Raw genomic sequence first — 125,845 nt, forward strand, 5'->3', positions numbered from 1 at the left:
AGGGCACCGGCCCACCGGGTCGGCCCTAATGCGCCTAATAATTTATCGGGTGGGACCGGTGGGCCAATAAGCTCGGGAGGGCTCAATAAATTTTTTAATATTTATTTTATTAATATATATATATAATTATAATATTTTATTACAATCAATTTTATATATATATATATATATATATATATATATATATATATATATATATATATATATATATATATATATATATATATTAATTTAATCAGGTCGAGCTCGAGCAGAGCTCGAGCTCGGGTTGTAATTCTCAAGCTGAGCCTAGGTTTTGGGTGTCGGGCCGGCCCGATGCCCAAACGTAATGTGAATGCGTTGTGGATTAAAATCATGCTAAAATTTTGACTTATTCTTGTTTATCAAGAAGTCATGGTTGCACCTTGTTGGTGAAAATACAAGCACTGCACCAATTTGGCACACACATCAAATTGCTTTGTGCTTTTTTATATGTGAAAAGTTTTTTTATTGCCAAAAGATAGATTTGAAAGTAATGTGCTTTTCAGGTGCCTTTACTACGCATAACTAAACCAATAATTGAGCAGATGTCTATTTATTGTTAAATATTTGAATATAAACCTAAGAATACCAATATAAATGCATGATTTATTTTTAAAATAAGTTATCTTTGTTAAACAATGGAGAGTCTAAGATTTGAAAAATATGGAATTTCAAAAACCTTAATTGGACCCCAGAGTTTAAGAAATACGTAGAGCATTCTTGGAATACCCTTTCATCATTGGGTCCATGCATGCATACAACTTAGCTTTGTATGATGCTTGACTTAGAAAAGTGAAGGCATGACGATTAGGTTTGAAATACAATCTAACCAGGTCTTGACCTAAGTTTTGGAATGAACTGAAATCGTGTTTTGAAATCATGATTTAATCAATTGGGCATTGAGCCTGATCTCGATGGCAGGCTTAATCTTCTGATTTAGATACAAGGGAAAATATTGAGAAATTCTGTTTTGAAACCGTGTTTGAGATTTTGAAATTTGTTTGGAATGGAAATGACATAGACCAAGAAAAACAAGGGATGGGTTCTTTTGAGTTGGATCAAAGAAGAGGGAGGTTGGAACAAGATAACTTAAACTTGGAGGTGTTTGATGGTTTGCAATTTTGATTCAAGAATGAAAAATTCTAGAACCATAATTCCTCCTAAGACTGGAACGGAATCAAAATTTCAGGTTTTAGTTTCCTAATTCTGGAAACAAATACCATTTGTTTAATAGTTCCAATTTCTTAAAAATTAGCATTTTGATTCTAAATTTCTATGGTTCTTGTTTTATCAAACGCTCCTTAATGAAGTGAAGAACTCAAAAAAAGAAAAGTGGCCAAAATCTGGAGTTTTGTAGATTGGTTTTGTGATAATGGAAGCACAGTAACATGGAGAGGTACTTGGTAACTTACACCTTGATAATGGCCGCTTTTGTGATTCAGTTTCTTTGTTTATTTCTTGAGCCTGAGTTTCTACAACACCATAAAGTAATGCCCATTTAAACTTCTTTCACCATCCTTTTTTCACAATCCCTAATTAACCATGCATCTTCCCCTAATTAATCCATAATTGAATGGAGTACATGCGGTTCCTTTTCCACCATTATGGTAATGGATCAATATGCAGTTATGTCATATCAAGTATTTATAAATGGAGAGAGAGAGAGAGAGAGGGGAGAGAGGGAGAGATAACTAATGAGAGTATCCTAAGAGGCGGGAAGATAATCGAAAGAGGCCGAACGTCCTCCCACTTTCCTCTATTCCTAAAGTTCGGGGCTGCTTTGAGAGTTGGGTGTTCATCAACTCTAAATGGAGAGAGAGAGAGAGAGAGAGCCGATCAAATGAGAATTCATGCCAAAATTTGGGGACAAGAAGTCCCTTAAGTACAAGAACAAACCGCAAAAACAGAAATAAAAAATGAATATACAAGATAACCACACAGTAAAATGAAAATAAGAAGAGGTGGAAAAAGAATGGATAGATGGCACAGCACAGTCACCCAGCTGCAGACAGAAGACGGTATCATAACCAAAAAGCAAAATGGACATCCCCCTGCACCAGACAAGCCACAAGATCCGGCGATGAGAAGGTGTCCTTGAAGACCATATTGTTGCGCTCCTCTCAAATGCACCACCAAGAGTAAATGGAGAGAGAGAGAGAGAGCTAACGACAATATCACAAGATTTTTTTCTTTTTTGGAAGGATCAGATAATTCGAAGAGGAAGAAGCTACTCTTCTTTTCATCATGCACTTAGGTTTAGGACTGCTTTGAGACATGAGTGTCTAGCGCTAATCCTAAGCAAAGCTGGGGAAGGAGAAAAAAAGAAATAGGAGGGAGAAAAAAAGAAAAGGAGACTAAGAGAATGGGCAAATCTCAGCATAAGTGGCCTCACTTTCCACTAAATTAGTACCATCTCACTCTTCATAACTAAAATACCTTTAGTTCACACTAAAAAAAAAAACCTTTTTGTAAAGACAAAATTAAAAATAAAAAAAACAAAATTACGAAAGACATTTTTTTAATAAATTATCAAAATATCATTCCTTCCTTTAGGCTGTAGGCACACACGATCCCCAGGCATACTTAACTTTCTCTCCGGTTGCACTGGTAGGCACAAAAAGGGGAACACACATGAACAAGAGTGTGAGCTTTCACTACCAAAGTGGCCACACCCTTGGCTGCCATTCTTGACTCACAAAGAGAGAAAGATCAAAGAAGGACAGGTGAAAAAAAGTCTAAGGGGGGACGGTCGCCGCATGGGCTCTGGCCCCACAAAAAAAATAATAATAAAATTTACATATAAATTTTAGAAAATTTTACTTGTCTTATATAAAAATTAAAAAAAAATGATATTTCGGCCCGTGTCAAAATTTAGAAACTTTAATTCGACCCCCCTCATAAAAAATTTCAAGCTCCGCCCTGACAGCGACCACCGTGAATTAAATCAAGAAAAGCAGCAATCGCAGCTGGGTAGAAGGCGGATTCAACCTCCCTCCTCTCGTGAAAAATTTCTAGCTCTACCCTTGACAGCAACCACCATGAATGAATTAAATCAAGAGAAGCAGCAATCGCAGCTGGATAGAAGGCGGATTCAGCCTTTCACTTTTGTGCCTCCTAATTTAACTGCGTGGTCTTTTCGACCGTATCAACATGTCTTAGCTACCAAGCTGGGTTCGAGCACATCTCTGTTTAGTTTATGCTCTTGATCTTGTTTAGCTTAAAAGGACACAAGTGATCAAGTGTTTGGGGTGTGAAGCCTGAACTATGCTGTACAAGCTTCCCTAATTTTTCAAGGGAATTTATGTTATCTGACATTTTTTTTGGGGGTTTTGCCTTACTTCATAAGAGAGGCAGCAATTTTTTCTTAGATTCTTGATCTTTCTAAGATAATGAAAGAAACCCTTTGCAGCCATGGACTTAAAAGAACATTGTTTTGGAACCAAGTAAAAAAACTTTCTGTCCCCTTTTTATTTCTTTCCTTTGTTTCTTCTCATAGTCCCTTCCTACCTGAACCTAGTTATATGCGCCACGCTAGTGTACTAATTTTTGTGGCGCTAGTATGGTTAGTGACTAAAATACCTTTAGTTCATATTGATTTTTTTTTCTAAAAGCAACAATCAAAATTAAAAAAAGTAAGAGAGAGACTTTTTTTAATCAAATTAGCAAAATGTCCTTCTCTCCTTTGCTGCACATGGCGCACGCAACTTTCTCTCTCCCTCCTACCACCAGTAAAGCACAGTCATGGCATAGAGAAGATAATTAACTAGAAAAGACCACACATTCTTAAAGACTGAATTAGTAGACGAAGAAAAAGAAGATTTTAGTGATAAAAAATCTAGTACTATCAATTCCCTATCCCATTCAAAATATTTGCAAACATCCGATCCCTTTCATGTTCCCCCAAGATCTGTCTTCCCCTATTACTATTGTCAAGCAATTTTGGTACCATAACAGCATTCGACTCGGTTCTTGTGGTAAGAAATGTGCGTACAATCCACTGTCAATTTTTCAGTTAAAGTTCAAAGCCACGATATTAAACATGCTCGTGTTTGAATGTTTTAGTTTAGCTACGTGCGTGTAAGAAAGTGAGGGTATGTATATATGTGTCTCTATGTAAACATAAAAATACATGTATAGAGATATTGAATTCAGCCAGCTGCTTAATATTGCCGGATAATAAAATCTTTTAAAACCGCCAAAAAAGCACCTACTATAACAATGATTTATGATACTTTTACAGTTTATGGTATTTTTAGCAACAGTTTTTAAATGTTTAACCATTTGAATATATATATGTGTCTTTGTCTGCAGCATACATCCCGATGGATGTATCAGGCCATTCTGACGCTGTTGCACTGCACAAGCTTACGAACACAGTAAAAGAAAGGGGATGCTTTTTGTAATTTAGAAAAACATGTCTTTTGTAGTTATTTCACTTTTTTATTTTCATTTCTATCTTACCAGAAACTTGTCTTTTTTAGGTGAACTAGAGGTACTTTTATCAACAACCATACTAACTCGTGCATCAGTGGGACATATAACCAGCTTTGCATTGTGAGAGGCTGAATGGACAGATGGCTAGATGGTAGATAGGTATGCGGGTATCAGGTTTGTTTTTTGGTGCATGCGGATGACGTCTTTACTACGTTTCAATTTGTATGTTGGTACCCTCCTTTTTCCCCTTTTGCTCATCACCCTCAAAATTCACAGAACTTGCGTCAGAACCCATTACGATACAAAGGACGAACATTGAGTCATGACACCAACCACAAGATTTGAACCTCCAACCCCTTTAAAGTGGACCATTTTTCCACCCAATGCACTAACCCCTCAAGGTTCATTTTTTTCTTGTTTAATACTAGGTCTAGGCATCGGGCCGGGCCGCCGGTTTGGATTCATCGTTAAAAAAACGGGCCGGATCTGACCGGCCCGTTTATTAACGGGCCGGGCCGGGTACCGGGCCTCGCCTTCCCAGCCCGAGGCCCGGCCTGACCCATCTGCAATCAAACTAAAACTCCCGAAAGTAGCAAGCGGTGAAGCCGACGAGAAAATCCGGCTAGGCTTCCTGGTGGCCGGAAAAGACTGCTGCTGCTGCTATTTTCAGGCGACGAAAAGCTGGAGCCCTTCGAGGAGAGATGCTGGAAGCATCCGTTCTAGACGTTGATGGGCGTCTGCCCCTTTTGCCTGAGCCACCGCCTCAGGCTACTCTGCCCCGAATGCGCCGCCGTCCGCCCTTGCAAATGCTCCTCCTCCTCCGCCACTTCGTCCGAGATTCCCTCCACCTCCTCCTCCTCCTCCTCTTTCTCTTCATCCCTGGACCTGCTGAAGCATCAGGCCGCCGGTGGTGGCATCGGATCCGTCGCGCAGGCGTTGGTCGCTCTGGTCGTTCCTGGTTCCGGAGAAACAAAAGAAGCAGACCAACCCCTTGTCGGAGAAGAAACTGGGTGGCGGACCGAAGGTCGATGGTGGCTGTGGTGGACCAGCGGCGGTGCAGCGACGGTGGCTTGACTCTCTCTCTTTCCAACCAAACGAAACCCTAACAAATGTGTGATGCGTTGAATGTTTTTAGTTTGAAAATTTTTTATGGATACTTCATAACGGGCCGAACGGGTCCCAACGGGCTGAACTAATAACCCGGACCCAGGCCCGGACTGGGCTGGGTACCGGGTACCCGGTGGCGGCCCGGCCCGGTGCCCAGGTCTATTTAATACAAATTGCCCAACTAAGGATTGAAAACATGCCCGGGACTTGATGACTTAATCCAAAACCTTCTCAAATTATGAACCTAGAAGTTCATGGATCAAGGCCTTTTCCTTAACAATGGCATGGCACGGGAAGCAAGGGAGTGTTTGATACGCCGGAAATCTCCTATAGCAGAGGAGAAAAATTTCAAATATTTGAAAATTTTCTGATTTCATCAAACGGGGAGATATTTTTTTTTACCGTTGGAGGTGGAAACCAAAAAAAATTTCCAGAAATTTTTTTCCAGCCAGAGGGGTGAAAAAATTTTTCTGGAAACTTTTTTTTTACCGTTGGAGGAAGGAAGGAAGGGAAGGAAGAAGAAGGGAAGGAGAAGAAGGGAGGAGGAAGGGAAGGGAAGGAAGAAGAAGGGAGGAAGAAGAAGGGAAGAAGGGAAGGAGAAGAAGGGAGGAGGAAGGAAGGAGGAAGGAAGGAGGAAGGAGGAACAAGGGAAGGAGGGAAGGAGAAGAGGGCACGGCTAGGAGGGAAGGAGAAGAGGGGAAGAGGGCACGGCGAGGAGGGAAGGAGAAGAGGGGAAGAAGGGGAGGAGGGCACGGCGAGGAGGGAAGGAGAAGAGGGGAAGAAGGGGAGGAGGGCACGGCGAGGAGGGAAGGAGAAGAGGGGAAGAGGGGAAGAAGGGGAGGAGGGCACGGCGAAGAGGGAAGGAGAAGAGGGGAAGAAGGGGAGGAGGGCACGGCGAGGAGGGAAGGAGAAGAGGGGAAGAGGACAAAAGGAAAGGAAAGAGGAAAGAGCGATAGAGTAAAAACTCACCCGTGGATGACCAAAGCTTCCCGGCGGATAACCAGAGCCCACCGCCGAACGTCTGGGCCCCGTTTGCAGCACACACAGGGCAGCGACAGAGAAAGAAAGAGGGGCGAGGGCTGCCGGATGGGTAGAGAGAAGAGCCGGCGGCGCTCAATCTTGAGAAAGAGGGAGAGAGCTCTCACTTATGACGGCGGCAAATTGAGAGAGGCAGCAACCCCTTCACATCTTAGCCGGTGAGGGGAGAGAGAAAGTTTTGCGACAATTCACCGATCACCCTTCTTCCGTCCTTCTTCATCTTAACCAGAAACATGATTGTTTACATGTTTACATGAGTTAAAACGAGTTACATGGTTAATGCATACACAAGTTAATGCTTACATGAGTTAACGACAAACGAATTTACGCGTAAACGAGTTAAATGGGTTAAACAAGTCGAGTTCGAGTTTGTTTCTTTCAGCCGAGTCAAGCTCGAGCTCGACTCGACTGGTGTGCAACCTAGCCTATTTGGCAGCAAAGACACTTCGTGACTGTCCCATGAATTTGCCCAAAAACTTGGAGTAGGTTCATTGGACACTAAAACTATTGTTCCATGAACTTGCTTCATATTTAGGGTAGATTTATGTAACAGTTATAAGGTGTTTTTGCTGTCAAACTACCTCTAAAGGGTGCTTGTTTATATTGAAGTTCCAAGGTGATTTGAGATTCCTGAAGATCTAAGACATGAGGAATGAGGTAGCAGACCTCAAAGTGAGGTTTTGGCCGCATAGAGAATCGGAAATCCTCATTTTCATATATCCGATGTACATCGTAAGTATGAGAGTTTCCTGACGGCCTTTCTACACCGTGGGTAAAATCTTTTTTTCAGACAGCTCTTGGACTTCATCAATGAAATTGCTTTTTACTGATGGTTTTATATCTTACCGTCAGTAAAGTTCTGTCTTTTTGTAGTGTATAGATATGAAATATAGTGTCTCTTTATTCTATGGGACCAACATAAAAAGGGACTTCAGGTTAGTCATCAAACACACATCCAAATGGGAAGTAGAAACTTTTTTCCAATTCCTTTTTTCTAGGAAACTTATTTCCAGCAAAATGTCTCCAATTCTTGATTTCCATTGCATCAAACGCCCCCGGAATGCCTTCGACCATATGAACTTTGTACAATCTCCAAATTTATGCAATTTGTAATAAAATAGTTAAGCGAATCAAGCCCACATATCAGAGTCACAGTTTCAAATCACAGACAGTAAGGAGACATATCCACTGTTAGTCGACCATATATAATTTACGAGTAGTGTAGATAAAATCCAAAATCATGGTCCCATAAATGGTGAGCGAACTAGGACATCAGTATATCCTATATATTATTCGGATTGGATATCCGATTGAATTGCTTCAAAAACATCAGATATTGAAAAAAACAATGAACTTCTGACTGAGAAATTGGATCAGATTTGAATTTAAGAAAGTTTGGATTTGTATTCAAATTTAAATGAGAGTGTGTTTGCTAGCCTTGGATCTCAAATCTTAGGCTGACCTGAAGTCCCTTTTTATGTTGGTCCCATAGAATAAAGAGACACTATATTTCATATCTATACACTACAAAAAGACAGAACTTTACCGACGGTAAGATATAAAACCATCAGTAAAAAGCAGTTTCATTGATGAAATCTAAGAGCTGTCTGAAAAAAAGATTTTACCCATGGTGTAGAAAGGCTGTTAGGAAACTCTCATATTTACGATGTACATCAGATATATGAAAATGAGGATTTCCGATTCTCTATGCGGCCAAAACCTCACTTTGAGGTCTGCTACCTCATTCCTCATGTCTTAGATCTTCAGGAATCTCAAATCACCTTGGAACTTCAATATAAACAAGCACCCTTTAGAGGTAGTTTGACAGCAAAAACACCTTATAACTGTTACATAAATCTACCCTAAATATGAAGCAAGTTCATGGAACAATAGTTTTAGTGTCCAATGAACCTACTCCAAGTTTTTGGGCAAATTCATGGGACAGTCACGAAGTGTCTTTGCTGCCAAATAGGCTAGGTTGCACACCAGCCGAGTTGAGCTCGAGCTTGACTCGGCTGAAAGAAACAAACTCGAACTCGACTCGTTTAACCCATTTAACTCGTTTACACGTTAACTCGTTTGTCGTTAACTCATGTAAGCATTAACTCGTGTATGCATTAACCATGTAACTCGCTTTAACTCATGTAAACATTTAATTCGTGCAACTTGTGAAAATTTTTTTTACCCTAAAAGTTAAACCGGTGAATCGGTTTTGGCAGTATTATATAGAATACTAGTTTGCAAGTCAGAGTCGAGTATAAACGAGTCGAGTTCCTGAAACTTGAACTTGACTCGTTTATCATTTCGAGTATCTTTATAAGCTCAAACTCGACTCGTTTATATATGAGTCGAGCATGAATCGAGTTTTTTTAAGCAAGTTCGAGTCGAGCCCGTGTCGGATCGGCTCGTTGTGCAGCCCTACAAATAGCCTCATAAATATCCGATCAGGTTTTAACTTGAATTCTGATCTAGATTTAGTTTTAAACAAATATCATGTATCTAACATCCATCCACTACTGCTCTTCAGATACTATTTAAAAGTCAGATTCATCAGATTCAAATGTAAATTTAAAAATCAGATTTGGATTGTGAATTCGAATTCAGATATCGTATAGGTTTTTCTTTATTCGCATTTGAATCCAAATATGTGAATATTTGATAAAGTCAATATGGTAAAAAGTACATCCGCTTGGGACTCAACCCGTGGATGTTCCTATGTAAAAATAACTGTTTTGCCCTCTCTCAGCTGTATTTTTACTCATGAAAATTCGTTAGATATGAAAAGCCAAGCATGCTTCTTAGAGATGAACACTGTTTTAGATTTCAAAGTACTTGGGACTAATTTCTTGTGGAGTTAAGTGGGGAAGATGCCCTTGGATTAGAATGGAGGAGAGGAACCCATGTCATAATCCAAACTGTCCTCAAATTATTAAAATATCTTTTTTACAATCTAAGATATGAGCTTAAGAGTGATTTGATGAGAAGTATATACTAAGCTAGTCGTTTTCTTACTTAAAAAGAAATATTTTTTTTATTAGTAAAAAATTGGATGGCTCATATGACATCAAAATTTTGATAGTATAAACATCAAATATTTTTACAAAAATGAATGGAACTAAAGTATGAGTTATATTAAATCAGTATTTATAAACACATTAGGAGGTTCACATTTCGTTTAAAACATTTTTAACATGAGTTTAAGATGCCAGGTTTTTATCCATTATCCAAATGGTCTGCTATCTACCAACTTATTGATACAGTCCCAAGATATTTTCTAATGCGGATTTGGTGAAAGCGACCTGGGCAAGTGCAAACACGATTGATAAGGAACTCTGTGCCGTTCATCCTCTTTAATATGAACTCTCTAGATGGGAAAGGAAGAAGATATGATAAAATATGGGGAAGGGGACAATTTTCTATACTGATGTAAAGAGTTTATGAATGAGATATTGTTAGGTACATATTCAAAGAAAATAATTTTTTAGATAAATAATTTCGGACTAACTCAAAGGACCTAGACTTAGTGAAGAGCGCTTTTAACTGTTGGGTATTGCATATCCCAGGGAGGAGGAACCCGTGCGTTAGGGCCTGTTTGGATGGAGGGAAAAGAAAAGAAAAGGAAGAAAATATAGTCCATCTTGTGTTTGGTTGGTTATAAAAAAAAAAGAATGAAATAAAAATAAGAAAACATGTTTGATTGCAAAAGAAAGGAAAGAAGAGTAGAGAAAATAAAAAGATAACTCAATGTAAATTGAATCTCTCCAAAACTAGAGGAATAAATAAGGATGAAAAGGAAAAGAGTTCTTATTTCTTTTCTATACAAACAAACCTTATAATTATCTTTTTCATTCCCTTTCTTTTACTCTCGTTTCCCTCCTCATTTCCTTTGGGTTTGGGTTTCCTTTGCTTCCTGTATTTGTAAATTAAACTTTGTAAAAATACTTTATGGCTTGAAATTGATTGAAGAAAGGATTCATTCATGGCTATGGCTTTTGCATGAGTAATCTATTTTTACCTACCACACCAATTGGGCTTTACATGAGACTGACACATATGTGCTTGGCTCAAACTTGCTCGGCTCGAGTTCGAGTCGAGTTGTACAAGATCAGCTATGTGTCAGGGCTCGAACTCGACTCGTTTAAGCAAGTTTACCAACTCTCTGCTTGACATGATCCCTTTCCTCATTTTAAGTTTGTTAATTACCAAAAAAAAAAAAGACAACTTAGATTAAACAAACTTACTTGAGTTTGATTAAGTTGCATTTATGTAACTCGAACTTGGCTCATTTAGAAGCTTGAGTTTTCAATTAAGCGCGAGCTTTAACTGAGTGAGCTCGAGTTGGGTCGACTCATGGTATAGACATACATACAAAAAAATCAACTTGTTAACTACTTATTATATATGCATATATGTCGAGAATATTATCCTCACTGGTACGATCTTCTTCATGAAAAATTTATTAATCGCATGGCTTTATTAATTTTTAGGAATTAAAGTCCAATTCTGTTCTTTTAGCAATTCTTTTGCTCGATAAAATATGACAAGGACATTGTCGAAAGCGGCCGCATGATTAACTGTAAGCCTTCCATCGTTCCCATGAAATTAAAAAATATTGCCAGCAGAAGAAAAGAAAGACATTTCAAGAACTTACTTTTAATATTCGGCTTCTTGAAGCATCTAACACTTACCATTGATAGAAATTTCATTTCTCATCAATTATGTTAGTTAATTTATTCATACGTTCTTAGGAAAAGACATTTTATGTGATAAAAACTTAATTTGATACTTTCTTTAAATGTTTATTTACGAGCTACCACTTTTGATAGAACTATACTTGATTTAACAAGTGATGAATTTCACATAGTAATACCAAAGAACATATTTTTTAGATACCGTTTTAAACTGGATTGAGCATTTGCATGGTCAACTAAATAAACTCATAAGATCTGTCTGCTGTTTGAAACATTATTATTTTTACGCTTTCAAATAGACATGAGAAGGATATTTATTCTTTGAATATACTTAGAGCTATTTATCGAGGCTTATTTTTGAATTCGTACTTTATATTTATAGTCATTCACAAAGTTTTAGTATTTTTCAAAAAATTAATAAAAATGCAAAAATAAAATTGGATCGGGTCGGATCAAGTAGGACCGGTCCTTTGCTCATCCTTCCCCAAGCTTCTTCTTCTCTCTCCCTCCCACTTTCTCCCTCAAAACTATCCCCTTCTCTTCCCTCCTCCACCCTTCCTTCCTCTACCCAATCTTCTTTCCACTCCGCCACCGACCACCACCTCGCCGCCATGTCGGCCACTTCCGTCTTCCAGTCTCTCTCCGTCGTCGACGCCTCCCTTACATCTCTCCCTACCATCTTTACTGCCAAGAAACTCGGCCACCCACTTCGCCCTTTGGCCTCCTCCCTCCGCTTCACCTCCCTCAATCTCCACATCCCTTCCCTCTGCCTCAAGAGGAAGAATTATGGAGTCGGGTTTGTCGCTAGGATCTCCGACTGGGCTCAGGAGCAGGAGGCAGCCCAGGGTGAGGAGGGAGAGTTCCAGTGGGGAGAGGGAGGAATGGAGACACAGGCGAGGGTGTCGGATTGGGAGGGCGAGAGCGGAGAAGAGGGCGGAGATTTCGAAGGAGAGGAGGCTGGTGAATCGGGTGAGGAGGGTGGGTACGACGAGGAGCAGTACCAGGAGCCTCCAGAAGAGGCGAAACTCTTCGTAGGGAACCTGCCTTATGATGTAGACAGCGAGAGGCTAGCTCAGGTGTTCGAGAAGGCTGGGATTGTGGAAGTTGCAGAAGTGAGTGGTGAATGCTTGACTTCCTTTGTATATTATGGCGTACTTTGTGGTTACTGTTGTCTTGTGCTAAATATGGGAACAGAGATATGGAAAAAATGTTCTGTTGGTTTTTTCCTTTTAAAGATTTTTTGGCTCTTACGTACCGAAATGTTGCGCTTATTGTCATCTTTTGCTGCATTCTGTAGGTAATTTACAACAGACAGACAGATCAGAGTCGCGGTTTTGGGTTCGTTACGATGAGTACTGTTGAAGAAGCCGAGAAAGCGGTGGAAATGTTTCACCGTTATGTAAGTCTACTGCTCGTTCCCACTTGTAACTACAGTTATATGATTTTTAGTTTGTCGCTAAAAGCTTGTTTCCTATGGTTTTTGAGGTAATGTCATGCATAATTGAATGCCTTTCATGGAGCGGAAATTCTACTGCGTGTTCTGTTCTACACTTCTACTATACCTATTTTACTCGTATGCAAGTTTAGTCGAGATTTATGCATGTTTTTCTGTAATATTCAAGTTCGCAGTTAGATGTTTTTGGTTCAATAGCTTAAGAAACGTAATATTCTACCCTCGCAGTTAGGTTTTTTGGTTCAATACAATAAGACATGCTTTATAGTAGTTATCTTTTTACTTTTCCTGGTTTTCTGAATGAACATGCAGGCACTTATTGGTTTTCTGACATCCTGGGAGTTTAAAGTGCTGCACTATAAGTTTATGATATCCGATATTCTGATGTTCTTTCTCCTGTAGATTTTTCTGATTGGAAGTGGGTGCTTTTTATAAGTTTTAGAACATCTCAAAGAAGTAATATTATTAGCAATAGCATACGCTCAAGAGGAAAAAGAAAAAAACATCGATGGAAGGAACGGTACATGATGCATCCAGTTTTGCCGTTTCCCAGTTGTGAGAAAGAATATGTTTTTTATGTGCAAAACTCCATATTTGTGCAGTATAGAGCATTGTGCTAGTACGAATGTACAATTACAAGCATTATTGTGACAATAATTCACAGGCTTTCATCTTTCTCCATCTTCAAATGTATACCGATTTTTTTATTTGCCCAAGTGTCGACTTAGTAAACTTAGCATGCGTTGTGGAAATTTGGTCTCTTCCAATTCTTGTACTGGTACCAAAATGTTAAGTTGATCCATGTTGTCATTTGGCATAGTTCTTTTAAAGTGCTACGTTATTGCTATTTCAAACTTCATGTGAAGATCGGTTTTGAATCTTTGATACTTAGTTTGTGGCCTATGAAACTTTGTTGGTCCTTGGTTCGTAATCTGTTGGTTTTGGATTCATCCCTTCTTTAGTGAGGAAAAATTAAAAGACTGGATCCTAGCTCCCTTGTGACTCTTCAAAAATTTTCACAACGTTAATGAAATGCTCTATTGCTGTTTGAAAGCCACCATCGGCATTTCAATCTACAATTCCTTTAGTCAAGTATATTAAGGCAATGCCCTTTTCCTTTTCTTTTTGTGTCCTTGAAAGTGCATATGGACCAAATAGGTATTTTTCTTCTTTTTTACTTGTATTCTGCATTTCCTTCATTTCTTGAGCTAGTAAAATGCCCTTCCCCCTCTTAGTTTATTGGTCAGGAAGTGAATGCTTTCATTTTGATATGGTTTATTATAATTTTCATCATGTATTACTTTTAGTAATCCATGGGTAAAAATTTTATTGTGAAAATTATCATGACATCTTTTAAAATATCATGATATTTTAAAAAATTATCACTATGTGTATCAAAAATCAGAAAAAATAAAATCACATTTTTCTAAAAAAGTGAAAAGTAAATTTATTGCATTTTTTCATGTCTTTTTGTTGTATGTTTTTCTTATGTTAATATCATGGTCATCCAAATTAAAACTTAAACTAAATGATGTACAATCACTTTTTTTTGTAATTTAAAAAGAATTTTTATCTTTTTATCTATTTTAGTCTCCTTATTAGTTTCTCATTTATTTTATTTTCACATAAAATTTTGCCGAGTGAGACTGCTAAAAGCTTGAGATTCTGACTTGGACCCATGGTGCTTCTTGGTTAATATTTATGGCATATATGCACTATTAATAGGTTTACTGTTGATAAAATAGCTGTATTCGGTGGTTGAAGATATGCACGTGTCCTCATATTGCTGCTGTTTTGTTGCAAGATATCTTATGCTATTCATGACGTTTTTCTTTTTTATTTTTGAATGCAAGTTGTCTCTATTCTTCCTTGCATTTGTATAACATGGATGGATGTGTAGCACTTTTGGTTGATTCCGTGACCCTCTAGAAATTATTGTGCATCCTCTCTCTCTCTCTCTCTCTCTGAAATTGCTGTGCGCCCCCTCCACACTTGCGTGACATGATTGGCCTAACCTTCCGATGGTCTGGCACATTGTGCTCCATGTCTTGAACTGATGCTTAGATCAGTATAGGTAACATATGAATAACACCAACTTCCAAGGTGAGTGGAGAAAGAACAAATTTACTTCCGAAAAACCTTTGGTACTTTGGTAGGTGAAATGGAAACCAGAAAAAATAAAAATGTCAATGTTCAGCATCTTTGTTTTCAAAATGTCATGAGAATCTATAAAATTTTTACGAATATCTGAAATTACAAGAGATTACAAAGAAAGTCTCAAATTTCTAAGCATTTTAATGCTACAGAGATTCTTTAATAAGCGATGATATTGTTTTCTTATGGCAATAAAAAATAAAGGGTCAGACATAATTTTTTGTAGTTGCTTGTTAAGTGTCTCAGATACCATCTTAAGGAAAACACGTGACAGGACTATAGAATTTGGAACTGGATTTTTATGTACTTGATTTATCCATCAAGTTGCCATACTGACAGGACACGTCTGCCAGTCAATATAGCTCACTCTGATGATGTTTCTAGCATTTTCACTCATAGGTCCGTACATGTTAACTTCTACTTGCCTGTTCAGATATATCTTCGAACTTGTTAAGTTTCATGAGCAACATAGCATATCGGTTTCTGCTTTCAAGATTATGAAATTTTAGTCCATGTTTTTCCTAGGTGTCATATTATAGCTTCCTGTTAGTCTTCTAGGGGATTCCACTCGCTTGTCCTCCATCCTAATTGATTAAGCATATGGTGTCCCAATGCTGAAGACCCTAATCCTCTTCACTGTACTTGATTCTTAAAGCTGTTTTATCTGCTTAAGGAGAAAAAAGTTGGTGGTCATGCTTTTGGGTCATTTTCCCTTAGCACCAAGAACACATTTTCTTTACAAAACTGAAGGCATTTAAGACAGTTCAATTTTACATTCATTTATGTTTTAATTGCTGACTGAGACTTAATCCTGCATTGGAACAGGACCTGAATGGGAGGTTCTTGACAGTTAACAAGGCATCACTCAAAGGATCCAAGGTTGAGCGTGCTCCTCGTCAGTTTGAACCTTCGTCTAGGATCTATGTTGGAAACCTGCCATGGCAAGTCGACGATGCACGACTAGAACAAGTCTTCAGTGAACATGGGAAGGTTGTGGATGCCAGGGTCATTTGTGACAGGGAAAGTGGACGGTCACGTGGATTTGGATTTGTGACAATGTCATCAAAGAGTGAACTTGATGATGCAGTTGCAGCTCTAGATGGACAAGTAAGTATATGGGTTGCGTGTATGAAGATTAGCAAATATACCTGTGCTGCTGTGCATCTCCATCTGTTTCCTGACTTCCTTTTTATTGAATGCAGATTGTGGATGGCAGGGCCCTTAGAGTGAATGTGGCTGAAGAAAGGCCAAGACGGAGCTCCTTCTGATTACCAAGAGCTCAGTTCTTATTTCGGAAGTTGTTGTAACCTTCATCCACGGAATAGGTGTTCATTATTATAGTGGTTTCTCTTGTTTTTGTCTTGGCCATCTTTCGATTCAGTTTTTGTTCTTTGTTCTCGATATGATTGAGTTGGTCCAGGGATGTACAACTTAAAGAGGGAAGTCCTTTTTTTTCTTCACCTAGATTTGATGTCAACTTTGCAGTTGTATTTCTCTAAGTAGATATGGAGTGACATTTTTTTTTCATAAGATGCATCAGTGAGAAGAAACAGAGTTGGTAACAAAACATTCAACTATGACAGGCGATTACTCCGAATGTGTATTTTTAATAGTTTGTTTGTCTGCTCTTCCTGTGGCCCCAATGATTCATAAACTTCGTAGTTGCGCTGCTAAGAATTCAATTGTAAGGACAACTTAAGTATCGCTGGGATCATCTATTATAAGGGTTCAGACTTGATCATTCTTGTCCACTTCCCTGTCTTCCACTGTCTTCCACTCATGAAACAAAGCAAATGGTACAAGATCCAGTCGCAGTGTCAAAAATTTCTTGTTAAGGAGCACTAAAATCTTAAATTTTAAACTGTAAGTGCTACTTGTTTATAAATAATGAAAAATTATAGAGGTGTCCATATATAAATACGACAATCTGTGTCGGCGGATGCTGCCCCCTCCCCTCCTGATTTTGAGAAAAAAATGAAACTACCTTATAATTTTACCCAAAAAAATTGCTTAGGCCCCTTCAAAGATTTTAGAAAATATATTTCAGCCTCCAGTAAAATAATTTGAAAAAATAATTTAGTCTCCAATAGAAAATTCTTAGCCACTGATGGCAACCTTGCACCAAAGTTTGATCACACCCTCATATTGAGTCTCTCTTGATCAAAATCTGTCTGAAAGAAGATTGGCATTGGCTGCAGAACGTGTTTCTCTACCTGACGTTGGCTGAATTACCGCCTTGCACAGATTCACAGCTACCAACGTCTTCTGTTTGTGTTTCCTGTCTATTGATGCCTTTCAAGTCGTCTGAAGCAAAACTCAGCTGCAAAAGCTCGGGTTGTGGATGTCCGCAAGGGCTCTGGCTGTAGATCTTTGCAAGGGCCCTGGCTTCAGCCTCTTTTCCCCATTAAATGTGTGTTATAATTTCGATATCCATCTGTCATGGATCGATGATTTTCTCAGTGAGTAGAAGTATTTCATCCTACCATTCATCTAAGAGTTGAAACTCTAGCTTTTGGTACCATATATGACTGAGAGCCGATCTTACCCTTCAGAATATTAAACCTACTGTTGATTTCCATCTATTTCAGGCCATTATCATCTGGTTTCCTTCTACGTTTGCTTTGGAAGGGACTTGGTGATAGATGTTTTTTTTTTTCTAAGTTTGAAAGAAATAATAAAATCAGGAGTGACGCATATGATAAAATTTTAGCATCAACAAAGCATTCCTAATTTTTGATATTATTAAAGAACACAATTAAAATTTTTGGATAGTCAATTATGAAGGTTCGTGGATCTAATTCTGCCACTTTTAAAAGAATTATTATTTTCCCTGTCATGTAGAATGAAACATGCACTTAATTAAATATACGCAAATTTCTAATTGATTTTGATATACCCAAAAAACTTGTTATACTTAACGAATGTAATTAAATGGATCAACATCCACTAACTAACATGCGATCAGTTCCTTGGGCATTTTCACATCATTAACTAAATTTAGTGATAGCCTAAGGTCTAAATGATTGAAAGTATATATTACTGATTCATCAAGCTAATCAAACCTCAGAGAAGGACAGTCTTCAACTACGAACATATATTAACATTATGAGAAAGATATTGGTAACTTTTCATTGTAAAAATATGCTGCATTTTTTCAGAACATTGAAAAATAATTGCATTTTCGCTCTTTTTTTTTTTTAAATAAATTTCTCAGCAAAGAAACCACGCACAAACTTTTAGAGGCCATGGCCATCCCACGAGGGGGGACTGAAGGGATGTGGACCGGGTCGGATCAAGTCGGACCATTCTCCCAGGCGTCCTTTGTCTCATTACGACCCTTATCCTCTTCGTTGCCTCTCCTCTTCCCCTGCTCCAAAACCTCTCTGTGTCTCTTCCTCTCTAGTCTCTTCCCTCCTCCATCCTCCCTTCTTCCACCCAATCTTCTTTCTCCCCCCCCTCGACCACCATGTCCGCAACTTCAGTCTTCCAGTCCCTCTCCGTCGCCGATGCCTCCCTTACATCTCTCCCCACCATCGTCACTACCAAGAAACTCAGCCACCGACTTCGCCCTTTGGCCTCCTCCCTCCGCTTCACCTCCCTCAACCTCCACACACCTTCCCTTTCTCTCAAGAGGAATCACTATGGGGTCGGGTTCGTAGCTAGTGCCTCCGACTGGGCTCAGCAGCAGGAGGTTGTGGCCGCGGAGGAGGAGGAGGCTGCCCCGGGTGAGGAGGGAGAGTTCCAGTGGGGAGAGGAAGGAATGGAGACGGAGGCGACGGTGTCGGATTGGGAGGGCGAGAGCGGAGCAGAGGGTGGAGATTTCGAAGGAGAGGAGGTTGGTGAGTCGGGTGAGGAGGGTGGGTACTTGGAGGACCAGTACCAGGAGCCTCCAGAAGAGGCGAAACTCTTCGTTGGGAACCTGCCTTATGATATAGACAGCGAGAGGCTAGCGCAGGTGTTCGAGAAGGCTGGGATTGTGGAAGTTGCAGAGGTGAGTACTTAAGAATGTCTATGTTTTTTCATGGGTGCTTGATATCCTTGGTGAATTATGGCTTACTGTGTTGTTGCTGTTGTTATCTTGTGGTAAAGAAGAGCAGAGAACTAGAAAAAATGGTTGTGCTGGTTCTGTCTTTTTGAAAATTTGCGGTGTGTGCTTATTGTCGTCTTTTGCTGCATTTTGTAGGTAATTTACAATAGAGAGACTGATCAGAGTCGCGGTTTTGGGTTCGTTACGATGAGTACGGTTGAAGAAGCAGAGAAAGCGGTGGAAATGTTTCATCGTTATGTAAGTCTGTAGCTCGTTTTCACCTTTAAGTACGGCTATATGTTTTTAATTTGAGGTCCTTAGAAGTTTGCTTCCGATGGTTCTTGATGTAATGCCGTGAATAGCTGAATGTATTTCATGGGACGGAAATTCTACTACGTGTTCTGTTCTACTAGAGCTATTTTATTATTATGCAAGTTAAGTTGAGATTTGTGCAGGTTTTGTCTGCAAACTTCACTTTCACAGTTATATTTTTTCGGTTCAATAACATGAGAGACATGCTTTATATTAGTTATCTTTTTTCCTTCTCTTGGTTATTTAAATGAACGTGCCCAGGTATTGGTTTTTCACATCAAAAAGGTTTAAAGGTTTAAATTGGTGGACTATAAGTTTATTGAAGACGTTCTGATGTTCTTTGTGCTGTGGATTTTTCTGATTTGGGAGTTGGTGTTTCTTCAAAGTTTTAAAACATTATAAATAAATATTATTATTACTAATAATATACGGTTCAAGAAAGACATCATAGGAGAAAAGCAGTATACGAAGTATCCATGGTTTGCTGTTTCCTAGTTGTGGAAAAAATACGTTTTCTATTTGCAAACTCTCCATATTTCTGCAGTATGGAAGAAGCATTACACTAGCATGAGTGCGTAAGCGTAGTTGTAATGATTCCCAGGTTCTCATTGTTCCGCATACTTAAGTACACAAAGTCCAAATAGTGTTTTCTTCTTTTTACTTGTATTTCCACAGCTCTTCAACCCCCCACCTCCCCTTTTTTTTGTATGCTAGGAACTGGGACTTTTGCTATTGATTTGGCTTGTGATAATTTTCATTCTATATTATTGTTCATAATATATGGTAAATTGAGTTCATGGTGATTCTTGGTTAACATTTTATAGAATATATGCACCATAAACTGATTAACTGTTGCCAAATATTAAGTTGTTGGAAAGATATCAGTGTCCTTTGTTCCTTCATCTTGTTCCTGCTTTTTGCTGCAAAATTTCTTGTGCTATCTGTAATGTATTTCTTTTTCCCGTCTGAATGGAAGTTGTGCACTATTGGTCTTTGCATTAACATAACATGGATTCTCTGACCCTCAGACGGTGAATGTGATCCTGGCATTTGTTTCTTCTGTGGAATTTGAAAATTAAATAGGCTTCTGTGGAATTTGAAAATTAAATAGGCTGAACGATGTTAGCTGGAACTTAAAATAAGCATTATATTTAGATGTGTTCTTGTTAGATTATTTGTGCTACTACATGATGGATGCAATTAGTTTTTGCCTTTTCTATCTCTCTATCTCGTTCTGCATGTGTGTATGGTCTGTGTAAAATTGCTGTCTGCATCATCTACACTTGCATTAGCATGATTGGCACATTTTCTTTGTCTAGCGCTGATGCTCTGTGTGTGCATGTCCACATCATTCACACTCATATTGGCATGACTTGCACATTGTATTCGATGTCTAGAGCTGATGCTTTCTGTCTTTCATAGAATAGCTATCTGCACTCCCACACACTTCACACTTGCATTGGCATGATTGGATAACCTTCTGATGCCTATCATGTACTTTTGTACATTGTATTCCACGCCTAAAACTAATCTTATACTGGTATAGGTGGCATAGAATAATACCAATGCCCACGGAGAGTGGAGAAAGAATATCCTATGGGAAAACCTTGGGTGCATTGAAAAGTGAAATTGAAGCAGAAGAAAAAATGTCATCAGTCAGCATCCTTTTTAAAGAAAATGCTATGGGTATTTACAAATTTCTGGAAAAGTTAGGATTTTAAGATGTTACATGGAAAGTCTGAGATTTCTAAGCATTTTGAGACTATATATATTCTCAATATTTCATGATATTAGATATGATTTTTTACTTTTTGCAATTCTGTGTTCATCGTCTTGAATGCCATCTTGTGGGAAAAGCATGCAACTGCACTTCAGTATGTTGAGTAGGACTATTGTATACTGATATTTGTCTATCAACCTGCCGGGGACATGTCTGTGTTGGTCAACATACTAGCTGTGATGATTTTAATAGTATTTTGACCCATGGTTCCATGACATGTTAACTTTGATTGCTGAGCCTCCATATTATATTCAGGTATGTCTTGAAAGCTGTTACCTCCCATGAAGAACATGGTTTATGGGGTTCTGCTTTTGAGATTATGAAATTTAGGTCCAGGTTTTTCTCTAGGTGTCATTTTATAGCTTTCTTTTAGCTTCAAAGGCAATTCTGCATCCATGTTCTTTTGTCCCAAGATCCTTGCATATCAAAGCATGTGGTGTCCTGATTCCCACTAACCCGATCCTTTTTCGTGCCACTTGATTCGTACAACCGTTTTAGGAGAAAAAGGATTCATGGTCATGCTTTGCACTCTTCATTGCTTTCCCTCATCACCAAGAACTAATTTGCTTTATGCAATAGTTTAAAGGGTGTAGTTTTAGGATTGTATTATGTTCTAATTGCTAACTGAGACTTAACGCTGCATTGCAACAGGAGCTCAGTGGGAGGTTCTTGACAGTTAACAAGGCATCTCCCAGAGGATCCAGGGCTGAGCGTCCTCCTCCTCGAGAATTTGAGCCCTCATTTAGAATATATGTTGGGAACCTGCCATGGCAAGTAGATGATGCACGACTGGAGCAGGTCTTTAGTGAACATGGGAAGGTTGTGAATGCCAGGGTTGTTTGTGACAGAGAAAGTGGACGGTCACGTGGATTTGGATTTGTTACAATGTCGTCAAAGAGCGAACTTGATGATGCCATTGCCGCTCTAGATGGACAAGTAAGTACACTTGTTGCATGTAAGAAAATTAGCAACTATAACTTTGAATCTCCATCTGTTTCCTGACTTCCTACTTACTGCATGCAGATTGTGGATGGGAGGGCCCTCAGAGTGAATGTGGCTGAAGATAGGTCAAGGAGAAGCTCCTTCTGATCACCTAGAACTTGGTTCTTTTTTTTTTTGGAAATTGATGTAGCCTTCATCCAGCAAATAGGTGTTCATTATTATTGCATGGTCTCTCTTTTTTCTCTTTCACGGTCTTTCGGTTGAGTTTTCACTACTTTAATTTAATATGGTTGAGTTCAGACCAGGGATGTACTACTTAAAGAGGAAGGTCCAGCTTTTATTTTTTTCACCTAGATTTGTTTTCTGCTTTACGATTATGTTGCTAGAAGTGAATGTCAGGTGATGAAGGGGTTCCTTTTCCATGACATGCATCTGTAAGCAAAAACAAAGTTGGTAGCAAAACATTCAACTACGGGAGAGCACTGTCACTTTTCTTCTATAGTTCGTTGTCTGCCCTTCCAGCAGGTGTTCTTATGAATCATAAACTTGGTAGTCGTGACCCTTAACAATTCAATTGTAATGGGAAATGTGAATTATATTTGGACTCGCGTGGGGATTAAGTATATGAAATTCCTCACACGGCAAATATTGTTTCCTAATGCCATGAACTGCGGAAGTGTTGGAACTTGACGGTTTCATCTTCTATATCGTTTCATTTTATTTGTTCTTTTGCGCTTATTATGTTTTGTGGTGGTTGTGAACTATTGAATCAGCTAGCATTAGTTTCTCTCAGTTGCCTTGGTCCTCAAACGGATGGAAGTTGCCGATTTATGTGCTTATTACAACTACTTTATTGTGGCCGCGTTCTGGATTCAGCAAATTACAGTTTTTCAGGCTTAGGTGGGAGTGATCGTTTCTGTCATGATCTTGATATTCTTCTTATTGGTTATGTTCGACATGTGAGTTCTTCCACAAGAAAATTGATGGTGTGACCTAAAGGCCTCATAGTTGTTTATCCTCCTCCTACCTTACGAGATTTCTTTTGCCCAGAGTTCTAAAATGTGCCTGACAAAAAACGACAAGCCCAGCCGTTAGCGAATGACCCAAGATCCATTTTTCTCACTAGGAAATCCGCTCAACTTTGGCCTTGTAAGGACATTGATGGAGATAAATGTGCACTTATAATTCATGGCGATCGTTTGTTACTTGTTAGCCTTTTTTCATGTTAACGCCATTGATGCCTAAGTCACGTGGATACTAGTATGGGGATACTTGTACAGAGCAGTTTTAAAATATTTGGACACGGGTAGACAACAAGGTAAGATACATATATGTTTATATGTGTGCAAAATTCTACAAAAAAAAAAAGCACAATTCTTCAAGAAATATGGAGAACACCACAAAAAATATGTAAAGTTAAAAAAAAAAAAAGTTCCATAAAACCCTGCAAAATTTCACAAAAAATAGACAAAAACCAAAACTGCATTTCCAAGTGTGCCGCCGTACGCATGTGGGGGTCTGGCAGCCTCCCGGCCGTGTCTATGTTACTTAGATTGGTGCTTCTATGATAATGAACAAAGGATGCACTTTTTGTCAACATTGCCATCATTTCTCAGGTTTGGCTTGATCATTTCTTCTTCGTTCATAAGAGGCACGCTTTTGTTTGCATAAATTCCATATAATTGTGAGCTTCTATTATTGTGAAAAGAATTTTAAAAGAATTGTGAAGAGAATTTTGAAAGGACTTTAAAAGGGAGGATTTAAGCAAGCGGTTTGAACCTTTCGAGCTTGAGCCTTGAGCATCTTGCACGCAACGAAGCACGATCGGCAGTCAGTTTTTATGTTCTGGCCATGGAGATCATGTCTATATGATATTTTTAAACAAAATCCTCACAGGCTGGATCTTGATATGAACCAAACTTTATGGATCGATAAAAGTAGAACATTAGCCTAAAAACACTGATAAAATCTTACTGGCACATAAGTAATATCAGATTTATATCGGGCCACAACGACAACCAATCCGGATCCGAATGATATGTTACTGCTGAGGAAATCCTAGTCATGAAGATAATAACATGTACCGTATATCAACGGCAACCACCCTGGTGATCATAGCAGAAGATATCAGCAAACGAATACCGAGAGAAGATCTAAAAACATTGGTAAAGCAAGAGAATACTTTTTGAATCTTAATGTGCTGGTAAGAAATAAGACTCTCTCTTATGGATGTATACATCCTTGCCTAGCTTTTTGTACATGCATGTTTTGTTATATGTTATCAGAACTGGTGCACTGTAGGATCACCGAGGTCTCGAAGCAGCCCTAGATCTTGGGGGTGCGGAGTGGCTTTGCCTCTAGCCGACCATTATATGGTATTAAAACTTCATACTGAAAACTTTAATTATTCTCTTCTATGACCATGGCCTCTCATTAAAGCTTAAGCATCGATCTCTAATTGAAATACCCATTTCCTGTAGCACTGGATCTGTGCAGAACTGGTGCCTGTAAAATTGAGTCATACCAGTTAGCTGTTGTAGAAAACTCAAACTCCTACGACTTATGAAAACCCAGGATTATCAAGGCCTTATCAACAATTTCAATTCCATCCCAATGGACCGTACACCACAAAGGATAATGGAACACAAACCATATGGAGTCCAAATTAGGGATGTTAATATTATATGATTTGGATCAGATATGCAACTGAACCGTTCCAAAAAGATCGGATGTGGAAAAAAAAATTAATATCTGATTAAGAAACCAGATCAGATTCGGATTCAGATCAGACTTATTTTTAAATAATTACCTTATATCCAATAATTTTACATTCAAAATTTGAATTCAGATTATGAAATCGGATTTTGGGTTGGGATTCAAATATGATTATTCTTTGTTTGTATTCGAATTCAAATATATGAATATAAAAAATAGCAGATATGGTTAAGGGTATATCCGATTCAAATTCGATCCATTGACATCCTTAGACTAAATTGCATTGCTTGGTACAATCCATTACCGTGAAGATGGATCATGGGCAAATTTTGTCCAATTTGGTGCTTGGATTTGTCATAGAGATCTCAGCCGGGGTATGGCAATTTCTAGATGAAGCAATATTTGCTCTACAATCACAAGAACGAGAATGGCATTTAATTTAAAAGTTGCAAATTTTCTTTTAAGGAGAGACCATTATATAATTTTCAAAATTGTACCCAGCACGACTATTTTTTTTGAAAAAAATGAAGAATAACATTTAATTTTTCAAGAACAGAGGGGAGGCCCTGGTGCCCTTTGCCTCCTCTGCAACAGGGTGCTTATATCTCTATTGTTTTCTTCGTCTTTTTGGGTACCTCAATTCGATTGTCAACCTCCAAGCTGCGCTATATTTAATTTGGGTCACATTTTAAGCATTGCATCACATATAGACCATAGAATTAGGTGCCCGATACATTTAGCGGGTATTGACTTATGGTGTTTCACATTACATTTCATTTGCATTAATAATGCATATAGCCTGGATTTAGGGATCGCATTTCATTCATTTAACATCATTTAGCATTTATTTCAGTTGCATTTAGGTGGACCTTATAGAGTTAATTATATCATTCTGTTTCTTTATCATAGTTCTTAGTACAGCATAAAATTATGTAGATGACATTATCCCAGGGAGTCAAACACTTGTTTAACTTTCACATGCAGCAAGTCAACTTTTAACTTCTAAATGCCTTAACATATGGAATGTCCCCATTCAATTCCACATTCTGTTGGCGAAGCACTTGCATGAGATCCGATGCTGATTTGAAAGCATCCCATTTATAAGGAGCCCATAAAGTAAAGGAATACTGAATTTCAGATCAATAAAAAAAAATGAGGATTGGAGAACCTGACTAAAACCTCAGATTTGATGTCTGATGGAAGGGTAGCCTGACTTTAAATCCTGGGATCAGAGATCCCCAATAATCTTCGATCTCTGAAGCTAACAAACACAACCTTTAAAACAAAATGCCATCAAGGGCACCATTAGGCTTTGCTTGATACCTAATAGTTCGTTTATACTCTATCAGATATTTCATAATTTGGGTACCAAACTTGACTTATGAATTTCTCCAAAAACGGGTTTGAAGGGATCAATAACGGACGTAAAGCATAACAATAGGCAATCAAGATTTGGAGGGGAGATACCTCGAACAGGTCAAAGCCCCTCCTCCTTCACCTTAGTGCCACAGTTTAGGGCTTCTTACCACTTGAGTGCGAACCAGGACACTGTTTCATTAACTGTCATGTGCAGGACAATAGCACCCACAGGAATCAAACTGACGTCTAAACCTTCGTATCTTCACGGGTCCATCTCACTAATTATGCTGCTCGGGGCAATCCAGATTCGGTAAGAAGGCAGTCATAATAGCATCTGCAGTGCCAGTGAAGACAACGCCAGTGATGAATTGGATAAGTTGATAACCAGACAAGAATCGGCAACCATATTGCTGATAGCAGATGAAGACATGCTGCATGTAAGTACTGCCGACAGTGGAGATCAATAAAATCCATCGATTATGCACCCAAACTAAAAAAGAGAAAAAAAACAATATTGTTGATGAACTAAAAAAAATACTATATTATGTATCGGACGTGCATTCTTGCCACAATCGTCTCTCTCTCTCTCTCTCTCTCTCTCTCTCTCTCTCTCTATATATATATATATATATATATATATATATATATATATATATATATCTTTTGGAACATCCAAAGTTTGGCATGTCGCGTGTATTCCCGACTCTTGAATTTATGACCAGAACCCGGCTGGAAAGTTGGCGGGTTGGCCAGATGGGCCCCATTCAATAAATAAGCGTGGATGGCATCATCAATGGGCTCCCTATATAAAAACAACATTACATTGGACATTATATCCATGGTATGAAAAGCACAAATAATATATATTCTTTCATCATAATTTAATTGATGGAGTAACAGCTTGGACAAAAAATATAATTTCAAGTATGAGAAAATTTCACACATTGCAAACCATTTCCTCCAAGACGTTAAGGTACTGTAAGGTTACATGATTCGGGTGAACAAGAGATCAATTCATTTGTGTATAAAGAAATAACCTTTTATTAGTGGAACTAGATGTTACTTCGGCGCCAGTAAAAGGGCCTACATCGGCTCTGCTGTAGTAAAGCTTGCTCGTGCGCTAGTATGCATTAAAGAAAGGGGATGTTTTTATAATTTAAAAAAAAGTGTGTCCGTTTTAGCCATTTTACTTTTTTTGATTTTCATTTTAATTCTACCAAAAACTTGTTTTTTTCTGTGTGAATGAGAGGAACTTTTGTCATTAACCATACTAACCCAAGAAATTTTGTACACAAATATGAAATATGACGCATATAAGCAGCTTTGCCAAAGCTGAGGTAATCTGGTGCCCTGCACAAAACAACACACCACATAATGAAATACTGTCATTGTGCAGCTACAATTCTGGCATTTGTGCAGCTACAATTCTTGCACGCCCTTAAGTCTTTCAGTGGCATGAGTACATACATAAAGGAAAATTGAAATCAGCCGGTTATGGATGGTATATATATATATATATATATATATCTCGTAAAAACCGTCACAAAATATTCATTTTATTCTTAAAAATCATGGCCAATCAACTGGCAATATTATTTTTGAACAGTTAGTGATACAAAATTAAAAAAATAATCATTCGATCATAAAGGTAGCTGACTTATATATATATATATATATATATATATATATATATATATATATATATATATATATATATATATATATATATATATATATATAAAGAGAGAGAGAGAGAGAGAAAGAGAGAGAGGGAGAGAAAATAAAATAAGCTATTGCTGGATGACTATTTTTTAATTTTTGTTCGTTAAACACAGTCACAAAAAGTGCATTTGCAATGACCAATTGTTTGACCATGGTTTTTAACAACGAAATGCATTTCTTAAGACATTTTTTAACAATACCAAATAGAAGAAATAACCATCATGCTACAAAAGTAGCTGGTTTGTTTCACTTTTTCCTATACATATAGACGAAAATTCAGTTGCATCAGATTTTCCTTCGTGTACTTGTCGGCTACAGCTCGATACAACAGTGGTATGCCGGCGTAATGTTCTAAAAGACTTGCTCCTAAGATTGCCACTTCTTGCAGGCGGGACTAGAACAGTATAAATTTCTGTTCATGGAAAATTCATATACCATATGTGCATAATGTATGTGATAATATAAGCACGGGCATATGACCAGACATAACAATAAGTAAATCAATCTACAGAAACAAAACCCAAACACGCAACTTCTGTAATGAATGCGAACTGCAAGATTGCAGATAATTGAAGCAACACCACCCATCACACTTTGCAAAATGCAATCGATCATGATGCCTGGAGCTGTGGCAACTCTAGCCTTGGTTTGAACCAGACTTTGAGTCCATGCTTCATGTAGAGGGTAGTAGTCAATTTGGGCTCCACAGGATGGTCCTTAACAACACAGACTGAGTATCTCATCAGAAGGGAAGCAGCCACCATCTTCATCTGGTGGTAGGCAAACTTCTTCCCTAAGCACAGCCTCGGCCCTGCATTGAATACAGCATATTTGAACTGGCTTTCACTCACGAACTTCCCTTCCTTGATCCACCTCCCCGGATTGAACTCCCTACAGTCCTTTCCCCATATCGATTCCATCCTGCCCATCGAGTATATGCAATAGAAAATCCTTGCACCTTTCTTTATTTTGTTCCCGTCCGGGAGAACATCATCGTTCAGTGCTTCCTTGAAGTCTATGGGAACCGAGGGGTACAGTCTCAGAGACTCTGACAATGCAGCCTGCAGGTATTCCATCTTCTTCAATTCATTTGTTGTGAAGACTACACTCTTGGCATCCACCAGACCAAGATTGACTCTCTGCTTTAGAATCGCCACTAGTTCATCAAGGATTTTGCTTTCTACATCTGGGTTTTTGTTAAGGAGCCAGAAGAACCATGCCAGTGCGACGGAGCTGGTGTCTCTGCCGGCAAGGATAAAGCTTATGCAGAAATCCCTTAAGAACTTGTCGGAATAGAGATGGGTATTGGCCTCCATGAGGTTTGATAAGAGTTCCGACCGATGGCTCAGCCCACCGAGCTTCTTCCGCTCCATCCGTCGACTCAATACCGTCTTCTCCGCAAATTCATGGACGACCTCGACTGCTGCCCTCAGCTGTCTCTCTGAGCCGACCTGTAAGTACCTCATTACCTTCCAGACGAAGGGTGGAACCGTGAACCTGAAACAACGCAAGTTGTCACGCTAAGTAGCAGCTTTATTGCACGAACCGAATGTTTACAGTAAACAATCATAATGTGAGTCGCGCGTTTAATGAAGCAAATAGCCAAAAAATTTCCTGCTCGAGTTCCCCTGATCATCACGGATGAGTGTTTTCAAGATCTGAAGCAAGCAGATCTGTCGGTCATGAAGTTACTCATTTCCCGTCACCAATCATCAGTATGATCGTGATCATGGTGAAGAAACGTAAGAAAAAACTCATAAAGGAACCATTGGCTCAGTAGTAATATATGACCTGAACAGAGAGTACTCTGTCGCTTGCTCGAACGCTCGCGCAAAGGGCACCTCAGGGAGCTCGATGTTGAGGCATTCCAGGTCGACACCTAACGCTGCCATGCATATATTATCGAACGTGAAGCGGAGGAACATGTCCTGCAGGTCGACGCTCCGGCCGTCCCTGCTGAGCTTCTCGGCGAGCTTGATGAGCTTGTTGTGCGTCAGTTCCTCGATGGTCTTGGCCGAGTACTCCACGAACCTCGCCGAATGCATCTCTCCGCTCGCCGCCCTCCTCTGCACCTTCCACATCTCGTCGTCGGCGTTGAAGATGCCGTCGCCGAGCAGCTCGGAGAACCTCTCTCTATAGTACTTCCCCTTGGGGTAGTTCTTGAAGTTGGTCTTCAGCATGTGCTCGACGTTGGCTGGGTCCATTGTGATGAACCCGAACGCACCGCTCTTCCATAGGCCCCTGTAGGGGAAGGTTCCACCTGCCTCCGAGAGGGTCTTGGTGATGTATTCGAAGATTTCATGCAAGTGAAGGGAGAGAGAAGGGAGGCAGCCCAGCAAAGGCCACTGCATGAAGCCTTTGGAGGACAGCCTGTTCATGACAGAGCTGAAGACGAAGAGTCCGGCGATGGAGATGGCAATATCTGACAGGGTGATGCTCTTGAGCAGGGTCTTCGTTAAGACCTTCTCCGTCCATGAGTCTGCTGCCATGGAGGTCGTAGAGAACTCCGTTTGACACAGTAGTGAATGGGTTTAGTTGTCTTAGTAGTACATGGGATGGGATAGGGAGGAGACCTTTCTCTACTCAAACACTTATATTGAAGCTCCCTACCACATGAATCCAGGATCTTCAATCGGTGGTAGACCCCATTACTCGTCGTCCTGCATGTAATGGGGGAAGCTTCGGGATTGAGCTTTACATCTACCCTTTGCTGTGTCAGAAACTTAAGTTGAGGGCAATAGCGGAGTTAGAAATTCTGGGTAGAATGGCAGTCATTCAAACAATTTTATATTTTTAGAGCATATATATATATTCGTACCAGAAACCGAATGACGCCGATGACTTAAATTTACAACATATGTATCTCCATTCCTGTAAAAAAAGGTTCACAGCATTGGTATTAGTGAGACAGTTTATGGTGTGGTATACCGGTGGTTTTTTATGACTTTGTGAACTATTTATGGTCATGTTGGCAATACATTTTAAAATTTTAACCATTTGGCATGTACCGGCATTTAGTTTTCCTATACATATGTTTTATAACGTTATATATATATATATATATATATGTATATATATATATATATATATATATGCATATATACATGTGAAAATCTTTTTTATTTTTAACCATACATCAACATTTGGTATCTGGCAGAACTCGTCACTCTCTTCCTCTCTCTCTCCCTCTCTCTCTCTCTCTCTATATATATATATATATATATATATATATATATATATATATATATATATATATATAACTTTACAAGCACGCTTAAGTGTTTTTTTTTTGGTTTAGCTGCTTAGATTACGCACGAAATTGGTATTTTATAAATGAATCCAAACTTAATTGTGCTTTTGTTATATCACCAAAATTTGAGAAGGTTAGTTCATAACCTTTTCAGTTTTTTATTTAACTTGCTCGTTGATTGATCTGTTACATTAAAAAACAAATTGAAATGAATGACCCAAGCTGATAGAGGCAGTGGAACCACTTGAACTGGCGTGCAGTTTTGGCAGGTTATAATGGCAAGTGACCACTTGGGTCAAGTGGTTCCGCTGCTAGCTAACCGGAGATTTGGTGGAAGTAATATATATATATATATATATATATATATATATATATATATATAGGTTTGATGGTCTTAGCATCACTCAAACCATATAAATGAGAAACATATTGATAGAGACAAAAGGGTCATCTGTTTCTTTGACCAGCTTTCATTAATGCATTAATGCCCCAAACATAATTATAAACTGAATATGGTCCCCAATATGTAGCTGCTCTACTTCCTGCTTGCGTTTGCCGTGATGCAAGAATGGAGAAGAGAAATTGATTTTTGATAGAACAATTGATTGTGATTTAATTTGGTCTGGTTGCATCCACCAGCGTGTTTCAATCCGATTCACCCGTGACGGTACTTCTGTTTTCCAAAAAGCCTTTTCCCCTTCAATTTTTGAAGTACTCACAAGAGAGCTCTCCCTTTCCATGCGAGGGCATTTTAGTCATTTAGGATCCAAACATGCATTAAGTTGCACAGCAGGTTGAGACAACTCGAGTAGAGCTCGAGTTCAAATATATGCTCTAAATGTTAAACAAATCTAGCTTGGGTGACAGACTTTATAGAAACAAGTTAAACTATAGAGTCGAGCTTGCATTCAACCAGGGGTGGAGGCAGAATTTTTTCAGGGGCGAACCAAACAAATCTACGGGAGGAGCGACGGGTAGGGTCAAAAGGAGCGATGAGTCGGACCAAACTAAAAAAATTTAACTTTTTCAATGTAAATTTTTTTTTTTCCTGCGCTCACCCGAGCCATGGCCCAGGTGGCCCCCCCTCCCACATTCAACACAAGTCAAGCTTGCACTCGACGCAAGTCAAGCTCGAGCCAATTCTATGGAACTCGACTTGAATTCGAGGCGACATTGAACTCAAGTTTTCTGAGTCGATCGAGTCCAGCTCGACTCATCTCATGTGCAGCCCTACATGCACTTCCACGTTAAACGTATATTTAAACTTTTATATCAAACTTGTATAAAAAAGTGGAAGAAAAGAAGTTGCAAAACCATCAATTTCACAAGATCGGACCACTTCAAGTGGTTCTCATATTTTCTAGTACATACTTTATGAACTATATCTATATACATTCATTGATAGATATTTTATGGTCTAATATTAGTTTATATTTTTTTCTCATTGTTTCTCTCTAACTTTCCATCACAATTGCCTTCATATCTCTGCATAATTAAAGAGACCCGAGGTGGGATGGTGGGGGGTGTTCAATTATGCCGAATTAGTAAAATTTTAAAAAATATTAGTAAAAAACAGTCACGAAATTGGCAATATTAGTCATAATTTATAGTGTAGTGATAGTTTGTGGTGGTTTTAACGATGATTGGTGATTATAAATTTTAAATTATTAGCCAACCACCAACTGTTTGCACACATCAATATGATTTTTTCATTATACATATATATATATATATATATATAAATATAAGTCCAACTAAGAATTTGCCAACAGGGCAAGCGTGTGCGTTGTGGGAGCCTTTGTTCTTATTTCTCAAGTTCATTAAGCTATTTAGCCTAACACTTCTCTCCAACATTAAGTAGGTCATCAGCCGTCCCATGCACAGGGGACACCTCTTTTCTCCATCAATTATGATGAAACAACTTGAGCCCGAAGATTAAAGTCTTGACTCTGCAATTTGAGCACTTGATATCTTGTGGCATTAATTTTAGATCAAACTCCTTTTCTTTGTGATCTTAGCCAGGTTTCTAGCTGTAGAGGATGAGTTAATATCTTCACATTACGAAATGTCCTTTACTAATTACAGTCGACGACTTGTTCGAACTTTCTTGTCCATCTTTTTTATAACAAAATTGACATAGATTGTCATTATTTGATAATGAGTTCTACCCAATTAGTCAATTTAATTCGATATATTAATTATACCATTTATCCGGCCCTACTTTATGTATCCTCCTCCTTTGTTCCTCCATTTAATATCAAACTTGTCTTTTTTTTGGGTTTATCTTGTGTTTAAACAGTGTTTTTTTTTTATCATAAATTCGTTTCTAGCGTTCTTTTCAATTGCCATATCTTTTCTTCAACTATGTTTCAATTTCTGTTTTTCATTTTTCTTAGTTTAATCATCCTACACAGTGTGTGGTCTATAGTCGCCAACCTGTTATCACAAGAAAAAAAAACACAAATCAGCATGCCCTTGCAGGAAGTGGTCGACAGAAGAAGGGCTCGGCAGAGCGAAGCTGGTTATTTGCACATGCCTGTGCATGTATAGGGGTGTGCAGTGCTAAAAATGTCTTTGTCAAAAGTAAAAAAAATTAAAAGACTAAAATTTACATATCTTTATAAGCAAAATCTAAAATACACCATCTCCTTTCTTCCTGTTTTGGGTGCATATTTGTTGCATACACAGGATTCAATTTGACTGTTGAGGCCATGGCTAAACTCCACATTAAAAAAAAAAACAACAGGAGCTTGATTCGACCCGATAGCTTTTAAATAATATTTAATAATAATAATAATATATATTTTATTATTTTATATTAAAAAATTATTTTATATTTTAAAAACTAATTTTTTGTTGTAACTGGGTGGAGCTGGGCCAGCCTCGGGTCCAGGTTTCGAGCATCAAGCCCAAGCCTAGCTCGAGTTTCGGACATGGGGCCTTGCCGGGTTGATGCTGTCGGCTGTGCACCTTCACCTCTTCACTCCACTTGTCTCTCCAAAAATGCAGTTTGCTACCATTCCCAATTTGCCACCAAACTAGGTTCTCGTTTTTCTGCTAGCTCCAACCTGATCTCCTCCATACAGCCAACCCTTTCCGAGGATTCTTGGTCATTCAAACGCTGCTCTTCAAACATGACATCTAGCGTGAAACCATTTCCAATGGTAAGGTTATCATTAATGAGCATAATGTGCCACCATACAACAATACCTCTACTTTTCAATTTCCATGCATCCAATACATTCGCATGGACGTTTTACATTCTTATCTCCAATCAGAGCCAATGTCTATGCGAGACTCAATTAAATTATGCATGTAGAGAAATAGATTTAAGTATGAATGAACATTTAGTTTATTTTATGAATACATGCATGCACTCACTTCATGAGTGCACCCACCCACCTTTGCCAAGATTTAAGTGAGTCAAGTGGAAGTCGCTACCGTGACCAAGTCAAATTGCGAGAAAGACTTGGGCACCTCATATATTTTGATGCGCAAAACAAAATTTTCAAAATGACTACACAACCAGATTTTTCGAAATTAATTTTGAAATCAATGATTGGCTTTTCCTGAAATCAATTTTCAGTCCAAAATCTACTCAAAATCAAGCGAATTTTCCATGATCCTTGCCAAGTCTCAAAGAATTTAGGATTTCAAATCAATTCTTCTTAAAAAATCCTAGAAGTTCAACTAATGTCTAAAATTCTTCAAATCAAAATTTCAATTTTCCAAAATCAACAAAATTCCCTAAACTCAGGACTATCCAAATCTTCCCATTCTCTTTTTCGGGATAAGAACTATGGTTTCGAAATCAAGTTTAGCCTCGACCAAAACCGATCCAAATCCAATCTCTAGATTTTGGCTTCAAAACCAAATTCCGGTCCCAAGGCTTCCACAAAATCTTCCAATCAAATTTCAAACCTTAAAATCCAAACTATCTTTGAAACCCCAAAGCCTAATAATTGAAGGTCCAATTCCAAAAATCTCTAGCTAAGCTTCAATTACAAATTCTATCTAATTGTCGATTATCAATCCAAAATTCCCGTTTTTAGATTAAATCAAAGTTCAATTACTAAAATCTGGGATTAATCCAATTGTTCCATTCCAAAAGCAGTTTCAAATCTTCAAAATTCCTGAAATACAAAAGCATTCCTAAACAAACCTGAGTCTTTGTTCCAAATGAACTTTAAAAGTTTAAAATTCAATCCCTGCACAAGCATGCACATAAGAAAAGTAATCTATTAAGCTTAAGAAAATCTAAACCTTACATCGATTTCTTCTGTTAATGATGTTAGGAACAGTCGATCCTCTTAACGATCAACGGGTTAAACACAACTTTCAATTTTCATGAACATGACGTTCATGGCAAGGAGATTGTAATGTTGTCGTGAACTTCAATTTTAGGTAATTTCTCAACCACCATCTTGTTTTCTCTTGGATACGATAAGAATCAAGATTGACTTGGGCTTTCTAAAATCTTGGGTGACCTGTTTATCCCTAAGGTAACCTGTATGAGATTCAGCTCCACTAATGTTACTGTGAATCTTCTCACTAGCACCATGCACCCTTCTTCCTAAACAAAATCATCCCTCAATGCCCTTTTCATCGCTCTAAGAGTGTACCCGTTCCAGATTTCAATCAGGAGGTTCGGAAACTTTAACCAGATTTCCACAGTTTCTCCAAGTTGATCGACGACTCCACTCCTGACTTTTAGTGCTGATGATCAGGGTTCCATTTCTAACCCTCCATGCCCTCTTCCTCAGCACCTCGCCAATTTCTTCCTCAGCACCTCTCCGATCACTGAAGATTGGAGATTTCTCACATACATTCACTGGTTCCATAGCGATGCAGAGATACAACTACAGTCTGCTCCTAGCCTGGCGCTGCCTCCATATAGATCAGCCACAGCTGCGATTTAGAAGTGTCCAGCCATTCTATCATACGCCTCCAGATGGATCGAGATCACTGGGCTGCCCTCTTCCTCAATGGAGACCACCGCCTCAAGCAAGTCCATCTACTATGGCACTGGCCAAGGAGTGCCATATTAAGTAGTTGTTTGTGGCATTTGGATGTGGAGAGTCACATTGAAGAATGTTTATGTTGTTTCCATATGGAGTGTCGATGAATTTTTAAATTGTTAGCATTTTATGAATGCCAGAGAAGAGGAGACCATATCGGGGCACCCGTAAAACGCCATTGAAAGGGGAAAAAACTTTGCCTCGCCTTTCCTCTAATCTTTGCTGGCATTTGAGTTTCATTATCCTTTTCTCAATCGAGCATTGGAGTTTCGTTTGACTTCGTGCTCTCCGTTTTCACTTTTGCCTCTTTGAACTTCGTAGACCTCAGCCATCTATTTCTCGAGCATTTGCAATCGATCGATCGATCATTGTCGTAGCCAGAGGAGTGTGGAAAAGAACATGTCACTGTAAGATCATTTGGTGGGCCGTCATATGTCTATGAGGAGTTTCAGACATTATGACTATCTTAAGGTAAATACCCGCTTAAGTGATTGCGTTTTGGGATATTACGTCATTTTAGATGGTATGAGATAATTTTGAAATGTATAGATACCTGTTTGTAATTACGGACTCTTTGTTGGGTTGAATATATAATTGTCCTTAATATAAAATGGTAGTGGTCATTGGAGTCGTGCGAATGGTTGCCTGAAACGTTGGTTTCTAGGGTTTCCTCTCCCCCATTTGACAGAGACCTCATGCGCGCCGCACGTACCCTGGAAGACCATGCTGTGATTTTCCCGAGCTCCAGTTCTTCAGATGGATTCAGGTACGCTTCCATTTCAGTTTAAGATTTTGTTTAATTCAATGATTTAACATGAACATGATCTTGTTTAGGGCATATCGTTTTCTGTATGCATGAGGGAGAAATCCCAACAACTGGTATCACAACCATAGTTCATTGTTAAATCGTTGATTTTTTTTGGATGGTTCTGTGCGTTCTTCTTGTTCGGATGTTCCCCTTTTGGTTCTTCGGCTGCGAGTTTTTTTGTTTAAAAAAAAAAAAATGGCCGAACAATGGAAGACGTCGGGCTTCCATTGCAGCCACCTAAGGAAAAGGGTAGGGGATGCAAGGATCGGTGGGCGTCGATTGCCGTTTGGCGATGGCGGACCTCCGGCCGTTGGGGCGCGTCCCTGCCGGCAGCCACCCACGCAGTTTGGGGGCCTGCGGTGCCCTCTACGCCTCTGTTGCAGCCGCAGAAAAAGGGAAAAGGCGCACAGGGAGAGACGACGGCAGGGAGGGGGAGGGCCGGTCGGTAAGCCGCCGAACGGGGCCGTGCGACCCTTTGGCGCCCACCCATGGTCTCTGGCAACCCACCGGTGGCTTTCCTGCTGCCGCCGCTGCCGTTTTCAACCATACCCAAATATGAAAAGGGGGCGGAAATCAGAAGGTGAAAACCGGCCGTAAACGGCCGGTTTTCGACGGGCGACTACCGGCCACTGCGGCGGGCGACGGCTGGCCATCCTGGCGGCACCCGCCGGCGGCCACCCACGAAGTTGGGTGGCCTGCCGGTGGAAGACCACCACCCGCCTGCCGTTCGGCAGGCGAGCGATGGAGACGACGCTTGCGACCACTCGCGCGGTCGAGCGAGCGGTCTGATTGGGTCGGGTCGGATCGGGTCGTGACAGACCCGATCCAGATCCATAAGGCTAAAAAAAAAATCATTTTTGCCGCCCCGCGCCCGCGTCTGCGTTTAATATTTTCGGACCGGGTCGGGTACAACCTGGTTTTAAAACAAAACCGGTTCATTCTGTTTTAGAATCGGTTCAGACCTTTTGGAATCGATTCGGACCCTTTTCGGACCGATTGAGGGCTTTTCAGACCGGTTCATTCAGTTTTAGAACCGATTTTAGCCATTTTTCAACCGGTTCAGTGAGTTTTGGAACCGATGCGGTCTATTTTTGACCGGTTCGTCCAATTTTTAGATCGGTTCAGCCCTATTTAGGGCAATGTAGGTGTTCTAGTTGTGGTTTAAGAACGATACGGGCCATTTTAAGGCCAATTCAGTAGTTCTTGACCCACTTAAGCACGATTATGGTACCAGTTTATAAAATTTTGACTCTTTTGGGCTCATATCATTGAATAATTTGGTCTTGGATTCAATGTAGGGATAATGTTGTATGCAGTTTTAATTTGTGTATCATGTTTTGCATGTTATTAAAATTGTGGATGTGCTTTAGATGAATGTTTGGACTATGAATTTGAATTTTGGCTATGTCTATTGTTCGAAATGAGTAGGTTTGTACTTTATGTCGCCAAAGTGACATCTGTTGTATGAATTTGCCTGTTTTGAATATTAGATGATAGTATACTTGATCCATGCGGGCAATGATCAACCTAAAGGAGGATTGTTGTTTAGTCAGGTTTAAGTATACAGGACAATGAATATGTGATAATTTTTAGGTTTCCATGTGAATAGCGAGTCAATCTAAAGATAGGCTCGTTGTTTGACAGAGTTAATTATCTATATTCATTGTTGACCAAGGATACCACTTGCAGTTAGTATTTCAATCTAAAAATTAGATATTAACGTTGCACCGGTACCTTGTGATGGGTTTTTTGGGCCATTGTGTTTAAATTCATTTATATTTGTTGTTTCATCTTTGTACATGTATTGATTGTGAGCATGCTTTGGTATTTTTGTTCTTTGTACAGTAAGTACTATTTCCATGATATCTGCAAATTTGATTAAAGTTGCAGTTGACCAATCATCCATTAACAAACAGAAGAAGCATAAGGAAGACCAATCAAACTGCTTCTTTTGTAATGGTGAAGGTCATATGAAGAAGAATTGTACTAAGTATCACGCATGGCGTGAAAGGAAGGGTATACTTCTCACTTTGGTTTGTTCTGAGGTCAATTTAACTTCAGTACACAAAAACACTTGGTGGGTAGATTCAGGTACTACTACTCACATAAGTGTCTCTATGCAAGACTGCCTAAATTGTCGAACGCCAAATGATGCTGAAAGATTCATCTATGTGGACGATAGCAAGAAGGTGAAGGTTGAAGCCGTAGCAGATTTTCAATTATTGTTAAAGACTGGTTGTTATTTGAATTTGATAGAAACTGATATAGTACTACCGTCTTTTAGACCGAATTTGATTTTTTTTATTTTTTTGCTGGACAAATTTGGTCATTATTGTTCATTTGGAGGAAATAAATTTAAGATTGCCGCTGGTTCTTTGTCTACTAGCAATAACATCTATTTGCTTGATACAATTGTTTCATATCATGAAACCTTGCATGTTACGTCTAGTGGTAGTAGAAGAAAATTAACCAATGAGAATTCTGCTATGTTATGGCATAGACGCTTAGGACATATCTCTGAAAGAGAAAGACTTATGTCGAATGAGATTCTTGAGTCTCTTGATTTTGCAGACTTAATGTTTGCATTGAAAGTATAAAGAGAAAGCGAACAAACATTAAGAGGTTATAAGTTTTATAATTAAATCTAGTAAGTCTTTTTTTGAAACAGGAAATGCCAATTTCTTTGAGGATATTGAGTTTGGGGGAGGTGATCAGGTTAGGAGCATTGCCTTTGAAGAGGGACATGAGTCCACTCATACGGATGTTGTAAGCAATAGTCAGGTATTCATTCATGCCATTATTCCATCAACATATTCAGAAGAAGACAATAATGTCGATCTCCCTATTGAAGAACAAACTCAACAACTATCTATGAGCTAAAGCATGTTTCCTGTCAGTGGTATTACAAATTTCATCAAGTTATAGTTTCATTTGGTTTCGAGACTAATATGGTTGATGAATGAGTATACCAAAACTTCAGTGGGACAAATTTATTTTTCTGGTTTTATATGTCGTTGATATATTACTGACAAGTAATGATGTTTGCATATTGCATGAAACTAAAAAATTTTGTCAACAAAGTTTGACATGAAGGATCTTGGTGATGCATCTCTTGTATTGGGGCGAATATTTCGAGATCGTTCTCGGGGTAATCTTGAATTATCACAAAAGGCCTACATTGATAAGGTGCTTCAGCAATATGACATGAAGGATTGTAAACCAGGAGATACTCCAGTTACTAAAGGAGACAAGTTTGGTCTCAAACAGTGCTTTAAAAGTGAAATCGAATCTAAGGAAATGAAAAAGATTCCCTATTCGTCTGTTGTGGGAAGCTTTATGTATGCCCAGGTTTGTACTCGTCCAGATATTGCATTTATCGTTGGAATGTTAGGCAAATACTTAGGTGATTCTGGTGTGGATCATTGGAAAGTAATCAAAAAGAGTTTTGAGGTACTTACAAAGAACATAAAATTTTATGCTCACATACAGGAAGTTAGACCAGTTGGAGATCATTGAGTATTCAAATTCTGACTTTACTGGGTGCCAAGACAGTAGCATAGCATGTTACGAGGCATCTAATTATGCTTTGTGTTTGCGAAATTTTGTCACGGGGCTACGCATTATGCATGGTGTAGAAAGACCAATAAGGTTATTGTGTGACAATAATTCAGCAGTCATGTACTCTTATAACAGTCATAGTTTGTTAAAGTCGAAGGACATCGACATAAAGTTTTTGGCTGTTAAAGAGAGGATATAGAATGGTCAGGTGTCTTTAGAGCATATTAGGACAAACTCTATGATTGCGGATTCGCTTACCAATGGTTTAACACATAAGGTCTTTCATGAACATGTTGTTTGTATGAGGGTGTTATCCTTGGATGATGTGCTGGTTTAGTGGGAGTTTGTATTTTATTTGCTATTATGTATAGACACATTCAGTTGTCTGCAGAATAAAATTTAAAGTTCTTTGGTTCCATTCTATGCTTGTGTTTTTGATCTCCATAAGGTTTTAAAGTTGGACCAGTTGAGAATAGACATGTTGTAATCACATTACATGTAATTCTCATGCTATACATCCATATCAAATCTATGTCATTGGTTGTGTTAATATTTGTGATCATTGAATGTTTCACTAATTTTGATATAGCGAAAGCTGCTTTGGTTCTGTGTTGATATGATCATGGACGAGATTGGTGAAAATGACGTTTAATAAGATAGCAGTTATGAGCCCCTAAGGTTTTATGTAATGTCTGAATGTATAAAAACATATTTGGCCCAAGTGGAAAATTGTAAGATCATTTGGTGGGCCGACATATGTCTATGAAGAATTTCAGACATTATGACCGTCTTAAGGTAAATATCCGCTTAAGTGCTTGCGTTTTAAGATATTACGTCATTTTAGATGGTACGGGGTAATTTTGAAATGTATAGATACCTGTTTGCAATTACGGACTCTTTGATGGGTTGAATCCGTAATTGCTCTTAATATAAAATGGTAGTAGTCCCTGGGGTCGTGCGAATTGTAGCCTGAAACGTTGGTTTCTAGGGTTTCCTCTCCCCCATCTGAGAGTGACCTCATGCGTGCCACATGTACCCTGGAAGACCCTGCTGTGATCTTCCCGTGCTCCAGTTCTTCAGATGGATTCAGGTACGCTTCCGCTTCAGTTTAAGATTTTGTTTAATTCAATGATTTAACATAAGCATGATCCAGTTTAAGGCATATCGTTTTGTGTATGCATGAGGGAGAAATCCCCACAGTCACTATTCGCATTTTTTTCCTTTTTTTTTCACCTTCTGTACACATTGGTTTGCCGTTGTTTTCAAAGGAGTATCAGGGAGGAGCATGTGAGTATTTGATTAGGGGTTTTCTGCACTATGCTATGAATTCACGTCTCTCTCTCTGTGTGTGTGTGTGTTTTGATTTTCTGTTTGGTTCTGTGGATCTAAAACAGCCATGAGAGTAGCGGGAGAATTGTTGATGTAGTAGTTCTTCATAGCCACCTCCATGACTTGTCTAACACCTTCGGCCTTTATATTCTGTTCAGTTGAAAATTAAGGAACTAAAAGCACAATTGAATATAATAGAGCTGTATCAGAATTGCAATAAATAGACACAACGCCACTCGTTTCTATGTGAACAGTGAAAGTGCGTTCTCTTTTTTAGAGATATTTTCAGGTGAATATGCATGCTTTGATGAGGGAAACTACACAGCTTTTTAAAAGTGTTAAAATCTATGGTCTAGAATGTGCATGTTCACTATATCTCATTTGGATGTGGATGTGGTCGAAATCTATGGTACAAACTTTTATACATGAGCATGGTAGTAAGACATATCACACTTTTGGTTTTGGGTTTATATATACATGATAACTCAGGAGAAAAGCAATATAATTTTTCTATTTCAACCATAAGTAGCTGTCTGTATCGGCAAATAATGATACATAGCCGTCAATGTGGGATAGACAATGAACTCCTTAAATGTTGCCATGGCACAACCCCATTGAGGTGGCTATTGTGGTATGGAAGCAAGGTGTCAGTTCGGCTGCAATTGTATGGTTTAATAGCGAGATTCAGGTAGAACGATGTTAATGTACATGGGCAGAGAGGATCGGTTGTCATGTAGTGATCATAGTTGCTGAATAATATCTTGTCAACCATTCCATTATCTGATCTGCCAGTTAGATCAAACAATAGGAAATGGAAAAACTGGTTGCTTCATTATATAGAGGGTCTGCAATTTTGCATGAGGAAATTTGTCCACGTATCTGATAATACCGGACGCTTGTTGATCTCCGGTGACAATATGTCTGACCGAAGATTATTTCTTTGTTGGTTTACTGGGTTTTGTCCTATGTAGTAGTAGTTGTTGGTATGTTTAGTTTGTAGCTTTTCTGATCTTCTCTTCGGTTTTTGTCTCTATTCTTTAATTCTTCTCATAAATATCAGGGCGATCCCCCAGCAAAAAAAAAAAAAAAAAAAACTTGTACTAGTGAGATTGAGTTGACGACACCATGATGATTATGTAATAATACATAATGTTTGATAAAAACGACGTTGCATTATTCGAACATATATTCTCCAAACACGTTCCAAAAAAGCAATAAAGAAGGCAGATCTTTGTTGTTCTTTACAAATTCAGGAGGTGTGATATCTTCACTAGTTTCCTTTTCTATGACGTAAATGCCGTTTTTACACAAGTATGGAGGCCACAGTAGCTTTTATTATCCAGCTAATTACTCATTCATTGTCTTGTGTCTTTTGTTTGTCTGTTCATGTTCTTTTCAGCTGATACATGTCATTCCAAGAGTAAAGCCAACTCAAGAAGAAGCAATTGGAATTGTCAATCCACAAGATGTAAAAATTGGTAGCAGGTAATATTACAGATTTGAAGGCTCTCTCACCACCCCTCCGTGCACCGAAGGTGTGATTTGGACTATAGTTAAAAAGCTGAATATTATTTGCTATAGCAGAAAGCACCCTTGGTATGGGCTATGCAGTACCTCCAGCTTCAAGATAGACATGGTAAGAGGAGGCAACTGTGTTAAGCATCATACACAATATAAGCATTATATGTATATATGTATATACAAATATATATATATATATATATATATATATATATATATATATATATATATATATATAACACATCACACAATTTTTAATCGTTTGTTTCATAATTTCTATGTATAATCTCATAGAACATAAATAAACTAACAAAAATATGATTAAAAAATAAGAACAAATGAAAAAAAAAGTATGGTTTGGATTAGTTCTGAACTGAAACTGATCCAAACATACCACCGCCATACCGCCGTACCAGCATTGGCATACCGCCATACTCGTACTGGTATGTGGGGACTTAGATTGCTACATATTTCCTCCTGCCGAGTTTTGCCCTGAAAGGAAACCATATGAATCAAGGAAACTTAGTCAGGAAGGGAAGCTCCCTACCGAAGGTGGTGTTAAGAAGAAAGAAATAGCATGACGTACTGCTCATGTTCATCTGGTAAAAAATGAAAGGCCAACATATTTGGCCACCCAAATGAAAGAGAGGAGCTACAGGAAACAGTTATAAGGTTCGGAGACACAACTCAGCACTGAGCATTGTACACGAGTGCTGGTTTAAGTTGAAAACGTACACCATGAAATTGCATAAAAGGGAGGAGAAATTCCTCGACAGCAAAAGCGAAAACTGAAACTCTAAATCAGCATCTTAGACTAACATCTATGCCTTTTATTTATGAAAAGCATGGAGTTTACGAACCTGCATATTTCCATATTAGTTCTGCACAATCAAGCACACTGCTTTGAATCGTACACGAAGTTCTTCTAGGTTCCATATCTTGAAGGAAGAGCTGAGCAGCCAATAGAGGCATGTTTACAGTAGCTAGTATGTTTTTGAACCGGAGTTTTACTTCTTGTCTTCGATGACAATGTTGTAAGCACCATATCAATCAACCGATCAACCATTTATTGTAAAGAATATTGGAAGCTCTACCTCCTCTTTCATTTAGAGGTGGACATGAAAAATGAGTAGTTGTAAATGTTATGATTTCATATTGTACAACAAACTTAGATGTTCCAAAATTTAATTCTAATGACAGGGATCTCTATGTTATAAAAAACATTGTCATTTTTCGTATTTTTGAGTTTCTATGGCAGAATAATTTCACTGCTGCTAAAGATATGTCATTAAAAATTTTAGCGGTATTCTCCATATGCCATTGAATTGTTTGACATGGCATGGAATGGATGCTGCTAAAAGGTCTTCAATGGCATTTAAAACTCACCATAGAACGACACCGCTAGCATACCTAGCATGTCACCGATAAATGCTACAGAAAATGCTTCTAATGGCATCTTTAGAGATCTAGAGCCATTAAAACATCTACAATGACAATCTTTGTGCGTCACTGAATAGCTTTTTAGTGACATGTATTCAACACCACAGCCCCATTAAAGGCATTTTGAAAAGTTTGCCATTGAACGTAATCAACGACTGGGTACTCTGGCATTTATTTAAAATGGCACTCTATTTTTCTAACTGAAAGCCTTTATTAACGTTTCTCAGATGCCACTAAACGTTATATATATCTTATAGCGAACCGGTTGCCGGGATCCATCATCCCTCTGCCATAATGATCTCAGAGAGAAAGGAGAGGAAGATGCACCCTCCAATCCCTCGCTCTCCATTTATTTTATCCCTTTTGCATTGTATTCAAGGTTCCCTTCTTTGATTAATTCCTTTCTTCTTCCTCATCCAATCAAATTGGTTGCGCAGTTTACAACCACCTAGTCTTGGTAACCAGTTCTTTTCTATAAGAAGATTGGTTTAATAAGAAAGCTTTGCCACACTTATTAGCCTTTTCCATATAGAATAATCCGTTCATAGTCCCAAGGGACATAGTATAGTTGATGGGGTTGGGGTATTGATACGTATTATCAGTTTCATTCCCGTGAACACTAAACATCGGTGCAGCCTATGACTCGAGGTAAAAAGATTTTTCTTGAGAGGGAGAGGAGGGCCGGAGGGGAAAGGCTTCGGTTCTTTAACGAGCTGTAGACCGTAATTCTCTTGCTCACCCAAATCTCTCATATTTATAAGGATAAATAACTTAGAACTTTACCTTTCCAACAAATCTATGTGCTATGCATTCCTAATCATTTTGTGATGGATGGTCGACCATCAGATCATATGATGTGCTTTATGCTCAGCTGTCTAAATTAATGGTTGTCTAAATTAATGGTTGGATGAGATCAGCAACTGATGGAACAGAGAACCACCCATGTGGCCACATTTGCTCTTACAAATTTCGACCACAAGTGTATATGAGGCAGGTCAACATAGTTTCTAAATCTCCATATGTTCATGGGAAAGGCTGCTAACTTCCAAGCTCTCCCTGCCCATTTAGATTCAAACTTCATTTGTCACCACCATCTCCAAGTCTCCATAACTGAACGAAAAAAGCAATATAGTTGTAAACCAAATTTATTGGCAATGAAGAGCCAAAACCTTCTTGACCATGCCGCACCTTAGAACTAAGTGAGTTTGGAGGATTCGTCATCACATTTACAAAGAATGCACATGTTGGCAAGGCTGATATTATAAGATTCAATCCTCTTATATTTGTTCATGCTAGCCAAAAGGAGACACCATTGGTACTCTTGTTGTTAGAACTTTCCGGCGATTGTTCACATAAGTATCATGGGTGAAGCCAGAAAATTTTTATGAGAGGCTGAATTAAAGTTTTTAAATTTTGACACGGGTTGAAATATCATTTTTCACAATTTTAATATAAAACAAATAATTTTTTTAATATTTAAATATAAATTTAAATTTAAAAAAATTAAGGTGGAGCCGAGACCCCCTTAGCTCCACCCGTAATAGAGACTATCAACTGTAGAGCAGGACATCACCCGATGCAAACTACTACTGATTACCAGAAGTGCATTATTAATGACCACAATAATTTTCTTACATCATCATGCTGGACAGCGGTGTCTACTCGACGTGATTTGACATGATCTAGGATCTCTCTCTCTCTCGCTATATATATATATATATATATATATATATATCCATTCAATAATGACTCCAATGCATCCAGCACACTACCCTGTAATGAGAGGCCAAAGGATTTTGTCATCCAAATCTAAACCGAGAAATCCACAATATGATGTCTGTCAGAGCACATTTTGTTCGACGACCCACCCATAATCTCAAATTTGACAATTATATAGTTACTACATGATATCCATAGAGATGATCAAATTTAAATTGGACATTACTCTTTACCTAATCCAATTTGTCATACTTTCACATACTCGGATTTGTATACGATAAGAAAAGTCTTATACCATATTTGAATCCAATTTTTAAGTTCACAATATGAAAGTGATTCGGATCTGACTTATACTTTCACAGATGAATTCAAATCTGACTTTTAATATACAACTGAATGCAAACAGTACTGTCATAATATGCTAAGAATCAATCAATTTTAAAAAAATATATGACATCAGATATAGAATATTTATCTAAACTGAATCCAAAACCCAATGAATGGATATTTACTTAAAATGTAATGGATATTTAATTCAACACCTAATCAGACTTCTTAATTGGATATTAATCTTTTTGTCAATATCTATCTTTTTTCGAAGTAGTCCTGTAGATTCGACCCATTGACATCGCTACCTCATTCTTTTATAGCAAACCTGAATCATATTTGGCATAGCAAGCTAAATTCTCACTAGAAAGAATTACGATGCAGAGGAGAAGATTAAAAAGTAAGCTACCATTTTTTAAATTATTAGATATGTCATGTCTTTGACGTCGTACTCACAGTTGAGACACTAAAATCTACTCAGTTCAAAGAATTTATATCTCTGTGTATTTAATGTACGTACATGAGAATGCCACCAACCCTAATTACTCAACCTATGTGGTTTATGTATATATAATCAATGTTTAAAAAGTGACAAGGAGTGAATTGTCATAATCAACTTATGACAGTGGCAATGGGTGACACTTTAATGAACAACTTGTAATGATTTAACCGTTATTTTTAAAATCTTAAGCATCTTTTTTGTAAAACACAACAAAATTTCAACGGCATTCAATAAATTTCTCAAAAACTTGAGAGACATTTAAGTCTACTCTCCAGCCGTTCCCTGCATCAAATAGGCACCAACATTGAATGAACTGCGATATGAATATGTACACTTGAACAGGACGGACAGTGATCCTTTGTACGAAAACCTTGTTTTTAAATATCACCGAATCCTAGGCAGAAACATGTCACATGCAGGTTTTCCTAACAATTTATTTTGGCGCACTATCTCACACCGCCGTATTGGGGTCGTCGTCAGGCAGAGTTCTGCTGCCTTTAATTGTCCTTAACCAAAGTTTCCCACCTCAAAGTTGAATAAAGGAGTGTTTGCCAGCGTACTGCCCATGAATAGTATTTTGAGCACTTTCATGATATATATATATATATATATATATATATCAAGAGAGAGAGAGAGAAAAAGACAGTCAATATTGTTCTTAAATGTCTATATTAGATGTTGATATAACTGCAGGTGAATACTAAAAGTATTTCATTTTACTACTGACTTGACAGTTCAAGTCACCACCATTCTTATATGAGTTCTTCTTTTGGTGGATCCCCATTATGTTTTAACTTACATCAATGTTTTACTATGAGAATTGAAATTAAGAGACCTAAAAATAGGGACTAGTTGCTTACCAATCCTGTCTCAACCATTGCACCAACTTACCAAACCTTTCAAAATTGTTAAATGGTTATAATACAAAAATTTGCCACCACTCAATCATTAATTATAGTCAATGCCAACTTTGTAAATAGTTATTGCGTTATAAAACATTGTTAATGCGGATGACATGATTGTTTCTGGACTGCATTCTACAGGCCCATGTAGTTCTCATCATCGTCCTTAGCCCCTTCACGAGGGTGATGGAAGTTCAACGAAATTCACCGGTGGTTCGCGAAGCATCTGGCTGACCGGTCATCTCGCGAAGCATCTGAATGACCGGTCATCTCCCATTCCCGTCATCGAGAGACTAACAGAACGAGAGACTAACAGAACTATAGCATGCCAGAAACTTTTGAATCAAGTTCAAGTCAAAGTTCTTTTTCCCCCTTTTTATGTTCTCTTGTATCGTCCTTGTTGTATCTCGACATTTAATTCTAGTTTGATTTCTCAACTTTTACTTGACACTATACGAAAGAAACATCAAACTCTCAAATCATGCAAGAAATACCAGCTACAAATATTTCATAGTGAGAAATTATATGTATATATAAACAAAACAGGGAATCAACAGCAAGAAATTAAGGCAATGCATGACCGCACAACTTAGACGATCACGCTTGGCGTGATGGAACTCAAATTTATGTCTATGGCGCTGCCAGGAGCTGGGCGAACGAGGACCTCGGCTTGAACCGGACTCGGAGTCCATTCTTCATGTAAAGGGTGGTAGTCAATTTGGGCATCACCGGATGGTCCCTATCGACGCAAACAGAGTACCTCAACAGAAGGGACGCAGTGACCATCTTCATCTGGTTGTACGCAAATTTCTTCCCCAAGCACAGCCTCGGCCCCGCGTTGAACACAGCGTACTTGAACTGGCTCTCACTCACGAACTTCCCTTCTTTCATCCACCTCTCCGGCTTGAACTCCCCACAGTCCTTTCCCCATATCGATTCCATCCTGCCCATCGAGTATATGGAATACATAATCCTCGCGCCTTTCTTTATTCTGTTCCCGTCCGGGAACACATCGTCCGCCAGTGCCTCCTTGAAGTCTAAGGGAACCGAGGGGTAGAGTCTGAGAGACTCCGAGAGTGCAGCCTGCAAGTACTCCATCTTCTTCAGTTCATTGGGTGTGAAGACTATGTTGTAATTGGTACCCATCTGGCCAAGATTGAGTGAATCTCTTTGCTTCAGAACACTGTGTATCTCATCAAGAATTCTGGTTTCTACGGTTGGGTTTTTGTCAAGGAGCCAAAAGAACCAGGCCAGTGCCACGGAGCTGGTGTCCCGGCCAGCGAGAATGAAGCTTATACAGAAATCTTTCAAGAATTTGTCTGAATAGAGAGGATTATGGGCCTCCATGAGAACTGATAGGAGGTCGGAGAGGTGGCTGAGGCCGTCGAGTTTCTTCGACTCCGTTCGTCGGGTCAACACCGTCTTCTCCGCGAATTCGTGGACTTCCTTAACTGTTTCCTTGAGCTGCTTCTCTGAGCCCACCTGAAAGTACCTCATTGCCTTCCAGACGAACGGCGGAACTGTGAACCTGAAATCGTGTTACCATTTAAGTGAAAAGAAGTTCAGTTTTATTCTTTTGTCATTTCTATGTCTTTTCTTCGTATATATATACCTGTTCTTTGTTACTTAACCTGTTATAATCCATACAGCAATAAAACCTTATAAAATGTTAATTATGCGTCTGATTTTCATAAATATATCGTCCGAATCCTATAGGTAAATTTGAAAATTTATCACAATCTGATTCACGAGAATGAAGATAAAACTTATCGAATGTTATATATACAAACCATCATTTATACGATGGTCGGACAAATTACTGCCAAATTGAAATAACAACGAGGAAAAAAATGACTTTCTAGACGTCTAAGAACTCCAAACACATACTACCCAAGCAGATGGTTGGGGCTCCAAATATACTCATCGAAAAGACAAAAAATACTTCTTTTGAACAATAAAAGACTGAGTTAACAAATTAAGAAAATTACAAAAATACAAAATAAAAATTCCTGCAAAAAAACTTATTATGTATTTGCTGATGCTTTCTAAATGGTAGAAAACGTGTAGGGTACGTTCTAGTTGGACGGGAAACAGTGTGTACATATATATATATATATATATATATATATTCCATATCCTTCTCCCTCTTTCTTTATAAAACCGCCCTTTTTTTCTGATCAAACATTTTATAGACATTATCCAGTGCATTATTGTTGATCGAGTAGCGTAAATAAAAAGAAAAATGTGGACTGTGGAGTTGGTGTAGTGTAAATTAATTAAGTATTTCATCGAGAAAAAATATTTTATATGTGACCTCTCTCAGTCCCAACTCTCCCCCACGGACGCGAGCGCGCACACACGCACACACTAGGACATGCACAAAGTGGTGGAAGTTAGGACCTGAACAAGGAGTGCTCGGTGGCATGCTCGAAGGCGCGGGCGAAGGGAACGTCCGGCAGGTCGACGGCGAGGCATCCGGGGTCGACGCCGAACGCCGCCATGCATATATTATCGAACGTGAAGCGGAGGAACACGTCCTGGAGGTCGACACTCCGGCCGTCCATGCTCAACTTCTCGGCGAGCTTGATGAGCTTGTTGTGCGTCAGTTCCTCGATGGTCTTGGCCGAGTACTCGACAAACCTCGCCGAATGCATCTCGGCGCTGGCCGCCCTCCTTTGATCCCTCCACACCTCGTCGTCAGCGTTGAAGATGCCGTCGCCAAGCAGCTCGGAGAACCTCTCCCTGTAGTACTTCCCCTTGGGGTAGTTCTTGAAGTTGGTCTTGAGCATGTATTCTATGTTCGCAGGGTCGACTGTGACGAGACCGAAGGCACCACCCATCCAGATGCCTCTGTAAGGGAAGGTTCCTCCTGCTTCAATGACGGCGCTGGTGACGTATTCATAGACTTCATGCATGTGACAAAGGACGGTGGGGAGGCAACCGAGCACCGGCCACATCATTATTCCTCTGGAGGTCATCTTGTTCTTGATAGAACTAAAAATGAAGAGGCCGAGCAGGGAGATGGCAATATCTGACAGGGTTATTCCCTTCAGTGCCTTCATTAACGCTTCCATCGATGCTGCTTCTCCCATGGCGAGATGCAGTACTCTGCGTGAGACAGTGGTAGATGGTTTTTCTTTCCGTTCTTGGAGGTTGCATTTGAAAACGCTGCACGCCTGCCGATAAATAGAGAGGGAGCTCAACTGTTTCTTTCACTAGATTTTATGTAATTAGCTGGAAAATAAGGGTTCATGGACCAAATTAAAGTTGATATGGGGCCCCTCTTTCTTTCTCTTTCTCTCGCTGGAATTGTGGTGGGTTAACAAAACTTTATAGCTTGTTCATCGGCACTATGTTTGTTACGAGTTAAAATAAAAGTGAAGTCTTACAGATTTTTTTGGCCTCCACTCTCTCTCTATCTCTTTTTCTCTCTAACTGATCAGGTTGGGTTCCTCATTTGACTCTTCATTTACACTATACAATCATGATAGTATTAAGAAAGTTAAATTGGAGGTCCAGGGTTACAAGTTTATTGTAGATTTGTTTTAGTTTTCCTTCGTTTTTTTTTGGCCTCCACTCTCTCTCTATCTCTTTTTCTCTCTAACTGATCAGGTTGGGTTCCTCATTTGACTCTTCATTTACACTATACAATCATGATAGTATTGAGAAAGTTAAATTGGAGGTCCAGGGTTACAAGTTTATTGTAGATTTGTTTTAGTTTTCCTTCGTTTTTTTTTGGCCTCCACTCTCTCTCTATCTCTTTTTCTCTCTAACTGATCAGGTTGGGTTCCTCATTTGACTCTTCATTTACACTATACAATCATGATAGTATTGAGAATGAGAAAGTTAAATTGGAGGTTCAGGGTTACTAGTTTAATGTAGATTTGTTTTAGTTTTCCTTCGTTTTTTATGGAGAGCAAGTTTTGTATGTTGTTTTGCGTATAAACTCTGCTATTAATATGTATATTTACTTTCATGCTCAAACAAATAAATAGATCTATACATTAGTTTTTTTGTTTCTATTCACTTTCAATATATATATATATATATATATATATATATATATATATATATATATATATATATATATATATATATATATATATATATTAAAGGAGTCCAATCAAAATTTGTTTTCAGCAGAAGAATTATTTTCTAAATTGATTTGTAAAGGCAGTCAAATCAAAATTTTCGTTTGGCAGAAGAATTATTTTCCGAATTGATTCGTCAAGACTGTTGGCTGATCAGGAATCGAAATAAAGACTCTCCAAAATGGCAAAAAGAGCTTGGCAGTATGCTCGCTTCCTATGGTCTCCTTTTGTTATCTTTAATATGACAGTGGGCAAGGTTTTTTTTATAGATGTTCGCCTTTGCTGGTGATGGAGTGATAATGCTTGTTTACTGTAATTGATTTGCTTGTCGAGCTGTGCGCAGAACCCTCGAGTACGAAATGTTGATTTTTCTTGTTCGCAAGAAATTGGTATTACAAATCTGCCGACAAAAATTTTGACGCTCTGATTTGTCTTTATATGGCTCTCCATTGTGGAGAACAATAGCCATTGGTTAGCTCTTTTAGGGGTGTGGTTGATAACCTCTGATTCAGATCCATGGCTGATTTGAAATCTCTTTTAGATGCGGCCACATGATAAACAAACATTGAATTATTGTTAGATCTGTACAAAATCGAGGATTTGAGATCTTCAGTATTTTACCAAAACTTCAGATTTGAGGTCGGATGGGAAGGGCTTTAACCTCTAATCTTCGAATATAAGATTCTTAGTGATCTCAAATCTAACTGGGGCTGAAGCCTGAGGCTATCAAACACACCTTAGATGTGTACATTGGTCGTCGCAATTCATTAGTGTGACCTCCCATTATGATCTGGTCTTCAGAAAAATATCACCACCAGGGTTTTGCCACCTTGGGCAGCTCAAGTACTGAACTTAATTCAACCCGTAATAAATAGAAAGAAAAATAACTTAGAATTGCACACTTTGAGTGTGGATCTCTTGATATTCTTTCCAGCTCACAAGCCTCAATGTTCTTGGTAAGGCATCCTGGAATTTCCATTAACCACTATGAAATGCTATCTATGTTTCGATTTTATTTGAATAACGATGAATCCTCTTAGAACTAGCAAGATCACTTAGGCTTGCTTCGAAATGTTTAAATTGCAATCGACCCTTTAATGGCACAAAATAACATTAGTAAAGAGAGCCAAAAAAATTAATAAGAAAGTTTCTTGGGTGGGCGGGGTTTGACCCACCACCCGAACAAGGCCGAAACCCCCACCCAACCCCTCATTCTGATCATGTGACTACTGGGACACCACAAAGCGTTAATGAGCATAATACCACTAAAAGATTACTGATGAAACATGCATGCATCAGTGAAAGGCACTGTTACTGTTATAAGTCTTCGACTTGCCAAATTAAGCTTGTAAGTTTTCATGCCAGCATTTGCAACTTATTTTCAAGAAAGTATTGCCCTTCTCTCTAGAACCCATCAACAATCGTAGTCTTCATGTTGTTGTTCTCTGAAATAACTTCGTAGTGTAAAAAATTAAATCAGCAATTAGGTTCTCTTGTACAATGTTTAACCAATATGAAGTTGATGGAAATGCCCGGCTAGGACATAGGAACCTAAGCGTAGGTGTTTTTGTGTTGAAAGAAGCGCACTGCAACGTCCTTTAATTGGACGTAGGTGTTTTAGTGTGGTTAGTAGTCCTAATGTTTAGTAGTCCTAATATGCACTGCTGCAATATTGCTCTTTAAAATCAACCAATAATTCTACTTTATGCAAACTTATATGCTCATTAGTACTTGAGTCAAGGACGCTTAGACTAAAACTGAAGAACTCGCCCTTATTGTGTATGATGGCACAGTTGATAGTAAAGGCAAGTTTTGAGAACCTCCTTCTTTTTATCATTTCTCATAAGAGTGAGTTGTGCCTGCCATTAGGTGCACACAAATCTTATAGTCATAATAAAAGGAGGGACATTTTGGTAATTAAAAACAAATTTCCTTTTTAATCTTTTCATTTTTTTCGATTTCCTTTTTTGTCCTCACAATTTTTTTTCCCATTAATCAGGGGTATTTTCATCATTAGCCATACTGGCAAACGAAAAATTTGTACACCAGTGTGACTTACATAACCAGCTTTGATTTCTCATTACCAACTGGCGTTTAACTTTTTTTTTTAATCATATAGTAGATGGCGTTGTAGGATGGCTGTGTTGGAGACCAAGTATTTGGCCTAATATCTTCATATATAGTCTTCATTAAGGCCAATTAAGAGCTTGAATATTTTATCCTCTCAATTCTCTGTCGCATGATTGATTTAACTCGTCCTGCATGCCTCAAAGAGTTCCTACCTACGAGTTGAAGGGCCTATCTCCTTTCTTCAATTGAATGATTCTTAGTTGGAGTTGATAAATGCAGATAATGTAGTTTTGGTGGCCGGGCTTCCCACATTGCTTCGAGGTTTCCATAAACTGTAAATTGTGTACAAAATGCAGGTTTCATGGAGTTAATGGCCACAACATAATGAGTTCATTGTTTGGTCGCCATTCATATTTAGGGTTGATGTCTTTGGGAGTGGTCTTCTAACCATTAACATACCTGGTTTTCCCTTTAAAGAAGAGTGGACATGAGGTTGGGCTCTCACACTACCATCTTAGTCTTCTCAGAGCCTTCATTGCTAGACTGAGATTGGTCTAACATGATGATTGCCATAAGCACACACCATACTCAAAACCTTAATAACATATAATGGCAGTAAAGGAATGAGGAAAAATAGCAGACAACTTCACGTGTTTCAGTTGATTCCTCTAGTTTATAATTGCATGCATATTCCCTTTTATGCAAGATAGAAAGAATCTGAATAGCATAAGAGATAACAAGAACAAATATTAGGAAGGTTTTCCTTGATAGGTCATGAGTAGGAGAAGATATGGTTTAGATTTTGTAGCGATTCTGCCAGATCTGGATGGTGAGGTACCTACTTTCGTCCTAATGTCGGCATAAAATGATTGACAGAAAAATGTTTTCGCCTGCATAAAGTTATGTGTAAAGATTCTGAAACTTCAGTGCCAACTGAAAATCTAGAAAAGCACATTCATAACGCATGATACATATGATGCAAAAAATTTAGAGTTTTTTCTACAAATGCGTGAATGGTATTGCAGTGGATCTGGTATCTCTCCATACTCGAACATGCCACAAGAGTTGTGCCTTGAATGAGTGCCAAAACATCAAGTTGGTAATCTTGCATTTCTGATGTGCATGTAGCTTGATGTATATACACTATTAGATCTGGGTGCTTCTCAGCTTGCAGCTGTTATCAAGATCCTTGAATGGAGTATGGGCCGAATGTGCCAAGTTTTCCAACTGAATTGGTCAAAATAAATAGAATGGTAAAGTGGGTCTTGGTTCCAAAGTGTACTTGAGCTTCATTGAATGATCTTTTTCACCATTGATGAAGGAATCCAAGTCTCAAGGGCAGGTATAATCTTTGATAATTTGTTTGAATGGGTCATCTCTAGTAGGTCTTAAATCTCTCCTTTACTAATTTTTGCAACCTTATGTAGTTTATAGGCATTTGTCAAACAGTAAGAACTGCAATGGATACTTTCTCCCATATGTTGTAAGGTGTTTTCTCCCTTTTCTCAATATATACTTGATATATCTTTTTTTTATACTTGTGATTTAATTTATTACAATGTCAAAGAAAAAGTGTGTGTTATCCAGTTAGCCCTTGGAAGCAGTAGGGGAGCCAGACATATTTAGCTGAGGCCAGGGTGGAACTAGGAATTTTTTATTAGGGAGGCTGAAATATAAATTTTTCAAAATTTTTATATGGACTAAATGAAACTCTTTTGAAATTACATGTAGAAATTATTTTGCTTTTTTTTTTTTTGAAAATTTGAGTGGAAGTCATGGCCCATGCTGGTACCCTCTTGGCTCTGCCAGGGCACTTACTATATATTTGAAGGGCATTTTATATGTAAACATGCAAAAGTTTTGGGTTAACCAATATGTAAATATGAAATTTTATTTGACTGTGCAGGAAATTGCCCACACATGCACACATGTAGCTCCACCCTTGTCTGGATGCCCACCAATAGGCCCTTGCAACGTCTATATATAAGTTAATACTCCTTTTCATTTAGAATTTAAAGCTTGGAAAAGGTCAAAACCTTCCAATAAATTAAGAAGAGCTATTTCTTTTTGCCAATTTATCCACATAACAACAAAAACTTGAGCCCGCCATTATTGGTGAGATCTCGCCTTACCTTCTTTCATTAATTAGAGAATGAAATAAATGGGTCAAACAGATGGAGAGCATGTACTTTTCAAACAACTTAAAACACATTTTCCAACACAGAATGACTAGACATGATACTGAACTGCTAATTAACCGTGGTTAAAGTAGCAAGAGAATGAACTTGTCTAACAGGTGCAAACGACAAAGATGAATTTGACAATTTGCAGCTACAGGGACAGTTTGAAAGGGTTCATTTTTGCCTTAAGTGGAGGATGAATTAAACCAAATAAAAAAACTAATTAAATAACCAAACTCTAACAACCCAAAAAAGAGACATTAAAACTGAAAATCTGCGCGCTTCATGTTTGTTGAAGAACTGCAAAGATAGAAAGGCAGCTAAACAAAGTAATTGCATGAAAAATGCATAATATATACTTGTTAGTAATATATTAGAAAGTGAGAATGCATAAATACGGTCACATAATAATGTGCATGTAGCTCACCTACCTATATGAACTCACATTATAAACTATTAGGAACTTGAAAGAGACGTTAGTGGTATATAGATATGAAGTTAATTCCTTGGAATTAATATCCCAACAACATCCTTTGCATAAACTGTTCCCTGGTATTGCCTCTATTGACTGTGCAGATATGGGTCTTTCGCCATAATTGTTGCACACAGCTCATTGATGTTGTTTACTATCGAAAACTTTCTGGTGGATCAGTCATCTTCTCGATTAGCTTCACATTCCTGTTCGTCAACTTTTTAAATAGAGGCATTTTCAGTGTTGGCTTTAGACTAAATTCCATGCACAGCTCGGCGTGCACAACCAGCTTCGAAGTAGGATATATAACCTCCGATATATGCATGAATATGACAAAGCAGTGGCAGAGAGACGTTGTAGCTGGTGTCGGCACTTACTCACTCAAGCCCACTAAATCTATTTTATTTTTAAACTTTTCATTAAATTTTACTTTTTTTACATATGAGCACCTCTTAAAGTTTGAAATTTATACTTAGAGTGTCCTTAACTAAAAATTTCTAGCTCTACCACTGACTAAAAGGTCCCACTAATTAATGTTTATTATGGTGATGACTGCAATTGTCATTACTTGTTTGAAAAGTTTAGACATGCCCATGTGCGCGCGCCTCAGTTTAGTAATACCTTGATCAATAGGTAGAAGCTTTACAATTAATTCAGTAGTCCTTTGATCCATCTATACGCATTGTACGTTGTGACTAATAGTCTTCTACCCTTTTTTTTTTTGGTAAGTTGCCATTATGGAAAAATTCCTGGCCGTTCACGAGCGACGAAACCATCCGCTTCCTCTTGGCCCTTAGGTATATGACTGTTTTAGAACTTAACCAGTAATTTACAGTATACCCTTCAATCCAAACATCACACAACTACCATTTCCAGTCCAGAGAAGAAGCATACTCCAGAATCAAATAAAAGACTTGTTGTCAATGCAACTTTGGGCCGACCAGCTATGCTACTTATCTTAGGGCCATTATGGACAAGTCCCAGAATGGCTAGGTACTAAAAGTAATCACAGTTGGTCTTGGTATCCATATGTTATTGAGAATATTTTTTATCCACTTCAAAACTGAATCCACGCTAACTGTGACATAATTAGAGATGCCAACCTGCCTGGAGCTAACCCGTCCCATATAACATATAATGAACTCAACTCAAATGCAGGGGCTATTTCACTCACAGTATCGCCCCTAAGGAAGGATTGCTTTTGCGTTCAAGCATGTATGTTATTACTACTTGCCCGAACCTAATGCTGTCATATGCAGGACGTTGTTGGATGATTAAAATTAAAAAATCTATCACTAAAAAACATGAGTCCCTAAACTGGCATTAGCTATGTGATTTACGGTGCAATAATAATTTATGGTGACTTTAACAATGATTTACAGCGTTTTTAACTATAAAGTTTTAAATTTTAACCATCCAGCCAGCACATATCTATATAACATTGACTTTTTCATATTTGGCTTGTGCTGCATGTGGTTGTACAAACTGGTCCTCAACATTTGCCACCATAGTACATTTTCACTTATACTAAAACTGCATAAAAAGCTGTAACCAGCTAAGTTAATGTTCCATGAAGGTCAAGTAATTATATAGAAAGACAAATGTAGTCTTCAATAAAGAAGAGACCCTTTTAAAAGGTCCAACTGAACCTCTGCGTCAAAAATCTATGTCGGTCCTATTACAGTACTTCAAGATTTTGATGAATTTACAGCCAGGAAGGTTACGGCTGGTTTTGGCCGGAGTTTTCCTATGGCCTATCGTAGCATGCACCTTGGTATAATGCATTCCATCTAGTGGGTGATAGTAGAAAGGATCCGCACCATTCAAGTGAATGGTGATTCTACCTATCCATAGTTACCATGTCATCTAACCAAGGCGGTCCATCTAATGCAAATGAATGGTTGAGAGAAAAGTACGAAAAAAAGGATATGAACTAATATTACTTGATTAAAATGTCCATCACCATTCTCTCCTTATTTTCTCACTGTCCTAGTTAGATGGATGAGTGATTCTAAAATGCTAGAGTCACCATTATATATATATATATATATATATATATATATAACGAAAAAATGTGTGAACTAATGTGGATGACAAAAATACCTATTACATTTTTCTCTTTATTTTTCTCTTAACATTCTATCATGTTAGATTGGATGCCTTTTGTAAGACGGTTAGGTCACATTTATGTCAAACTACCAGATAATGTCACACAATCATTTTCTTTGTATTGTTTCATTCTCAACTAATTCATTTATTAAGAGATAATTTAAATCTATCAATATTAGAATATTTGAAGCTACTCTATTTTACTGTCACACCCGTGTCGCATCTAGTCGAATGCGGACCGGACATGGGTGCGGCTCCGATTCACACTCGAGGCCAGTTAGAATGTCACATTACTAAATTACTTATATAATATATGTTCTTATGATATTTTCCTATGCAATACAATTATTCAAGTATGTTATATATATTAATAACTAAATAATAATAATAATATATACATGTCTATTCTGTTATATATATATATAATAAATTAAATAATAATAATAATAAAATACGTTCGCCGAACATAAATTTTTTGGGATGTGCCGCTCCAGCGACCCCACCCCGCACTTTGGTGACATAGATTTGAAGCAAGTAGCACCAAAATGGTCTTGGTGACTTACTGTACCAACTTGCATTGGGAAGCCTACCCCTCTATTTCAAATTAATTACTCGGAGGCCAACGATGAACAAATATTTTTAATCTTTATAATGCATAATCCTGCATATTTTCACTTTCTTTTTCCCCTTTTGAATGATGTAAGAAGCAGTAATTTGTTGTCCGAGGGCTTCTAGTTTGATTTTGCAATTTACGTTGGTCATTGATTGACAGTACGACTCAGTCTCTTCACCTACCAGTTTGTTTCCCTTTAACGGGCATATTGTACAGTTGTACTCATTGAGGGAGACTTCACGATAAGCCTTGTTTGATTGAGCAGACAGTAGGTGGGCGTCAGAGAAGAACTCAACTTCATTTAAAGGAAGGCTGAAGGTTCCCACTTGGCCTTGCAAATGGGCAGGATATATATTCTTGTATCGGGTGTTTGATATTTTATAATTCGGTCGAAGACGTAAATACATATCCTGATCTCTTCCGTTTGTTGTATCTTGATTTTTTTTTGTTGTTGAAATTTTCAAAATTTTAACAATTGGTAAAATATAATTTTCAAAATTTTCAATACAAGTTAAACTAAAAGATCTGCACACCCTGCCGCTAAATAGACAGAAAGTGAAAGAGAGAGCACGCCTTTTTAGTTGACTAGAATTTTTGTGAATAGTTGGAAACATGTCAATGCATTACCAGTCCAAACTTACGGCGCCCTTAATGTACGGTTCTTTTTCTTTGAGTTATGGTAGTGAAAGAGTCAAATCAAAATTTTCTTTTGGGAAATGAACTATGTTATAATTTAGTCTATCAAGATTGTTGGCTGATCGGGATTGAGAAAAATCAAGATTTTTCAGACATGTTCACTGTTGTTGGCTATGAGTTTACGTGATTAGTTGGAAAGACAACAGGTCAATGCGTTCATTGTCTACGTTAAAGTTGATATGGGCGCTTTTTGCTGATTCCCTCGTCTTCAAAATCTCTCAGTCTCTCCCGAAGAATTATTTTTCATCTGATTTATCAAGGCTGTTGGCTGATGAGGAATCTAAATAAAGACACCAAGGTGGCTAAGATTTTTTGGTCAACAGCTGCTTGAGAGAATAACGAGAGGTTGATTTTAAGGGAATTAGCAATGGTGGTGAAGAATATCTGTTATCATAGGAGACCAGAATGCTCATAGATGGCCCCGTGACAAAATGGGTAGGCACAAGATCGAATGCCAAAACTTGCTATGATCGATCTTGCTAGATTCTTAAGTGAAGATGAGTTATTTGTTGTTTATGATCCAACCAAGCTATTTGTTGTTGATGATAGAGTTTCCAAATGACGTAAAGTTTTCACATGATGCAAATCTTGTGGTCACATCTAGTGATATGCTTTGTAGAGAGAAAGAACACAAGATTTATCGTGGTTCAGTCTGCTCAGACATACATCCACGACAAAAGCTCCACACCTCGTTTTCTATTTTCATTAACTTCGGGCAAAGAGAAAACACATTATATGAAAATTTCCACATGAATACCTAACCAACATGGAAGGTTCTTTCACAAGGTAATACAAATAATAATGGAAGGAAGAAGAAACTATGGTAGTTTCTAAAACATGCACAAGACTAAACGGCTATATGCCCAACTGGTGGGAACAAGAAGGGCAACTCCATTCTTCAACACTCTTCCTCAGGTGGGGTGTAAATATTCGTACACCCCCACTTGATAAGATTCTTGTAATGTTGATCACGATGTAAACATTTAGTAACACCATCCGCTAGTTGATATGAGTTTTTTGTATATGGTGTAAAAAGTTCTCATTTTTGTACTTTCTCACGAATATAATGACAATCAATTTCAATATGTTTGGCCATTTAATGAAAAACAAGATTCGCTGCAATAAAAATTGCAGCTTTATTGTCACAATGCAAGGGAATAGGAATATCAACTTGTAATCCAATTTCTAACACAAGAGTTTTAATCCATGTAAGCTCACCTGCTGTTGTAGCCATAACTTGATATTCTGCCTTAGCACTGGATCTGGACACTACACTCTATTTTCACTTTTCCAGGACTCAATGGTTCCTCCAACAAACACACAATAACCGGTGCTGGATTTTCTATCTGAATTACCAGCCCAATCGACATCAGCATAACCACATATTTGATGATAACCAGTCCTTTTGTACCATATACCTTGTCCTGGAGTCTTCTTTACTTCTTTAGATATTGCAATATACGATTGAAGATTTTCCAATGATGTTCAGTAAAAGCATGCATGCACTGACTGGTAATACTGATTGTATATGTTATGTCAGGCCCCGTAATAGTAAAATAAATAAGCTTTCCTACAAGGCATTGGTAGCCTTCTTTGTTAATGACAAGTTCATCTCGAGTAATTTCAACCTTTTGACCGACTTCAATAGGTGTCTCTATTGTTAATTTTCTGAAGCAACTAAAACGCCTTGCTGCTAACTCTTTGTCACATAATTAAAACTGAATGTACAAGCTACTGAAAACAGTAATACTTGGTGGGAGCCAAATATGAAGACTCTTGGAAACCGCTGCAATTCTGTCTGAACTTCAAATTCTACTACCAGTGAGACTAATACAAACTTAAATCTGAAAAATCCTACTGAAATCAGAAGATCTACCAAAAAAAGTCCGCTGAAAATTGAACTAGGACACGCTGCAAATCTGCTGGCTACTACCCAAGACTGCTCTGATACCAATTGTTAGGACCCAGACCCGACCTCGACCAAGATCTCTACCAGATGCCGATCATTTTCCAAGATCTCTTGAGTCCGTTGGACAAAACCAAAAGCAAATGTCTTTACAATAAAATGTTCGGCTGGACAGAAAGCCCCGGCCTCAAAATTCCTTAGGACAGTGATTACATGTGAGATTAACCCGCCCAAAGGCTGGAACCTACTATAATTGGCTAGATGGTTGTGAGGCTAGTACAAGCGTGTGCGATATAGAAAAGTTCTCGTCAGACCATTCACATTCCTTCCACCTTGTCATTCATTCTTAAGGTCAGCCAAACTATGCCTCGTCCATAGGTGGTCAAGTGCTCTCGAGGGTGTGGGGTTCTGCTTTTGAGAGGTCCAGGTTTTTCTCTAGGTGTTATTTTATAGCTTCCTTTCAGCTTCAAAGGCAATTCCGCTTCCATGTTCTTTTGTGCCAAGATCCTTGCATATCAAAGCATGTGGTGTCCTGACTGCCACAAACCTGATCCTCTTTCGTGCCACTTGATTCGTAAAACTGTTTTAGGAGAAAAAGAATTCTTGGTCATGCTTTGTGCTCTTCACTGCTTTCCCTCATCAGCAAGAACTAATTTGCTTTATGCAATAGTCGAAAGGGTGTAGTTTTAAGATTGTATTATGTTCAAATTGCTAACTGAGACTTAACGCTGCATTGCAACAGGAGCTCAGTGGGAGGTTCTTGACAGTTAACAAGGCATCTCCCAGAGGATCCAGGGCTGAGCGTCCTCCTCCTCGAGAATTTGAGCCCTCATTTAGAATATATGTTGGGAACCTGCCATGGCAAGTAGATGATGCACGACTGGAGCAGGTCTTTAGTGAACACGGGAAGGTCGTGAATGCCAGGGTTGTTTGTGACAGAGAAAGTGGACGGTCACGTGGATTTGGATTTGTTACAATGTCGTCAAAGAGCGAACTTGATGATGCCATTGCCGCTCTAGATGGACAAGTAAGTACGCATGTTGCATGTAAGAAAATTAGCAACTATACCTTTGAATCTCCATCTGTTTCCCGACTTCCTACTTACCGCATGCAGATTGTGGATGGAAGGGCCCACAGAGTGAATGTGGCTGAATATAGGTCAAGGAGAAGCTCCCTATGATCACCAAGAACTCAGTTCTTTTTTTTTTTTGGAAATTGATGTAGCCTTCATCCAGCAAATAGGTGTTCATTATTATTGTATGGTCTCTCTTTTTCTCTTTCATGGTCTTTCGGTTGGGTTTTCGCTACTTTAATTTAATATGGTTGAGTTCAGACCAGGGATGTACTACTTGAAGAGGAAGGTTCAGCTTTTCTTTTTTTGTTTTTTTCACCTAGATTTATTTTCTGCTTTACGCTTATATTGCTCGAAGTGAATGTCAGGTGATGAAAGGGTTCCTTTTCCTTGAGATGCATCAGTAAGCAAAAACAAAGTTGGTAGCAAAACATTCAACTACGGGAGAGCACTGTCAGTTTTCTTATTTAGTTCATTGGCTGCCCTTCCTGCAGGTGTTCTTATGAATCATAAACTTGGTAGTCGTGACCCTTAGCAATTCAATTGTAATAATATTTGGACTTGCGTGGGGATTAAGTATATGAAATTCCTCACACGGCAAATATTGTTTGCTAATGCTATGAACTGCAGAAGTGTTGGAACTTGACGGTTTCATCTTCTATATCGTTTCATTTTATTTCTTCTCTTGCGCTTATTATATTTTGTGGACTACTGAATCAGATAGCATTAGTTGCTCTGAGTTGCTTTGGTCCTCAAACAGATGAAGTTGCCGATTTATATGCTTATTACAACAACTTTGTCGCGTTCTGGATTCAACAAATTACAGATTTTCAGGCTTTACAGTGGGAGTGATCATTTCTGTCATGATCTTGACATTCTTCTTATTTCTTATGTTTTCTTCGACAAAAAAATTGATTGTGTGACCTAAAGACCTCATAATTGCTTATTCTTCTCTTATCTTAGAAGAACGCTTCAGTTTTCTGAATGTGGCCAAACTGGTGCAAGAAAGGGAACGAGTTTCACTACATATTCATAAGGGTTAGTGTGAGTTGTCACTTTTGGAACACATAGCTGTCATCTCCTTCCATTTGCTCTTCCATTTCTTTTGTGAAATTCCTCGCCAGATTAGAGACCTTTTTGATGTGTTTAAAAAATTATGCACCCATTTATTGTTCGCCAGATTCTTGAGCGGCTCTTCGCAATTTTTTCTAATTCCTTTATTACTTACGTTTTTATGAAGGGTGGGACAGAACAGATAAGATAAATTAACACCTTTTATTAGGCGTTCTTAGACGAGGCGCATTGAAAGTTGAAACCATCGTTCCAAACACCCTTCGATTCCACATCCATTAACAAGCAACTTAGCTAAATTGTGGAAATAATTTTAAAAGGAAGGATTTAAGCAAGCGGTTTGAGCTTGAGCCTTGAGCATCTTGCACGAAACGAAGCACGATCGGCAGTCAGTTTTTATGTTCTGGCGTGGAGATCATGTCTATATGATATTTTTAAACAAAATCCTCACCGGCTGTATCGTGATATGAATCAAACTTTATGGATCTATAAAAGTAGAACGTTAGCCTACAAACACTGCTAAAAACTTACTTGCACATAAATAATAGCAGATTTATATCGGACCACAACGACAACCAATCCGGATCCAAATGATATGTTCCTGCTGAGGAATTCCTAGTCATGAAGATAATAACATGTACCGTATATAAACGGCAACCACCCTGGTGATCATAGCAGAAGATATCAGCAAATGAATACCGAGAGAAGATCTAAAAACATTGGTAAAGCAAGAATATACTTTTTGTATTTTAATGTGCTGGTAAGAAATAAGACTCTCTCATGGATGTATACATCCTTGCCTAGCCTTTTGTACATGCATATTTTGTTATATGTTATTAGAACTGGTGCACTATAGGATCACCGAGGTCTCGAAGCAGCCCTAGATCTTGGGGGTGCGGAGTGGCTTTGCCTCTAGCCGACCATGATATGGTATTAAAACTTCAAACTTCAAACTTTAATTATTCTCTTCCATGACCATGGCCTCTCATTAAAGCTTAAGCATCGATCTCTAATTGAAATACCCATTTGCTGTAGCACTGGATGTGTGCAGAACTGGTGCCTGTAAAATTGAGTCATACCAGTTAGCTGTTGTAGAATACTCAAACTCCTACGACTCATGAAAGCCCAGGATTATCAAGTCCTTAGCAACAATTTCAATTCCATCCCAATGGACCGTACACCACAAAGGATAATGGAACTCAAACCATATGGAGTTCAAATTAGGGATGTTAATATTATATGATTTGGATCAGATATCCAACCGAATCGTTCCAAAAAGATCGAATGTGGAAAAAAAAAATATCTGACTAAGAAACCAGATCAGATTCGGATTTAAGAAATGACATTCGATTCAGATATACATAAATATTTGATTGGATTTAGATCAAACTTATTTTTAAATAATTACCTTATATCCAATAATTTTACATTGAAAATTTGAATTCATATCAAATTCAGATTGTAAAATCGGATTTTGGGTTGGGATTCAGATATGACTTTTCTTTGTTTGTATTCAAATTCAAATATGTGAATATAAAAAATAGCAGATACAGTTAAGGGTATATCCGATTCAAATTCGATCCATTGACATCCTTAGACCAAATTGCATTGCTTGGTACAATCCACTACCGTGAAGATGGATCATAGGCAAATTTTGTCCAATTTGGTGCTTGGATTTGTCATAGAGATATCAGCCGGGGTATGGCAATTTCCAGATGAAGCAATATTTGCTCTACAATCACAAGAACGAGAATGGTATTTAATTTAAAAGTTGCAAATTTTCTTTTAAGGAGAGACTATTACATAATTTTCAAAATTGTACCTAGCACGACTAAATTTTTTGAAAAAAATGAAGAACAACATTTAATTTTTCAAGAACAGAGGAGAGGCCCTGGTGCCCTTTGCCTCTGCAACAGGGTGCTTATATCTCTATTGTTTTCTTCGTCTTTTTGGCAACCTCAATTAGAGTGTCAACCTCCAAGCTGCGCTATATTTAATTTGAGTCCCATCTTAAGCATTCCATCACATAAAGACCATAGAATTAGGTGACCGATACATTTAGCGGTTGTTGAATTATGGTATTTCACATTACATTTCATTTGCATTAATAATGCATATAGCCTGGATTTAGGGATCGCATTGCATTCATTTAATATCATTTAGCATTTATTTCAGTTGCATTTAGGTGGACCTTATAGAGTTAATTATATCATTCTGTTTCTTTATCATAGTTCTTAGTACAACATAAAATTATGTAGATGACATTATCCCAGGGAGTCAAACACTTGTTTAAATTCCACATGCAGCAAGTCAACTTTCAACTTCTAAATGCCTTAACATATGGAATGTCCCCATTCAATTCCACATTCTGTTGGCGAAGCACTTGCATGAGATCCGATGCTGATTTGAAAGCATCCCATTTATAAGGAGCCCATAAAGTAAAGGAATACTGAATTTCAGATCAATAAAAAAAAATGAGGATTGGAGAACCTGACTAAAACCTCAGATTTGATGTCTGATGGAAGGGTAGCCTGACTTTAAATCCTCGGATCCGAGATCCCCAATAATCTTCGATCTCTGAAGCTAACAAACACAACCTTTAAAACAAAACGCCATCAACGGCACCATTACTCATGGGCTTTGCTTGATACCTAATAGTCCGTTTATACTCTATCAGATATTTCATAATTTGGGTACCAAACTTGACTTATGAATTTCTCCAAAAACGGGTTTGAAGGGATCAATAACGGATGTAAAGCATAACAATAGGCAATCAAGATTTGGAGGGGAGATACCTCGAACAGGTCAAAGCCCCTCCTCCTTCACCTTAGTGCCACAGTTTAGGGCTTTTTACCATTTGAGTGCGAACCAGGACACTGTTTCATTAACTGTCATGTGCAGGACAATAACACCCACAAGAATCAAACTGACGTACGTCTGAACCTTCATATCTTCACGGGCCCATCTCACTAATTATGCTGCTCCTTACAGAAGGCAGTCATAATAGCATCTGCAGTGCCAGTGAAGACAACGCCAGTGATGAATTGGATAAGTTGATAACCAGACAAGAATCGGCAACCATATTGCTGATAGCAGATGACGACATGCTGCATGTAAGTACTGCCGACAGTGGAGATCAATAAAATCCATCGATTATGCACCCAAACTAAAAAAGAGAAAAAAAACAATATTGTTGATGAACTAAAAAAAATACTATATCATGTATCGTACGTGCATTCTTGCCACCATCGTTTCTCTCTCTCTCTCTCTCTCTCTCTCTCTCTATATATATATATATATATATATATATATATATATATATATATATATATATATATATATATATATATATATATATATATATATATATATATATATATATATATATATATATATATATATATATATATATATATATCTTTTGGAACATCCAAATTTTGGCATGTCGCGTGTATTCCCTACTCTTGAATTTATGACCAGAACCCGGCTGGAAAGTTGGCGGGTGGCCCCATACGATAAATAAGCGTGGATGGCATCATCAATGGGCTCCCTATATAAAAACAACATTACATTGGACATTATATCCATTGCATGAAAAGCACAAATAATATATATTCTTTCATCATAATTTAATTGATGGAGTAACAGCTTGGACAGAAAATATAATTTCAAGTATGAGAAAATTTCACACATTGCAAACCCTTTCCTCCAAGACGTTAAGGTACTGTAAGATTACAAGATTCAAAGTTTATTTTCCATTATCTCATATCTGCAAGCATCGGTGAACAAGAGATCTATTCATTTGTGTATAAAGAAATAACCTTTTGTTAGTGGAACTAGATGTTACTTCGGCGCCAGTAAAAGGGCCTACATCGGCTCTGCTTGGCTAGCACCAAAGCTGTAGTAAAGCTTGCATGCGCCATTTTTCGTGCGCTAGTATGCAGTAAAAGTAAAAGAAAGGGGATGTTTTTATAATTTAAAAAAAAGTGTGTCCGTTTTAGCCATTTTACTTTTTTTGATTTTCATTTTAATTCTACCAAAAACTTGTTTTTTTCTGTGTGAATGAGAGGAACTTTTGTCATTAACCATACTAACCCAAGAAATTTTGTACACAAATATGAAATATGACGCATATAAGCAGCTTTGCCAAAGCTGAGGTAATCTGGTGCCCTGCACAAAACGCCACACTACATAATGAAATACTGTCATTGTGCAGCTACAATTCTGGCATTTGTGCAGCTGCAATTCTGGCACGCGCTTAAGTCTTTCAGTGGCATGAGTACATACATAAAGGAAAATTGAAATCAGCCGGTTATGGATGGTTTATATATATATAAATATATATATGTCGTAAAAAACCGTCACAAAATATTCATTTTATTCTTAAAAATCATGGCCAATCAACTGGCAATATTATTTTTGAACAGTTAGTGATACAAAATTAAAAAAATAATCATTCGATCATAAAGGTAGCTGACTTATATATATATATATATATATATATAAAGAGAGAGAGAGAGAGAGAGAGAGAGAGAGAGAGAGAAAATAAAATAAGCTATTGCTGGATGACTATTTTTTAATTTTTGTTCATCAAACACAGTCACACAAAGTGCATTTGCAATGACCAATTGTTTGACCATGGTTTTTAACAACGAAATGCATTTCTTAAGACATTTTTTAACAATACCAAATAGAAGAAATAACCATCATGCTACAAAAGTAGCTGGTTTGTTTCACTTTTTCCTATACATATAGACGAAAATTCAGTTGCATCAGATTTTCCTTCGTGTACTTGTCGGCTACAGCTCGATACAACAGTGGTATGCCTGCGTAATGTTCTAAAAGATTTGCTCCTAAGATTGCCACATCTTGCAGGCGGGACTAGAACAGTATAAATTTCTGTTCTTGGAAAATTCATATACCATATGTGCATAATGTATGTGATAATATAAGCACGGGCATATGACCAGACATAACAATAAGTAAATCAATCTACAGAAACAAAACCCAAACACGCAACTTCTGTAATGAATGCGAACTGCAAGATTGCAGATAATTGAAGCAACACCACCCATCACACTTTGCAAAATGCAATCGATCATGATGCCTGGAGCTGTGGCAACTCTAGCCTTGGTTTGAACCAGACTTTGAGTCCATGCTTCATGTAGAGGGTAGTAGTCAATTTGGGCTCCACAGGATGGTCCTTAACAACACAGACTGAGTATCTCAGCAGAAGGGAAGCAGCCACCATCTTCATCTGGTGGTAGGCAAACTTCTTCCCTAAGCACAGCCTCGGCCCTGCATTGAATACAGCATATTTGAACTGGCTTTCACTCACGAACTTCCCTTCCTTGATCCACCTCCCCGGCTTGAACTCCCTACAGTCCTTTCCCCATATCGATTCCACCCTGCCCATCGAGTATATGCAATAGAAAATCCTTGCACCTTTCTTTATTTTGTTCCCGTCCGGGAGAACATCATCGTTCAGTGCTTCCTTGAAGTCTATGGGAACCGAGGGGTACAGTCTCAGAGACTCTGACAGTGCAGCCTGCAGGTATTCCATCTTCTTCAATTCATTTGTTGTGAAGACTACACTCTTGGCATCCACCAGACCAAGATTGACTCTCTGCTTTAGAATCGCCACTAGTTCATCAAGGATTTTGCTTTCTACATCTGGGTTTTTGTTAAGGAGCCAGAAGAACCATGCCAGTGCGACGGAGCTGGTGTCTCTGCCGGCAAGGATAAAGCTTATGCAGAAATCCCTTAAGAACTTGTCGGAATAGAGATGGGTATTGGCCTCCATGAGGTTTGATAAGAGGTCCGACCGATGGCTCAGCCCACCGAGCTTCTTCCGCTCCATCCGTCGACTCAATACCGTCTTCTCCGCAAATTCATGGACGACCTCGACTGCTGCCCTCAGCTGTCTCTCTGAGCCGACCTGTAAGTACCTCATTACCTTCCAGACGAAGGGTGGAACCGTGAACCTGAAACAACGCAAGTTGTCACGCTAAGTAGCAGCTTTATTGCACGAACCGAATGTTTACAGTAAACAATCATAATGTGAGTCGCGCGTTTAATGAAGCAAATAGCCAAAAAATTTCCTGCTCGAGTTCCCCTGATCATCACGGATGAGTGTTTTCAAGATCTGAAGCAAGCAGATCTGTCGGTCATGAAGTTACTCATTTCCCGTCACCAATCATCAGTATGATCGTGATCATGGTGAAGAAACGTAAGAAAAAACTCATAAAGGAACCATTGGCTCAGTAGTAATATATGACCTGAACAGAGAGTACTCTGTCGCTTGCTCGAACGCTCGCGCAAAGGGCACCTCAGGGAGCTCGATGTTGAGGCATTCCAGGTCGACACCTAACGCTGCCATGCATATATTATCGAACGTGAAGCGGAGGAACATGTCCTGCAGGTCGACGCTCCGGCCATCCCTGCTGAGCTTCTCGGCGAGCTTGATGAGCTTGTTGTGCGTCAGTTCCTCGATGGTCTTGGCCGAGTACTCCACGAACCTCGCCGAATGCATCTCTCCGCTCGCCGCCCTCCTCTGCACCTTCCACATCTCGTCGTCGGCGTTGAAGATGCCGTCGCCGAGCAGCTCGGAGAACCTCTCTCTATAGTACTTCCCCTTGGGGTAGTTCTTGAAGTTGGTCTTCAGCATGTGCTCGACGTTGGCTGGGTCCATTGTGATGAACCCGAACGCACCGCTCTTCCATAGGCCCCTGTAGGGGAAGGTTCCACCTGCCTCCGAGAGGGTCTTGGTGATGTATTCGAAGATTTCATGCAAGTGAAGGGAGAGAGAAGGGAGGCAGCCCAGCAAAGGCCACTGCATGAAGCCTTTGGAGGACAGCCTGTTCATGACAGAGCTGAAGACGAAGAGTCCGGCGATGGAGATGGCAATATCTGACAGGGTGATGCTCTTGAGCAGGGTCTTCGTTAAGACCTTCTCCGTCCAAGAGTCTGCTGCCATGGAGGTCGTAGAGCACTCCGTTTGACACAGTAGTGAATGGGTTTAGTTGTCTTAGTAGTACATGGGATGGGATAGGGAGGAGACCTTTCTCTACTCAAACACTTATAGAAGTTCCCTGCCACATGAATCCAGACATGCGAGTGACCTTCAGTCGGTGGTAGACCCCATCACTCGTTGTTCTGCATGTAATGGGGGAAGCTTCGGGATCGAGCTTTACATCTACCCGCTGCTCTGTCAGAAACTTAAGTTGAGGGCAATAGGAGTTAGAAATTCTGGGTCGAAGAGCAGTCATTCTGAGATTACAAACTTAATTGTGCTTTTGTTATATTTACGTTCATAATCTTTTCATTTGACTTGCTCGTTGATTGATCTGTTATATATATTAAAAAAGAAATTGAAATGATTGACCCAAGCTGATAGAGGCAGTGGAACCACTTGAACTGGCGTGCAGTTTTGGCAGGTTAGAATGGCAAGTGACCCACTTGCGTCAAGTGGTTCAGCTGCTAGCTAATCGGAGATCCGGTGGAAGTAATATATATATATATATATATATATATATATATATATATATATATATATATATATATATGTATGTTTGGTGGTCTTAGCATCACTCAAACGATATAAATGAGAAACAGATTGATAGAGACAAAAGGGTCATCTGTTCCTTTGACCAGCTTTCATGTAAAACGATAGGAAAATAGAAAGAGGTCCCATGCATTAATGCCCTAAACATAATTATAAACTAAATATGTAGCTGCTCTACTTCCTGCTTGCGTTTGCCATGATGCAAGAATGGAGAAGAGAAATTGATTTTTGATAGAATAATTGAGTGCGATTTAATTTGGTCTGGTTGCATCCACCAGCGTGTTTCAATCCAATTCACACGTGACGGTACTTCTGTTTTCCAAAAGGCCTTTTTCCCTTTAATTTTTGAAGTACCCACAAGTCACAAAAGACTTCTCCCTTTCCATACGAGGGTATTTTAGTTATTTTGGATCCAACATGCATTGAATTGCACAGCAGGTTAGCCAACACGAGTTGGACTCGAGCTCACTCGTTTATAATAGAGTCGAGCTCAAGTTCAAATATATGCTCGAAATGTTAAACAAATCTAGCTTGGGTGACAGACTTTATAGAAACAAGTTAAACCATCGAGTCGAGCTCGCATTCAACACAAGTGAAGCTTGCACTCGGCGCAAGTCAAGCTCGAGCCAATTCTATGGAACTCGACTTGAATTCGAGGCGACATTGAACTCAAGTTCCTGAGTCGATCGAGTCGAGCTCGACTCATCTCATGTGCAGCCCTACATGCACTTCCACGTTAAACGTATATTTAAACTTTTATATCAAACTTATATAAAAAAGTGAAAGAAAAAAAGTTGCAAAACCATCAATTTCACCAGATCGGACCACTTCAAGTAGTCCTCATATTTTCTAGTCGCTCGTTGGTTTCCCTTCCAGAACCATTTCTTCATTGCATTTCTCCACTGTCCTCGCTCTTGACCTAAAACACGTGAGGTCTTCCATCCATATCCTGTCCGTGTCCGTCCGATCCTAAAAAAGAAAAGGCGATAATAAATACATACTTTATGAAGTATATCTATATACATTCATTGATAGATATTTTACCATCTAATATTAGTTTATATTTTTTTCTCTAACTTTCTATCACAATTGCCTTCATATCTCTGCATAATTAAAGAGACCCGAGGTGGGATGGTGGGGGGTGTTCAATTATGCCGAATTAGTAAAATTTTAAAAAATATTAGTAAAAAACAGTCACTAAATTGGCAATATTAGTCATAATTTATAGTGTAGTGATAGTTTGTGGTGGTTTTAACGATGATTGGTGATTATAAACTTTAAATTATTAGCCAACCACCAACTGTTTGCACACATCAATATGATTTTTTCATTATATATATATAAGTCAAACTAATAATTTGGCAACAGGGCAAGTGTGTGCGCTGTGGGAGCCTTCTTTCTTATTTCTCAAGTTCATTAAGCTATTGACACTTCTCCTCTCCAACATGAAGTAGGTCATCAGCCGTCCCATTCACAGGGGACACCTCTTTTCTCCATCACATGTGGCAACAATTATGATGAAACGACTTGAGCCCGAAGATTAAGCTCTTGACTCTGCAATTTGAGCATTTGATATCATGTGGCATTAATTTTAGATCAGACTCCTTTTCTTTGTGATCTTAGCCAGGTTTCTAGCTGTAGAGGATGAGTTAATATCTTCACATTACGAAATGTCCTTTACTAATTACAGTCGACGACGACGACTTGTTCGAACTTTCTTGTCCATCCTTTTGATAACAAAATTAACATAGATTGTCATCATTTGATAATGAGTTCTTCCCAATTAGTCAATTTAATTCCATATATTAATTATACCCTTTATCCGGCCCTACTTTATGTATCCTCCTCCTTTGTTCCTCCATTTAATATCAAACTTGTGCCTTTTTTTTTTGGTTTATCTTGTTTTTAAACAGTGTTTTTTTTTTATCATAAATTCGTTTCTAGCGTTCTTTTTAATTGCCATATCTTTTCTTCAACTATGTTTCAATTTCTGTTTTTCATTTTTCTTAGTTTAATCATCCTACACTGAGTGTGGTCTATAGTCGCCAACCTGTTATCACAAGAAAAAAAAAAAGCACAAATCAGCATGCCCTTGCAGGAAGTGGCCGACAGAAGGAGGGCTCGGCAGAGCGAAGCTGGTTATGTGCATGGCTAAAGTCCACATTAAAAAGAAAAAAAAAGACAGGAGCTTGATCCGAACCAATAACTTTTAAATATTAATAATAATAATATATATTTTATTATTTTACATTTTAAAAACTAATTTTTTGTTGTAACTGGGTCGAGCTGGGCTGGCCTCGGGCCCAGGTTTTGAGCATGAAGCCCAAGCCTAGCTTGAGTTTCAAATATCGGGCCGTGCCGGCTTGATGCCCTGTGTACCTTCACCTCTTCACTCCACTTTTCTTCACCTCTTCACTCCACTTTTCTCTCCAAAAATGCAGTTTTCTACCATTCCCAATCTGCCACCAAACTAGGTTCTCGATTTTCTGCTAGCTCCAACCTGATGTCCTCCATACAGCCAACCTTTTCCGAGGATTCTTGGTCATTCAAACGCTGCTCTTCAAACACGACATCTAGCGTGACACCATTTCCAATGGTAAGGTTATCATTAATGAGAACAATGTGCCACCATACAACAATACCTCCACTTTTCAATTTCCATGCATCCAATACATTCGCATGGACGCTTTACATTCTTATCTCCAATCAGAGCCAATGTCTATGCTAGACTCAATTAAATTATGCATGTAGAGAAATAGATTTAAGTATGAATGAACATTTAGTTTATTTTATGAATACATGCATGTACTCATGTACTCACTTCATGAGTGCACCCACTCACCTTTGCCAAGATTTAAGTGAGTCAAGTCGAAGTTGCTACCGTGACCAAGTCAAATTGCGAGAAAAACTTGGGCACCTCATATATTTTGATGCCCAAAACAAAATTTTCAAAATGACTACACAACCAGAATTTTCAAAATTAATTTTGAAATCAATGATTGGCTTTTCTTGAAATCAAATTCCTCTTGGAATCAATTTTCAGTCCAAAATCTACTCAAAATCAAGCGAATTTTCCATGATCCTTGCCAAGTCTCAAAAAATTTAGGATTTCAAATCAATTCTTCTCAAAAAATCCTAGAAGTTCAACTAATGTCTAAAATTCTTCAAATCAAAATTTCAATTTTCCAAAATCAACAAAATTCCCTAAACTCAGGACTATCCAAATCTTCCCATTCTCGTTTTGGGAATAAGAACTATGGTTTCGAAATCAAGTTTAGCCTCGACCAAAACCGATCCAAATCCAATCTCTAGATTTTGGCTTCAAAACCAAATTCAGGTCCCAAGGCTTCCACAAAATCTTCCAATCAAATTTCAAACCTTAAAATCCAAACTATCTTTGAAACCCCAAAGCCTAGTAATTGAAGGTCCAATTCCAAAACTCTCTAGCTAAGCTTCAATTATCCAAATTCTATCTAATTGTCGATTATCAATTCAAAATTCACGTTTTTAGATTAAATCAAGTTCAATTACTAAAATCTGGGATTAATCCAATTGTTCCATTCCAAAAGCAGTTTCAAATCTTCAAAATTCCTGAAATACAAAAGCATTCCTAAACAAACCTGAGTCTTTGTTCCAAATGAACTTTAAAAGTTCAAAATTCAATCCCTGCACAAGCATGCACATAAGAAAAGTAATCTATTAAGCTTAAGAAAATCTGAACCTTACATCGATTTCTTCTGTTAATGATGTTAGGAACAGTCGATCCTCTTAACGATCAACGGGTTAAACACAACTTTCAATTTTCATGAACATGACGTTCATGGCAAGGAGATCGTAACGTTGTCGTGAACTTCAATTTTACGTAATTTCTCAACCACCATCTTGTTTTCTCTTGGATATGATAAGAATCAAGATTGACTTGGGCTTTCCAAAATCTTGGGTGACCTGTTTATCCCTAAGGTAGCCTATATGAGATTCAGCTCCACTAATGTTACTGTGAATCTTCTCACTAGCACCATGCACCCTTCTTCCGAAACAAAATCATCCCTCAATGCCCTTGTCATCGCTCTAAGAGTGTACCTGTTCCAGATTTCAATCAGGAGGTTCGGAAACTTTAACCAGTTTTCCACAGTTTCTCCAAGTTGATCGACGACTCCACTTCTTGCTTTTAGTGCTGATGGTCAGGGTTCCATTTCTAACCCTCCATGCCCTCTTCCTCAGCAGCTCCCCAATTTCTTCCTCAGCACCTCTCCGATCACTGAAAATTGGAGATTTCTCACATACATTCACTGGTTCCATAAAGATGCAGAGATACAACTGCAGTCTGCTCCTATCCTGGCGCTGCCTCCTTATAGATCGGCCACAGCTGCGATTTAGAAGTGTCCAGCCATTCTATCATACACCTCCAGATGGATCGAGATCACTGGGCTGCCCTCTTCCTCAATGGAGACAACCGCCTCAAGCAAGTCCATCTACAATAGCACTGGCCAAGGAGTGCCATATTAAGTAGTTGTTTGTGGCATTTGGATGTGGGGAGTCACATTGAAGAATGTTTATGGCGTTTCCATATGGAGTGTCGATAAATTTTTAAATTGCTAGCATTTTATGAATGCCAGAGAAGAGGAGACCATATCGGGGCACCCGTAAAACGCCATTGAGAGGGGGAAAAACTTTGCCTCGCCTTTCCTCTAATCTTTGCTGGCATTTGAGTTTCATTATCCTTTTTCTCAATCGAGCGTTGGAGTTTCGTTTGACTTCGTGCTCTCTGTTTCGACTGTTGCCTCTGTGAACTTCTAAGACCTCAGCCATCTATTTCTCGAGCATCTGCAATCGATCGATCGATCATTGTCGTAGCCAGAGGAGTGCGGAAAAGAGCATGTCACTATTCGCATTTTTTCCTTTTTTTTTTCACCTTCTGTACACATTGGTTTGCCGTTGTTTCCAGAGGAGTATCAGGGAGGAGCATATGAGTATTTGATTGTTCATTTTTTTCTTCCACAAAACATCATTTCATTCTCAGTTGTTGTCAAGAAATCGTTCATTTCTACTACATATTAGGGGTTTTCTGCACTATGCTATGAATTCACGTCTCTCTCACTCTCTGTGTTTTGATTTTCTCTTTGGTTCTGTGGATCTAAAACAACCATGAGAGTAGCGGGAGAATTGTTGATGTAATAGGTCTTCATAGCCACCTCCATGACTTGTCTAACGCCTTTGTTGCTCTAACTCCTGAAGTGAAGGAGCTCGTGAGAACGTGTGGAGCTGGTGGGAAAAGCGTGAATGCGTGAAGGAGTGAAAAGTGGAAACAAGAGAAAGTGTGTGCGGTAAGAAAGAACGATACGAGTTGCTAAACTTACTCGTTAAGTTTTTCAGTTTTTTTTATTCTCTTTAAATGTTAGTCTTTTTTTACTAAAATGAGATGTTGAGAAGTTAACGCCAAAAGAGGAGAAAAGTTTCATCTTTCTCTCCCTCCCTCTCTCGCTCTTTACTCTCTCTCTCCTGCCGTCCTTGACTCTCTCTCTCACGCTGCCCTAGACGCAGCTTCCTTCTCTCTCTGCCCGTGTACAGCTGCTCCCTCTCTCTGCCCTTTCCCTCGTTGGTGTGTTGCAGCCTACGGTCCCCTCTCTTCATTTTGCCATTATCAAAAGAGAGGGATTGAGTGTGAATCGCGGGAGAACACCAACATTTGGTATCAGAGCCAGGTTGTATGCCAAAGCTCCCTCCATTCAAGCCGATGTCGATCATCACAAACGAGGCAGCGCGGGAGATTGCCAGCGGTACGTTCCAATATCCGCTGCTCACGGCGACCAACTACACCAGCTGGGTGATTAGGGTCCAGGCCATGATGGAAGATCAAGGCGTCTGGGAGGCAGTCGAGCCGACGGCCGGTGTGGCTGTCGACACGAGGAAGGACAAGAAGGCGAGGTCGCATCTTCTCCAAACCCTCCCAAAGGATCTCCTAATGCAAGTGGCAAAGAAGGCGACGGCGAAGGAGGTCTGGGATTGCCTCAAGACGAGATTTGTCGAGGCAGATCGCGTGAGGAATGCACGCCTACAGACGTTGAAGAGTGACTTTGACGCCATGAGGATGCAAGAAGGAGAGTCGTTGGATCAATATGCGGGCAGACTCACCGGAATGTCCGTCAGGTATGCCAACTTAGGGGGCACCCTAAGCGATGCCGCCTTAGTCAAGAAGCTATTTGACACCGTTCCAAATAGGTTTCTTAGCGTAATTGCGGACATAGAGCAATTTTGCGACCTCGACACAATGTTGTTTGAAGAGGCTGTGGGACGACTCAAGACGTACGAAGAACGCTCTCGTCCCCGAGCATTCGGTACCGGTGGCAATGGCGATGCACAACTGCTTCTCACTCAGGCTGAGTGGGAGGCACAACAGAAAAGAAGCGGCAGCGACACGTCGTCGACCCGAAGGGAGACGGGTCACAGGGAAGGAGGTGCTCGCAACCGGGGTGGTCGCGGGCGTAGTAGAGGGCGCGGGAGAGGCAGACGAGGCGACTTCCCACTGAAAGATAGAGCAGGTGGCTCTGGAGGCGATGGTCGTGACAAGAGTCACATCCGTTGCTTCAATTGCAACGAATTGGGGCATTATGCGAACCGGTGCAAGGCTCCCAAAAAGAAGGAAGAGGCGCATCTCACACAAACTTACGACACTGAACCAACTCTGTTGCTTGCAGAGTTGGAAGAAGCAGTGCCCGCTGCACCTGAGAGACAAGAATGGCAGGAACGACAGGAAGTCGTCCTGCTGAATGAAAAGCAAGTATGGCCCGAACTGCACGGGACCGAGCATGGTAAAGAAACTACCGACACCTGGTACCTGGATAACGGTGCCAGCAACCACATGACCGGAGACAAGGTCAAGTTTCGGGAGTTGAACGAGGCAATCACCGGCAAGGTGAAGTTCGGCGACGGCTCATCGGTGCAGATCATGGGTAAGGGTTCAATTCTTTTTAAATGCAAAAATGATGATCAATGGCTGCTCCAGGAAGTATATTATATTCCAAAGCTTCGCAGCAACATTGTGAGTCTCGGGCAACTCACTGAGGTGGGCCACAAGGTGGTTATGGATGAAGACAAACTAGAGGTATTTGCCAAAAATCCAGGGCAGTTGATCATGAAGGTGAGACGCACGCCAAATCGTCTCTATCGCATCGAGCTGCAGATTGCAAGGCCAGTGTGTCTCTTGGCAAACCTCGAGGATCCGGCATGGTTGTGGCATGCTCGTCTCGGCCACGTCAACTTTCAAGCATTGAAGATGCTTGTAAACAAGAAGATGGCAACCGGGGTACCGCCTATCTCTCATCCCGCTCAGTTATGCCGGGAGTGTTTGTTGGCGAAGCAGACGTGACAGTCGTTCCCGTCGGCAGCCATCTATCGAGCGAAGGAGCCACTCGAACTCTTGCACGCTGATCTTTGCGGCCCGATCACGCCACCCACCCCTGCCGGTAATAGCTATTTCTTACTAATAGTTGATGACTTCACTCGTTGGATGTGGTTGTGCGTGATCAGAACAAAAGACCAGGCATGCTCAGCGTTTACGAAGATCAAGGCGCTGGCCGAGAACGCGTGCGGGCATCACGTCAAGACGCTCCGGGCCGATCGTGGAGGCGAGTTCCTCTCTCTTGAGTTTGCCAATGTGTGTGAACAGGCGGGCATTGCGCGACACCTCACTGCGCCATACTCACCACAACAAAACGGTGTGGTGGAGAGGAGGAACAGGACGGTGATGGCGATGGCAAGATCTCTCCTCAAGAGCATGAGCATGCCGGGAAGATTTTGAGGAGAGGCGGTACGACACGCAGTCTACCTATTGAACCGCTTGCCTACGAAGGCCATGGGCGAGCGCACCCCGTATGAAGCTTGGAGTCATAGGAAGCCGGATCTTGCACATCTTCGATTGTTCGGCTGCACGGCGCATGCCATGGTGACAACACCACACCTCAAGAAGCTTGATGATCGCAGCCAGCCAATGGTGTATCTCGCCGTCGAGGATGGCTGCAAGGCACACCGATTATTCGATCCGCGGCGCGGGAGAATCCATGTAAGTCGTGATGTTAAATTTGAAGAAAAATTAAAGTGGAATTGGAACATGGATGCAGGAGGCAGTGATTCGTCGAATTTCACTGTTGATGATGAATCAACAGTGGACAACTCAGTTGCAAGCGGACAAGCAGGAAGGTCGCTATCCATGGATCTAGGCTACCCTACTTCTTCATCGACACCGATGGGTGGCAAAGCAACGCCGGTGGTGACGCCGGCTCGGAGATTGCTGGCGGATGAAACTGCCGCAACTTCGGAGATGGAGGACAGTAATGACGGACCCGTTCGGTATAGACATATCGATGATATCATGCGAGACGCTCGGCATGTCGAGCTCGATGATGAAGACGTCGAAGAAGAGGCCATGCTTGCGGCAATAGAGGAGCCATCGTGTTACTAAGAGGCAATGGGCCAACCGGCATGGGTGGATGCGATGGCCAAGGAAATTGAGTCCATTGAAAAAAATTCAACCTGGACGCTGACAACCCTACCGATTGGAACCAAAGCAATTGGACTGAAATGGGTGTTCAAATTAAAAAAAAACTCAGACGGAGAGGTGATCAAGCACAAGGCCAGACTAGTCGCAAAAGGCTATGTTCAACGGCAAGGGATCGACTTCGATGAGGTGTTTGCACCAGTCGCCAGGCTCGACACCGTGCGAGTCATCCTTGCCGTCGCAGCCAACCGTGGGTGGCAAGTTCATCACCTCGACGTCAAATCAGCATTCCTCAATGGCGAACTTGAGGAGGAGGTTTATGTAACTCAGCCAGAAGGTTTCACGGAAAAGAACAAGGAGCATATGGTGCTCAAACTAAGCAAGGCATTGTACGGCCTCCGACAAACACCTCGTGCTTGGAACACGCGGGTGGATCGAAGCCTGAAGCACCTTGAGTTCTCAAAGTGCGCGCTTGAACAAGCCATGTATATGAGGGGAAAAGACCGTACCAGTATCATCGTCGGAGTTTATGTTGATGATCTAATTGTAACAGGGGAGGATTCAGAGGCAATCGCATCATTCAAGCAGCAGATGATGGCTGAGTTCGAGATGAGCAACCTCGGCCTGCTCACCTATTACCTTGGGATTGAGGTGGAACAAGGTGAAGACGGTATCTGGATCAAACAAGCAGCCTATGCCAAAAAGGTACTAATTCAATTGAGTATCAACGAGTCATCGGATGTCTAAGGTATCTTCTCCACACAAGACCAGATCTTTCGTATGCTGTCGGTGTAGCTAGTAGATTCATGGAGAGACCGACAGTGATGCACCACAAAGCAGTGAAGCAGATTTTGCGTTATTTGAAAGGCACAATCAACTTCGGTCTTGTATACACCAGAGGAAAAGGAGAAGAAGTGATTGTCGAGTTCACGGATAGTGACCTGGCGGGCGACGTCGATGATCGGAAAACCACCGGAGGCATGGCGTTCTATGTAAATGAAAGCCTAGTCTCATGGAACTCGCAAAAGCAGAAGACCGTTGCTCTGTCTTCATGTGAGGCTGAGTTCATGGCAGCAACTGCGGCGGCATGTCAAGCACTTTGGCTTAGAGGACTCTTGGCCGAACTGATTGGGAGAGAGCCGCAAGTGGTGAAGTTGTATGTGGACAACAAGTCCGCAATCGCACTGATGAAAAACCCAGTTTTTCATGGACGTAGTAAACACATTGATACAAAGTTCCATTTCATTCGAGAATGTGTCGAAAGAGGACATATTATTGTGGATTTTGTACGCACAGATGAACAACGAGCGGATCTTATGACAAAGGCATTATCAGCAGCAAAGTTGGCAACAATGCGACACGTACTTGGTGTTCGAGAGCTCGGGCCACATCAGGATTAGGGGGGAGATTGTTGCTCTAACTCCTGAAGTGGAGGAGCTCGTGAGAACGTGTGGAGCTCGTGGGAAAAGCGTGAGTGCGTGAAGGAGTGAAAAGTGGAAACAAGAGAAAGTGTGTGCGGTTTCAAATCGTGGGCAGTTAATAAGGAGTGGAGAAAATGGTGGAAGCTGAAAAAGTTGAAGCGGAGGATCGTAAGAAAGCACGATCTACGAGTTGCTAAACTTACTCGTTAAGTTTTTCAGTTTTTTTTATTCTCTTTAAATGTTAGTCTTTTTTTACTAAAATGAGATGTTGAGAAGTTAACGCCAAAAAAGTTGAAGAAAGTTTCCATCTTTCTCTCCCTCCCTCTGTCGCTCTTTACTCTCTCTCTCCTGCCGTCCTTGACTCTCTCTCTCACGCTGCCCTAGACGCAGCTTCCTTCTCTCTCTTCCCGTGTACAGCTGCTCCCTCTCTTTGCCCTTTCCCTCGTTGGTGTGTTGCACCCTACGGTCCCTCTCTTCATTTTGCCATTACCAAAAAGAGGGATTGAGTGTGAATCGTGGGAGAACACCAACAGCCTTCGGCCTTTATATTCTGTTCAGGTGAAAATTAGGAACTAAAAGCACAATTGAATCTAATAGAACTGTATCAGAATTGCAATAAATAGACACAACGCCACTCGGTTGTATGTGAACAGTGAAAGTGCGTTCTCTTTTTTAGAGATTTTTTCACGTGAATATGCATGCTTTGATGAGGGAAACTACACAACTTTTTAAAAGTGTTAAAATCTGTGGTCTAGAATGTTCATGTTCACTATATCTCATTTGGATGTGGATGTGGTCGAAATCTATGGTACAAACCTTTATACATGAGCATGGTAGTAAGACATGTCACACTTTTGGTTTTGGGTTTATATGTACATGATAACTCAGGAGAAAAGCAATATAGTTTTTCTATTTCAACCATCAGTAGCTGTCCGTATCGGCCAATAATGATACATAGCCGTCAATGTGGGATAGACAATGAACTCCCTAAATGTTGCCATGGCACAACACCATTGAGGTGTCAGTTCTGCTGCAATTGTATGGTTTAATAGCGAGATTCAGGTAGAACGATGTTAATGTACATGGGCAGAAAGGATCGGTTGTCATGTAGTGATCATAGTTGTTGAATAATATCTTGTCAACCATTCCATTATCTGATCTGCCAGTTAGATCAAACAATAGGAAATGGAAAACTGGTTGCTTCATTATATAGAGGGTCTGCAATTTTGCATGAGGAAATTTGTCCACGTATCTGATAATACCAGACGCTTGTTGATCTCCAATGACTATGTCTGGACGAAGATTATTTCTTTGTTGGTTTACTGGGTTTTGGCCTATGTAGTAGTAGTTGTTGGTATGTTTGGTTTGTAGCTTTTCTGGTCTTCTCTTCGGTTTTTGTCTCTACTCTTTAATTCTTCTCATAAATATCAGGGCGATCCCCCAGCTCGCCTTCAGCAAAAAAAAAAAAAAAAAAGAAAAACCTTGCATTAGTGAGATTGAGTTGACGACACCGTGACAATTATGTAATAATACATAAGAGAATGTTTGATAAGAACGACGTTGCATTATTAGAACATATATTCACCAAACACGTTCCAAAAAAGCAATAAAGAAGGCAAATCTTTGTTGTTCTTTACAAATTCAGGAGGTGTGATATCTTCACTAGTTTCTTTTCTATGACGTAGATGCCGTTTTTACACAAGTATGGAGGCCATAGTAGCTTTTATTATCTAGCTAATTGCTCATTCATTGTCTTGTGTCTTTTGTTTGTCTGTTCATGCTCTTTTCAGCTGATGCATGTCATTCCAGGAGCAAAGCCAACTCAAGAAGAAGCAATTGGAATTGTCAACCCAAAAGATGTAAAATTTGGTAGCAGGAAATATTACAGATCTGAAGGCTCTCTCACCACCCCTCCGTGCGCCAAAGGTGTGATTTGGACTATAGTTAAAAAGGTGAAATATTATTTGCTATAGCAGAAAGCATCCTTGGTATGGGCTTTGCAGTACCTCCAGCTTCAAGATAGACATGGCAAGAGAGGCAACTGTGTTAAGCATCATACACAATATAAGTAGGTCGGTTAGTGAGACAGATGATCTCTGACTTTTCAGTTCTGATCGTGAGGTGATCCATAACCAAGGATTTCTACTCGCCCAATTCCAGTGATTGCGACCTATGATACATAGGTATGGGTATGGGTACAGGTAAAACAATTTCAAAAAATATTGGTAAGGGGTATGGCAAAAACAAATGAGTATGCATATATATATATATATATATATATATATATATATATATATATTGGCAAAAACAAATGAGTATATATATATATATATGTATGTATGTATAGCTCATCATTAACACAATTTTTAATAGGTCATTTTGTAATTTCTACGTATAATATCATAAAACATAAATAAACTAACAAAAATATGATTACAATATAAGAAAAAGTAAAAAAAAAGTATGGTTTGAATCAGTTCTGAGCCGAAACTGATCCAAACATACCACCGCCATGCAGCCGTACCAGCATTGGCGTACCGCCATACTCGTACTGGTGACTTAGATTGCTACACGTTTCCTCGTGCCGAGTTTTGCCCTGAAAGGAAACCATATGAATCAAGGAAGGCGACCGAAGGTGGCGTTACGAAGAAACGTGATGTTCATGTTCATCTGGTAAAACATGAAAGGGCAACATAGTTGGGCACCCAAATGAAAGAGAGGTGCTACAGGAAACAGTTATAAGGTGCGGAGACACAACTCAGCACTGAGCATTGTACACGAGTGCTGGTTTAAGTTGAAAACGTACACCATGAAATTGCATAAAAGGGAGGAGAAATTTCTCGACAGCAAAAGCGAAAACTGAAACTCTAAATCAGCATCTTAGACTAACATCTATGCCTTTTATTTATGAAAAGCATGGAGTTTACGAACCTGCATATTTCCATATTAGTTCTGCACAATCAAGCACACAGCTTTGAATCATACACGAAGTTTTTCTAGGTTCCATATCTTGATGGAAGTGCTGAGCAGCCAATAGAGGCATGCTTACAGTAGCTAGTATGTTTTTGAGCCGGAGTTTTACTTCTTGTCTTCGTTGACAATGTTGTAAGCACCATATCAATCAACCGATCAGCCTTAATGTAAAGAATATTGGAAGCTCTACCTCCTCTTTCATTTAGAGGTGGACATGAAAAATGAGTAGTTGTAAATGTTATGATTTCATATTGTACAACAAACTTAGATGTTCCAAAATTTAATTCTAATGACAGGGATCTCTATGTTATCAAAAACATTGTCATTTTTTGTATTTTTGAGTTTTTATGCCATAATAATTTCACTGCTGCCAAAGATATGTCATTAAAAATTTTAGCGGTATTCTCCATATGCCATTGAATTGTTTGACATGGCATGGAATGGATGCTGCTATAAGGTCTTCAATGGCATTTAAAACTCACCATAGAATGACACCGCTAGCATACCTGGCATGTCACCGATAAATGCTACAGAAACTGCTTCTAATGGCATCTTTAGAGATCTAGAGCCATTAAAACATCAACAATGACAATCTTTGTGTGTCACTGAATAACTTTTTAGTGACATGTGTTCAACACCACAGCCCCATTAAAGGCGTTTTGAAAAGTTTGCCATTGAACGTAATCAGCGACTGGGTACTCTGGCATTTATTTAAGATGGCACTCTATTTTTCTAACTGAAAGCCTTTATTGACGTTTCTTAGATGCCACTAAACGTTATATGTATCTTATAGTGAACCGGTTGCCGGGATCCATCAGCCCTCTGCCACAATGATCTCAAGAGAAAGGAGAAGAAGATGCACCCTCCAATCCCTCTCTCTCTCCATTTATTTTATCCCTTTTGCATTGAATTCAAAGTTCCCTTCTTTGATTAATTCCTTTCTTCTTCCTCTTCCAATCAAATTGGTTGCGCAGTTTACAACCACCTAGTCTTGGTAACCAGTACTTTTCTATAAGAAGATTGGTTTAATAATAAAGCTTTGCCACACTTATTAGCCTTTTCCATAGAAAAAAAGTCGTTCATAGTCTCAAAGGGCATAGTATAGGTGATCGGTGAGAGGTATACTGAGACTGTATTTTCAGTTTGATTCCGGTAAACACTAAACACTAGTGCAGCCTATGACCGAAGGCAAAGAGATTTTTCTTGAGAGAGAAGGGCCGGAGGGGGAAGGCTTCGGCTCTTTTACGAGCTTTAGATCGTAATCCTCTTGCTGAACCAAATCTCTCGTATTTTATAAGGTCAAATAACTTAGGACGTTACCTTTCCAACAAATCTATGTGCTATGCCATCCTAATTATTTTGATGGATGGTCGACCATCAGATCATATGATGTGCTTATGCTCAGCTGGCTAAATTAATGGTTGGATGAGATCAGCAACTGATGGAACATAGAACTACCCATGTGGCCACATTTGCTCTTACTAATTTCAACCAAAAATAAATATGAGGCAACATAGTTTCTAAATCTCCAGATGTTCATGGGAAAGGCTGCTAACCTCCCCTCTCCCTTTCCATTTAGATTCAAATTTCATAGTTGTAAACCAAATTTATTGGCAATGAACAGCCAAAGCTTCTTGACCGGGCCGCACCATAGAACCAAATGAGTTTGGTGGATTCGTCATCACATTTACAAAGAATGCACATGTTGGCTAGGCTGATATTATAAGATTCAATCTCTTATATTTGTTCATGCTAGCCAAAAGGAGACACCATTGGTACTCTTGTTGCCAGAACTTTTCGGCAGTTGTTCACATAGGGATCAGGGGAATTAAAGTTTCTAAATTTTGATACAGATCCAAATATCATTTTGTAAAATTTTAATATAAAAAAATACAATTTTCTAAAATTTAGATATAAATTTGAATGAAAAAAAATTAAGGTGGAGCCTAAACCCCACTTGCTCGTTGCTCGGCCTTCAGAGACGCAACTATAGAGAAGGACATCAATCCATTCAAACTACTACTGTTTACAAGAAGTGCATTATTAATGACCACAATAATTTTCTTACATCATCATGCTGGACAGCGGTGTCTGTCTACTTGACGTGATTTGACATGATCCAGGATCTAGCTCTCTCTCTCTCTCTTTATATTTATATATTGATCATACACTACCCTGTAACGAGAGGCCGAAGGAGTTTGTCATCCAAATCCAGAACGAGAAATCCACAAATTCTATAGATTGATAGATAAATGTCTGTCAGAGCACATTTTGTTCGATGACCTACCCATGATCTCAAATTTGACAATTATATAGTTACTACATGAGATCCTACATGAGATCCATAGAGATGTCAATGGATCAAATTTGAATTGGACATTACTCTTTACCTAATCCAATTTGTCATACTTTCACATATTCGGATTTGAATACGATAAGAAAAGTCTTATACCATATTTGAATCCAATTTTTAAGTTAACAATATGGAAGTGATCCGGATCTCACTTTTACTTTCAGATATGAATCCAAATTTGACTTTTAATATACAACTGAATGCAAACAGTACTGTTATAATATGCTAACAATCAATCAATTTTCAAAACATATATGACATTGGATATAGAATATTTATCTGAAACTGAATCCAAAACCCAATGAATGGATATTTACTTAAAATGTAATGGATATTTAATTTTGAACCTAATCAGACTTCTTAATTGGATATTAATCTTTTTTTCATATCTATTTTTTTCGAAGTAGTCCTCAAGATTCGACCCATTGACATTCCTACCTCATTCTTTTATAGCAAACCTGAATCTTATTTGGCTTAGCAAGCTAAATTTAAGCGACCATTTTTTAAATTATTAGATATTTTATGTCTTTGACGTCGTACTCACAGTTCACAGTTGAGACACTAAAATCTACTCAGTTGAAAGAATTTATATCTCTGTGTATTTAATGTACCTACATGACAATGCCACCAACCCTAATTACTCAACCTAGCCAGAATTGACTCCGTGGTTTATATTATATTATAATATATATATATATATATATATATATATATATATATATATATATATATATATATATATATATATATATATAATATATGATAATAATCAATGTTTAAAAAGTAATAACGAGTGAATTGTCATAATCAACTTATGAGAATGGCAATGGGCGACACCTTAATGAACAACCTGTAATGATTTAAACGTTATTTTTAAAATCTTAAGCTATTTTTTCTGTGAAAACAACAAAATTTAAACAGCATTCAATAAATTTCTCAAAAACTTGAGACACATTTAAGTCTACTCTCCAGCCGTTCCCTGCATCAAATAGTCACCAACATTGAATGAACTGCGATATGAATATGTACACTTGAACAGGACGGACAGGGATTCTTTGTACGAAAACCTTGTTTTTAAATATCACCGAATCCCAGGCAGAAACATGTCACATGTAGGTTTTCCTAACAATTTATTTTGGCGCCCTATCTCACACCGCCGTATTGGGGTCGTCGTCAGGCAGAGTTCTGCTGCCTTTAATTGTCCTTAATTAAAGTTTCCCACCTCAAAGATGAGTAAAGGAGTGTTTGCCAGCCTACTGCCCATGAATAGTATTTTGAGCACTTTCATAATAATAATAAATATATATATATATATATATATATATATATATATATATATATATATATATATATATATATATATATATATTTTGTTGTTGTTAGATGTGTGATATAACTGCAGGTGAATACTAAAAGTATTTCATTTTACTGTTGAGTTGAAAGCTCAAGTCACCACCATTCCTTCTGTATGAGATCTTCTGTTCGTGGACCTTCATTATGCTTTAACTCAATGTCTTCTTAGCACGAATAAGTGAAATTAAGAGATCGAAAAACAGGGAATAGTTGCTTACCAGCCCCGTCTCAACCATTGCACCAACCCACCAACCCTTTCGAAATCATTAGATGGTTATAATACAAAAATTTGCCACCACTCTAATCATTAATCGTAGTTAATCCAACTTTGTAAATATTTATTGCATTATAAAATCATTGTTAATGCCGATGACGTGATTGTTTCTTAACAACAATGAAGGACTGTAATCTAGAGGCCCATGTATTGCTCATCATCGTCCTTAGTCGTTGTTGTAGCTCGAAAGTTAATTCTAGATTAATTTCTCAACTTCTACTTCACACTATATGAAAGAAACATCAAACTCTCAAATCATGCAAGAAATACCAGCTACAAATATTTCATAGTAAGAAATTATATGTATATATAAACAAAACAGGGAATCAACAGCAAGAAATTAAGGCAATGCATGACCGCACAACTTAGACGATCATGCTTGGCGTGATGGAACTCAAATTTATGTCTATGGCGCTGCCAGGAGCTGGGCGAACGAGGGCCTCGGCTTGAACCGGACTCTGAGTCCATTCTTCATGTAAAGGGTGGTAGTCAATTTGGGCATCACCGGATGGTCCCTATCGATGCAAACAGAGTACCTCAACAGAAGGGACGCAGTCACCATCTTCATCTGGTTGTACGCAAATTTCTTCCCCAAGCACAGCCTCGGCCCCGCGTTAAACACAGCGTACTTGAACTGGCTCTCACTCACGAACTTCCCTTCTTTGATCCACCTCTCCGGCTTGAACTCCCCACAGTCCTTTCCCCATATCGATTCCATCCTGCCCATCGAGTATATGGAATACATAATCCTCGCGCCTTTCTTTATTCTGTTCCCGTCCGGAAACACATCGTCCGCCAGTGCCTCCTTGAAGTCCATGGGAACCGAGGGGTAGAGTCTGAGAGACTCCGAGAGTGCAGCCTGCAAGTACTCCATCTTCTTCAGTTCATTTGGTGTGAAGACTATGTTGTACTTGGTACCCACCTGGCCAAGATTGAGTGAATCTCTTTGCTTCAGAACACTGTGTATCTCATCAAGAATTCTGGTTTCTACGTTTGGGTTTTTGTCAAGGAGCCAAAAGAACCATGCCAGTGCCACGGAGCTGGTGTCCCGGCCAGCGAGAATGAAGCTTATACAGAAATCCTTCAAGAATTTGTCTGTATACAGAGGATTATGGGCCTCCATGAGAACTGATAGGAGGTCGGAGCGGTGGCTGAGACCGCCGAGCTTCTTCGACTCCGTTCGTCGCGTCAACACCGTCTTTTCCGCGAATTCGTGGACTTCCTTAACTGTTTCCTTGAGCTGCTTCTCTGAGCCCACCTGAAAGTACCTCATTGCCTTCCAGACGAAGGGCGGAACTGTGAACCTGAAATCGTGGTTACCAGTTAAGTGAAAAGAAGTTAAGTTCAATTTTTTTCTTTTGTCATTTCTCTGTCTTTTCTTCACATGTATACCCGTTCTTTGTTACTTCCCTGTTATGCTTCATAGAGCAATAAAACCTTAGAAAATGTTATTAATGCATCTCACTTTCATAAATGTATCGTCCGAATCCTATAGGTAAATTTGAAAATTTATCACAATCTGATTCACGAGAATGAAGATAAAACTTATCGAATGTTATATAGACAAAACCGTCATTTATACGCTGGTCGGACAGATTACTGCCAAATTACTAACAAGGAGGAAAAAAATGACTTTCTAGATTACTGCGAAATTACTAACAAGGAGGAAAAAAATTACTAACAACTCCAAACACATACTACCCAAGCAGATGGTGTTTCGGGCTCCAAATATACCCATCGAAAAGACAAAAAATACTTCTTTTAACCTATAAAAGGCTGAGTTAACAAATTAAAAAAATTACAAAAAATACAAAATGAAAATTCCTACAAAAAAACTTATTATGCATTTGCTGATGCTTTCTAAATGGTAGAAAACGTGGTGTGTGTGTGCGCGTGTTCCCTATCCTTCTCCCTCCTCTTTCTTTATAAAACCGACATTTTTATTTTCTTATCAAACATTTTAAAAACATTATCCAGTGCATTATTGTTGATCGAGTAGCGTAAAAAAAAAGAAAAATGTGGACTGTGGAGTTGTTGTAGTGTTAATTAAGTAAGTACATCGAGAAAAAATATTTTATATTCCACCTCTCTCAGTCCCAACTCTCCCCCACGGACGCGAGCGCGCACACACACGCACACACTAGGACACGCACAAAGTGGCAGAAGTTAGGACCTGAACAAGGAGTGCTCGGTGGCATGCTCGAAGGCGCGGGCGAAGGGAACGTCCGGCAGGTCGACGGCGAGGCATCCGGGGTCGACGCCGAACGCGGCCATGCATATATTATCGAACGTGAAGCGGAGGAACACGTCCTGGAGGTCGACACTCCGGCCGTCCATGCTCAACTTCTCGGCGAGCTTGATGAGCTTGTTGTGCGTCAGTTCCTCGATGGTCTTGGCCGAGTACTCGACAAACCTCGCCGAATGCATCTCGGCGCTGGCCGCCCTCCTTTGATCCCTCCACACCTCGTCGTCGGCGTTGAAGATGCCGTCGCCGAGCAGCTCGGAGAACCTCTCCCTGTAGTACTTCCCCTTGGGGTAGTTCTTGAAGTTGGTCTTGAGTATGTATTCTATGTTCGCCGGGTCGACTGTGACGAGACCGAAGGCACCACCCTTCCACATGCCCCTGTAAGGGAAGGATCCTCCTGCTTCAATGAGGGCGCTGGTGACGTATTCGTAGACTTCATGCATGTGACAAAGAACGGTGGGGAGGCAGCCGAGCACCGGCCACTGCATTATTCCTCTGGAGGTCATCTTGTTCTTGATAGAACTAAAAATGAAGAGGCCAAGCAGGGAGATGGCAATATCTGACAGGGTTATGCCCTTCACTGCCTTCATTAACGCTTCCATCCATGCTGCTTCTCCCATGGCGAGATGCAGTACTCTGTGTGACACAGTGGTAGATGGTTTTTCTTTCCTTTCTTGGAGGTTGCATTTGAAAACGCTGCACGCTTGCCGATAAATAGAGAGGGAGCTCAACTGTTTCTTTGACTAGATTTTATGTAATTAGCTGAAAAATAAGCGGTTCATCCTCCAAATTAAAGTTGATATGGGGCCCTCCTCATGTCCCCAAACCTCAATTCGATTCTTGGTGTTAGAATTACGGTTGAGAGTTACCACACTCGGTGAATGGGTTTCGCTTGGCCCCCACCCTCTCCATATCTCTTTTTCTCTCTCTAACCGATTAGGTTGGGTTCCTCATTTGACTCTTCACTTACACTATCCTAACAGCATTGAGGAAGTTAAATTGGGGTTGAAGGTTACTGTTGAAGGTAACTAAGTTATCTTGGATTTGTTTTATTTATCTTTTTTTTTTATGGAAAGCAAGTTTTGTATATTGTTTCTTGTATACAACGACAGTAGGCCGGATGTAGACCCTGTTATCTGTTTACTTTCACGCCCAAACAAACAAATAGATTTGTAAATTAGTTTTATTCTCCCATTTAGTTTATATATATATATATATATATATATGTTAGAGACATCGAATCAAAAAATTTGATTCAGCAAAAGAATTATTTTCTAAATTGTTTTGTCAAGACAGTCAAATCAACAATTTTCTTTTGGCAGAAGAATTATTTCCGAATTAATTCGTCAAAGACTGTTGGCTGATCAGGAATCGAAATAAAGACTCTCCAAAATGGCTAAAAGAGCTTGGCAGTATGCTCGCTTCCTGTGGTCTCCTTTTGTTATCTTTAAAATGAGAGAGGCCAAAATATTTTTTTGGAGATGTTCGCTTTTGCTGGTGATGGAGTGATAATGTTTGTTTACTGGTATTGATTTGCTTGTCCAGCTGTGCGCAGAACCCTCGAGCACGAACCGTTTGCTTTTTCTTGTTTGCAAGAAATTGATCTTACAAATCTGCCGACAAAAATTTTGACGCTCTGACTTGTCTTTATATGGCTCTCAATTATGGAGATCAATAGGCATTGGTGAGCTCATTTAGGGGGGTGTTTGACAACCTCTGATTGAGATCCATCGCTGATTTGAAATCTCTTTTAAATGCGTCCACATGATAAACAAACATTGAATAATTGTTAGATCTATAAAAAAATGAGGATTTGAGATCTTTAATATTTGACCAAAACTTCAGATTTGAGGTCCGATGGGAGGGAATTTGACCTCTAATCCTTGAATCTAAGATTCTTAATGATCTCAAATCGGCTTGTGGTTGAAACCGGAGGCTATCAAACACACCTTAGACGTGTACATTGGTCGCTGCAATTCATTAGTGTGACCTGCCATTATGATCTGGTCTTCAGAAAAATATCACCACCAGGGTTTTGCCACCTTAGGCAGTTCAGGTACTGAACTTAATTCAACCCGTAATAAATAGAAAGAAAAATAACTTAGAATTGCACACTTTGAGTATGGACCTCTTGATTTTCTTTCCAGCTCAAAAGCCAGAATGTTCTTGGTAAGGCATCCTGGAATGTCCATTGACGACTATGAAATGCTATCAATGTTTCGATTTTATTTGAATAACGATGAATCCTCTTAGAACTAGCAAGATCATTTAGGCTTGCTTCGACATGTTTAAATTATCAGTGAACCCCGTGTAGTCCCTTGCCAATTATGAGCATAATACCATGAGAATCTATTGCTTAATACCAATTCATGCATCACAATGGGGTCTTTTTCTTTTATGACGAACACTAACAAAAGCGATCAACCTTTTAATGGTGCAAAGTAACATCAGTAATGAGAGCCAAAAAGGTTAATAAGAAAGTTTTTCGGATGAGTGGGGTTTGACTCACCACCCGAAGAAGGCCGAAACCCCAACCCAACCCGTCATTCTGATCATGCAACTACTGCCACACCACAAAGCGTTAATGAGTATAATACCACTAAAAGATTACTGATGAAACGTGCATGCATCAGTGAAGTGCACTGTTACTGTTATAAGTCTTCGATGTGCTTGCCAAATTAAGCTTGTAAGTCTTCATGCCAACGTTTGCAACTTATTTTCAAGAAAGTATTGCCCTTCTCTCTAGAACCCATCAACAACCGTAGTCTTCATGTTGTTATTCTCTAAAATAACTTCGTAATCTAAAAAATTAAATCAGCAAGTAGGTTCTCTTGGACAATGTTTAACCAATATGAAGTTGATGGAAATGCCAGGCTAGGACATAGGAACCTAAACGTAGGTGTTTTGGTGTTGAAAGAAGCGCGCTGCAACGTCCTTTAATTGGAATCTTAGTGTGGTTAGTAGTCCTAATATGCACTCTGCAATATTTCTCTTTAAAATCAACTAATACTTCTACCTTATGCAAAATTATATGCTCATTAGTACCAGAATCAATGACGCTTAGACTAAAACTGAGGAACTCGCCCTTATTGTGTATGATGGCACAGTTGATAGTAAAGGCAAGTTTCAGAACCTTCTTCTTTTTCTCGTAAGAGTGAGTTGTGCCTGCCATTAGGTGCACACAAATCATATAGTCAAAATAAAAGGAGGTACATTTTGTAATTAAAAAAGAATGTCATTTTTAATCCTTTCATTTTTTTTATTTCCTTTTTTGTCCTCACAAATTTTTTTTCCATTAACCAGGAGTATTTTATTCATTAGCCATACTGGCACATGAAAAATTTGTACACCAGTATGACGTACATAACCAGCTTTGAGTTCTCATTGCCAACTGCGCGTTTGACTTTCTTTGAATCATATAGTAGATGGCGTTGTAGGATGGCTGTGTTGGAGACTAATTATTTGGCATAGTATCTTCATATATAGTCTTCATTAATTTATCGAATGGTTAAATTAACTTGTCCCGCATGCCTCAAAGAGTTCTTCCTATGAGTTGAAGGGCCTAGCTCCTTTCTTCAATTGAATTATTCTTTGTTGGAGTTGATAAATGCAGATTATGTAGTTTTGGTGGCCTTATACTTCATGTAGGGATTTCCACATTGCTTTGAGGTTTCTATAAAGTGTAAATTCTCTACAAAATTCAGGTTTCACGGAGTTTAATGGCCACAACATAATGAATTCATCGTTCGATCTCTATTGTTATTTAGGGTTGGTGTCTTTGGGAGTGGTCTTCTAACCATTAACATACTTGGTTTTTCCTTTAAGAAGAAGTGAACATGAGGTTGGGCTCTCACACTACCATCTTAGTCTTCACAGAGACTTCATTGCTAGACCGAGATTGGTCTAGCATGACGATATCCATAAACACACACCATACTCAAAACCTTAATAACGTATAGTGACAGTGAAGGAATGAGGAAAAAGAGCAGTCAACTTCACGTGTTTCAGTTGATCCAAACTACATCCATGACAAACCAACGTAGAATGCTTTGATATTCAATGGTTCCTCCAGTTTATAATTGCATGCATGTTCCCTTTTATGAAAGATAGAAAGAATCTGATTAGCATAAGAGATAACAACAACAGATATTAGGAAGGTTTTCCTTGATGGGTCATGAGTAGGAGAAGATGTGGTTTACATTTTGTAGAGATTCTGCCAGATCTGGATGGTGAAGTAAGCTACTTTCCTCTTAATGTCGGAAAAAAATGATTGATAGAAAAATGTTTTGGCCTACATAAATTTATGTGTAAAGATTCTGAAACTTCAGTGCCAACTGAAAATTTACAAAAGCACATTCATAACGCGTGATACATAAGATGCAAAACTTTTAGAGTTTTTTCTACAAATGCGTGAATGGTATTGTATGGATCTGGTATCTCTCCATGTAATCGAACATGCCACAAGAGATGTTCCTTGAATGAATGCAAAAACATCAAGTCGGATAATCTTTCATTTCTAATGTGCATTTAGCTTGATGTATATACACTTAAATATGGGCGCTTCTCAGCTTGAACTTGTTATCAAGATCCTTGAATGGAGTATGGGCCCAATGTGCCAAGTTTTCCAAATGAATTGGTCAAAATAAATAGAAATGTGAAGTGGGTGTTGTCTCCAAAGTGTACTTGAGCTTCATTGAATGATTTTTCACCATTGATGATGGAATCCAAGTCTCAAGGGCAGGTATAATCTTTAATAATTTGTTTAAATGGGTCGTCTCTAATAGGTCTTAAATCTCTCCTTTACTAATTTTTGCAACCTTATCTAGTTTATGGGCATTTGTTATACAGTAAGAACTGCAATGGATACTTCCTCCCATATGTTATAAGGTGTTTTCTCCCTTTTTTCAATATATACTTGACCTACCCTTTTTTTCCTTGTGATTTAATTTATTATAATGTCAAAGAAAAAGTGTGCATTGTTCAGTTTGCCCTTGGAAGCAGTGGTGGAGCCAAACATGTTTAGCTGAGACCAGGGATGGAACTAGGAATTTTTTTTTATTGGGGAAGCCGAAATATAGTTCCAATTTTTTTGATAAGGGCTGGAATATAATTTTTTTTAAAATTTTTATATAAACTAAATGAAAATTTTTTGAAATTACATGTAATTTTTTTTTTTGCTTTTTTCAAAAATTTGAGTCGAGGCCATGGCCTCTGCTGGCACCCTCTTGGCTTTGCCCCTAGCTGAAGGGCACTTACTATATATTTGAGGGGCATTTTATATCAAAATATGCAAAAATTTGGGGTTAACCAATATGTAAATAAGGAAATTTTATTTGACTGTGCTTGCCCACACAAGCACACATGTAGCTCCACCTCTGCCGGGATGTGCACCAATAGGCCCTTTGCACGTTCATATATAAGTTAATACTCCTTTTAACTTAGAATTTAAAGCTTGGAAAAACTTAAACCTTCCAATAAAGTAGGAAGAACTATTTTTTTTGCCAATTTATCTTCACAGAACAACAAAAACTTAATCCCGCCATTATTGATGAGATCTCCCCTCAGCTTCTTTCATTAATTAGAGAATGAAATAAATGGGTCAAACAGATGGAGTGCATGTACTTTTCAAACAACATAAAACACATTTTGCAACACATAATGACTACACATGGTACTGAGCTGCTAATTAGCCATGGTTAAAGTAGCAAGAGAATGGACTTGATTAACAGGTGCAAACGACAAAGATGAATTTGACAACTTGCAGCTACAGGGACAGTTTGAAAGGGTTCATTTTTGCCTTAAGTGGAGGATGAATTAAACCAAATAAAAAAAACTAATTAAATAACTAAACTCTAACAACCCAAAAAAGAAAGAAATTCAAATTGAAAATCTGTTCGCTTCACGTTTCTTGAGGAAGTGCAAAGATAGGCAGCTAAACAATGTAATTGCATGAAAAATGTATAATATATACTATACCTCTTAGTAATATATTAGAAAGAGAGAATGCATAAATACGGTCACATAATAATGTGCTTGTAGCTCACCTACCTATATGAACTCATTATAAACTATTAGGAACTTGAAAGAGACGTAAGTGGTATATAGATATGAAGTTAATTTCTTGGAATTAATAGCCCAACCACATCCTTTGCATAATTGCCTCGATTGAATGTGCAGATATGGGTCTGGTGGATCAATCATCTTCTTGATTAGCTTCACATTCCTGTTCGATAACTCATCAAATTCATGAAAGGCCATCAAGGTGGTAAAAATATTCTCAAGGATTTTTCAATTGACTTGGCTTTCTTTCTTTCTTTTTTGTTTTTTTTTTTTTTTTTTTTTTTTTTTTTTTTTTTTTTTTTTTTTTTTTTTTACTCATAGTCATAATATTCTGTAAATTAGTTGAATCCAGGATAAACTCTGGGTCACATCATGAAGCAAATCGTTTCGAGACGCTTCTAAAATATCGTTGTAGTTGCCGACCTTCTTTATGTAAATAAAGCAACGTCCTGTAAATTAGTTGAATCCAATAGACTCAATAAGTTGCTCTTAAGCATATGATTTAACTGGGATAGTCAACTCTTATGACTATCACTTCTGGCACGAGATGAATAGGATTAGACAGAGTTGTGTGCAACGTTCTATGCACCCAACATACATACACGCATGGGTAGAGGGAGGGGGGCCCGCTTGAGCCGTAGCTCGGATGAGCACAGAAATTTTTTTTTACATTGAAAAAATCAAATTTTTTTAGTTTGGCCCTGCCTATCGCTCCTTTTGTCCCGACCCATAGATTTGTTTGGCCCGCCCCTTAAAAAAATCCTTGCTCCACAAATAAAAGAAGGAAACGTTTTTAAAATTATGAGAAAATAAATGTTCTTTTAAGTTTTTTTTTGTCTATTTCTTCTTTTGTCCTTACAAAAAGTTTCTTCTTTCTATTTAAATAGAGACATTTTCGTCATTAACAGTGCTGCAAAAAATTTCTTCTTTCTATTTAATTGGAGACATTTTCGTCATTAACAGTGCTGGCTTTAGACTAAATTTCATGCCCAGCTCGGCGTGCATAACCTCCGATATATGCACGAACATGACAAAGCAGTGGCAGAGCCACGTTGTAGCTGGTGTAGGCAGTTACCCACTAAATCTATTTTATTTTGAAACTTTTCATGAAATGTTAATTTTTTTACATAGGAGCGCCCCTTCAAATTTAAACTTAAATGCCCTAGGGCATCGGGTGGGGCCAGGCTAGCCCGGCCCATTAAAAAATCCAAAGATGAGCCCAATTACTGTATTGGGCCAGCCCGATACCCGGCCTGTTAAAAATCGGGCCGGTTCAGGTCGATAATTAATCGGGCCCGGCCCGGCCCGATTGGCCAGCCTGAGTGGTTTCCCTTCTCTTTCTTCCTCCTTTCCTCGCATTTTTTCGCCAGTTCGCCTTTTGTGCATCTCTTCGCCTTCTGTGCAGCAGAAGAAGAAGATAATAGAAAGAAGAAGAAAAACCTTATGTGGCCGGAATCTTAACGCTTCCTGTTACTGAGCGCGAGTTCCAAATCCTCCAGACCGACCTCTTCTCCACATTCATCGTGTATCCTCTCCCCTTCCCACTGCTTCACCCTTCCACACTCAAACTGGAAATCGCCTCCAACACCATCACCAGTGGCGAGACAGGGAGATCTTCTGCGATGGCTGCGACGGTGGCTGGGGGCTCAGAGGCAGCGAGCAGGACGATGGCCGACGGTGACGGTGAGCTTCGATGGGCGACGACACAAGCCCTAATTTGATAAAAAGGTGTTTTGTTGTCGGGCTTTTCGGGCCTCGACGGGCAGAGATCCAAACCCGAGCCCAGCCCATTAGAGTTCCGCGCCGGGTTGGGCCCGATGAAAAAAAGCCCAAAATCGTTTTTTATTACCCGAGCCCGGGCCAGTTGGGCGCGTACTGGGTACTCGGCGGTGGCTCGGCCCGGTGCTCAGGCTTATCCTTAACTAAAAATTTTTAGCTCTATTACCCAGTAATTAATGTTATGGTGATGACTGCAAATCTGCAATTGTCATTAAAAGTTTAGACAGGCCCATGTGCGCGTGCCTCAGTTTAGTAATACCTTGTTCAATAGGTAGAAACTTTACAATTAATTCAATAGTACTTTGATCAATCTATATGCATTGTAGGTTGTGACTAATAGTCTTCTACCTTCTTTTTTTGGTAAGTTGCCATTATGGAAAAATTCTTGGTAGTTCACGAGAGGTAAGACCATCCCCATCCTCTTGGCCCCTAGGTATATGACTGCTTCATAACTTGAGCACTAATTTACAGTACACCCTTTAATCTGAACATCGCGCAACCACCATCTCCAGTCCAAAAAAAAAAAGCTTACTCCAAAATCAAACAGAGGGCTTGTTGTCAATGCAACCCTGGGCCGACCAGCTATGTTACCTCTCTTGAAGCCATTGTGGACAAGTTCCTGAATGGTTAGATACTAAAAGTAATCACAGTTGGTCTTGGTATCCATGTGTTAGCTAATATTTTTTTTATAGCTAACCCGTCCCATATAACTATATAATGAACTCAACTCAAATGTAGGGGCTATTTCACAGTATGACCCAAGGAAGGATTGCTTCTACATTCAACATTTGCCACCATAGTACATTTTCGCTTATACTAAAACTGCATAAAAAGCTGTATCCAGCTAAGTTAATGTTCCATGAAGGTCAAGTAATTATATAGAAAGACAAATGTAGTCTTCTATAAAAAGAGACCATTTTAAAAGGGCCTACTGAACTTCTGTGTCAGAAATCTATGTCGGTCCTATTACAGTACTTCAAAATTTTGACGAATTTACAGCTTCGAAGGTTACGACTGGTTTTGGCTGGAGCATTCCTATGGCCTCTCATAGCATGCACCTTGGTATAATGCATTTCATCTGGTCGGTGACAGTAGAAGGGATCCGCACGATTCAAGTGAATGGTGACTCTAGCTATCCATAGTTACCATGTCATCTAGTCAATGCAGTTCATCTAATGCAGATGGATGGTTTGAGAGAAAAACATTAAAAAAATAAAAACTAATATTACATGACGAAAATGTCCATCACCATTTTCTCTTTGTTTTTCTCTTAACTGTTCATCATGTTAAATCAGACGGTCCTGGTTAGATGGTTGGATGAAAACAAGAAAAAATAAGTGAACGAATGTAGGATGACAAAAATACCCTCTACATTTTTCTCTTTATTCTTTTCTTAACCTTTTATCATGTTAGATTGGATGGCCTTTGTTAGTCGGTTAGGTAACTTTAAAAAAGTAAAATATATTTTGCATTTATGTCAGGCTAACAAATAATAATAATATATCACCCAATCATTTTCCTTTTATTGTTTCATTCTCAACTAATTCATTTATTCATGGATAGTTTAAATCTATCAATATTAGAATATTTGAAGCAAGTGTCACCAAATTGGTCTCGGTGACTCTGACTCTGCGTGCACCAACTTGCATTGGGAAGTCGACCCCTCCATTTCAAATTGATTATTAGGAACCAAACGAAGGACAAAGATTTTTAATTTGTACCATGCATAATCCTGCATATTTTCACTTTCTTTTTCCCCTTTTGAATGATGTAAGAAGACAAAAACTTTCAGCCATTTGTTGTCTAAGGACTTCTAGTTTGATTTTGCAATTTACGTTGGTCATTGATGGACAGTACGTCTCAGTCTCTTCACCTACCTGTTTGTTTCCCTTTAACGGGTATATTGTACTCATTGAGGGAGGCTTGACAATAAGCCTTGTATGATTGAGTAGAGAGTAGTTGGGCGTCAGTGCCGAACTCAACTTCATTTAAAGGAAGGCTGAAGGTTCCCACTTGGCCTTGCAAATGGGCAGGATATATATTATTGTATCGGGTGTTCGATATTTTATAATTCGGTCGAAGACATAAATGCATGTCCTGATCTCTTCCGTTTGTTGTATCCTGACTATAGTTTTAAAATTTAAACAAAGGCTAAAATATAATTTTTCAAATTTTTTATATCTGCACACCCTGCCGCTAAATAGAGAGAACGCCTCTTTAGTTGACTAGAGTTTTTGTAAATAGTTGGAAACATATCAATGCATTACCAGTCCAAATTAACTTACGGGGCCCTTAATGTACGCTTCTTTTTCTTCGAATTATGGTAGAGAAAGAGTCAAATCAAAATTTTCTTTTGGGAGATGAATTATGTTGTAATTTAGTCTATCAAGACTGTTGGCTGATCAGGATTGAGAATAATCAAGATTTTTGAGAGATGTTCACTGTTGTTGGTTAGGGTTTATGTGATTAGTTGGAAAGACAACGGAAAAATCAAAGTTCCAACCACTACTGATCCCAATTATGATGAATGGGAATCATAGAATGACATGGTTATGACATGGCTGCCCAACTCTATGGAACCATCCATAGCAAATCTTTTCACATACCAAGATACCGCGCACGGAATATGGGAGGCTCTGAATGAACTTTATAGTGAGCAAAATAATCTTACTCGAGTATACTAAATACAATGCGAAATTGCCAATCTCACCCACCATGACCAAGACATACAACGGTACATTGGAAGACTTAGGAGCCTATATGATGAGCTCCTCCAATATCGACCAGCAACCTTTGATCCAGTCATTTATAAACAGCGATTTGAAGAAGATCAAATTTCCAAGGTCCTCGCAGGATTGAGTGAGGACTATGAATCCTTAAGGACTCAAATCCTCAACACTATACCACTGTCAAAATTCAATGCTATTCATCAAATGATTCAAAGAGAGGTGTCGAGGCGAAGAGTCATGAGCATCCCTCCTAAAACAGATTCCATAGGAGACAGCCAAGAAAACATGACATGCCTCTCACAATCGGGCATCAAACAAGGCATACAAAGGTATCACTCGAACACACAGAAAAATCGCAGCAAACTTAAGTGTACTCATTGCAGGAAATTGGGTCACACGTGCGACCGCTGCTGGGAACTTGTGGGACGACCAGGGAAGGAAAATGGATCTCCTTCAATTCCAGACAAAGACGTCAACCTTGCAAACTTTGTCACCAAAGAGGACCTAGAAAAATTCTTTCAGAAATTCTCAAAATCAAATCTAGTATCTTCCCAACCAGTGAGTGACGTCTTTGAAGGTAAGCTCTATGCCTCAATGACTGCCACCAAAAATAAATCTTGGATAGTTGATTCTGGTGTGATCACATGACTAATGATCCCACAAGACTTGCCGATCTAAATAAAGATCTTCATCGTTCTGTTTTTTCTGCTAATGGGTCACCTATAGAAGTTGCTGGCATTGGAAAAACAACATTTTTCAAGAAACATATTAGTTCTGCCTTACTTGTTCCTAAGCTTGCTGTCAACCTTATGCCTGTTAGCAAAATCGCTCAAGATTATGATTGTCTTGTTATTTTTTTCCAAGAAGGATGTAACGTTTCAGGACCCGAGCACGAAGAAAGTGATTGGTAAGGGCTGACGCCATGGTGACCTTTATATTGTAGACACCAACAGTTTGAGTTTTTTCACAAACTCGACTCAAAGGACGGAGTATCAAATTTGGCATGCTCGATTAGGACACATATGTGATCGGAACCTCAGTTGTCTCATTCCATCCCTCACCATTGATGATAATAAAGCATGTGATGCATGTGAATTCGCAAAATTTACACGCCTTCCTTTTTAGCCAACTCATGAAAGGTCTGGATAAGCTTTTGATCATATCCACTCACATGTTTGGGGACCTGCTCCAGAGGACTCTCATGCTGGTTTTAAGTTCTATGTCTCTTTCATTGATGATATGACTCGTGTAACTTGGATTTATTTTCGCAAAAACAAAAGTGAAGTGCCCAAAATTTTTTACGAATTTTATGTTTTCATTATTACTCAGTATGGTGTTAAGATTAAAATGCTTCGCTCTAATAATGGTGGTGAATATGTTAATGATGCATTGAAAAACTTTATGAGGAAGCATGAAATACAACCCCAATATACATGCGTCGCGATGCCTCAGCAAAACGGCACTGCAGAAAGGAAAAACTGGCAACTTCTAAATATTGGTCGAGCTCTTATGATGCACATGAACATCTCCAATGTTTTGGAGTGAAGCCATTAGGACAACATGTTATATATCCAATTGAGTTCCAAACTCTGGCATCGACGAAAAAATTCTTTTTGAACTTCTTCTCAACAAGTCACTCTCACTCAAACACCTCAGGATATTTGGGTGCAAATGTTTCGTACATGTTCAAGATAGATTTAGAAATAAATTTCAGCGACGTGCCATCAAGTGTATCTTCTTGGTATACTCAAGCAAGAAGAGAGGGTATCGCTGTTTTGACCCTCTCTCTAAACGCATGATTATTTCTCGGGATGTAAAGTTCTATGAAATTAAACATTTCTTTGATAGTTGCATACATGGGGAGGCAAATAACAAAAACTCTACTGAAAATGGTGTTGATGACATTCCATGTCCACTGGCAAACATCTTCGCGAGACAAACACCTACATGCCAACCAGGGATTGTCCACTTTCCCAGTGACGACAGCAGTCTTGAAAGCACTATTTTGGAGGAGGGTGAATTAACCACCAACATTGAATCTCAACCAGGCCTAAGACGTTCCTAGAGTGACTCGGCCTCCATCCAAGTTAAGTGATTACTATACTTACTTATCCGCTGAAAGTCTTCATTCAATAGAAAACTATCTCTCGTTTGAAGCTCTTTCTCATAATTACAAGTCACACACATTTGCTACTTATGGGCATCAAGAGCCAATAAACTTTAATGAAGCTAGTGCGACTTACGGTGGAGGGCAGCTATGAAAGAAGAAATCAAGGCACTTGAAGGAAATCATACTTGGGATCTTGTTCCTCTACCAGATGGAAAGAAATTGGTAGGTTGTAAATGGAACTATAAAATAAAGTTCAAGAGCAATGGAGAAGTGGAGCGATATAAAGCTCGCCTCGTTGCAAAGGGCTTCACTCAGACAGAATGATTCGATTACAACAAAACCTTTGCCCTAGTAGCAAAAATGAACACGGTGAGAGCACTTCTTGCAGTTGCATCTATAGAAAGGTGGAACCTCCTCCAACTTGATGTAAAGAATGCATTTTGGAAGAAGAAGTCTACATGGAAGTGCTGCAAGGAATTAACTATCGATCTGGACATGTTTGCAAACTAAGGAAAGCTCTTTACAGATTAAAGACAATCATCTTGTGCCTGGTTCACTCGTCTAAAGACAACACTCATCAACTATGGATTTCAGCAAAGTTCTGCCGATTACACTATGTTCACAATCACCAGAAAAACCAAGGTAACCATTTTGCTTGTGTACGTGGATGATATCATTCTTACTGGAGACGACTATGAGATCATGCAAGCTATAAAAAATATTTAAATAGCAAGTTTGAAATCAAAGATCTTGGACTACTGTGGTACTTCCTTGTAATAAAAGTGGCTCACTCAGACAAAGGAGTTCTTATATGAATGCAAATACACGATTGATCTCTTGAAAGATACTAGATATCTAGGTGCCAAACCTGCAACCACGCCCCTTGAGATGAACTGCAAACTAAGGAAAGAAGATGGGGATATTGTAAAAAACAAAGAAAGTTTCCAAAAACTAGTTGGAAAGCTTATTTATTTGATAGGTACACGGCCTGACATTATGTATGTTGTTAGTGAAATTAGCCAATCCATGCAATAGCCGAGATCTCATCATGTTGAAGCAGCTCACCAGATTTTAAGGTACCTAAAGGGGACATCAGGAAAGGGAATCCTAATGAGACGCGATCAATCTCATCATCTTATTGGCTATTGTGATGTGGACTGGGTTGGAGACCCAAATGACAGACGATCAACATCAGGTTTCTGCACATTTATTGGAAGAAATTTGATCACTTGGCAAAGTAAAAAGCAAGCCGTAGTAGCCCGATCCAGCGCAGAGGTTGAATACCAAGCCATGGCCATACGTACGTGTGAATTGATTTGGCTTACGTCCCTCCTTAAGGATATGAAGGTCACAATTCACACTCTAGTGGAACTTAAGTGTGACAACATGGCTGCTATTCATATTGGCGTGAACCCCATATTCCATGAAGGAACTAAACATATCAAGATGGCACCATTACAACTTCTCATGTTAGAAGTGAATACCAACTTGTTGACATCTTCACAAAAAGTTTGGGGAAAGAAAGACAGAAGATGATTGGGGACAATTTGGGGCAGACTGATGTCTGCCTACCAACTTGAGGAGGAGTTTGTTAGCGCATTTGGAAGGAAGCTTTGTCACTGTCTCTTCCTTGAAAAGAAATCCTCGGCAGTTTCCTTGGAAAGAAATCCTCAGTGGTTAACTTTGGATTGTGGACAGTAGAACGAGAATCTTGTAAATCTAATTGCGCCAATCTCATCTTTCCCTTTTATATCTGTTGCCTTTTTTTCTGTAATTCCTTGATTTCCAGGGATCTTAAACTGTTGGGATCTGTAAGGGAACAAGGGGTTGTAATCCTTTATAAGGAGATCATTCCAATGATATCAAGATAGGAAAATAAGAGAGACAAAAACAGAACTTCCTCTGTTTTCTTGGATGTAGGCTATTAACGCCGAACCACGTTAAATTTGAGTTGTTCGTTTCCTCCTCTTCTTCTTCCATGAAATTTAACAAAATTGACCACGTTAGATTTATTTCATGTGTTATCTTCCTTTTATTTAACAAATAAGAGAACCAGTAACAAGAAATTCGGACACATGATTCCACAACTTAGCAATCAGGCATGCTTTGCATGTTGAGTTTTTGTGTCATCAGTAACTGGATTATGATGCCGCCATGAGCTGCCGAAGGAGGGCCTTGGCTTGAACAGGACTTGGAGTCCATTCTTCATGTAAAGAGTGGTAGTCAATTTGGGCATCACCGGATGGTCCTTGACGATGCAAACAGAGTACCTCAACAGAAGGGAAGCAGCCACCATTTTCATCTGGTTGTATGCAAATTTCTTCCCCAAGCACAGTCTTGGGCCTGCGTTGAACACAGCATACTTGAACTGGCTTTCACTCACGAACTGCCCTTCTTTGATCCACCTCTCCGGTTTGAACTCCCGACAATCCTTTCCCCATATTGATTCCATCCTGCCCATTGAGTATATGGAATAGAAAATCCTTGCACCTTTCTTTATTTTGTTCCCGTCTGGGAACACATCATCTGCCAGTGCTTCCTTGAATTCTATGGGAACAGAAGGATACAGTCTCAGAGACTCTGACAGTGCAGCATGCAGGTAGTCCATCTTCTTCAGTTCATTTGGTGCGAAGACTATATTGTAATTGGTGCCCATCTGGCCGAGATTGAGTTCATCTCTTTGCTTTAGAACACTGTGGATCTCATCAAGAATTCTCGTTTCTACGTTTGGGTTTTTGTCGAGGAGCCAAAAGAACCATGCCAATGCGACGGAACTGGTGTCACGGCCGGCTAGAATGAAGCTTATACAGAAATCTTTCAAGAATTTGTCTGTATAGAGAGGATTATGGGCATCCATGAGAACTGATAGGAGGTCAGAGCGGTGGCTTAGACCGCCGAGTTTCTTCGACTCGATTCGTCGCGCCAACACCGTCTTCTCCGCGAATTCGTGGACTTCCTTAACTGCTTCCGTGAGCTGCTTCTCTGAGCCGACCTGAAAATACCTCATTGTCTTCCAAACAAGGGGCGGAACTCTGAACCTGAAATTCATGGTTACCAAGATAGTTAAGAAGCTGTTGAGAATTAGCAGCAACGATCCATATATAACTAAACTGTGTGCTTTGAAATGGAGTTGCAAGGTCTAGAGCAATACAAGAAGGGATCAAGAACAAGTGTTTTGAACAAATAAAATTTTGCCATTTAGAATTTTAAGAAATTCTAATTTTGACCCCAATAAAGTTTTGAAAATTGCTGTTGGGCCCGGTGAAGAATTTTTTTAAAAAATTATTTCGTATCATTTATCATGACCGGCCCCCAGTAGACAAATCCAGCTTGCTGTTTCCTAACTTATCGTTTTCATGAATTCGACCGTCGGGGATGTGTGCACTCAATCTTTAAGGGTACCAATTATAAAAAAGTGAGACTTTTAAAACGATCAAAAACAAATATTAAAATATTAAAAAACCAAACTGTCCATATGTTCATAAAAAATTTGTAAAATGCCTACAACCTTCCTTCTCCTTCAATTTCTTTATTAAACATTATTATATGAAAACCTTTTGCATTGATCGGCACTGTAAATTCGATTAGAAATACCGACTAGGGAGTTGGATTGGCGTAAGTTAATTAAGTATTGCATCGATAAAATGGATTTTATTTCCACCTTCTCCGTCCTAACCGGCTAACCCTCCACTCACGCATGCATGGACACGCACACACACATATGCAGAATGGCAGCGGCGGTGTGACCTGAAAGAGGTGTTCTCGGTGGCGCGCTCGAACGCACGAGCAAAAGGAACCTCAGGGAGGTCGACGGCGAGGCACCTGGTGTCGATCCCTAACGCGACGATGCATATGTTATCAAACGTGAAGCGCAGGAACACGTCCTGCAGGTCCACGCTCCGGCCGTCCCTGCTGAGCTTCTCCGCCAACTTGATGAGCTTGTTGTGCGTCAGCTCCTCGATGGTCTTGGCCGAATACTCCACGAACCTCGGCGAGTGCATCTCCGAGCTCGCCGCCCTCCTCTGCACCTTCCACATCTCGTCGTCGGCGTTAAAGATGCCGTCGCCGAGCAGCTCGGAGAACCTCTCCCTGTAGTACTTCCCCTTGGGGTAGTTGTTGAAGTTGGTCTTCAGCATGTATTCTATGTTGGCAGTGTCGGCAGTGACAAGACCGAACGCACCAGCCTTCCAGAGGCCAGTGTAGGGGAAGGTTCCACCGGCTTGAACGAGGAGCCTGGTGACGTATTCAAACACTTCATGCAAATGAAGGATGAAGGCCGGGTGGCTACCCAGCACAGGCCAGTGCATGGCGTCTTTGGACGTCAGCCTGCTCTTGACAGTGCTAAAAATGAAGAAGCCAACCAGAGAGATGGCAATGTCTGACAGAGTTATACTCTTCAGGGCCTCCATTAAGACCTCCATCCATGGAGATTCTCCCATTGCCAACAAGCAGTTTGTGCGCAGATGCTTTAGCTTTCGTTTGGTGGTGCTTGCACTCAAAAATCTGTAGACTCTGCCGATAAATAGAGAGGAAGTGAAAGAGATCGAGCACACCTGTTTTGTTGACCAGAGTTTATGTATTAGTTGGAAACAGGTCAATGCCGATAAATTATTGGGCCCTGAGTGATGCTACTCAAATCAAAATTTTATTTTTGGGAGATGAATTATTTTGTAATTTGGTCTATGTGATCACCAATCAAAATAAAGACTCCAAAATGGCTACCTTAGGATGTCAATATATCCGATCGATCCGATCCAAAAAAAACATGCATGAGTTTGCCATTAGGGATCTTAGATTCGAGGCAATCAAACAAACATGGGCACGCGCTCCAAACCATAGGTTGCCAGTAAAAGCCCATTTCACTAAATTGTGAGAATAAAATAATTGAGGTCAGGGATTGAAGGAATCCTGCACAAGAGAAAAAAAAGAAAAGAAAAGAGAGAGATAAATGGGATTTATTTAAACAAGACTAGATAAAGTTGGTGACTTGCTTCTCCATCTTTCCTTTTGGTGCTTTTAAGGCTCTTTATGCAACTGGGGCGATGGGTTCAAATGAACATTATTGCAAGTCAAAGATGCTTAAAGTTGCATGAGTTTTACTTTGGCAAGTGTCTCCGCGAAAGCACTGGGTGCACTAAATTGGGTCGTTGACTCATTAAATTTCAACAATTAATTTCACTTTGGACCATTTTCTAGCCATCCTAGCATGGGAGATACTACCCTAATGCCCATTTCAAGCTCATGGTTTGATTAAATTCCCAGGATATTTCAAGATCTCGAATTTACCAAATCTAGAATTAGGGTTAGTCAAAGGATGCATCTCTCTCCCTCTCTCACGCAGACACACATACATAAGGAAGGTTGAATATATTACTTGCTTCTTGAACGGTATGAAATTGGCAAGTGGAAAAGTTAAAAAGGAGTGCGGAGCTGCTGGCACGATGAACATTTTAAAGTTGAAAGCTACCAAATATTTACTGCACTTGATGGCTACATATGATAGCTGATTATTGGCAGCTGGCTCGCGCCGACCCCAAAAAGAAAACAAGATAGGGGTTAAGATATTTTGGAAATTATTAAAAAAAATATTTGTTTTAGTTTTTTAATTTTTTTAGGTTTTTATTGTTCCTACAAAAGTTTTTTTTTATTAATCAAGGGCATTTTTATTAACATATTGGCGCACGAAAATTTCAGAGAAGTTTACTATTATTGATTTCCTTGTGGTACACACCCTTGAGCAAGGGTGCTTTTTCTTGATGATCAGGAACTTGATTTTATAAACTACCGACAAATTTTTTCAAAATTTTTTTATTTGTCACTGTATGGCTTTCCATTATGGAGAGCTATAGCCATTAGTGGCCTCTGTTCTGAAACTATAGATCAGTGGTCCTGCATTTTGTTATATACTGTGAGCTGACAACTCACTAGGATATATACGCTCTTTTAGAAAAGTTGACCACTAAGGTTTTGCCACCTTGGTCAGGCCAAGAATGTTACGTTTAGTTGCCTTACAACTTAGATCTGATGTATAACAACTCGAAAGTTTAGTCACTAATCTGAGATTATGAGGAATCTTGAAAAACTTATGAAAATGAGTTATTAAGTAGTTGGCTGTTATAGTTGCTAACCCTTTTGGAGTTATAATCGTTACGAGCGAGTTGAGATCTGCCAAACCAAGTCATAACATGATACGATTTTAAGATCTAAGATCTGGGATTTTTGTATCAATGGTTTGTCCATTAGATGCTTGAAAGGGAAAGGGGTGGGAGTGGTGGTATGAATGAAAACATAGGGAAGGAAGAGAGAAAACGATCGGAAAGAGGAATCACATGATATTTTACGTGGTTAGACCACCATAATAGCAGCTCGATTCACCAATTGCCCTGTTGAATGCCTTCCATTAAGAGTGGAATCGAGTTTTGTACGTCGCTCCCATGTACATAAATGAGTGTATGCCAGATGTGAACCTGCACATATGCTTTCATACCCAAACATTATATATGCATGTGTGTCACATAACAAATAGGTATGAAATAACAAACAAGTATAAGATAATGTTTATGAGATAACAAAAAAATTATGAGATACCCAAATAACGGACGGACTGATGTATGAGATAACGCGAAACATAAGTATGAGATAATATTGTATGAGATAACAAAAGATTTATGAGATAATGACATAACAGACAGATGTATGAGATAACGTTAAACATAAGTATGCGAGACAATGTCTTATGAGACAATAAAATATTTATAAGGATATATGAGATAATGCTAAACATAAGTATGAGATAATGTTTATGAGAAAATAAAATAATTATGAGATAATAAGATAATGCTATGAGTAAAACAAAAAAATGAAAAAACGTTTTTTTACTACTTAAAGGAAATATATATTGGTCGTAACGCTATGCATATACAAACTGACAATTATCGAATCTCCAAGTTTATTTTTGCGATTTTCTTTTTGTCCTTATAATTTTTTTTAATCAATCATGGGCATTTTTTGCTGTTATTAAAATGGTGCATGAAATTTCATACACAGAGGACAGTATATATAACCAACTTCGCTAAAGAGTAGGTCAAGATCCAATGAAAGTGGGGCGAAAGGAACAGATGTTGTGTACTAAAAACTGTGCACCTTGCACCGCACGTAACAAAGTCTGTTCAGATGGTCGGAGCTGCGCTGGTGATCGGATAAGAGGGACCCACAAACCATAGATGTCCATCTTAATTTCTACCCTCCACCTACGTCTTTCTTTCAAGTACAGGCAGGTCTTGTACCAAATTAAGTGTGGACAAAAATTATGTATGTGGCTCATTAAACGTCATGTCTGGACAGTGTAACAAAAGCTTATTTTCGTTTAAAAGTCAAAAATTGAATTGAATTAGCTAAACTGCAGATTCGGTTAATCGGATAATTCAGGAATTCACTTTTAAATCAGTTTTAAATCGGTACAAATTATCATTATATGCATTTAGAGAATATATATATATAAGTGAAATGTAAAAACATGTAAAATAATTACAAAATAAATGGCCTAGAATAAGGAAAGCCCTTTGCCAATCGATTGATGAATCAAAGCAATTTCCCAGCATCGATTTTTGGTAGGTATGTGTGACAATTGCCCACACAATACATACACTTGCCTCTGCTTCCGATGTAAATAGATCCAACTCAACTTCCATAGAAATCCAATATTCATAATCACTCATCGTGGGTCTGGGTTAAATTAAATAAAAATTTAAATAAAAAATTTTAAAAAATTCATGTATCTTATATAAAATTTTGAAAAATGATATTTCAGCTCCTGTTGGAACCCAAATATATATAGTTATTAAAAAACTAATAGTTTGGAATAGTAGTTTGGAACAAGAGGTGATGGGATGTCTTCCCTCAAGTTGGAGCGTATATCGATCCCGACATTGCAGTACATTTGCCTTATACATTATTATTTACCATTTCAAACACTCTCTAAAATTTAGAATTTAAAGTTTGAAAAAGTAAAAACCGCCCTGGGAAAAGGAGCTTTTTCTTTTCGCCAATTTATCCTTCATCTACCAACAAATCGTTAGAATAGTGGCTGCAGTATTGATATTAAACCATGCTCGTCCCAAATAATCAGAGAATGAAATAAATGGTTTAAAGTGGTAGCTTACAATGTCTATCAAGTAACATAAAGCACATTTTCTAGAGCAGAATTCTTTGGTACTAAACTGTACTAAACCATGATCAAAATAGCAAGGGGATGATCACGCCAAAGATGGATTTATCAAAATGCCAGGGAATGTTTGAAAAGATTGATTGCCTTAATTTGAGAATCAATTAAACCCGTGAAAAGTAAAACCTAAAGATATAAACAAGGTCGTCTTCTTTGTTGGGAAATCACTAAAAAAAACAAAAGAAGAAGAAACTTTACTGGCAGGCTGAGCCCATCATATAGGGTAAAAAGCCGTCAATATAAGTATCACTGACGGATATAGCAATCCGTCATTGTAGAGACTGTCAGCAACACTCTTACTGACGCGAAAAAAACAATGTTAATATAACTCAAATACAGCAAGGGGAATCAGGCGCCGGCCGGTAAAGTTTTTAGATCTTTCCTTACGCCTTGACTGTTCTGTTAGTAAATGCAAAACAGTTAGCGACGAGCAATAGCTGTCACTGTAGTTTTTATACTGACGTCCGCATACCCATCTGTAAACAGTGCAAATTTACTGACGGATTTGTACCATCAGTAATATTGACGCGTTTCATGAGGGTGCATACAACCCATATAAGTCAAAATAAAAGGGAGGATGTTTTGGTAATTGTTTAAAAAAGGATGTCCTTTTTAATCTTTTCATTTTTTAGATTTTTTTTGTCGGTTTTTTTTTTCATTAGCCTGGTATATTTTTATCATTAACCATACTAGCACATGAAAAATTTGTACGCCAGTATGGCGTACATAACCAGGTTTGATTTCTCATTACCAACCGCACGTTTAACTTTCTTTGAATCATATAGTAGATGGATGGCGTTGTAGGATGGCTGTGTTGAACACTAAGTATTTGGCCTAATATCTTCATATATAGTCTTCATTAAGGCCAATTAGGAGCTTGAATATTTTATCCTCTCAATTCTCTATCGAATGATTGATTTAACTCGTCCCGCATGCCTCAAAGTGTTCCTACCTAGGAGTTGAAGGGCTTATTTCCTTTCTCCAATTGAATGATTCTTTGTTGGAGTTGATAAATGCAGATTATGTAGATTTGGTGGCCTTATACTTCATGTAGGGCTTCCCACTTTGCTTCGAGGCTTCAATTAAAGATTAAATTGTCTACAAAATGCGGGTTTCATGGAGTTAATGGCGACAACAAAATGAGTTCATTGTTTGATCTCTATTCATATCTAGGGTTGGTGTCTTTGGGAGTGGTCTTATAACCATTAACATACCTGGTTTTCCTTTAAGATTAGTGGGCATGAGGTTGGGGCTACGCGTGATACATAAGATGCAAAATTTATATAGTTTTTTCTACAAATGCGTGAATGGTATTGAATGGATCTGCTATCTGTCCATGTAATCGAAAATGCCACAAAGGGTTCTGCCTTGAATGAATGCCAAAACACCAAGTTGGAGATCTTTCATTTCTAATGTGCATGTAGCTAGATGTATATACACTATTAAATATGGGCGCTTCTCAGCTTGCAGTTGTTATCAAGATCCTTGAATGGAGTATGGGTCCAATGTGCCAAGTTTTCCAACCGAACTGGTCAAAATAAATTGAATGGTGAAGTGGATGTTGGTTCGAAAGTGCACTTGAGCTTCATTGAATGATTTTTTCACCATTGATGAAGGAATTCAAGTCTGAAGGGCTGGTATAATCTTTAATAATTTGTTTAAATGGGTCATCTCTAGCAGGTCTTAAATCTCTCCTTTACTAATTTTTGCAACCTTATGTAGTTTATGGGCATTTGTTATACAGTAAGAACTGCAATGGATACTTCCTCCTATATCTTATAAGGCGTTTTCTCCCTTTTTTCAATATATACTTGATCTACCCTTGTTTTCCTTGTGATTTAATTTATTACAATGTCAAAGAAAAAGTGCACATTGTCCAGTTAGCCCTTGGAAGCAGTAGTGAAGCCCAACATATTTTTAATTGAGGCCAGGGATGGGACTAGGAATTTTTTTTATTGGGGAAGCCAAAATATAGTTTCAAATTTTTTGATAGGGGCTGAAATATAATTTTTTAAAAACTTTTGTTTAAACTAAATGAAACTTTTTTCAAATACATGTAGATTTTTTTTGTTTATTTTTTGAAAATTTGAGTGGAGGCCATGGCCCCTGCTGGCACCCTCTTGGCTTTGCCCCTAGCTGAAGGGCACTTACTACATATTTGAGGGGCATTTTGTATGTAAATATGCAAAAATTTGGATATAGATATGAAGTTAGTTTCTTGGAATTAATATCCTAACCACATCCTTTGCATAATTGCCTGGATTGAATGTGCAGATATGGGTCTTTCGCCATTATGGTCGCACACATCATCACATTGATGTGGCCTCTACTATTGAAAACTTTCTAGTGGATCAATCATCTTCTTGATTAGCTTCACATTCCTGTTCGATAACTCATCAAATTCATGGAAGGCCATCAAGGTGGTAAAAATATTCTCAAGGATTTTGCAATTGACTTGTTTTTTTTTTTACTCATGACATCCTGTCAATTAGTTGAATCCAATAGACTCAATAAGTTTCTCTTAAGCATATGATTTAACTCAGATAGTCAACTCTTATGACTATCACTTCTTGCTAGAGATGAAGTAGGATTAGACAGAGTTGTGTGCAATGCTCGGTGCACGCAACATACATACACCAGATGAAAGAAGGAAACGTTTTTAAAATTGTGGAAAAGTAAATGTTCTTTTAAGTTTTTTTTTTGTCTATTTCTTCTTTTGTCCTTACAAAAAGTTTCTTCTTTCTATTTAACCTCGGATATATGCATGAACATGTCAAAGCAGTGGCAGAGCCACGTTGTAGCTGGTGTTGGCAGTTACCCACTAAATCTATTTTATTTTGAAACTTTTCATGAAATTTTATTTTTTTACATAGGAGCGCCCCTTAAATTTTGAAATTTAAACTTAGAGTGGCCTTAACTAAAAATTTTTAGCTCTACTACTGACTAAAAGGTCCTAGCAATTAATGTTTGTTATGGTGATGACTGCAATTGTCATTACTTGTTTGAAAAGTTTAGACAGGCCCATGTGCGCGTGCGTCAGTTTAGTAATACCATGATCAATAGGTAGAAACTTTTCAATTAATTGAGTAGTACTTTGATCAATCTATACCCATTGTAGGTTGTGAATAATAGTCTTCTACCTTTTTTTTCTTGGTAAGTTGCCATTATGAAAAAATTCCTGGCAGTTCACGGGAGGGAAGACCATCCCCATCCTCTTGCCCCCTAGTTATAGGACTGCTTCGGAACTTGAGCAGTAATTTACAGTACACCCTTCAATCCGAACATCGTGCAACCACCATTTCCAGTACAGAAAAAAAGCATACTCCAGAATCAAACAGAGGACTTGTTCTCAATGCCACCCTTGGTTGACCAACTATGTTACTTCTCTTGGGGTTATTGACAAGTCCCTGAATGGCTAGGTACTAAAAGTAATCACAGTTGGTCTTGGTATCCATATGTTAGGCTTGCTAGCTAGAGAATATTTTTTTATAACAAACCCGTCCCATATAACTATATAATGAACTCAACTCAAATGTAGGGGCTATGTCACAGTATGGCCCCTAAGGAAGGATTGCTTCTGCATTCAAGCATGCATGTTATTATTACTTGCCCGAATCTAATGTTGTCATATGTAGGATGTTGTTGGATGACTAAATTCAAAAATCTGTCACTAAAAAACATGAGTCTGTAAACTGGCATTAGCCATGGTTGATAGTGAAATAATAATTTATGGTGACTTTAACATTGATTTACAGTGTTTTTAACTATAAAGTTTTAAATTTTAGCCATCCAGACAACACGTATCTAGCACATGATAACATTGATTTTTTCATATTTGGCTTATGCTACATGTGGTTGTACAAACTGGTCCTCAACATTTGCCACCATAGTACAATTTCGCTTATACTATAACTGCATAAAAAGTTGTAACCAGCTATGTTAATGTTCCATGAAGGTCAAATAATTATATAGAAAGACAAATGTAGTCTTCTATAAAGAAGAGACCCTTTTAAAAGGTCCTACTGAACTTCTATGTCAAAAACCAACGTCGGCTCTTGTTTGCATCCCAAAATTTTCATTGATTTTGGAGTGCTCCAGAAAATTGAGTTTTGTTTTGAAATAAGAAAGAAAAGGGATCTGCCCATCGGTACGAGGATTGACCGTTCCCGGCGCCTTTATCGGGGGTAATCAATCCAAGGGCTATGTTCATCATTGATGCATTTTATTTTAACTTAAACATCCTTTTGATTCTATATGTGGTGTAGAAAATATTGAAAGTTTGATATTTCAAACTTTTGAAAAAACTCTAGAAGAGTTGCTTGAAAATGTGAAATGTTTTGAGGAGAAAGTAGAATTAGTAAATATAATTTGAAAAACTTGTGAAATCATTTTAAAACCACTTTAGTGTTCTCTTAAGACTTTAAGTAGGTTTGAGATTTTGTTCTAATTCGGTTACTACCTAGTTAGAGCTCAATCTCATCTTGCTTAAGTTATTTTAGAGAGGTGTTTGTGATCAGAAGTGAAATAAAGTGGGTGAGAATGTGTGGATGCATTTATCCTATATGATTGAAGTAATGTAAAACAATCCTACCACAACATTCATCTAAAGTCATTCCTACCACAACATACATCTAAAATTTTGTTGTTATAATTATTGTATATAAGAAGGAAACGTTTTTGAAAAGGGATAGGAATTGTAGACCATTAAGCATGATTCCAATATTGGGTCATTACTTGGTTTGTGGTCTTAATGAAGTTGGTAAATAGAAAGATCGTAAGAGGAAAATGTTAAAAGAATACAAGAGATAAAACACTCTTATGAAAAGAAAGAAAGAGATATAAAGAAAGACATGCATATATGTGTACATACCATCACACATACACATATATGAAAGCTTAAGAAAAAAAGATGTATTAATTTGAAGAGAAAAAGAGAGGTTTTAGAGGAAAAGAAAAATATACATACGTATACATGGGTATGTATTAGAAATTTTGTAAGTAGATATATTTGTCTTGAAAAAAGGAAATAGAGCACATATGCATATGCATTCATGCACATACGAAAATTCGTAAAATGGAAAGTGAAAGCAAAGAGAGAGAAAGATGGGGAGATCATCATGTGTGCATGGATGTATATAATATGTATGTACATATGTGCCTTCACAAGATTAGAAATCAAGGAATAACTTAAGATTATTAACTTCAAGTTTAATGGGGTGATTAGGAAGACAACTTATACGCAATGACATGAGAATGCATTTTTAACATGTACATGTTCGTGAAAGTTCTCCCGGGTTGGACAAGTCCCAACCTCAAAAATTAATATGAAAATAAAAATGAAGAACCCCGAGCCACACTCTCATTCTCATCATACATTCACATATAAACAGAAAACCAACCAACTATGCATGGGTGATACATAGACAATGTTCAAGGAAGGAGAGAGAGAGAGAGAGAGAAAGAGAGAAAGAAATATTCAATTAGGAAGGAGGGCTTGATATAACTATGAAATGAATGACCATCTCATTTTTCCATGCTCTCGATTACTTGAGCATAACCTCTTGTCTCTAAGAAGAGATTGAGTGCTATCTCCTTTGGTCACGGAGAGATAAAGATGAGAAGAAAATGAAAAAATAAAGATAATGCTACATTCAATAAAAAGGAAAACATTATTCAATAATGAAATGAAAGATCATCTCATCTTTCTATACTCCCGGTGCACTTGAACATAACCTGTTGTCTTTAAAAACAAGGTTGAGTGTTATCTCCTTTGGTCATGGGGAAATAAAGATGAGAGGAAAAAATGAAAACAATAACAAGACTATATTCAAGAAAAAGAAATAGCAAGAAAATATTAATGAAGAGAAAGAACAACAACAATAAAAAATACTTGAAAGAGTATGTTTTAAACATAAAATCAAATATCATTTCATCTTCTCATGCTCCCGGTGCACTTGAGCATAGCCTATTGTCTCTAAAAAGAGGTTGAGTGTTATCTCTTTTAACCATGTAGAGATGAAGATGAGAAGAGAAAATGAAAACAACAATATGAGTATGTTTAAGAAAAATGAATAACATAATAATAAGAACATATTAATGAAGAGAAATAATAGCAACAACAAGAATAATTGAAAGTGCATGATTTAATCATAAAATAAAATATCATTTTATCTTCTCATGCTCCTGGTGCACTTAAGCATAGCCTATTGTCTCTAAAAAGAAGTTGAATGTTATCTCTTTTGGCCATGAGAGGATGAAAATAAGAAGATAAAATGAAAACAACAAAACTATGTTCTAGAAAAATGAATAACATAATAATAAAAACATATTAATGAAGAGAAAGAATAACAATAACAAGAATACTTGAAAGACCATGATTTTATCATAAAATAAAATATAATCTCATCTTCTCATGCTTCCGGTGCACTTGAGCATAGCCTCTTGTCTACAAAAAGAGGTTGAGTGTTATCTCTTTTGGCCATGAGGAGATGAAGATGAGAAGAGAAAAAAAGAGAGAAATGAGAGATGATGATTACATACATTTAATGAGAAATGACCTAAGGAAGATGAACACATTCACTTGAAGATCCTCTTTGAGTGAAGCTCCAAGATAATGCCTCCAAGAGGGTTGTAGCTTTCTCCAAGTTGGAGAGGAAAATGGAGAAAGGAAAAGGGGGAGAGAGAGAGCACAAGAGAAACTCTAAGTCTTCAAGTGAGAATACACTAGAGTTTCTCTCAAGGGCCAATCTTGCCTAAGAAGGGGGAAGTGAATGGTATTTATAGAGGATTTTAGAGCTAAAACCCAAATTTAATTTTTTTTTTTTGAATTTCATCCTATTTTCATCCGAATTTCACATAATTTTGAACTATTTTGAAAAAGAAATGGTTTGAAAATGGGTATGAATAGCTATTAGGCTTATAATTCTTTTTTTTTTTAAATGACTTGGGCTTTTGTCTACCCAAAAGACTAAAATCACCCTTTAAAAGGAGGTTTTTTTGTCAAAAGGAGGGGCAAATGGGTCTTGCCCACAAAAAAGACCAAAATTACCCTATAAAAGGAGTTTTTTTTGTTAAAAGGAAAGACAAATGAGTCTTGCCTACCAAAAAGACCAAAATCGCCCTCTAAAAAAGAGGTTTTTTTTGTCAAAATGAGGGGCAAATTGGTCTTGCCCACCAAAAAGACCAAAATCGCCCTCTAAAAGGAGTTTTTTTTTTGTCAAAATGAAGGGCAAATGAGTCTCAAATGCTTGATTTGGATTTGAACTTGGGTTTTGGATCTACGAATTAGATTGTGGGCTTGAAAAAATTTAGGATGATTATAGATGCCCCTCTTTGTTACTAAACCGATGCTAGCCGGGCGTAGTGACAAAGATAAGCACCGCAAATTTTTCAAACAAAGTGTGTGCAGAGTGACGTTTCAGGCTTATCCCCTCACCTTAATGGGTTGTTTGAGTTTAAATTACTGGTTTAACCCTTTGCCTGCACGGGTTTGCCGGTTTCAAATTCAGGTTTAACCCCCCTGAATGAGTTGCCTTGACTTGCATCAAGTTGAACCCTTTAACTGTGTGGGTTGCTTCAGGTTTAACCCCTTTGCCTGCATGAGTTGCTCTCATATTGCAGGTTTAACCATTCACCTGCATGGGTTGCTCTCAAGTCCTGAGCGATAATAAAAAAAAAATGCCCTAGTGTAATTGTCATGTTTTACGACTGGAAAGAATCTAGATTGAATAGTTGATGCGGAAACACAAATGTTTGACATTAATTGGAAAATGAATACAAGAGAACTAGACATAAAATTTCTTGAGGTGAAGGGCATTAACAGGATCGGCAAGTTCCACCCCATCAACATCAATTAGTCGGTATGAATTGTGGGGCAAAGCTTCCTTAATGACATACGGGCCTTCCTACTTTGGTGCCCACTTGCATCGTGGTCGTCCTGTAAGGTACACCGCAGATCGTAGGACTAAATCATTCACTTTGAACTGTCTCTCGATAACTGACTTGTCTCTCGATAACTGACTTGGTAAACTGTCTAGACACTCGTTGGTGATAAGTTTCAGCATGTTCAGCTGCTTTTAGCCTCTTTTCATCTAGCAAATTGAGCTGCATTAGCCTTTTCTGCTGATATTGAATTAGAATGAGCTTTATGAGAGAAGCGAACTTCAAAGCGGATTTCAACACATGTAATGGTAGAACCACTTCTGTTCCATAGACTAGCTTTGCTGGAGTAGCATTTGTTGGAGTTCTCATAGTGGTGCGATATGCCCATACAGCGTTATGCATCTTTTCATGTCAATCTCGTCCAGTTTCTACTATTTGTTCCAAGATGCGGATCAGGATCTTGTTGGTAGCTTCTGCTTGTCGATTTCCTTGGGAGTAATAAGGAGCTGAAAAATGGTGTGTGATGCAGTACTTGCTGCACAATTGCCTCATCTTCTCATTCTTGAAATGAGTCCCGTTGTCAAATACTATATCATAAGGGACTCCAAATTTGCAAAGAACATTTTTGTGAAAGAAGGACATTGCATGACGTCCTTCCATTATTCTGAGTGTAACGACTTCTACCCACTTGGTAAAATAATCCGTTGCAGCAAAAAAATACTTATGGCCATTAGAAGCTACAGGGGATATCGGTCCGACTACGTCAAAGGCCCACATTGAAAGGAGATGTCATAGAATACAAGTGAGAGAATCGGGCATGGATCACTAGAGCATGTAGTTGGCATTCTTTGTATCTTTTGACGTATTGGTGACAATCTTTTTGCATTGTAGACCAATAATATCATGCTCAAATTATTTGTTTGGTAAGGGTTTGGTAACCAACATGGCCCCCACAATCTCTTTGATGTAATTCTTTGATGACTTCTTTTGCCTCATCTTCATCAAGGCACTGAGAGTATTCAGCGCTAAATCCACCTCTGTATGATACCCCTGCAAGAATAAAGTACATTGCTGACATATGTTGTATTGCTTTTTGTTTATTTTTGGACATTTCAGTCGGAATTCTCCGCTTTTAATGTACCTTTTGATGTTATGGTACCAAGGCATATTCCCTCATTGGATATGATGAACATGCACTATCGTTTCAAAAGCAGGGTGTTCTAATCTTCCAATCTCAAAAGAATAGATTGCTTCATTGGTTTGAAAAGTGATGGTAGATCCTAAGCTCGCGAGGCCATCTGCAATAGGGTTACATTCTCTCTTTACGTGAGCCAATTGTATTTCTTCAAATTGACGGATTAAGGAGGCAGCAATTTCTTGAAATGACACCAACTTTTCGTCTTTGACTTGTCATTCTTCATTCACTTGGTTTATAATAAGCTGAGAGTCGCCGAAGGCATGCACTTTTTTCACTTAAAAACTCAATAAAGAACGAAGTCCTTGTATGATGGCTTCATATTCAGTCATGTTATGGGTACATGAAAAATCAAATTTCAAAGAGTTCGAGATCATTTCGTTTTCCGAAGTGATGAGTAAGATGTCTATGTCTGCTCCCATCACATTTTTGGACCCATCAAAATACATCTTCCATATCGGAATTGTTTCCAATCTTAGTACACGTTCATCTGAAAATTCATCATTGTTCTGATTTCTTCGTACTGAGAGAAGTCTACAAACGGATCCGCAATTGTTTGTCCTTTGATTGACTTCTGAGACACATATTCAATATCATATTGCATCAACAGAACTTGCCATTTGGCGATACGCCAATTAAGGAATGGTTGTTCCAATATGTACTTGAGATGATTTAGCTTGGACAATATTTTGACCTCATAAGCTAATAAATAATATCTCAACTTCTTACACATCCAGACCAACGTCAGACAAGTTTTTTCTATTGAAGAGTACTTCTTTTCATACTGGACAAAAGTCTTGCTAATGTAATAGATTGCATGCTCGATGCGACTTCCTTCCTCATATTGTGCCAAAAAGCCGCCACGTGCTGACTCATACACTGTGATATAAAGCAGCAATGGTCTACCCAACACTGGTGGTTTTAGAATTGGCGGATTTAAAAGGTATTTCTTCATCCTTTTGAATGACTGTTGACATTCAAAACTCCATTCAAACTTGACGCCTTTCCTTATCAGCTGGTTGAATGGTTCACATCTCATAGCCAGATTGAAAATGAATAGTCTGATGGATTGGATTCGTCTTTGCAAGCTTCGCAACTCCTTAATATTGGTAGGTGGTGGCATATCGTTTATTGGCTTAGCTTTGGTAAGATGTATTTTAATCCCCTCTTACTGACCATGAAAGCCAATAGCTCAACTCCAAACACATATTTTTGAGGATTCAAGTGAAGCTTGTACTGTAAAAGTCTCTCAAATACTTGGGAAAGAGTTTCAATGTGATCTTCTCTCCTCTTGGATTTGATCAATATGTCATCGATATACGCATCTAAGATTTTATGCATATGGTCATGGAAGATGGCAGCTATGGATCTTTGATAGGTTGCTCCAGCATTCTTCAACCCAAATGGCATTACCGTGTAACAAAAAGTGCCCCAGGGTGTAGTAAAAATGGTCTTAGGTTGATCTTTGACTGCTAATTTGATCTGATTATGTCTCGAATATCCATCAATGAAAGAAAACATTGCGTGATCTGCAATACTGTCTACCAATAGGTCAATGTTTGAAAGAGGATAATCATCCTTCGGTATGGCTTTGTTCAGGTCCCAAAAGTCAATGCACCTCCTAACTTTGCCATTTTTCTTGGGACAACCACGATGTTCACCAACCATTTGGGGTAATTAATGGCACAAATGAATTTTGCCTTTAGCAGGTCCTCTAGTCCTTCTTTTTACAGGGCCTTCTAGTTGAAGATCAAACTAGTGCAATTTTTGCTTAATCGGCTTACAATTAGGATTTTAGGACAAACGATGTTCGACCAACTGGGGGTCTAAGTCTGGCATATCTTCATAAGTCCACGCAAAAGCTTCTTTGTTACTTATAAGAAAATCCACCAATCTTTTCTTCTCATCCACCGAGAAACTGGAGCCAATTTGAAAAATTTTAGGATCTTTACTGGTTCCAATATTAATCTCTTCAATTAGTTCATTAACCAAGGAAGATGGATGTTTTTGTTTTTAAATCTAAGTGAATTCTGGTAATTCTGACTTGGGTATTGTTATAGAATCCATTTCATCGACTGTTTGTTCGATAAATGCTTTCTGGGGGGACTTCCAAGGAAAATGAATAAACTGAGACATATTGAGTTCTGACATCCTATAAAGAGGATAAAGCAAAGAGTTGAATGAAATTAAAATTGACAATAAAAGATTTATTGCATTGCGTATAAAAAAAGTTCTTAGTTCATAGAATGGGTCCTCTCATGAGACTAGACAAAAAGATGTTTAAAATTGCAAAATTCATGAGAGGATTTGAAACAAAAGTGAATACTATTAACCCCTAAGATCTTCTTCAAATTCATTCATGATATCTCAGTCCTCTCGTGTTCATTTGGAAAGGGATGCTAATCGACTGCAAGATGTCATTTTCACTTTTTTCGAGGCCAGTGAATGGACGGTAGCCGCCTTTTAGAAGCAACTGAAAACCTTTAAGATTTTTTGTGAAATGAACATATAAAAGATGTTCTTGGTAACTTGCATGATTGCTCAAAACAATATGGATACTTTCAGATGATTCGCCTATTTTCATGTTTTGCATCCATTCTTCCAAATGTCTGTCATTTGTTGTTCTTATGATGGGTACATCAACTAGATCAATTGGCCTAGGGATTATTAGTTGTACTAGCCTTTCGGTTGGATCCTCAGCACGTATAGTGGTGACTGATGTGCCAAAATTCCATTCGACACATTGATGAAGAGTGGATGTGATTCGTCGTACTTGGTGGATCCAAGGTCGTCTCAAAAATAAGTTATATGATGGTGACACATCTACCACATGAAACACAATGTGATGGCTTGTATTTTCGATGGTCACGTTCATGTAGAGAGTACCTTTGTTGTTCATGCCTCGGCCATCACATCCGTAGATCTTGATATCATTTGAGTGATATTTGTCTTCACGAAATCCTAATGTTTTGGCCGTGAGATCAGGACAATTATTCTGGCCACTTCCTCCATCAATCAACACATGTGGCACCGTCATCCCATTGACCTGAACGACAATGTAAAAAGCATTTTCATGGAAATATTCTCATTTTGAGAGGTCTTTTTCTGAGAAGGTAGTTGACTGATTTTTAAAAGCTTGAACCGAGTCTCCCTCAACCATACGCTCTTCCAAGGGGAGAACATCCAAAGAGCATGGATCTTCATCTGATGATTCAGCGCCTTATAAGATAAAAGTCTTCGGAATCATACGAAGTTTCTTGGATGAACTTTCTGTCATGCCATTCATCATAGCAATGAAATTCAGAGGTTCTTTACCTTGGTCTGCCACCATGGCTTTGTGTGAACCGCTTCCAATATAAGGTTGAATGTGCTCTTGTGGATGATACGAAAGTGGAGTGCCTATAGGGATCATGGCCACTGCCGCCTTTTTGTGGTCAAGGAATAGATTCCTTAGTATCTCGGGGGTGCTATCATCACAAATCTTGAGATCCTTGTTGATAAAGTCTTGAATAATATTTTTGAAGACAAAACAATCCTCAGTGTCATCACCAGGGGCACGATGAAACTTGCACAACTTTTCTTTATTTCCTCCCATTATTTTCGGAGGCTCTGGTACTTTTGGCAAGACAATAGTGCCTTTGGCGAGAATGTATTCCAGGATCATCTCAAGAGACTGGTTGAGAGGAGTGAATTATTGGTCATAGCCTCAGCCTGAGTGTTTGTTCTTTCTTTCATCATCACTTTTGGGGAACTCTTCTTGTCAGTGACTTCTTTGTCCTGCTTATAGCTATTGTCATGGTCCTTTCTAATGTCAGCATTGGCTATAAAGTGTACAGGCAATAGTGTCCTTCCTCATTTCTTTCCATCTTCTTTATACTTAGAAGTCATAATTCCATCGAAATTTTCTTCCTCAATTCCTTCTTCTATTGAGTTGGCTTGTTCAATCAACTCAGCAAAGGTTTTGATCGGGGCATTGTGGATGAGACTTTTCAAGGGTTGGACAAGATTTTTCCTGATGAGTGACAAGACTTGTGTCTTGGAAATGAGCTTCTTCATCTTATTGCATTGAATTCTCTATTTTTGGATGAATTCTCGAGTCTTTTCTCCGTGTTTCTAACGAGACTGCAAATGGTACTGATGGATAGAGCCATAGGAGCATTTTGCTTTAATCTTTCGACAAACATGTTAATCAATTTGTCAAATTCCTTTAGCTCGATTGGGTTGACATTTTCTTTGTATCAATGTGTGGCGATGCCTTCAAGACTTCTTGGAAAATATTGAAACAAAGCTCTATTATTTGTCCGAATATTATAGCAATCATTGAAAAAGGTTGAAAGATGAACGTGTGGGCAAGTGGTTCGATCATATCTAATGAATTCTCTCTGCAAGTCTTTCACGTCTTCGTCCCTTTCAATGCCAAGGTAGCAGTCCTCACATAAGTATGAACGTTTTTTCTTTCCCCTAAGCTCAAGGTTGTTCATTCTTTTCTCCATTTCATAGAATCTGTGCTTACTCAAACTTTCATCATCATTTGATTTGACCAATTTTGGCTTGGTCTTTTTCTTCTTGCTCTTGATCTCCTTTACTTTCTCTTCAGAACTCTTACTGTTCGAGCTACTGTTGGGGATGTACTTCTTGGTCTTTTTGTCTTACTTGGTTGGCTTTCTCTTCCTTTTGAGCTTCTCTTCCGGTGATAGGGCTAGGTGAGCATCTTTCTATCATAATTTTTTTTTTCCTTTTTCCTTTTCTTTGTTGTCTTTTTCTTCTTGAGAGGAAGCAAT

The 125,845-nt window shown here is 38.7% G+C and overlaps 7 protein-coding genes across 8 annotated transcripts; 2 read left to right on the forward strand and 5 right to left on the reverse strand.

Annotated features, from left to right (window-relative positions):
- Window positions 1-11,804: 11,804 nt before the first annotated feature.
- On the forward strand, window positions 11,805-16,510 carry LOC116250161 (28 kDa ribonucleoprotein, chloroplastic-like). The gene is made up of 4 exons (XM_031623613.2): window positions 11,805-12,403; window positions 12,589-12,690; window positions 15,724-16,005; window positions 16,101-16,510. Exons 1-4 carry the CDS (start codon window positions 11,903-11,905, stop codon window positions 16,164-16,166), a joined length of 951 nt encoding a protein of 316 aa, XP_031479473.1. The 5' UTR covers window positions 11,805-11,902; the 3' UTR covers window positions 16,167-16,510.
- Window positions 16,511-18,247: 1,737 nt separating this feature from the next.
- On the forward strand, window positions 18,248-63,461 carry LOC116250160 (28 kDa ribonucleoprotein, chloroplastic-like). Of its 2 annotated transcripts, none has more exons than XM_050076628.1 (4): window positions 18,248-18,889; window positions 19,082-19,183; window positions 63,009-63,293; window positions 63,381-63,461. In XM_050076628.1, exons 1-4 carry the CDS (start codon window positions 18,365-18,367, stop codon window positions 63,444-63,446), a joined length of 978 nt encoding a protein of 325 aa, XP_049932585.1. In that variant the 5' UTR covers window positions 18,248-18,364; the 3' UTR covers window positions 63,447-63,461. The 2 variants fall into 2 exon arrangements, with proteins under 2 accessions (XP_049932585.1, XP_031479472.1); XM_031623612.2 differs by lacking the exons at window positions 63,009-63,293; window positions 63,381-63,461 and adding exons at window positions 21,669-21,953; window positions 22,041-22,460 and having other exon boundaries at window positions 18,255-18,889.
- Window positions 28,142-30,284, reverse strand: LOC116249918 (cytochrome P450 86B1-like). Its single transcript, XM_031623230.2, has 2 exons — window positions 29,547-30,284; window positions 28,142-29,252 (listed from the first exon to the last, which is right to left on the reverse strand). The coding sequence occupies exons 1-2, from the start codon at window positions 30,242-30,244 to the stop codon at window positions 28,367-28,369; spliced, it is 1,584 nt and encodes a 527-aa protein (XP_031479090.1). The 5' UTR covers window positions 30,245-30,284; the 3' UTR covers window positions 28,142-28,366.
- LOC116249978 (cytochrome P450 86B1-like) lies at window positions 48,621-51,349 on the reverse strand. The gene is made up of 2 exons (XM_031623292.2): window positions 50,530-51,349; window positions 48,621-49,657 (listed from the first exon to the last, which is right to left on the reverse strand). The coding sequence occupies exons 1-2, from the start codon at window positions 51,219-51,221 to the stop codon at window positions 48,760-48,762; spliced, it is 1,590 nt and encodes a 529-aa protein (XP_031479152.1). The 5' UTR covers window positions 51,222-51,349; the 3' UTR covers window positions 48,621-48,759.
- A 5,870-nt stretch (window positions 63,462-69,331) lies between the features above and the next one.
- Window positions 69,332-71,385, reverse strand: LOC116249922 (cytochrome P450 86B1-like). The gene is made up of 2 exons (XM_031623236.2): window positions 70,688-71,385; window positions 69,332-70,393 (listed from the first exon to the last, which is right to left on the reverse strand). The coding sequence occupies exons 1-2, from the start codon at window positions 71,383-71,385 to the stop codon at window positions 69,508-69,510; spliced, it is 1,584 nt and encodes a 527-aa protein (XP_031479096.1). The 3' UTR covers window positions 69,332-69,507.
- A 17,687-nt stretch (window positions 71,386-89,072) lies between these two features.
- On the reverse strand, window positions 89,073-91,755 carry LOC116251003 (cytochrome P450 86B1-like). The gene is made up of 2 exons (XM_031625052.2): window positions 91,015-91,755; window positions 89,073-90,145 (listed from the first exon to the last, which is right to left on the reverse strand). The coding sequence occupies exons 1-2, from the start codon at window positions 91,704-91,706 to the stop codon at window positions 89,248-89,250; spliced, it is 1,590 nt and encodes a 529-aa protein (XP_031480912.1). The 5' UTR covers window positions 91,707-91,755; the 3' UTR covers window positions 89,073-89,247.
- Window positions 91,756-105,727: 13,972 nt separating this feature from the next.
- Window positions 105,728-108,243, reverse strand: LOC116251091 (cytochrome P450 86B1-like). Its single transcript, XM_031625165.2, has 2 exons — window positions 107,512-108,243; window positions 105,728-106,802 (listed from the first exon to the last, which is right to left on the reverse strand). The coding sequence occupies exons 1-2, from the start codon at window positions 108,201-108,203 to the stop codon at window positions 105,860-105,862; spliced, it is 1,635 nt and encodes a 544-aa protein (XP_031481025.1). The 5' UTR covers window positions 108,204-108,243; the 3' UTR covers window positions 105,728-105,859.
- Window positions 108,244-125,845: the final 17,602 nt, after the last annotated feature.

Source organism: Nymphaea colorata, chromosome 3, assembly GCF_008831285.2.
Source record: "Nymphaea colorata isolate Beijing-Zhang1983 chromosome 3, ASM883128v2, whole genome shotgun sequence".
NCBI classification, from domain to species: domain Eukaryota; kingdom Viridiplantae; phylum Streptophyta; class Magnoliopsida; order Nymphaeales; family Nymphaeaceae; genus Nymphaea; species Nymphaea colorata.

What these genes read in the sequence shown, in the direction of transcription:
- LOC116249922 (XM_031623236.2), bottom strand. Translation starts at nt 71,385, where the DNA reads ATGGCAGCAGACTCTTGGACGGAGAAGGTCTTAACGAAGACCCTGCTC. An exon ending in ACAGAGTACTCTCTGTTCAG is followed by an intron (nt 70,394 to 70,687) that starts GTCATATATTAC and finishes GCGTTGTTTCAG; the next exon opens with GTTCACGGTTCCACCCTTCG.
- LOC116250161 (XM_031623613.2), top strand. Translation starts at nt 11,903, where the DNA reads ATGTCGGCCACTTCCGTCTTCCAGTCTCTCTCCGTCGTCGACGCCTCC. An exon ending in GGATTGTGGAAGTTGCAGAA is followed by an intron (nt 12,404 to 12,588) that starts GTGAGTGGTGAA and finishes TGCATTCTGTAG; the next exon opens with GTAATTTACAACAGACAGAC. An exon ending in TTGCAGCTCTAGATGGACAA is followed by an intron (nt 16,006 to 16,100) that starts GTAAGTATATGG and finishes TATTGAATGCAG; the next exon opens with ATTGTGGATGGCAGGGCCCT.
- LOC116249918 (XM_031623230.2), bottom strand. Translation starts at nt 30,244, where the DNA reads ATGGCAGCAGACTCATGGACGGAGAAGGTCTTAACGAAGACCCTGCTC. An exon ending in ACAGAGTACTCTCTGTTCAG is followed by an intron (nt 29,253 to 29,546) that starts GTCATATATTAC and finishes GCGTTGTTTCAG; the next exon opens with GTTCACGGTTCCACCCTTCG.
- LOC116251091 (XM_031625165.2), bottom strand. Translation starts at nt 108,203, where the DNA reads ATGGGAGAATCTCCATGGATGGAGGTCTTAATGGAGGCCCTGAAGAGT. An exon ending in ACCGAGAACACCTCTTTCAG is followed by an intron (nt 106,803 to 107,511) that starts GTCACACCGCCG and finishes CATGAATTTCAG; the next exon opens with GTTCAGAGTTCCGCCCCTTG.
- LOC116249978 (XM_031623292.2), bottom strand. Translation starts at nt 51,221, where the DNA reads ATGGGAGAAGCAGCATCGATGGAAGCGTTAATGAAGGCACTGAAGGGA. An exon ending in ACCGAGCACTCCTTGTTCAG is followed by an intron (nt 49,658 to 50,529) that starts GTCCTAACTTCC and finishes ACACGATTTCAG; the next exon opens with GTTCACAGTTCCGCCGTTCG.
- LOC116250160 (XM_050076628.1), top strand. Translation starts at nt 18,365, where the DNA reads ATGTCCGCAACTTCAGTCTTCCAGTCCCTCTCCGTCGCCGATGCCTCC. An exon ending in GGATTGTGGAAGTTGCAGAG is followed by an intron (nt 18,890 to 19,081) that starts GTGAGTACTTAA and finishes TGCATTTTGTAG; the next exon opens with GTAATTTACAATAGAGAGAC. An exon ending in TTGCCGCTCTAGATGGACAA is followed by an intron (nt 63,294 to 63,380) that starts GTAAGTACGCAT and finishes TACCGCATGCAG; the next exon opens with ATTGTGGATGGAAGGGCCCA.
- LOC116251003 (XM_031625052.2), bottom strand. Translation starts at nt 91,706, where the DNA reads ATGGGAGAAGCAGCATGGATGGAAGCGTTAATGAAGGCAGTGAAGGGC. An exon ending in ACCGAGCACTCCTTGTTCAG is followed by an intron (nt 90,146 to 91,014) that starts GTCCTAACTTCT and finishes CCACGATTTCAG; the next exon opens with GTTCACAGTTCCGCCCTTCG.